At 41.8% G+C, this 121,896-nt stretch overlaps 7 protein-coding genes across 10 annotated transcripts in view; 4 read left to right on the forward strand and 3 right to left on the reverse strand.

The window, feature by feature from the left end:
* Nucleotides 1-34,083, reverse strand: part of tyro3 (TYRO3 protein tyrosine kinase) — a 53,640-nt gene extending 19,557 nt beyond the window's left edge. Inside the window, exons 1-8 of the mRNA XM_036150552.1 lie at nucleotides 33,832-34,083; nucleotides 25,663-25,846; nucleotides 16,033-16,133; nucleotides 15,759-15,929; nucleotides 5,196-5,282; nucleotides 4,973-5,088; nucleotides 4,510-4,690; nucleotides 3,832-3,974 (exon numbers count right to left, since the gene is read on the reverse strand). Of these exons, the coding sequence (XP_036006445.1) occupies nucleotides 3,832-3,974; nucleotides 4,510-4,690; nucleotides 4,973-5,088; nucleotides 5,196-5,282; nucleotides 15,759-15,929; nucleotides 16,033-16,133; nucleotides 25,663-25,846; nucleotides 33,832-33,895 (1,047 nt within the window). The 5' untranslated portion in view covers nucleotides 33,896-34,083. The remainder of the gene's footprint in view (nucleotides 1-3,831; nucleotides 3,975-4,509; nucleotides 4,691-4,972; nucleotides 5,089-5,195; nucleotides 5,283-15,758; nucleotides 15,930-16,032; nucleotides 16,134-25,662; nucleotides 25,847-33,831) is intronic.
* Nucleotides 34,084-45,569: 11,486 nt separating this feature from the next.
* Nucleotides 45,570-52,294, reverse strand: lrrc57 (leucine rich repeat containing 57). The gene is made up of 6 exons (XM_036150573.1): nucleotides 52,171-52,294; nucleotides 50,392-50,597; nucleotides 49,315-49,450; nucleotides 48,972-49,240; nucleotides 47,674-47,859; nucleotides 45,570-46,873 (listed from the first exon to the last, which is right to left on the reverse strand). The coding sequence occupies exons 2-6, from the start codon at nucleotides 50,473-50,475 to the stop codon at nucleotides 46,832-46,834; spliced, it is 717 nt and encodes a 238-aa protein (XP_036006466.1). The 5' UTR covers nucleotides 50,476-50,597; nucleotides 52,171-52,294; the 3' UTR covers nucleotides 45,570-46,831.
* An 18-nt stretch (nucleotides 52,295-52,312) lies between these two features.
* haus2 (HAUS augmin like complex subunit 2) lies at nucleotides 52,313-61,401 on the forward strand. Of its 2 annotated transcripts, none has more exons than XM_036150574.1 (7): nucleotides 52,313-52,405; nucleotides 55,252-55,338; nucleotides 57,542-57,640; nucleotides 58,588-58,657; nucleotides 59,212-59,344; nucleotides 59,987-60,095; nucleotides 60,995-61,401. In XM_036150574.1, exons 1-7 carry the CDS (start codon nucleotides 52,397-52,399, stop codon nucleotides 61,145-61,147), a joined length of 660 nt encoding a protein of 219 aa, XP_036006467.1. In that variant the 5' UTR covers nucleotides 52,313-52,396; the 3' UTR covers nucleotides 61,148-61,401. The 2 variants fall into 2 exon arrangements, with proteins under 2 accessions (XP_036006467.1, XP_012735176.2); XM_012879722.3 differs by lacking the exon at nucleotides 52,313-52,405 and adding an exon at nucleotides 54,076-54,127.
* Nucleotides 61,402-63,956: 2,555 nt separating this feature from the next.
* Nucleotides 63,957-76,901, forward strand: srp54 (signal recognition particle 54). The gene is made up of 17 exons (XM_012879730.3): nucleotides 63,957-64,090; nucleotides 66,435-66,520; nucleotides 67,344-67,441; nucleotides 68,696-68,787; nucleotides 68,889-68,973; nucleotides 69,071-69,175; nucleotides 70,686-70,752; nucleotides 70,879-70,936; nucleotides 71,019-71,169; nucleotides 71,356-71,504; nucleotides 71,591-71,691; nucleotides 72,659-72,745; nucleotides 72,825-72,898; nucleotides 73,177-73,285; nucleotides 73,553-73,723; nucleotides 74,233-74,328; nucleotides 76,412-76,901. Exons 3-17 carry the CDS (start codon nucleotides 67,364-67,366, stop codon nucleotides 76,501-76,503), a joined length of 1,515 nt encoding a protein of 504 aa, XP_012735184.2. The 5' UTR covers nucleotides 63,957-64,090; nucleotides 66,435-66,520; nucleotides 67,344-67,363; the 3' UTR covers nucleotides 76,504-76,901.
* A 3,808-nt stretch (nucleotides 76,902-80,709) lies between these two features.
* Nucleotides 80,710-108,211, forward strand: sec23a (Sec23 homolog A, coat complex II component). Its single transcript, XM_012879728.3, has 20 exons — nucleotides 80,710-80,850; nucleotides 86,189-86,449; nucleotides 86,546-86,603; nucleotides 86,681-86,767; nucleotides 86,848-87,084; nucleotides 87,185-87,261; nucleotides 88,184-88,328; nucleotides 88,401-88,559; nucleotides 90,054-90,169; nucleotides 90,801-90,924; nucleotides 91,015-91,095; nucleotides 91,871-91,960; nucleotides 102,341-102,447; nucleotides 102,757-102,910; nucleotides 103,007-103,084; nucleotides 103,185-103,346; nucleotides 104,761-104,847; nucleotides 106,549-106,704; nucleotides 107,290-107,355; nucleotides 107,434-108,211. Exons 2-20 carry the CDS (start codon nucleotides 86,229-86,231, stop codon nucleotides 107,521-107,523), a joined length of 2,295 nt encoding a protein of 764 aa, XP_012735182.1. The 5' UTR covers nucleotides 80,710-80,850; nucleotides 86,189-86,228; the 3' UTR covers nucleotides 107,524-108,211.
* Nucleotides 95,573-102,331, reverse strand: LOC118566935 (adenosine receptor A3). Of its 2 annotated transcripts, XM_036150538.1 has the most exons (3): nucleotides 99,193-102,331; nucleotides 96,703-96,856; nucleotides 95,573-95,797 (listed from the first exon to the last, which is right to left on the reverse strand). In XM_036150538.1, the coding sequence occupies exons 1-3, from the start codon at nucleotides 99,887-99,889 to the stop codon at nucleotides 95,641-95,643; spliced, it is 1,008 nt and encodes a 335-aa protein (XP_036006431.1). In that variant the 5' UTR covers nucleotides 99,890-102,331; the 3' UTR covers nucleotides 95,573-95,640. The 2 variants fall into 2 exon arrangements, with proteins under 2 accessions (XP_036006431.1, XP_036006432.1); XM_036150539.1 differs by lacking the exon at nucleotides 95,573-95,797 and having other exon boundaries at nucleotides 96,648-96,856.
* A 1,541-nt stretch (nucleotides 108,212-109,752) lies between the features above and the next one.
* On the forward strand, nucleotides 109,753-116,363 carry clec14a (C-type lectin domain containing 14A). Of its 2 annotated transcripts, none has more exons than XM_036151038.1 (2): nucleotides 109,753-110,179; nucleotides 115,014-116,363. In XM_036151038.1, exon 2 carries the CDS (start codon nucleotides 115,049-115,051, stop codon nucleotides 116,183-116,185), a length of 1,137 nt encoding a protein of 378 aa, XP_036006931.1. In that variant the 5' UTR covers nucleotides 109,753-110,179; nucleotides 115,014-115,048; the 3' UTR covers nucleotides 116,186-116,363. The 2 variants fall into 2 exon arrangements, with proteins under 2 accessions (XP_036006931.1, XP_036006932.1); XM_036151039.1 differs by lacking the exon at nucleotides 109,753-110,179 and adding an exon at nucleotides 110,227-110,316.
* The last annotated feature ends 5,533 nt before the right edge of the window (nucleotides 116,364-121,896 follow it).

Genomic DNA, 121,896 nt, shown 5'->3' on the forward strand with positions numbered 1-121,896 from the left:
TGTTTCCTGGCGTGTTAGGACGCCCTCTGACCCCTGTAGATTTCGTGTTTTTCTGGCGTGTTAGAACGCCCTTTGTCTCCTGGCGTATTAGGATGCCCTTTGTTCCTGGTTCCCTGGTGTTTAGATTTCTAGCGTTTAGATTTAGTGTTCCCGACGTGCTTAGACGCGCTCTGTTCTCGATTCCCCGGCGTGTTAGGACGCCCTCTGTTTTCGGTTCCCCGGCGTGTTAGGACGCCCTCTGTTTTCGGTTCCCCGGCGTGTTAGGACGCCCTTTGTTCTCGGTTCGCCGGCGTGTTAGGACGCCCTTTGTTCTCGGTTCCCCGGCGTGTTGGGACGCCCTCTGTTCTCGGTTCCCCGGCATGTAAGTACGCCCTCCGTTCTTGTTCCTAGGCGTTTTAGATGTTCCTGCTTCCGTCATATCCCGACGTTCTCTTCCCCAGCCCCGGCGTTTTCCTCACGCCCCGGCAGGTTTCCCTTTGGCGTTAAGTACGCCCGTTCCTTCCCTTTGGCGTTAAGTACGCCCGTTCCTTCCCTTTGGCGTTAAGTACGCCCGTTCCTTCCCTTTGGCGTTAAGTACGCCCGTTCCTTCCCTTTGGCGTTAAGTACGCCCGTTCCTTCCCTTTGGCGTTAAGTACGCCCGTTCCTTCCCTTTGGCGCTGTCGTGCGCCCGTTCCTTCCCTTTGGCGCTGTCGTGCGCTCGTTCCTTCCCTTTGGCGCTGTCGTGCGCTCGTTCCTTCCCTTTGGCGCTGTCGTGCGCTCGTTCCTTCCCTTTGGCGCTGTCGTACGCTCGTTCCTTCCCTTTGGCGCTGTCGTGCGCTCGTTCCTTCCCTTTGGCGCTGTCGTGCGCTCGTTCCTTCCCTTTGGCGCTGTCGTGCGCTCGTTCCTTCCCTTTGGCGCTGTCGTGCGCTCGTTCCTTCCCTTTGGCGCTGTCGTGCGCTCGTTTCTTCCCTCTGGCGTTGTCGTACGCCTGTTTCTTCCCTCTGGCATTGTCGTACGCCTGTTCTGCCTTGTGGCGATGTTCGCCTGTCGTGCCCGTTTTTGCCTGGTGGCGATGTTCGCCTGTCAACGTCGGTTTAACGCCTTTTGTTTTGCCTACCAGCATCTGTTAGACATCCTTTTTAGTTCGCCCTAGTGGGTAGTTTTGGTTTGATTTTAGCCCACGATCCTACTTTCCCTCCACCCACCCAGGTTAGATCAGCTTAGGTATGACTCTTGCCCGCCATCCTGCCGTCCCTCCACCCACCCTGGTTAGATCAGCTTAGTTATGACTCTTGCCCGCCATCCTGCCGTCCCTCCACCCACCCTGGTTCGGTCACTTTGTAGTTTGTTTTGTTTGATAGGCCGTCCGGAGTCCGGCCTTGAGGGGGGGGGGGTAATGTCATGGTTGAGTTTTGGTTTGGCTTTGTTTTTCTGTTATTTTCATTTCTTTTGGGTTAGGTTTGACTTTATTGTTAGTTTTCAGTCATCAGTTATTTTCTGTCATTTTTCACTTCACCTCCTCAGCAGTCAGTCACACCTGTTATCATTTACCAGTCAATTAGCCAGATCCTTGTTCCACCTGTGTAGTGCTCTATTTAAACCTCCCTCTGCCTTCAGTTCAGCACTGGGCCGTCATCATTCCACACCTCTCCATGCCAGTCCCCGTTTTGCCCTGGAAGCTTTGTTTTGCTCCTGTTGTTAAGGTTAGTCCTGTCAGTCACTCTAAAGACTGTTTGTTCCTGGAGAGGTTCTGCTCTGTGTCCTGGTGTCTCCAGAGAACAGCTAACTGGACTAGCCATCCTGGAAAGGCTCTGTTCTGTGCCCTGGTGTCTCTCAAGTTCTGCTAACCTGACTAGCCGCACTGGAGAAGCTCAGCTCTGTGCCCTGGTGTCTCTCAAGTTCTGCTAACCTGACTAGCCGCCCTGGTGAAGCTCAGCTCTGTGCCCTGGTGTCTCCAATGAACGGCTAACCTGAGTGCTATGAGGCCTGCTAGCCGAGCAGCACCTTGCAAGTGTGGACTCTCTGTCTCCGGGCCGTCAGCTCCTGCCATCACATTCATCCCTGACCTTCTGCAGTCCTGAACCTCCGGTCTTCATTATTCACCACCCAGCATACTTCATTCAATAAAGACTCAAACTTTTAGTCCCGTGTGTGCGTCCTGAGTTCATCAGTAAACAAAACATTGACAATATCAACTACATCAAATGGTTTATACAGCGTAAGTTTGCCTTTGTCATTCATTGGCTTTTCCTTATTTTTATGTCTTTCTACATTGCAGCTATATAGTGAAGACATCTAAACTATGACTCAAAAAGTATATAGAAGTATGTATGAAGCACAAAATTGTGAAAAAATTCAAAACCTCTCGTATATGTTAGCCTTTTCACTATAGTCTGCCTTTGTTTTGAGTACTGCTTTGGTCACTCTTGGCCTACTCTCAATGAGCTTCATGAGGTTAAGTGACCTGAAATGGTTTTAAAGCTGTCCCGAAAAGACAACCCTTTAAATGTGAAGGTGAGTCCAACTGTATGCTGCTTAAAAACCATGGCTCTGGTCAATGCAATTGATCAAATTTTCTCAACGAGAGGACCAGGCACAGGGGAGCCAAGCTGTTTTGAGGGGACACATGCAGCCAGATACACCCTGGATTCCTCTGAAAGATGGAAGATGGTGTGTCTGTCCATTTTGTCCATCGAGGATGTGGAAGATGCGTACATAATTGGATTTATGATAACAGCATTCTGCTTATTGGAGCTGGTGGATACCTGGTTTATCGGCAAATTTGGAAGATCTCAGCAGCAGTTCTGTGCTTGGTAAGGCTGCTGGGACTTTGTGAGGGTTTAAACCGATCTGCGATCATCCAGACTCAAATTCTTTGCAAACAAAACCGCAAGCTGGATGCGATCCTGGCACAGCATTGCATGCCGACTGTGGTCTGAACTCAGTGGTGAAATGGAAAAGACCTCTGGGAAGTCCTCGCTCGTTTTATGGTGAAAGACCAACAAATCCGGCTGTTTGGGAGTTCCATGAAGAGGACCAGCAAAGACTTGAAGGCTGATAGAAATTCACAGTCAGCCTGAGACAAGTCTCCTTGTTATTGAATTCGGCGGCCTGATGCTGGTCTTGGAGGCCGGTTTATCTCCTGGATGTTATACAAGCAAGACGCTCACACCTGATCATGACTCCAGTGACCTGCAAAGTGCTCTACTGAACTGCTGATAACACACTATCTGAGACTATGACTGGAGAGGGGTTACTGGGCAGTCATAGGCCTACACCGACTGACGCACACATACACATGAATCTGGCGATAAACACACCCTTCTATGACTCACTGCCTTCACCGTGTATATTATGCTTTTAAGATGTCGTGTGTATGTTGCTTTTTTTCTGAGGATTTTTTTGATCTGCATTCCCCTACTGTCCCCCTAAGAGACAGTGAGAGAAATGCACAACCATCCCAATGTATCCCTTTTCTATACTCTAGGGTTGGAAAAGGCAGCATGGCCTCAGTGAACCTGCCTCCCATGTATGTCTGTCTCTCGACACACGGATGTGTGTCTCCAGTCCCACTATGCTCCATTGAAGACAGTAAATGTAAAGTTTCATGATATTAAATGTTGAATGAATGTCAAAATGTATTCAACCATTATTTTTCCAGGACACAAATCCATTGAGATTATGCTCTCTTTTACAACGATGTCATGGCCAAGATGTGCAAGGTGCAAACAAGCCATTACATGACTTTACAAGAGGAAGAATGTGGTGTAATCAATGAGTAATGTGATCCAACACACCATGAGACAGTGGAGTCGTGGACTCTGTGTGTACAGTACGAAATAAAGCTTTCACCTGTGGTTCTCCTCCATGAGTCCACTGCAGCTTGTAGGCCACCAGTTTCCCCTGCAGCTCATCCTCCTTCAGCCTGGCCCACCTCAGAGACAGCTGCTCCTCTGAGATCTCAAGGCTCAGGTTCTTGGGGGCCACAGAGGGCACTGCAGGCCGAATCACACATAGTCAGTGTTAGTACCATGGTGGGGTGGGGGGGTCCTTTCCCAGCATAAAACAGCTGTAATTATTGTTTAACTTCATTACTATCTCAGCTAATAAGTTTACAGGACAGACCAAAAGCTGGAAGTGGGTTGTTTTAGCTGGATGCTGGTTCACTGTCCTGCAGGTGGCGCTAATCCCTTTGGCCACTTTTTTATAAATGGATTGAGGCCACAAACAAAAGCTCATTGTACAGAGAGGACTGGAATCTACTGGAGCAGGTCCAGCTGGAGCAGTAGATGTGTGTACGTACACACACACACACACACACACAAACAAACAGTCCCAGGGTTCAGCTGTGAGCAGGGACCAGCTGCCCCGCTGTTTACTGATGAAACTTTGCACAGGCACTGAATCACAGCAGCACCAGCTCAACACCTGACTCTGAATGTAACAACCAGTTTGGTTCTTGCATTCAGAGGAAATGTAACTCCCAATAAAAGCAGCCTGGTCCCACGCGTCCGTCATCGGCGTCTTCACCTGACTCCGGAGTGATGAAGGACACCCACGGGGAGAACGGGGAGGGTCCCACCTCATTCACACAGGAGACCCTCGTGCTGTAATTGGAATAACTCCTCAAGCCTGTCAGATTGTGGGCGTGAGGAGGAACCCGCACCTCCTGCTGAGGGAGGTTCCACCTACGACCTGAGGTCCTCATCACCTGCAGAAGAGGAGGAGCAACAGCTGATTGCAATTTCTTTCTTTCTTCCTCTGTCTGTGAATCTTTTCTTGTACTTGCAGCTGAATGAGATCATTTTGGCTCATTTTACTTGTAAAGTGAGGACTTTGATATAAGCCTTTTTTTGTCTTCTGTTTTTTTCTGGGCTAGGGATTAGGTTTGGGTCAGGGTTAGGCCATAGACTGGGTTAAAAACGAATGAAAGTCCAGGCACAGTCCTCACTTTACATTTTAAACAAGGATGTGTGTGTGTTTGGTTTTCAACCTGAATCACACAGGAGGAGATCTCAGAGTGACCCATGAATCCTGGATTCCATGACAGGGTCACATTGTTGTCTGTTATCCTGCGGACCTGCAGGCCGACCGGAGCTGCTGGCAACACTAAGACAGAGAGGACAATCAGCACGTCCCCACCTACAGAGGCCTTCTGTAGTCACAGCTCACACTGATGATCCTCTAGGCTGCGTGAGTTTAGCAGGCTGACTCACCTTTGATGTGGACTGTTCCGGTTCTGGACACAGAGACCCCTCTGCTGTTCTTTGCTTCACAGTAGAACTTGATGCTGCTGTTCACACCTGCACACACACACACACACACACACACACACACACACACACACACACACACACACACACACACACACACACACACACACACACACACACACACACACACACACACACGGGGAATGCTGGGTAAGGAGATGTGTTTATCTTGGCACCACCCTGAGTGAGCAGCATGTTGCAGTGATAAAAGATTAAAGCCCTCGCTGTCCTACCATCACCAACATAAACATGTCAACTTTACTGAGGCGAGACGATGATGTGCAGCATCAGCTTTTGGCCACATGGTGCTCTGTATGAGTTACATTTTAGCCTCATCTGACTAGAGCACCTTCATCCACATGTCTGCTGTATCTCCTACACGGCTTGTGGCAAACTGCAAATAGTACTTCCTCAGGCTTTCTTCCAACACTTTTCTTCTTGCCACTCTTTCATACAGGCTAGAATCGTGGAGTGCATGCCAAGGCCAGTTGGCAGCCTTGCCTGGACCAGAGACAAGATCATCTTTTTTTTCCGATTTTTGTATTAGTGGAGGCTGGCACAGCTTGCTGCTGCTACCTACTCGCTGGTAACTATTTTATTGGACTTTATGGACTGGGCATTGCAAATAAGAGTTATTCTATTTTTTTTTTAACCTTGACAATAATAATAATTGATTATTATCCTCAATTCACCAGTTACTAAATCTTATCTGTGTGTCTGTTTCAAAAGAAACCCTTGTTTTGGCGCACAATGCTCAACGTACATTCAAGTGGCTGTAGGTGAGGAAAAGCAGAGGGAAATGATCATGGCCAAAATATTGTCCTGGCTCCAGAAGGGCTCAAGAGAACCCGAACTGGATGATAAAAGCCGCCCTGAACAGTTCTTCACTACACACACACAAAAAAATGGGACGTCAGACCCGGCAAACTAGCAGCACATCTAACAGGGATCCAGGTGCTGCACAGATGCCTGTTGCTGCTGACTTAGCTGCAGAAAGAGAATCAACAATACGTCAGATAAGATGAGCAGAGGTCATAGGATCAGGTGCAGGATGCTGCTGATCCGAGGGCTGGAAGCACCAAACCAGTAGAGCAAAGATGAACCCAAGACCTGCTGGAGAGTTTTTAAAGTTAGCTGAAATCTTAATTCTAATGAAGGTCATCACCATTATCTTTAGATGAAGACTACTGTTTTCTAAATAATTATTATTTAACATTATACTGTATGTGCAAAACCTGCTGTTATATTGCAATTATTCAAAGTACTAAAACTGGCACTTATAAAATCCTGATGGAGTTAAATGTTCTCACAATCTGGCTCATGTTTGCTGCTTCTTTTTGCTTTATCTTTCAGCCTCCGCTGTCTCCTGTCCATTTCTATTCCTGGTTGTGATGGAAGTGGAAACGGCTTGTTTTTCTTCTCCTCCAGTCGACTACATGACTTTTTCAATTTCACACACTTCTGTATACAGCTCGTTACAGAAATATACAGAAAAATACAGCCCGACGGACAATTTGAGAGACCAGCCATACTCGGAGATACTCAGAGACCCTGAGTATGGCTGGTCAACATATTGAGTTTTTGAAGATAGTAACATGTTTTTAGATTAATGGTAAGAATATACTGCTTATCGAAATCTTAAGTCTAAAACGTGTCAATTCTTTATGTTTTTAAGGACCATTTAATTTATATTTTTAGTTTTTTTATGTTATTCTTTATGTCCATGTTAACACCACGAAGCTTGAACATAAAAGTGGCTTCATGACACTGAATTTGGCTGATGTGGATTTGATTTAGAACTGCTTTTGTTCTTTGTCATTTCTGTACAGTGAAACTATTGATCTACAGATTGAGAGACAGATCTATATAAAAATAATACTCATGTTTCTGTCTCATATTTGTATAACATTAAGGGGAGTAACAGCACTTTCTTTCCATTTAAAGCACTGATTGAAAGGAATGTTTAATGCAAAAAATTACCATCTTTTACTGCCCAGATTTCCATGGATGGAATCAGAGAAGAATGATATTTTGGAAGCAGACCCCGACCAGCAAAGGAATATTAATGTGGATGAAGGGGCTGAACCATGCGGCCATCCTTCCACTGCTGCTGAGAATGCTAACTCTATTAGCAGGGGATGGCTAGAGGATCTTAGCAGAGGTCAAGATGGACCTAGATGACCACTTTTGCAAAGATATCCGTCTCGGCTTTTTGGAGCAACAGCGAAGTTTGAACAAAGGCTGACTTGATCAATAATTTCCACATATACAGATACATCTGGGGAAACAGAATACAGTGAAGCCATTGTAACGGTTTACATATAACACTGTTCAGTCACATGTCATGTTTGTATATACCTTAACTGAATAGCAGAATACCACATTATCCCCTTAATTGGTGTCTGTTTCATATGTCAGAGTTCTGGGTGCACCTTTACTTGTGCTTGCGTCTTTGTGTGTTGAGAAATGTGGTTACAAATGATCAGATGATAGCACCCTCGGTAAAACGCCACTGCCTCCTGGCATTGTGACTCCACCCAGTTAGACATCAACAACGGGTGCAATCCCAATTTCCAATGCTGTGCAAAAGTTTTAGGCAGGTATGAAAAAATGCTGCAAACTTAAGTAGGCTTTCAACAATAAGAATATAAATATTTTTATCAAATAACAAAATGCAGTGAATGAACAGAAGAGGGATTTAAATCAAATCAATATTGACAACAACTACCCTTTGCCTTCAAGACAGCATCGGTTCTTCCAGGTACACCGGCACACAGTTTTAGAAGTTGGTAGATTGTTCCAAACATCCTGGAGAACTAACCACAGATCTTCCTCAAATCCTTTTGTTTTTTCATGTAATCCCAGACACACTTGATATTGAGATCAGTGCTCTGTGAGGTCCATAGCGCCACTTCCACAACTTATTGTTCTTCCTTATGCTGGTTAGAGGGCAAAGGGTAGTGACACCAAATATTGATGTGATTTAGACTTTTCTTTTGTCGTTTTTTTTTGCATTTTATAAATTTAATAAAAAAATAATATTTATATTTTTGAAAGCATTCTTAGTTTATAGCATTTTTATACCCACCTAAAACCTTTGCCCAGTACTGCATATCCGGCTTGCAGTTGCCTGGATCCTTTTGCTGTTTTTCCTCAAACCTGGGTCAAGTCTCCTCCAGTGTAAATATGTTGAGCTTCTTTGAATTCACTGCTACCAGATCCAGCCTCCACCAACAATGCTGCACTTCTGCTTTGCCAAAGGTATATCAGTCGTGGATCTGGCTGGAATTATAATATGGACAGCTCCAAGACCATCAAATCCTTCTAGTCTACCACTCATCCCCATCACAGAAATACCTGTTGGACTGTTGGTCACAGCGTGCTATCCAGCCCAGCTTGGTCATCTAACCGTCAGGTCCAAAATGGCTACATCACATCAACTTTGGCCTGCTTATCATCCACTCGCTCACAAGCAAAGGACATCTTTGTCAGGATCTACTTGCTGACTGTAGGTTGGACCTTCCCTGTTTGACAGAAACCTTGCAACAACCCAATGACTGTTCTTAGCTCTAAGACTCCTCTCCACCGGGGTTTAACATATCTCAACCACGTGGATCAGGTTGCGGTGAGGGGCTCACGATAATTCAATGCGAGAAATGGAATGTTCTCCATGCAACTGGGCCTGCTTTCGATTCAATGAAATGTAAAATGTGTAAACTCCCTGGTCCGACTCCCACCATCACCGCTACAGCCAGATGAGCTGACCTCTTAATATGCAGATTGTATAAACAATATTCAGAATTGTCTCACTGTGCAAAAATCCACACTCCACACTCTCCTGTACTGCTTCCTGGTTTGCCTCTGAACTTCAATCAATGAAGGCCAAAGGTAGACAATTTTAGAGACTGTATAAACAAACTGGTCTGTATAAACAAATGTAAACATTGAGTTGGGGGGACGGTATTTGCATAAACGTGACAGAGCCCTAAAACCAGCTCATTCTGAAATGTGCACAAAATAGGTGATACTGGGGAGGTGAAATCACATTATCTGAATATTATTTTGTGCAAAAATGTAATGAACATGTTTAGTATAGCCCATTGACCTAGCCTAACTTGCTTATTAGGAAGCACAATAGGTCTCCTTAAATCCCTTCAGTATCCACATTCTCTTGTCACACCTGGTGTGCGTCAGTGCTCCGTCCTGGGATTCCTACCATTTGTCATTTACCTTCTTCCCCTTGTCAATGTCTTCCAAAAAAGTATCTCCATTTTTACATAGATGAAACCCAGCTCTACTTATCCAGTTACCCAATTGTATACTCCCACTTGGTTCCCTTAAATTATTTGTGTTTGAAATAAACTCTTGGTTCCCTTCAAACGTTCAAAAATTAAAACAGTGACAAAACTGAGCTCCTTCTTGTGGGAACAAAATTGGTATTATCCAAAATAGACAATGTTTTACTGATAGCTCCATCATCTCCCCCTCACCTCAAGAGATAACTCTGGGTGTCATCTCAAAATAATAACATCACTCAGTCTGCATATTTTCATGTATGTAACAATCATCTCCAGCCCTCCCTTTCCTTACACTCCGTTCTTGTTAAAAGCCTCTTCACCTCTCATATTGATTATTACAACTCATGTTTTGGTCTCTCTCAAAAATCCCTCCATAAGCTCCAAATGGTCCAGAACTCAGCTTGTCAGAGCTTTCTGCTCCCAAGTTGCAGCACTGTTGCCTTATATCAAAGCAATTTCTCTCAAATATTAGTTTCAGTTTTATTATTTGTATTATTTTAAAAAAAGGACAAACCATAATAACCACCCTAAGGAGACTTCCGGTGACTTCCCGAGATGGCGGCTTGAGCGGACTACTCCTCCAGTAAATCTTAATTTGACCCCCATTATTTGCCAAATATAACGAAAAATGAGTAAAATGGAGTCTGTAAGGGGGTCTAGAATGGGGAAAAGGGACGGGAATAGGAAAACCACGAACGAAGACTTGGCACAAGAAAGAAAGACGGCAGGTAGCTCATCAATACATCAGCTCCCTGACGAAGCTAATGCTAATCCGCTTTCCACTGATGCGACAGGACTAACGCAAATTCTGGGGGAGTTACGGGATTTCCGAAAAGATATGAAACGGCAGTTTGATGACATTAAGTCAGAACTTTTCAACGTACACCGGAAAATTAAGGAGACGGAAGACCGAGTTGATTTGGTGGAGGAGCGGGCAGAGAACATGGAGCAGATATTGAGCAAGATGGCCGAACTAATTAGCCAACAACAGGAAAAACTGCTCGACCAGGAAGGGAGATCACGAAGAGAAAACATACGGATATACAACGTGCCAGAGGGAGCAGAAGGATCATCGATGAGAGATTTTGTGGATAAATTACTTAAGGACACCCTGGAGATTGAACCAACTATGGAATTGGACATAGAGAGAGCCCACCGAGCGCTGGCTCCGCCACCCGCCGGGGACAGAAACAACAGGCCAAGATCCATTGTTGTTAAGTTTCTCTGCAGCAGAACCAATGAAGAGATTTTACGGAAAGCGTGGGGGAAGAAAGGCGTGCTTCTACACGGCAAACCGATATATTTTGATCATGATTATCCTCCCACAGTGCTGCAGAAACGTAAAGAATACTCGGAGGCCAAACGGATCTTGAAGCAGAAAAAGATCCGATTCCAATCCCCTTTCCCCGCTAAACTACGAGTTTTTTACGAGGGGAAACACGGCTTTACCAGACAGCGGCAGAGGCGACGAAGAACATGAAGGAGCGCGGTTTGCCTGTCCCCCTAATCAAGCCAAAGGAGAGCCTGGCTGAGCAGCTATCCCGCACCGCTTGGAAGAAGATCGGCTCGAGACAAGCCTCAGGAGAGGAGCGAGAGATGAGTATCAGAGAAAGACTGAGTGAGTTCAGAAGAGAAACTAGTTCTCTCCAAGAAGAGCTCTGAAGAGATGCATTAATAATCGGTAAGCTAAATAATCCTTAAGTAATCAATAAGATATAAACTGTGAGGACAATGTATCTCGGATAGTTCGACTGCTCTGTATTACGGACATTTTCGTTGTGATATTGTATATATTCCCTAGCCCCAACCTAGATGAGAAATAATAAATGTACAGAGGAGGAATGGACACAAAATGGACTGAAACAGCTTTAGCGTAGTTGGGGGCCCTCCCCTCTTTTCTAAGGGAGGTCTTCCCCCAGGGCTAGATGGTTTTCCTAGCCAAGTTCAGGGTCATTTGTTCAGGACCCCAACCTTGGAATCTCAAGTTTGTTTTCTTTTCTTTACGGTTGAGTTATTGTTTACATTTGCTCAGAGAGTGGATTGGTTAAGCTTTGCTATCAGACATCTAAAAATGATCAACAAGACAACCAGACATGGCTAACAGTAAGTAAACATAATTACTTTTAATGTTAATGGTCTACTCAGTCCAATTAAAAGAAGCAAAATCCTGTCAAAAATGAAAAAGGAACAGGCCCACATAGTGTACTTACAAGAAACCCACCTGAACAAAAGTGAACATGAAAAACTAAGAAGAATGGGTTTCAACCAATTGTTCTTCTCCTCATACAGATCCGGACATAGAAGGGGAGTGGCTACTCTCATCTCAAATAAGATACATTTTGAAAAATTATATGAACTGGCGGATAAAGAAGGCAGGTTTGTGCTTGTGAGAGGCAATGTGGGGGGAAATTATTATTCAATATATATGCTCCTCCAGGGAGCGATATTGATTTTTTCAAGAAATTAACTAATATATTGGTAAAAGAAACACAGGGTGTTCTGATTTGCGGAGGAGACTTAAACATTCGTTTGCAACCAAAGTTGGATTCTTCCAGGGAGAAAGCCTACCAGAAAGAACAGCAATATAAAAAAATAAATATACTATTTAAGGAAGTTGGCCTGATAGACATATGGAGAGACTTTTACCCCAGTAAAAAGGACTATACACATTATTCAGCCACTCACTCAGTATACACTAGAATTGATTATTTTTTGACATTTACAAAAGACAGAGACAAAATAGACAGATGTGAGATTGGAACAATAGACATGAGTGACCACTCACCTGTATACCTAACAGTGGACCTAAGCCTACAAAAAAGAAATAATATATGGAAACTAAATTCAGGTTTGCTTAATAACCAGTGGTTCAAACAGGAAATACGGAAGGAAATTGGTTCTTTCTTAGATCTCAATGACAATGGAGAAGTATCTCCTCCGATATTATGGGACACTCTTAAAGCGGTTTTGAGGGGAAAAATTATAGCAATGTCATCGTACCTAAAAAAACTAAGAAATAAAAGATCAGAGGAATTACATAAAAGATTGGAAGATCTAGAACAAAAACATAAACAAAATTGTACACCAGATATACTGGAAGACCTAAAGAGAATTAGAAATGAAATAAATGATATGGCAACAAAGGAAACTATGAAAAACCTTATGTTTCTTAAACAAAGACACTATGAAGGCGGATCAAAATCTATGAGGATCCTAGCATGGAAACTAAAAAAGAAAACAGCAGAGAATACAATCCATAGAATCAGAAACCCCAAATCAAAATTATTACAGAACAAATTAAATGACATTCAGGAAGCATTTGAAATATTTTACAAGACCTTATATTCAAAAATCTCTGGAGAAACTATAGAAGAAATTGATGAATATTTGAACTCACTAGAGCTGCCTATTATGAACGAGGAACAGAATGAAATAATGACATCAGACATTACAGAAAAAGAATTGAAAAACACAATAAGTAGATTAAGACCATGTAAATCACCTGGGTCGGATGGATACACGGCAGAATTTTATAAGGAATTTCAGAAAGAGTTGATTCCAATCCTCCTCCCTTCACTAAATTGGATTCTGAAAAAAGCTCAAACACCTCCGAGCTGGAAGGAGGCAATTATCTCAGTAATACATAAAGAGGGCAAAGACAAACTGGATTGTGGCTCATACCGACCGATATCTGTTTTAAATATTGATTACCGACTTTTTACTTGTATAATGGCCAGACGATTGGAAGAATTTCTCCCTTCCGTAATACATAACGATCAAACTGGTTTCATACGACAACGTCAAACACAGGACAATATAAGAAGGACGCTACATGTTATAGATCACATACAAAAAAATAAACTGGAAGCCATTATTATCAGCATAGATGCGGAAAAAGCATTCGATTCAGTGGATTGGAATTTTCTCTTCAGGGTTTTACATAGATTTGGACTACATAGTACAATAATAAAAACAATACAAGCATTATACAATAATCCCACAGCAAGGATTAAAGTTAATGGATATTTATCAGACAGAATTAACCTAGAAAGAGGGTCAAGACAAGGATGTGCGTGGTCACCATTACTCTTCGCATTATATTTAGAGCCACTAGCCCAATCGATAAGACAAAATAAGGACATCAAAGGAATAATTATCAAAGGGAGAGAACATAAATTGGCTTGTTATGCAGATGATATATTGATTTATATGGAACAACCCACCCACTCCCTCCCAGCCTTGCTGCAATTATTCGAACAATTTGGTCAACTATCAGGATACAAAATTAATATTAACAAAACTCAGTTACTGTCTTATAATTATACTCCAACTCAGGAAATCCAAAACAAGTACCCCTTAACCTGGCACACTGACCACTTTAAATATCTAGGCATTACTATACCAAAGGACCTTGGAAAACTATTTGAATATAATTATGTCCCCATACAAAAAAGAATTAAAGAAGATATCACGAGATGGAATCTTACTCCTTTTCTAAGTTTTAGCTCAAGAATTAACTCGATTAAGATGAACATACTGCCCAGATTGTTATATTTATTCCAAACTTTGCCAATTGAAATAAATCCAAAAGTTTTTCCATGAATGGGACAAACTACTATCAAGATATATTTGGCAAGGTAAAAGACCTAGAATTGGATATAAGGTATTGCAACTGGAAAAGAAAATGGGAGGTTGGAGATTATTATTTAGCAGCACAAGCAAGAACATTGATATACTGTTGCGACCCAACATATAATGCTCAATGGAAAACTATTGAAACAAAGGTGACACCCATTCCTGTGCAGGCAATTCTAGCTGATGCAAATCTACAGGGTTTCATAAACAATATAGATAACCAATGGATGAAAACAACCCTTAGAGCATGGAAAACTATTGTTAAAGAAAATGCACTTGAGAACGACTTGACAATCATAAAATGGATCGCATATGATTCAGACTTCACACCAAACAAACTGGATGCCAGATTTAAGGAGTGGACATCCAAGGGAATCACTGCTCTGTGCACAATAATGAACAACAACATCTTAAATGATTTCGAAACACTCAGAAGAAAATATTCTTTGGACAAACAGGACTTCTATCGATATTTGCAACTAAGGAATTTTGTTAGCTTAAAAATTAAACCAATCACTGACAAAAAGATGAACTTAATGGAAATTTTTATTAATGCCTATAAATCAAAAATTAAAGGGAAAATTATCTCGCTTATTTATAAAAACCTTATGGACTTAAAAAACAATTCAACCCTACATATCAAAACAAGATGGGAGAGAGAGGGCAATTTGACAATAACGGAGGAGGAATGGACAATAATGTGGAGATATCAATGGACATATAATAAATCACTACAATGGCAGGAATTTGGATGGAAAAATTTGGTAAGATTCTTTATTACACCTGCTCAGAAATGTCACTATGATGGAAATCCTCCTGCATGTTGGAGAAAATGTAGAAATCAAAATGCAAACCATTATCATGTCTTCTGGGACTGCCCAATTATAAAACATTACTGGAAAGAGATAAAAAGTGCTCTACAAGACATTTTTAAACAAAACATTCCTTTGGAATTCAAGCTTATGTATTTAGGTATAATTCCTCAAGACGCCATAAAAAGAAACAAATATCTGATGACTATTTTATTAACTGCAAGTAAGAAAAACATTACAAGAAAATGGTTATTACATGACAAACCAACATTAGACGACTGGATTAACATAACATTCAACATCTATGAGATGGGAAAAATAACAGCCTCTCTCAGTCACAGGACTGAACAATTTGATCAGTGTTGGAAGATTTGGGTAGACTATGTAAAACCTAAAAGACCTGATTTCATTTTTAAAGACCAAACTTGTTAAACTCCCTCAGCAACCCACTCTCCTAGAATAGCCACGCTTTATAATTATCTTATATTATATTGTTTTGTTACTGTTATCCCCTTTTTTTTTTTTTTTTTTCACACTTTCTTTTCTTTATAATCACCTTAAAATCTCTCTCAGAGAAGTGTAGTTACATTTTTGATTTGACTGTTATAAGGCAATGGTCTATATGTTAATCTTATTTCAAATGTTGAAGTTAGTTTGATGATGCCTATTGTCATGTAAACGATACTTTCTCGAGAACCAATAAAGATATAATAATAAAAAAAAAAATAACCACCCTAATTGAATCAAGCAGACATTCAGACCTGGGACATGGAGGACAGAGGGGGACTGTTGGTATCCTCCCTCTGGGACTCCTCCCAGCTTCCACAGCACCTCCACAGGATCAGGGGGACCGACGGCAGCACAATACAAATTAAAGGGAGTATTGGGAAATGTCGCCACATCCTGAGGCTCTTGGATGATGTGAGGAACACCTGTGGTAGCAAGCAGAGGAGGTGGAGAGGAGGACAATGACCAGGAGACTGAGCAGCAGTCAATGCAGACAGATGTACTCCAGTGGTGTGTTCAGGGTCTTACCTTCAACTGTTATCCAGGCTCGATCAGAGGAGAAGGTCAGACCGTGAAATTCCACCTCACACCAGTACTGACCTGCATCCTGTTGCCGGATCGACTTCACACTGCAATCACAATGCAGAACGTCAGAACCATGGACGTGTTTAAGCATCAATGCCTCTGTGAAACAGCACCAGGTCCAGCTACAGAAACAACAGTCAGCCAACATAACTTCTATAATATAATTTCTGAAGGAGCAAACAAAACAAACGCAATTAGTTGTGCTTGAAAGTCCTTGAAATTGAGCTCTTCTGTAACCAAAGTCATATGGTGAGGTAAAATCAGCTGTTTTCACCATGTGGCTGCGTTCTGATGTCATTTTCAGTAACTTACTCCACCATCCCTGTGTTTGATAGTTGGAATGAAGTGTAAATGCCATTCACTATGTTTGGATTTCTCCAACCATGGTACTGCCAAACTGTACATTAACTACTGTGGTTTCATCAGTCCAAAGTACATAGTTACACAGGCCTTGTGGTTCAGATGCAACTGTTGAAGACCTTAATAGTTCGCCCATATGCTTTTAGAGAGGAGGAGATTATTCCTTCAGCCCTATCATAAAGAAGCCCACCTTGCTCAACCTTTCCTGTGAATTTCAAGTGGATGTATTTTAAGATGCTGCAGCAGATGATGGCATTGGTGCTCCGCATTCTGTGTGTTTTGTGTGTTTATTCTGCTCTGTGCCACCATTTGGTGATCACTGTCACTAGAGAGTGCTAAGGTGTGTTCACATTGAACACGAATGGCGCCACAATGTCGTGACTTTAGCTTGCTGTTGCTCGCCTGACATATTGCAAGATTGCAAGATATTGCAAGGTGGCATAGCAGCACTATGGAATTTACAGGAGATGCAGATGGGGTAAACGTGAAGCTTCGGCAACAAGATTTGGCTTCATTCCACTTGGCTAATGTTCACTTCCTGGCTAATAAAATTGACTAATTGTTGCTTCTCATCTAAAAATTCAGACTGCCACCATGTTTCACCAAAACATGGCTGAGTAAGCACACCTTGGATGGCACTCTCCTGATACCCCAGTATCAGCTGTTTTGAGCGGGCCGCAGTGCAGAGCTCTCAGCAAAAAAGAGAAGAGGTAAAATCTGCTTTTACATAAACAACGGTTAGAGTGCTCATGTCAAAGTGTTACAGAAAACATGTAGTCCTCAACTGGTGGTGTTGTATTGATCCAAGGGGTTCTCTTTGTTCTGGCTGCTGTTTACATCCCATTACAAGCCTGCACAGCAGAGGCTGAAAAACATCTTGCTGAGCTGATAACAGATACGGAGAAAATTCCCCCAGAGTCTGTCATTGTTGGTCTTGGGGTTTTTAACAGCACAAACCTTTCCAATAAACTTTAACAAAAAAGAAAAGAAAAAAACAGCCCTTTTAAGTGTCCCACCAGGGATAGTGACAAAGTGGATCATGATTACACAGCTCTAAATGATGCATACCACACCATTCCTACTCTAGGACTCTCTAATCACTATTCGCTTCACCTCATCCCAAGTTCAGGCAAAAACTGAAAGCCTCCAAGTCTGTAATTAGGAATGTTAGGGTGTAGACTAGTGAGTCAAATCAGATGTTACAGGGATGCTATGACTGTGCAGATTGGAGTGTTTTCGAAGCTTCATCCACTGTCCTGAATGAGCTTACCAACTTTATACATCAGTTTTTCTAAGGACACGTGTAAAGACCAAGAGCTTTCACACATAAAACAACACTAAACCATGGTTCACTTCACAGTAGAGGAAGCTGTGAATAGGGAACAGACTTACAGCAGTGGGGAACAGGCCCTGTTGAAGCAGGCCAGATACAAACTGACCAAGGAAATACCCAGACATCCTTTACCAGACGCTCACCCAGGTCACAGTGCCGGAATCTACCTAATCTAAAGGGATGTTTTATTGTTTGTTTGTTTGTATGTATGTATGTGTTGAATGCACTGCATCGAAGTGCTCAGTCGAAGGCAGACTATATAATAGCTGTGCAGAAGGTGACTTGTAACTCTGGTGCAAAGGTTGTATTTGTTGAGTTGCTGAGCAAGTGGTCTCTACTTAGGTGTCTACGTGTGAGAACCAGCTCAAGTCCCAACAAAGGTTTGTTCCTAGGATCTTCAAAAATGTTTAATGCTACAGTGTTGAAGCACATGTTGTAGCAACAGGATGTTTTGTTACTCTGAAGTCTGATTATTAGAGATTAAAATGTTACTTGTATTTATTAAAGTGGAGGACTGTGTAAAGACTATAAACAATATCTAAGCTAGGACTAGGGTGACCAAATGTCCCCATTTGTGCAGGACTGCCACATTTTTCACACCTGTCTCGGTCGCTGTCACTCCTGTCCCACATTTGAGTAGGTCAAATTCTGAAAAAGATTATGCAATGAGCTTTCCTGAAATGTAAAGAAGCAGAGCTCCAATCATACTAAAGAAGGTTGGATTTTCTTAGAGGTTTGTACAACTGGTTCTTTCTAAATGTTTACACCACTGGGACTATTACATGGGAGCAATGAAACAGCATACTGCTTCCCTAGCTACTGGCCTGTATCTGTAGCCTGCTGACAGAGCAGGGTCACAATGCTCTGAGCTGAGTGGCTCAGTGGGGCACAGTGCACTGCCAAGAATGCTGTCTTGATTGAAATCTGCTTTCAGTTGCAGCTGTGCGATGACTAAACCCCACTTTCAACGCCATAGCCGAACTGAGTGCTTTCACAACATTTTGAGACTAGTAAATTGAATCAAAGCTAGTAGTGCTGCTTTGCAGGCTGCTAGTGCTAACCTAAGTACCTGAGGCTAGCAAAAAAAAAAAAAAAGCAGGAGTAAAGGAGAGCCAATATTTCCTGAGATTAATTTAGACATAACATCATAAACTGTCCTCTCTCTTTGGAGGTTATCTGTGATATTTCATTATAACTGAAGTACTTTTAAAAGTAATTATGGCCATGTGTTTCTCAAAGCTAGCAAGGCTGTTTTACACTGAGCTTTTAGCAGGCTGCTAGCTAGCCTAGCCAGCCAAGGGTAGCAAACAAAGTGAAAGTATAGGAGAACCTTTGTGAATATTCCCTTCTTCATGAATAAATTAAACGACAAGCCCCTAATTTTGAGCAGCATCTTTTTTTATATATTTCCAACTGTGGTGGATGCTCCTCCCACCACCACATCCTGTTAGCATTTGTTTTATATATTATATTACAGTTTATATGTTTAAGTTAGTTATTTCATTTAGACAGGTATTTTCTAATGGGTGCACACTTTGGTTAATGACTGTCTGAATGGTTTATTTACATTTGTTTTTTGTTTGAGGTGCTGCTGATACAAACCAGCACCGGAGTGGAGGTGGAGTACTGTGAGGTGAAGGTGTGTTGTTCACATACCTCTGAAATTACAAGTTTTCTCTTTAAGACAAAATATTCGGAAAGGCTGGACCCACTCAAAGCTACTTTGTCTATTAACATTTCTGAATTATTCACTGGTATGAAAACTAACTCTATTGACAAGCTAGAAAGCCAACTCATCTTCTGAGAATGGTGGTGGGTGGCAGCAGGTCATGTAAATCCTTTGTCCATTAATCATGCTCATATGGATCACTTTTTTGGAGTCTAGCTTGTCTCGGCACAGTCCATTTCTCATCTCTTCAGTACGGCCCATTTTTCAAGCACTTTCTGCCTCTGTTTCACAACATGGCATCCAAATCAGCAATGTAAACAAAAACTGTTGCCCCAGAAAATGGCGACCAGATCCCACAATGCATTGCAACACCATGTGCCATTTCGAGCCCTATTCTGGCACCAGTGGGTAAACCTGTTTACATCTCAGTGAAGCTATCAGGGTACCTATGCTCAACAGAGACTTGCCAGTAGGACATTTTTAATCAATATTTCTTCAATTAGATTTTTGAAGCAAAAAAAGTTTAAACAAGAGAGTTTGTATCCATTACAGACCACAGAGAGAAAATCTGAATCGTTATGTCAGCACTCAAAGAAAGCCAGTAAAAAGCCTCATCAGTGCACCTTCCTTCTCGCTACCACTCGTTGATCGTCTCCTTACTCCTCTTTGCTGTAGCATAAACATCATTTTAAATAATGTGGTAAAGGCAACACAAACATAAAGACTGTTTTTTTCCACAACATGCCCCAGTAGAACGTGACAGAGGGAGTTAAACACTGAGTGAACAATGCCTCCTCTTGAACTAAGAATGGTAAACGCAGCTTAGTTAGTGCCACAGACTAGCTTTGTTTGGTTTAAAGGCTTGAGAGGTAGGTGTCCTGACCTCAAATCCCACATGGACAGAAATGAAGACAACTTAGATGATGTTAGGACATGTTTTAAATCCAGAAATGTTCCACCTGGCTGGCAAAAACAGTAGCAACACTTTGTGTGTAATCAGGGCCATAGAAGTTAAATTTTAATCTGTTCTTGGGAAAAGCGAGAAGGACAAAGTTTACAGGGAAGCATGAGAGAGGTAGAATGATTAGTGTTCAAAACAAAGAACAGTCCAGCCTCTATTTACAGTTTATCTGCTGTTTATCCCTCAACAGAGAAGAAAACACTGATGACATTCAGACGGACTCACTCAGAACCAGAGCTAACAGCAACGATGAAAAGCTTCCTCAAAATCTACTGATTTAATTTCTTTGTTCATCCCGTAAATGAAAATAAAGTCAAAAGGCAAACTGAAAATTTTGCATTACATGTTGGTAAAAGTCAGAGATGATGTTGTCTGGTTAACATTGGATTCCCTGTGATAATGATCATACCCACATTCAGACATCTAGGCAGTTTTAAAAGCATAAACCTCAGACAAAAGGTTTTGATATCCACATTTTGTCACATTAAATCCAAAAATGCCCAAGTATTTGATTGAGTTCTTCTGTAATAGACCAAAGTAAAGTAGTGCATAGTTGTGACGTGGAGGTAATAGGATACAGGGTTCCGGGTTACTTCTACTTTAATACTTGAAGTAGTGTTATATCCGATCACCCCACCTCTCGCCCATTGACAGCTGGAGATAGGCACCAGCACCCCTCGTAACCACACTAGGTATAGACGTGTTAGAAAATGGATGGATATCCAATCCTTTTACACTTTTATTTGAGTAAAAGGTTTGAGTTGATACTTCTGCAGAAGTATTTTAAAATCCTAGTATCTATACTTCTACTTGAGTAATAGATGTGTATATTTTGAGATCTCTGATGACGACAACTGATGCAGCTGCTGTAAGTCCCAGTAGACCTTACAGCTCGGCATGGTCCAAGACCAACCCAATCTACAGGGTTAGGGTTACTTAACCTCTAACCTTTCGTTCGGTTACATTGCTTCTCGTTGTTTACTCATTGTGCACATGCACAATATTTACTTCCTTTTACGTGGTCTTGTTATGGTAAGTATACACAAAATGAGATTTGTCTACAAACAGAGCAAAAACAAAGTATAAAACATAGAAATAAAATATAATAAGACAACGGTATGATCATTTAATCAGAAAACCTTTGTATGTTACCACAGAGAGCTACTACAGTAGAAATTCGTAAAGCCATGGTACGTGACTAGGCCCCTTTAAAGCAGAATTAGGTTATAAAACAATATCTCAAGCTTTAATAAGCATTAATCAGAAAAATAGCCAAGATACTCATGGTAACTCTGAAGGGGATGCAGATATCCAGGTGGGATAATCGGCTGACAGGACAATTATAGTTTACATTCCTCAACTCCTGTTAGGTTAATTGGCCTCTCTAAGTTCTCCTTAGGTGTGAGTGTGTGCGTGAATGGTTGTGTGTCCTGTTTGTCTCTGTGTTGCCCTGTGACAGACTGGCGACATGTCCAGGGTGTACTCCGCCTCTCGCCCATTGACAGCTGGAGATAGACACCAGCACTCCTGGCGACCCCAACAGGGATAAGCGTGCAGTAAAAAAAGATGGATGGATGGATGGATGGATTCCTCAACTCCAGACTTAATAACAAAGTAGCAAGAAAAAAAGCCATGTTGAAAGAAAGCCACAAGAAGATTTTTGCAGTTTGCGACAAGGCATGTATAGGAAACAATAAACATGGAAAAAGCACTCTGCTTAAATTAAATTCAAATTGAACTTTTGGGCCAACCAGCAAAATTTCACGTGTTGCAAAGACTAAAGGCAAAAACACTTGGATTTGTCCGACTGTTCACACTTTGAATTTTTTCAATACACATAGGCTCCAACTAGAGGTTCCCTCTATGGACCACCAGACTTGTGATATTGAGTATTCTGATGAGAGTATACACTCCCGACAGCATAAACACAAGGCAGTGTAGGAGTAATCACAAAGCTGCAGTTGCTGCTCAATCATCACTATTGGACTTTTTACTTTTTTCAGTACTTGTGTACTCCTGTAATGAATAAGTACACTGTTTCTTTACAGGGTGAATCCTGTTTCTGTTGTGAATAGAATATTTGAACATACCCAGCCATCACAGTGTCTCAACATGTCTGAATAAGAAGAATCAAGACGTCTCAAGACATTTTTGCACATGAAGTCTTCTTAGGACATCTTAAGACAAAAATCTGAAGACATGCACCCATGTCTTAAGACACGCAATTGCAGGAAATGGGATGCTCTAACAGTATTTTGTGTCTTGAAGACATTGAGTGTCTTTAGATGTCTTAAGACATCTTTTTTTGTCTTAAACATTCAAATCTTAAGATGGCTTAAGACACCCTTTGCAGCCTGTCTCTAAACATGACCAAGCTATCTTGTTTTAACAGGAGTTTTATGATTATAAATTTAGGGGGCAAAAAGGGAAAATATGGGGATCATGGGTTGTGTTGCCTTTCAGGCATGAATCTGACCTTTGTTTTGAAGGAGCTCTTATTTTGAAGGGCAGTTTTTACTAACATTCCAAATCTCAGGTTTGTTTTCATTAAGTACGGCAGTATGAAAGTTGGAGGTTAGCAGAGTTCACATTTTGCTACATTTCTGTGTTCAACTTCCTGAATTTATCACTGTAAACGTCACAGAGGCAAATTCGTAAGTTAATAATTTTATAATTACATTTATAAGTTTATACATACTACGCATTGGGGAGCAAATTGATACGCTAGCCTGGGCCACCCTATGATTGGTGACTGCAACCGCTTTGAGCGATACCACCAGAGGATCAAAGACTTGGGTAGGTAAATTTTCTGAACATTTCATATAATACTAGGTCCTGAAGGTGTTTGAAGCTCAGTCTCATATTTTTGTTGTACTTCAGTTATTGGTCATAAAAATGGTGTCAGTACTGAAAAATGAATGGTGAAGAGGATTGCTGTGTTGGATACCCTTTGCACACTGTCACCACCAAATGATGAAACAGCAGAAAATACATCTGTTCCCGGGCTTCCAGGCTACGCCCTGGTTTACAGGCCATCAGGATCAGCCACAGTGATATCTGCAGCTGAACTTTGTCAAAGACATGGGCTTGGTAGGGAAATCTATGTTACAAAAATAAATTACTAAAATAGTTGTATTATTAAAATAGTCTTGGATGTTCCATCAACGATGATTAAAAAAGGTAACAAAATTATTTTATTTATTTTAATTAATTTCTTAACAGGGTAATATAATTTACTTTTATTCCCAAGGTTTGGATAAGAGGAAGCATATCATCAACATCACTGACAACCCTCTGGGCAACCAGAGAAACGCATTAAACACCAAAGTGCCACACTGACCCCACAAAAATATAAGTATGTTATCAATGTTTATCATTTGTGTAATAGCAGTAGTAATGTACTGAATTCAGAATATTTTTTCAGCCAAATTCATAAAAGTATAGCACAGAGCAGCAATTGTACCAGCAACAAAACATACTGCATAGCATTTCCCAGAAGCTGTGCAACATGTTGTGTATTGGACCCTGGGATATTTATCTAAATAAATGGAATACGCCTTTTATAATATACCTTTTTAATGAATGCAAGTGTTTTAAAAATATTTTATTTCATTCACAGATTTGATGTAAAGACTCTCAGAGTTGGGTCATTTGTGGAGATAGCCCCCTTCAACCCAACCCAACCCATGTGAATGACAGTGACAGGCAACCAGGGAAAATCACAACCATATGGGCTACAATCTCTGGTAAAGTAGTTACATCTTGAATATAATGTGTAAGCAGGATTATAGAGAAACCGGGCAATGTAAACCTCATAGCATAATGCATAACACTAGGTTAAGTTACAGTTTTACTAAAGATACTTTTTGTATCCCATGGCTACATGCACAATGTTTCTCCCACGATAATCCACTGGTCCTGTTTGACAGAACCACCTTCTTACTGCAACGCACAGAAGACCCACTGACAGGCTGCTAACAGTATCAAGAAGGGGGAAAAAATCCCTTTTCCAACATCGGCCATCACTGACACCCTCCTGTTCCTCCACCACAAATGTGTCTGGCAGCCAATTGAAAACCTAGGGATTGGGACAAAGTCTGCTGCCACCAATGGACAGTACTGTCAATTAGCTGAAAAAAAAAAATCATTCACAATTAAAGGAACAAATTGCATCTTAGAAATGCATACCCACACTTTTATACAGAGTAACCTAACCAAACACACACACACGTAACTTGATGTCAATTTTGTAAACCTAATCCTCTTAACATGTACATACTATGTGCAATAATTGCAATACATTGAACTGTATTGGTTTTATTAAATACTCAGTGTGTCATATAGGGTTTGTCATTCTTTTCTATAAACAAAAAATATATAAATTATTACCAAGGAATAGTGGATAGAGATATTTTACTAAATTTTATTTCTAAGACATCTTCAGATATCTCAAGACATCTTCATATTTCCAAGACATCTTGAGACCCATGTCTATAGACACGTCTTATAGACACGTCTTGACTTACCAAGACATCTCAAGACATCTCAACAAATGTGTCTTGAGACACATCTTAAGGCGTCTTGAGATGCGGTGATGGCTGGGTATGAAATTCTCCCCAAAGCGGATGTATTTTCCGTTACCACCATGTCTCACTTCCTGGCTGACTCACGACTTTCTCATCAAAGTGATGCGTAGACCCCAGACCCCTGGTCTGTCTTGGTCAGACAGTCAGAGAAAGGCTACACCAGCGGTCTGTGCGACCCTGTTCACTTCAATTGCTACAGACATACAACCTAATTTTCTGTCGGATTGGATCCCAAAGCAGATCTTGTATGTTTTGGCCTCAACACCGTAAATCATCCTGAACACACCTTACTCAAGATATAACATGGTGGTGGCAGTATCCTCCTGTCCTTCATCAGGGACAGGGAAGTTTGTCAGAAATAATACAGAAGATGGATGGACCTAAATACAGGAAAACCCTGAAAGTAAAGCTGTTTAAGACTGAAGAAGTCTTGACACTGGGTGAGAGGTTCGCCTTCCAGCAGAACAACCACTCTAAACATGCTGAGCTCGTTTATGCAGATTAAGTTGAAAAACTATGAAACCCTTTGTTTATCACATCAAACAACATGCATGGCTGTAATGTGACAAAATATGAAGAAGTGTAAAGGGTATGAATACTTTTACAGGACACAGTAATATTAATCAACTAAGTCTTAATGATTTGAAGCGTGAGTGTTGCTGACCTGTGGGACGTCTCCCAGTGCTGCTCTCCCAGCGTGAGGAACACTTGATCAGTGCTGTACAACTTCTTTCCATCCTTCATCCATATGATATCTGGTTCTGTCACGCCTTCCACAGCACAGCCCAGCCTCACTTCGTTCCCCTGAGACACAGTTTGATTGGAAGGGTGCTTCGTGAAGTGCACGCCTGCAGGAGAAGGGAACATTTTCTAAACCACTTCAAAACTATCATATATACATCGTACATCTTTTTTTTTTTGTTCATTTTAGTAGGAATGCTCTGAATGTACTCCCGATTAATTTGGGAGTAATAGGCTGAACTGAAATATGTAGCTGTTGTCCTTCTAAAACTAATGTGAACTAATAGCTGAAATGTTGCTTCGAACAGACACCCCCTCCTTCTGCAGCTGTTTTTCCTTTCTATCAAATCACTGCATCACAATTGTTGTGCAATCCTGTATTATCATAGGAACTATAGCGGAACTGGGAGGATCGGTCCCCCCCCAATATTGGAAACAGGCACATTTGTCTGCCCAAAAAAGTATACCGCGCACGGAGGATAAAAATACTTGATTTTGAAATGTTTACCTCACGTACTTTTATTTTGAAAGTGCAACTCAGCGTGATAACATTGGCTCGCCCCCTCCCTTAGCTGCTCTGAGTGTTTGGGAAGCAGGGCAGAGATGCAAGAGTCTATAAGCTACAGTCTGATCAGAGACCTTATAATCAGGTAAAACGCTCTGTAGGAAACGTTGCCAGGAACGTGGCTGGTTTACATTTATTTAGAAACCATATCTTTTGGATAAAACATTTTAACCATGCGATGGGCACCAGTATTCAATTCAATTAAATTTTATTTATATAGCGCCAATTTATGAAACATGTCATCTCGAGGCACTTTACAAAGTCAAAATCAATCATATTATACAGATTGGTCAAAAATGTCCTATATAAGGAAACCAGTTGATTGCATCAAAGTCCCGACAAGCAGCATTCACTCCTGGAGAACCGTAGAGCCACAGGAAGAGTCGTCTGCATTGTTGATGGCTTTGCAGCAATCCCTCATACTGAGCAAGCATGAAGCGACAGTGGGAAGAAAAACTCCCCATTAACGGGAAGGAAAACCTCCGGCAGAACCAGGCTCAGTATGAACGGTCATCTGCCTTGACCGACTGGGGTTACAGAAGACAGAGCAGAGACACAACAAGAGAGACAAAAAAGCACAGAAGCACACATTGATCCAGTAATCTGTTCTACATTAGATGGTAATAGCGGGTGAGCTGTCTTCTCTGGATGATGTCACAGTTAACAGAACGCCAGACCAGGTGTACCTACTATGAAGAAATAGAGAGAGAACAAAAAGTTAAAAGCTGAAATGACAATAGTCATTTCAATGTAATACAATGCAAAACTGGAGAACAGTAGAAATCAGCAGAGTGAGAAAATTAGACCCTGATGTCCTCCTGCAGCCTAGGCCTATCACAGCACAACTATAGAGATAGCTCAGGGTATGAGCCACTCTAACTATAAGCTTTGTCAAAAAGGAAAGTTTTAAGATTAGTCTTAAAAGTAGACAGGGTGTCTGCCTCACGGACCAAAACTGGGAGTTGGTTCCACAGGAGAGGAGCCTGATAGCTAAAGGATCTGCCTCCCATTCTACTTTTAGAGACTCTAGGAACCACCAGCAGACCTGCAGTCTGAGAGCAAAGTGCTCTGTTAGGAACATACGGGGTAATCAGAGCTCTGATATATGATGGAGTTTGATTATTAAGGGCTTTATACGTTAGAAGAAGAATTTTAAATTCTATTCTTGATTTAACAGGAAGCCAATGAAGGGAAGCTAAAACAGGAGAAATATGATCCCTCTTGTTGATTTTCATCAGAACTCTTGCTGCAGCATTTTGGATCAGCTGAAGACTTTGAACTGCATTTTGTGGACTTCCTGATACTGAACTGCTAACCTTGACATTGTTCCCAAGTTAAGTCAACACCATCCAAAATGTTCTTTTGTCATCTCTCAGCAAACTACCACCACCAAAGAAAAACAGCAGGACTCATTTTGTTTTCTTAAAAAGAGTAACTTCAGTGTGATGAAGTCAACACCTAATTATACTTGGTTATCTAACATTTTATTAGATATGTGCAATAATATCTATCAGGAGAATGATTGTACATAAGTAGCGAGGCAGTTGAAGCAATAAATGGTGGAGAGACTGAAGAGGTTCAAGTGAGGTCTTTAATGATTAGTGATACAAATATTATTAGAGCCTGGGGGCGCTTTAGGGTGTGAGGAAAGGTTTAAAAATCACATTATTCATAGAATATATTCAGAAAGGAGAAAATGTGAGGATTGATGTCAGATGGGTTTTTTAGTAATTATTTCAGTATTTCCACAGCACTATAAAGGTTTGGGTTTGTTATCAGCTGCACTAGAACACCCCACATTTATATGGTGAAATGCCACTCCATAGTAACTGAGGTGGATGTTTTTACCCATATATTTTTTTAAATTGTGCCACCTTTATGCTCAGGAGCTGTACCTTAGACATGCATCTCTGAAGCTATTCTGTATGTGTAGGAGCAGCAATGCAGGAGCACAAACAGAAAAAAGAAGAGGATGGCACAGGGTTGGGGGTGAGGTCTGAAAAAAAATCAATGTTGTGCTTTCAGCCATGTGGGATAAATCAGACTGTAAGTTGGAATTAACATGAAACATGAGACTTTTGCAGGCATCAGGGGACTGTTCTCACAGCAGGGGGCAACTGTATAAAACCCCCTGGCCACAGACAAACGCTCTCTTTCACATGCTGTTCATCAACACCACCACTGGGGAGACAAGCCCCCGGTGTCCGAATGGAGTTTGGAGACCCACCACATATGCAGGCAGAATTTAAGCTGAGTGCATGCCTGCGCTTTTCCAACATCGGAACTTAAACAGCCAATGGGACCTTTACTCACGGTTTTATGTCACTCTAAAACATCAACGCATTTACAATAAACAGACGATGCTTAACCTGGCGGGGTTCAAGTTAAGCTTGGTGGCTTGCCAGGCTTATAGTACGCCGGGGGAAACTCTGGGGTTTATACACCGATGGGACATTGATGTTTGTGTTTTCCAGTCTGCTCATTATGACCAAATAGAGCTTAAAAGCCTTTTTAAATTAGCACCAAATGTCCACTAGTCGCTACTAGCTTCCCGATTAGCTACTACCCTAGTTAAACATAACTATGTTGTTTAAACCTAATGCTGGTTCTCGTTTCGCTCCGCCATCGTCTGATAATGCTACGAGCGTTAGTACAGTATTAACAGGGAGCATTAATGTTGATTAAATAGTGTTTTGTATACCTTACGATTAACTCATCAAGCAAATGTAAACAACGGCCACAGGACACTTCATTTCCAGTTGATTGTCCACTACAGCTCCCTCAAATCCATAAGATTTGAGTCTGAATTATTTCCAAGAGAAATAATAAAAAAAAAATTTAAATCAAAAGGTCCTAAAGGTTACTGATTTTCATTTAGCAAATCATTCTTTAAAATGTTATTTCCTCAAATAATGTTTTGTCTAACTCAGGATTTGCATTGTGACAGGGCTGAACACATATCAAATGTTGTTCAAAATTAGTTAAGCTAATTTAACTTAATTCCGTATTCTTAAAGATGAATTATGGTTCTTCAACTTGGATTTCCAGTCAGCCAAGATTCACTGACTCATTCTGATGATGGTTTCAACTATTTTATTCTGTCATTTAGTTATTTTGTGTGTACATTGTTCCTTATCTTAATTTTGCTTAGTAGTTTAGTTAAGTTTCACTAGCTTAGTAGAGAGGATTTGTTGATTGAAATATAGTGTTAATTCAGGTAAACAGCATTCTATAGAGGTGTTCTCTGAATGTTCATTTATTTCTGTTAAAGGGGCTATAAGTGTATTAAAAAAATACGAACAACACATACACAATGCCTTTCATGGAGACCAGCCATTTACTCAACGGTGCGTTGTTGCTGTGAAATGCCACTGAACTTTTACTTCCACAGGACAGGTATGTGATGTTGTATTTTGTTCTACTTCTGGTCCGCTTCTCTTACTGACATTCATCTTTGCAGGCTGCTGCTCTTTTGTCAAATAAAATATGAAATGCTAAACTCTGTTTTGGGAACTCTAGAAACTTTCATATTATTGGCTCAGGAACCAGGAAGTAAAAACATGGGCTACAGTCTGAACCGAAGTAGTTCTGGACCGTACCTCTAGGTTTGAAAGGAGAAAAACTTAACAAGACATTGTTGATGGAGAGACTGGTTGTTTATGGGGAATGTTGCTTGCATCCAGGGTGAGAAATGAGAATGATTTAGGTTGATTTTACTGTAAATCTTACTTATAGCTCCTTTAATATATTATTATACTTGAAGAGAAGTTGTCGCTCATTTATTCCATATATGTGCAGAGTTTGCTGTTAAAAGAATGCCAGTGATCAAATCATCCCTTTCAACTATTGTCCTAATAGCAGCTGTTTGGGACGATATTCACTATACAATAAACATTAAATATGTATAAGTATTTGAGCTTAAACACATCAGCAAATGAGTTATTCAAAAATCTTTATGTATAAGAAATGCATCAACAAATGCTGTTTTTTTCCTGATAATGTATATTATCATATGTAATGTCATAATGCCATGTAGGGACATCAAGGATTTGAGGCAGGGCGTCAAGGTGAGGGAGAGACAGGAGCAGACAAACAGGTTAGATAGGTATTTCACAACACAAGAGTTAAAAAGTCAGAAAACCAGGATTGCTTGCTTGAAAGAAGTTCTGTCCCATTGCAGTATCAGACATCATGGCTTGTTTTTGGGTCATTCAGAATGAGAACAGACAGTTGAGAGACTCTGAAGTGTGAGGACAGACTTTGTATCAGACGATTGTTACTTAAAGAACCAGTTTGACTGACAGTCAGTCTACATATGCCTTTTTGACCAATAAAAAAATAAATGGTAATTTACGGATCTGTTAAGTTTTAAATATGTGAACCATTTTTTGTAATCATTTTGTAATTAAAACTTACTAGCTGTATACTGTGTATTTCATTTTACAGTTTTACAAATAGATTTTGGTCATTAAATCTTGCCAAACACAACAAGCGGACAAGCAAAAAGATGCTGGAAATAAAGAATGTTAGGCTAGCTGTATAGCTGAAATGTTGTTCCCTGCAACAAACTTTAGTGTGGATTTTAAATAAAATATGCAGATCTTTGATGCTCCCCTGGGCACCATTAAATCCACCATCTTCAAATGGACCACAACAAACCAGCCAAGAGAGGGTTGGCCACCAGAACCACAGACTGGGCCAGGAGGCCATCAATCAGAGAGTTAGCACAGAGACCAAAGGTCTCCCTGAAGGAGTTGCAGAGGTCCACAGCAGAGACTGGAGGACTGCCCATAGGACCACAATAAGCCCTACGCTCCACTGAGCTGGGCTTTATGGGAAAGCGGCCAGAAAAAAAACATTACTTAGTGTTAGAAATAAGAAGGTATGTTTTGAGTTTCCCAAAAGGCACGTGGATGACTCCCCAGATGTATGGAGGAAGGTGTTCTGGTCAGATGAGACTAAAACAGAACGTTTCAGCCAACAAACCCAAATTTCCCCATTGTGGGACAATGAAGGAATTCTTAAACCCAACACATCCCAGCACTCCTTGAACACCATTTCCATGGTGAAACATGGTGGTGGCAGCATCATGCTGTGGGGATGTTTTTCATCAGCAGGCACTGGGAAACTGGCCCAAGTCAAGGAAAAGATGTCTGATGCTAACTACAAGGGATACGTTTGACCAGAACCTGTCAGTCTGCCTGGGATCTGAGGCTGGGATGGAGGTTCACCTTCCAGCAGACTGTTAAAGTTACACTTGAGTTGTTTAAGGGGAAACATTGAAATCTGTTGGAATGGCCTAGTCAAAGTCTGGAACCTTAATCGAATTGAGAATCTGACGTTATACTTGAAGATCTCAGCTCACAAGGGAAAACCATCCAACATGGGGGAGCTGGAGCAGTTTAGCATTGAGGAACAGGCAAAAATGCCAGAGGCCAGATCAGGCATTGTGTGCCACAATCTTCAGGGACTGGTTCAAAGAGAACCAGAACCACAATCCTGGATTGTACTCTCTTTATCTTCTCGTCTTTTAGTATTTGTTTATTTTTGCTTCTGTAGATTAGGCCTAAACAGTTATTTTGCATTTAGCTTAATTTTGAATCGTTTTGGATCAAGTCCTTTTAGAGCCCCTCTGTGTTTCCCTTCAGTTCCTGTTCATTTCACTCCTCAGCTCAGCTCCTCATTAGTTCAGTTGTTTCTCATTCCCCTAATTGCTCTCCCTTCACTCTGTCCCAGCTGTTTCACATCCCTCTTGATTAGCTTTACTTCTGCCTCCTTTACATTAGGTATATATTTTCCTGGTTTTTCTTTTCTCTCTGCTGGTTTTTCCCTTTATGTATTCCTGCCACTCTGGTTCTCCCGAGCTGCTATTCAGTTCCGGTGCTAAGACAATTTGTACGTTTCTCTCCATCATTAAAATGACTCATCATCAGCACGCTCTGAGCTCAGGTCCTGCTTATACAGCCATGACTTTTGGCCTGTCCATAAGGGGACATTCTAAAACGCTTAACGTGAAAAAGCTTAACGTGGCTTAAGGTAGGAAAACAACGAGGAATCATCACCAAATTTCGCATGGCCATATCTTGTCATGAAGACTTAAGCCTGTCAAAAAAATAAATAAACCGAAATCCAACGATTATAGAAGATATCTCACATTAACGTTTTCTTCTTCATTGGCCTATGGTGAGAAAAAGGCTTAACGTGGTTTAATGTACCTAATCAACGATCAATGATCACCAAATTTCTCTTTTATATTGCTCCTAATAAGCACATAAAACTGACAAAATGTCAAACCCAAAGTCCAATTATTATGGACGTTATCTAACATTAAGCGTTTCTGCTTCATTGAGGCCTATTCAAAGGAAAAAGCTTAAGGCAATTCAATGTATCTAAACAATGCTCAGTGATCACCAAATGTCTCTCTCATATTTCTCATCATGTCCACGTAAAACTATAAAAAATATCGAACCCACTTTAAGCTTTTTTCTTTTAATATAGGCCTCAATGAAGCAGCAACGCTTAATGTCAGATAACGTCCATAATAATTGGACTTTGGTTTCGATTTTTTAATAGTTTCATGTGCTTATGAGGAGCAATATATGAGAGAAATTTGGTGATCATTGATCGTTGATTAGGTACATTAAACCACGTTAAGCCTTTTTTTCACCATAGGCGCCAATGAAGAAGAATACGTTAATGTGAGATATCTTCTATAATCGTTGGATTTCGGTTTATTTATTTTTTTGACAGGCTTAAGTCTTCATGACAAGATATGGCCATGCGAAATTTGGTGATGATTCCTCGTTGTTTTCCTACCTTAAGCCACGTTAAGCTTTTTCACGTTAAGCGTTTTAGAATGTCCCTCCCTCCATAAGAGCAGCTTTCTCGCTTGGCACCCTCTCTGTCCATGGTGACATGCCAGTCCACGGTGATGTAAAATACCATCACTGTGGACTGTGATCCTGGTGCTCCAGGAGCTTCCAGTTGAGGTCAAGCTTGTTATTTCCTGGCTTGCTCCTAAACAATTTAACCTATTTCCTTTCATCTGAGGGGGCAGTTTAGATCTTTGCCGCACCTCTGCAATGTGGGGATGCATCTGTATAACTTGTATTTGTGAACTGTCTGAGCTGAAGATTGTAAATTCTGTAGTTATTTTTAAAGGCTTTGAAAGACTCTTAATTTGTGTAAATCTACCAGTATATTTTTTTACACCCTCACAGAGCTCAGTTGTTGTTGTTGTTCTAAGTCAGTAGTTCCCAAAGTGGGGGGGGGGCGCTTTGTTGGATCCTGGGGCCACTGCAGGAGCAGCACAGAGCTGCAGTGGGGCTTGTTGTGCTGAAGGCTGAGCTCCAGCCTTGTTTCAACAGGTAATCCTACTCAGCGAGTTTAACCGCCTTTCTCCTTCTTTCTTTAATGTCGGTAAAAGTTGAAAACTTTGTCGTCACTGATCAAACGAATGAGTTAAAGTAAGGTGTCCTGGAGGGAGACCCGGAGGCCCCCGGCTATCTGACCCATTAAAACACTCACCGCTTCCACAGCTCCCCGGCAGAGTCCGCAGAACCACAGCGATGATCCACAGCAGCAGCTTCATGGTCTCACTCCGTGGGCGTCTTCATCTGTCACTTACATCAACCTCTCATTTAGCCCCGCTCTTTCTCTTTGTCAATAAAGCCCCATGTTCCAGCGTGTGAACGGCGGAATCCCGACGCAATGACCGGGGGAGGGGAGGAAAACAGTCCAGGAGCCGCGGAGCGCAGGAGAGCCAGAGGAAACCAAACTGGTTGTAGAGCTCCTCCTCCTGATCAAATCCTGAAAAGTTACTTCTCTACAGATTAGATTATGGTCAATGAACTGTAAACGTTTAATTGCGTATCAGCAGTCAGAGAACACCGGCTGTTCAGATTTATTACCACAACAATTTAGTTAAATAATTCCCACACAACAGCCGTGGTTGGCTATTAACTTCACGTCATTGATCCTCTTGCATTGTTTTGTTTGATCCGCATGCAGAAGGAACAGCTCATACAGGATTAACCAAGTCTGTGAAACGCCAAGAAGTTGCTGTGGTAAACCTTTTTTAAGTTTTAGCTCCAGTTTATCTCTTCTCAACTAGTGGTCTATTAGGTAAGACAAGTATAATGAGACCATGCTGGTTGGCAAATAATCTAGATTTTTTTTTTATTAAATTGGAAGGAGACGATTAGCCTAATAGCAAGGAAAAACTAAATCCATCCCATGACCCATTTGTTGGTAGAAGCAGGTGTAACTCAGTAGATGGTTTCTGTATGACTATCACTATTTGGTCTACTTTTCCTTATAACGTTGCTCAGCTTTCTTAAAGGACCATTGCAGGATTGTAATAGGCTGAAGACTTTACTTGGACTGGGCCATTACACTTGACTGTGATCTTTTTTTTTAGCAATCCTGTTGGACATTTGTTTTAGGCCATTGTCCTCTTGATGACCCAGTTTGGACCAAATCTAAAAGGAGCAAATCATGAATTTTATGAAGATTAATATGACCCATAAAATTAAAACAATTAAATGTGGTTTACTGAACATAAAATCTTCAAAGACTTCATTAGTTATTGACTTGATATGTGATAATCAGATTATTTTGTCTTCAAGGAACCTGGCAACAGCAAGACGATTATGCTGTATTAATAATTTAAATGTTCATATTCTTCAAAAAATACTAGGCGAGAAGGAGGAGTAGTAACCATTATTCAGTTCAATTTATTGAGTAGTACCTGGCCAATTTATAGCTACACTTCAAACCACTTCTGTTTTTTTATATCATCCACCAGGCCCTTACTCTCAATTTTTTGATCAGTTCTCAGATGTCTTAACTGATTTAGTGTTAAATACTAATATGGTCATTATAGCAAGGGATTTTAACATCTATGTTGACACTGAAAGTGATAGCCTAAGTGTAGCCTTTAATGCTATCATAACACTCAAAACATGCACAGACCTACCCATTTTTGTCTTCACACTTTGGACTTTGTGCTGACATATAGAATTATTAAGCAAATAACAGTATTTTCTCACCACCTGTCCTGTCTGACCTTTTTTTGTTGTAAATAACAGAGTTTATTTTAGCAGATTACTCCACTCCTGAAAGACAATTTCATTATAGTAGAACATTATCAGTCAATGCTGCATCACCTTTTAAAGAATCTGTTCCATTTTTCATTTCCTCAGTATCACAGAAAAACACAGCGGAGTGTGGCAGTTGCATTTCTTCCCTTTCACAAATTGTTGTGCCTGTTCAGTGTTATTTTATCAATTCTCTCGCTCTCTCTCTCTCAAATTATCATATAGTATAAGTTTCCACTGGTATGCTGATAATATTCAGCTATATATATGCATAAATCCTGATTAATCCAATCGGTTACGTAAACCACAGGCATGTCTTAATGACAAAAAAGTGGATGACCCAGGTTCATAGTTGAGGCCTATGTACCAGTTTCTTTGAAAAGAAACTGCTTAGTTAGTTTTGACCACGAAATATCATTAAAATCCCATATTACGCAGGTTTCTAGGATTTCCTTCCTTCACTTCCAGGATATTGTCAAAATTAGAAATACCTTGTCCAAAATGATACTGAAGAACTAGTCCATGCATTGTTACATTAAGGCTGAACTGTTGTAATTATTTACTATCAGGTCAAGTCTACAAAGTACAGTTCAAAGCCTTCAGCTGATCTAAAACACTGCAGCAAGAGTTCTGATGAAAATTAAAAAGAGATTGTTTCTCCTATTTTAGCTCCCCTTTATTTGCTCTCTGTTAAATCCAGAATAAAATTTAAAATTCTCCCTCTCACACATCAAGAATCTTTATTGTCGGACTTCCGGCGGCACGAGGGTGGCGATGGCTGCGTGAAAACTTCTCTCCTGACCAAACTGCCATAAACCCCCATACATCCCAGGAGATTTGCTTAGCAAAATTTCAATAGTTGATACTAATGTCGGGGGGAGACGAACGGGGCCCAAGTATGTCGTTAAGGAGGAAAAAAAAGGACACTGACATGGAAAACACGGGTGGCAGCGACGAGGCTATGCTAGGCGAGACGGTCTCATTAGCCTCCATCCGTAACGTTATAGGTGAAGCCATGGCTAGTGCTACATCTGAGCTGGAGAACAATATTTCTCAACAGTTTTCAGACTTCCGGAGTAATATTCAAGAGGACATTAAAAAACAACTTGGCGAAATGAGAACGGATATTAATCTGAAGATGGAGGAGACCGTGAAGAAAATTGAAGCGGTGTCGCAGAGACTGGGGGAAGCTGAGGAACGGGTAGGAGAGGTGGAGACATTCAATACGGAAGTAAACGAAGTTTTAAACCAAATGCAGAAAACTCAACTCCAACTGAAATCGAAATTAACCGAACTCGAGGGGCACTCCCGCCGTAATAATATAAGGATCTACGGCATAAAGGAAGGAGCCGAGGGCACCTCCATGATAAACTTTGTGAAAAACCTCATTCAGACTGAACTGGGTGAGGACATCGGCCCAGACGAACTGGAGCGCGCTCACAGAGCACTCGGGTCCAGACCAGCTGATAACGCCCCCCCGAGATCAACAATCGTTAAATTCCTGAAATACTCGACTAAAGAGAGGATTATCAGCGCAGCGTGGAAAAAACCCATCACAGCTGACGGCAACAGGATTTTCTTTGACCATGACTACGCAACGGCTGTTATGGAAAAAAGGAGGGAATATCTGCCGATCAAGAAAGTACTGAAAGAAAAGGGAATTAAGTTCCGCACACCGATGACAAAAATGCGTGTTTTTCTGGACTCGGGGACAGTTCTATATGACAACGCGGATCAAGCCGGAGATGACCTACGAGCAAAGGGGTTCCCGATCCCACCGAGACCCGAAGGCAGATCGAGAGAGACGGCACAGCCACGCTCCAGCTGGGAGCAGGTGACACGCCCCCGACGCAGAGACGGCAGGGATTATCATCAAAGGATCCGGGACAAACTCCGCAGATTTCAACCAGAGACTGATGCGGACGCCGAGGACTGTTGATCCACACCGTTCCCATGGTAACACCAGCTTTCCTAAACACCTGGTGATGTTCCCGCTTTTGTTACTGGACACTGGACAGCGACGGTAGGCTGAACTCTCCAGACCACCTGAATAACATTCACCTGTTATCTCATCCAAACGGTCTGTCACAAAATTTAAATGCACTCCTATATCACTTGTAAGTCATAAAGAGTACAGTAGGTTCTTTAAGTGCACTATTGAGTATATCCCTTTTAAACGTGTAGTTTTCAGCTGAATGCTAGGCTGGACCTTCTCCACCAGGTTTATTTTACTTGCAGTGCCCTTTTTCACAATACAGTATACTTGTTGATTTCCATAGGCCGAGTTTTTTATTTAACTTTAATTTCAAAATAAGGCAGTAGGTTAGTGGTTTTTAAATGACAATCACCCACAACTTGAGGGGGCCCCGCAACTTAGCGGCTGAAACATCCCCCTACACAAGAGGTCCAGGAAAAACCTCTTCGATGGAAGACCATTGTTTGTTCACTGTCATGTTCTACTGTTGTGACTGTGTTGTTATTTTTGTTCTTGGTTCTTATTTGCTGTTCTTAGGGGAGGCGAGTGAATGCTTAGAGAACACTGGTCCATAACTGAGTAACAAGGAATATAAGGTTATCACCCTAAATGTCAATGGCTTGTCGACTCCTGTCAAGAGAAGTAAAGTGATATCAAAAATAAAAAGGGAAAAGGCACAAATTATATTCTGTCAAGAAACCCATTTAACAGATCAGGAACATGAGAAGTTGAAGAAAATGGGTTTTAGACACACCTACTATTCATCCTTCAAAACAGGACGCAAGAGGGGCGTGGCAATTTTGATGCCAAATAAGGTTCACTTTGAATTTCAGTCAGAGACTAAAGACAAGGAGGGCAGGTTTATTATGGTAAGAGGCAAACTAGATGACAGAGATGTGACTCTGTTGAACGTGTATGCTCCTCCAGGCAGCAACAAAACATTCTACAAGAAGATATTTGATTTAATAGCATTCCAATCAGCTGGAGTCTCAATCTGTGCAGGTGATCTCAACATAATTCTAAACCCAAAGTTAGACACTTCTAATCAAAAAAGGAAATCCACCCCCACCGAAAGATGGGTTAAAAGAAAAATTAAAGACCTAGGTCTGATAGATGTCTGGAGGGATTTTCACCATCAAGAAAAACAGTTCACTTTCTACTCAAGCCGTCACAACGCACACTCAAGAATCGACTACTTATTCGTGCATAACACAGAGAGGCACAGGCTTAAGGAATGTGAAATTTCCCAGAGAGATATATCAGATCACTCCTGCGTCCACTTAAAACTACATCTTGATACTAGACCCAAAACGACAACGTGGAGATTAAATGTAAACATGTTAAACAGTCCTGAGTTTAAAGAGAAAATAAAGAAAGAATTGAAAACCTATTTGGATGATAATGACGACGGAAATGTGAATCCAGTGATGCTTTGGGATGCCGCCAAGGCAGTCTTGCGGGGGAAAATTATATCAGAATCTGCATTTATTAAAAAAATGAAAACCCAGAAACTCTTAAACCTACAGAAAGAACTAGCAGAACTGGAACAACAACATAGTAAGAGTAAAGATCCACATTTACTCATACGGATGAGACCACTCAAACAAGAAATAGACAAAATTTACTGTGATGAACTGGAAAAAAATCTGAGGTTTACAAAACAGAGATACTACGAGGCAGGCTCCAAAGCGTCCAAACTGCTGGCCTGGAGGCTGCGAAAACAGCAGTCAGAAAACACAGTTTACAAGATAAGGGATCCTACCACTAAAACAGTTACACATAAACTAGAGAGTATAAAAAAAGCTTTTGAGAAATTTTACCAGACCCTGTATACTCAACCCTCCCCATTTGATTCAGCTAAAGTAGAAGAGTTCTTGAACCGACTAGATCTGCCCTCCCTGGGGGAATCACAAAATGGAAAATTAATAAAGGAAATATCAGTCGAAGAGATCGATAAGGCGATCTCCTCCCTGAAGTCTTCTAAGTCCCCAGGGACGGACGGGTTTCCAGGGGAATGGTATAAATCGTTTAGGGAGCAGTTAATTCCAATGTTACATAAAAGTTTTAATTTTACCTTGAGGGAGGGAGTCCTACCTCCATCTTGGAGGGAGGCCACGGTCTCAGTGATTCCAAAAGAGGGTAAGGACCCAAAGGAATGCGGATCTTACAGACCTATCAGTGTTTTAAACCAAGATTATAAATTATTCACAACTATTCTAACCAAAAGAATGGAGGAAGTGATGCCTTTTCTGATTGATGAAGATCAAACCGGGTTTATTAAGGGCAGACAAACTCAGGATAACATAAGGAGAACCCTTCATACTATTGAACATATAAAAAAGGAGAAAATTGGAGCTGCCCTACTTAGTATGGACGCAGAAAAGGCATTTGATTCGGTGGGGTGGGAATTTCTCTATGCAGTCATGGAAAAATTTGGTTTTCATGAAAAGTTCATTAAAGGCATTAAAACATTATACACATCCCCCATAGCCAGAATTAAGGTAAACGGGGACTTGTCAGGAACTATCCACCTACAACGTGGCTGCCGTCAGGGCTGCCCAGCCAGCCCAGTGCTCTTTAATCTCTATATCGAACCTCTTGCTCAAGCCATAAGACAGAACCCCATCCTGGAGGGCATCACAATAAAAGGCATAGAACATAAAATATGTCTTTACGCAGATGATGTCTTGGTCAGCCTAAAGAATCCAGAGTCGGGTATTCCAAGATTAATGGATTTCCTGTGTGTGTATGGAACCCTGTCAGGCTATACCCTTAATGTCGATAAAACACAAGCCTTGACATTCAACTTTGTCCCATCGATGGATCTTAAAAACAAGTATAAATTCAACTGGGACTCTACCTTTATTAAATACCTGGGTGTGAAATTAACAAAAGATTTAACACAGTTATTCTCAGAGAATTATGTAAGTATTAATTCCCGGATAAAGGAAGATCTGGATAGATGGACCTCCTTACCCCTAGAACTGGGTAACAGAATTCTGACAATTAAGACAAATATCTTACCCAGATTACTCTATTTGTTTCAGTCCTTACCCATTTGTGTCCCTGAGAGTCAATTTAGAGACTGGGATAAGTCGATATCCCGCTTTATCTGGAATGGCAAAGCTCCCAGGGTCAGATATAAAACTTTACAGCTGCCTAAATGTAGTGGGGGGATGGGCTTGCCATGCCTTAAAGACTACTATTTAGCGGCACAAATAAGACCACTGCTGCTCTGGTGCAATAAAGACTATTTTGCGAAATGGAAAGAGGTGGAGTTATCACTGTCGGACAGACCTTTACAGAGCCTATTAGCAAACCCAATCTTAGCTAAAGAATATGATATCCAGAGCCAGTGGGTTAGATTCTCTATAGAAATTTGGTTTGGCCTGGTGAAACAACTTAATATTCAGAAAGAGATTAGAATTTTAATGTGGCCAACCCTTGACCCAGATTTTAAACCAGGTATGAGTGACGGAGGTTTTACCCAATGGGCGAGAAAGGGACTCTCCACCTTATGTCTTCTAATCGAAGACCAGGATTTCATAGACTTTAAAACCATCTCGGACAGATATGGTCTCGCCCGGCAGGATTTCTATAGGTATCTCCAACTCCGGCACTACTTCGATAAGAACATTAAAGGACTATTAGAGCAAAATATATCAAGTATCACGAAAATGTTTTTCAAAGCCTATAATTCAAAACTGTCCAAAAAGATTATTGGTGATCTGTATAGACATATATCGGACCTAAGAGGCCACTCGACAAACTATATTAAAGAAAAATGGGAAAAAGAATTGGGAACCGTAATTACTTTTGAAGACTGGACAAATATAATTGACACCCAAATCTCCACTACGTCCTCACAACTGTGGAGAGATTTCTCCTGGAAAAATTGCATTCGATTTTTTATAACACCAAAGCAAAAGTGTAAACAGACTGGACAACAACCTGTATGCTGGAGAAGTTGCGGACATGGTATGGCAGATCATACACACATATTCTGGAGTTGCCCCGCTCTTAAACCCTTCTGGAAAGAAGTCCAAAGCACAACCAGAGAAGTCTTGCAGTACAACTTTGATTTTACTTGCCTGTCATTCTACCTAGGTAACATGGACACTGAACTACCAAAGAAAGACAGATACCTCTTAAAAATTTTCATGGCAGCGAGCAAAAAAGCCATAACAAGAAGATGGCTTAATATGGAACCTCCCACGATTAATCAGTGGAAAGCCATAATTAAAGACATTCAAACTATGGAACTGCTAACCTTTAGTCTTAGATTACAAAGGGACAAAGGCAACGCCCTCTGGGAAAAATGGAATATCTACACCACAAGACAAGGTGATAACCTTCCTTAAGGCTTTGTATATTTTGGTTTAGGAAAACAATGACCATAATGCTATAATCAGTGGCGACTTACTCGCAACCCCCTGGTTTCGGTTGTGTGTTCTTATGTTCTTAGGAATGTGTGTATGCGTATAAGTACAAATATGTTCGATTAATATGTCTACTTAGACACGTAAGGGTATGTGAACTCTTGCACATTTGTGCTCAGATGCACTGGCTTATGTGTACATGTTTATTTTCTGTTCTTTCCATTTTTGTTGTTTATTTTCTCCTTCACCAATTTGGGCACATAGTGGTCAGCACTTTAATAATTGCCTGCCATCATATACATACCCTGACAGTCTTTGTACTGATGATACACATGTTCTGTGCAAAAAAACTTGAAAAAATAAAGTTATAAAAAAAAAAAGAATCTTTATTGTCATTGTGTTACCATAACATTTTTTATGAGGACACCAACTCAGAATACACATGATAAACACATAGCACGCAGAAACAAGACATCTTTCCAAACATGTTTTTCTGAAATCACTTGATTGCACTGACCAAAAACACTCCATGAGAAGCTTAAAGCATGGAAATATTACTTAGCAGCAGTTGACATGTAAGGCTATTTATAATCAAGCTCCATCATATATCAGAGCTCTGATTACCCCGTATGTTCCTAACAGAGCACTTCGCTCTCAGACTGCAGGTCTGCTGGTGGTTCCTAGAGTCTCTAAAAGTAGAATGGGAGGCAGATCCTTTAGCTATCAGGCTCCTCTCCTGTGGAACCAACTCCCAGTTTTGGTCCATGAGGCAGACACCATGTCTACTTTTAAGACAAAGCTTATAGAGTGGTTTAGCTTACACTGATGTATCTGTCATTATGCTGAGAGAGCAACTAAAGGGGAGCTAAAATAGGAGAAACAATTTCTTTATGGTCATTATTTTTTTGAACAATTTTGAATAATAAACAATTTGACAGTCGTTTGGTAACTACAATCAGTTGGATGGTACATACTTGTCTTGAAATGTGACTGTATGATTGGACTGAATTCAGTTTTTTTGTGTTAAGTGCCTCGATATTATGTGTTGGTAATTTGCACCACATAAACTGAATAAACTAAATTGAAATGATACTGAATTTGACTCTAGAAAACTACAGAGGAAGCTGCCAAGCTTCCATGTTTACAAAAACACGCCTAAACTCTGCTGGCACCTAACGGCTGGCTGACGAGCCGAATGGTTTAGGTTTGAAAAACCCAAATTCTCACCTCTCTGATACTCCAACGCCATCATCAGTTAGTCCCCATGACTGACCTCCCTCAATCCCCCACATGTACCCATGATCTGTGAAGAGGATGTGAGGCTGCTCAGAGGCAGATCAGAAAGGTGTCTCAGTTGTGATGGTGTCACCATTGTGCGTGAAAATCTGCATAGACTGGCTGGCCCCCATTTTCACACAGATCTTCAACAGATCGTTGGAACAGTAGGAAATTTCCTCCTGCTTCAAATGCTCTATATCACAGGACCCGTGTTGGAGTCCCTGCAATTTGCAAACGTGCCTAACAGGTCAGTGCATGATGCAGTCATCTTGGGACTACACTGCATCAACCAACACATCGACGCTTCAGGAACACATCCAAGGATCCTGCTGGTGGACTTCAGCTCAGCGTTTAACACAATAACCCTAGGCATCCTCAGCACCAAACTCACCCAGCTCACTGACTGTCAAACCCCTGACGTTTGCTGATGACAGAACGATCCCTGGCCTGGTCCAGGACGGGGATGAGTCGGCCTACAGATGGGAGGTTGATCAGCTGGATCTGTGGTGCAGTATGGGCAACCTAGATCTTAACTCCCAAACCTGTGGAGATGATTGCGGACTTTTTTCTACGCTTTTAAAAAAGCAATACTGGTTCAGTCTTTTCTTTTATCTAGTTATGAGCACTAACATTCCTCTGCTAACCAAGGCCTGTGGTTTCTGTGGTGGAGCTCTTGGCTTTTCTTCCCTTTCTTAGCACATCACATGGCAATACTCCTTCAGGGCTGTACAGTCTTGACTCACCTAATTATAACGTGACCTCAGCAAAACACAGCAAGTTAAACGTGTTTAACTAGCAGTTGTCATTTTTTCCAGGTAGAAGATAATGTCAACTATAAATAACTGACAGTACAGTTTGTTAAAACTATTAAACTGGACACAAAATTTCTGAACATCGGTGAGGTTTTAAAACCAAACATACATTCAACACCAGCAGGGAAGAAACTGTTTAGCACCCGCTTTAATTAAATACAGGAAAAATAAGATTTTAGACAAATTTTCACTGACATGATAGAGATTTGTTCCTTCATCCCACCTGTGTTTATTTCATGAGCAGCAGGGTACAGAATGAGTCACACTAAATACTGACTGATAACTGGCTCTAACAGAAAATCACATTTCACTTCATGCTTATTTTGAAGGAAAACTCTGAAGAAAAAAGTAAAAAGACTTGTTTAGTGTCTTAGTAAAATACAGTCATGGTAAAAAGGACGTACACGCTCTAAATTTACATAGCCTTGAAATGTATTCCCCCAGTTTTTGACATACAACCCTTTAATATTCCGTCCTATTCAAACCACAGACTTCGATGCATCTTATTAGATTTTATAGCATGGACCAACACAAATCAGTACAAAACCGTGAAGTCAAAGGAAAATAAAGCATGGATGAAACTTTTGCAACTGCAAATCTGAAAAGACACACTGAATTTTTCAGCCCTCTTTATTCTGATGTACCAGAATAAAATCCAGTACAGCCAGCTGCCTGCAGAAGGCTCCTAATTAATAACCAGGATCCACTGAGTGTCCTTTCATCTCACCATGAATGTCGCTGTTCCTTTTCTGGTCTCAGTGGTGTCTTAGAGAACGTTGCCCTTCTTTACTTTTAAAGCTCTTCATGGCCCTGTCCAAGCTGCTACATACCTTCGCACCCTCCTGTTCCCTTAGGTCGGCTGATCAGCTGCCCTCAGCGTGCTGATGACAAGGCGTAGGCTTTGAGGAGACCTTGCTTTTTGTGGAGCGGTTTCTAACTTTTGGAACGACCTTCCCTTGGACAACAGACAGGGCTCTTCCCTGTCTGGTTCCCCAACCCTTCATAAAACCCATCTGAGATATTGACTTTTAAATTGGATTTAATTTTTACATTATATTTTTATCCATTTCAATATATTTTTCTTCATTCTGATGAATTGTTTTATTTTAATACATGGCTGTTTTAGTTTGTTTTTGGTTATTGATTTTAATATTGGTTTATTACGGCATCGTGTGACTACTGTTTCATTTGTCCTGTGTACAGGACTGTGGTTCTGTCGGGTGCTGAAGTGCTATAAATAAAGCTGGTATGGTATAAGAGAATAACCAGCATCATGCAGATCAAGAAACCCAGCAGACAGGTCAGGGAGAAAGTTCTGGTGCAGTTTAAAGCAAAGTTAGGTTCTGAAACAATTTCCCAAACTATCAACACCTCCCAGAGAACTGTTCAATCCACCACATCAACATGGAGAGAGCATGGAGCACCTGCAGACCTACCAAGACATGGACATCCACCTAAATGGGCAGGAGAACACCAGAGAAGCAGCCAAGAGGCCTGTGGTAACTCTGAAGGAGCTGCAGAGATCCACAGCTCAGGTGGGAGAATCCTTTAGAGGGAAAACAAACAAGTTGAGTTGATCAAATCTGCCCTTTAGGGGAGAGTGGCATGAAGGAAAACTTTGTTGGAAGGAAGTCATAAGCCGAGTCATCATCTGAAGTCCTGTCTGCAGTTCACCACAAGCCATGCAGCAGCTACAGCAAACATGTGGAAGGCTCTCTAATCAGCAATGTGACAAAGTATAATGGGGGAATGAATATTTTAGCAAGGTACTGCTTTTATTTATGTATTTATGTGGCTTTTGTGCTTGATTTTATTTTCTCATAGCTTTTCCAATACGGCTTTTGTCAAACAGATAACAGGGGGGAGCCTGTGGTTGGGGCTTTTGTATGATTACAGTCAGATTTAAATAATGTCATAACTTGGTAAAGTGTCATTCTACAACAGGATTATCAAACAGTCGTCTGGAACATGGCTGCAGCAATTCAGGGGCCAAAACTGTATGAAAAATGTATGGATTTATAACTAAAAGGAGAAAAACCAAATCGAGACGTTGACATTCACAGAATAACTACAAGTTAAGGATTCAAACAGCATCTTCATACAAGGCTCTGCACGTTCCATCTAATTGTTTCTGTCTGCTGCATAATAAGAAGCAACAGCTGTCTGCCTTAGAGAAGAAACTGCTTACTCAGCATTTAAGTAACATGCAGCCCTGACTGGATGGAGTTTGATGGGGTTGCCTGGTGCATTAGAGAGGGGGTTATACCCTCTAACTGCCAAGCATGTGGGGCATACAGTGGGACAGATGTAAGATGTTGTTTTCTGATGTGTGAGTGAGAACCCTACATATGTTGTGTCCCCTATCACTCTGTTATGAAGAGTACGCTCCACAAGCTGACCAGCCACACAGTAAAAGTGGCAGGCTTTACGCAAATGAACAAAAAAAAAAAGAGAAAAAAATTAATCAACCTTCAAGCCCTGTGATGCTGTCTAACATGTACGAAGTATCCTCTGTTTGTGCTGAGCTGTGCAGCTGGGCCAGCATCACGAGGGAAGAAACTCCTGGATTAGAAATCTGCTGTTTTCCCCCATTTGTATCAAGACAAACTTCCTTATGACCATTTCCTTGTATGTACTTGTGACAGTGCATGGAATCAATTAACTATCCCTGGAAGCAGGTTGTCCTGCTGGTTCCTCTGGATGAAAGCTCCTGGAGGAGCTGAATGTCGCTGCCCATCACTTAGTGAACACTAAAGCTTTAAAGCATCCTGTTAAAAACGCCACACTGAATCTCATGCTCCTTCCTCGCTGTTATTGTCCGTCTCCACCTCTCAGCAGGTCCGGGTCTTTGTGGAGTGCTGTGGGGAGCACCTCACTACAGACCAATAAGCAGCTGCAGCTGGTGCAGGGTGTGGGGGGGTGAAGACTGAGGCCAAGTCCAATCGTGGTTGGAGTTTAGGAGTTTAGACTCGTCGCCGGGGAACATCAGGCAAACTTCTTCTTGGTGGCAGTGAAACGCTCCATATACTGATAAGAAAGCAAGAGAGACCATTCAAGACAAGACCAGACTACGGTAAACTGGTAAAAACTACAAACCTGATGGCGATCAGTATCAACCCACTTTCCAGTCAGAGGAAAAACAAATGGAGTAAATGGCTTACAGAAAGTAAACAGAATCATGTAGGGAGGCGTGTAGACTGAGGGTTAGAGTCACCCCTCACCCTTAGGCTGCTACTTTTAAAGTGGGAGTTAAACTGAAACACATGACAGAGGCTGGGCGTGTTACAGCAGGGAGGCCCTATTTTACCAGTTCTATCCGTCATGCCTATCTTTGGGAAATCTTGCTGTTAACGTCTGGGTTAAGGAATACTGCTGCTTAAGAAGACTAATGCCAACGGAAATGTAAACTCAACAATTTAGCCTGATTTTGTTGTAATAGTGAAATCCCGATTGACTGCAGAGCTGTGTAACTTTGGCTGTCCTCTCTCTCCAACAACCTTTGATCGTTCATACAGAAAGGCTTCTTAAGGCTCATGCAAGGCTATAACAACTGGATAAATTGGTTTAATCCTTGAGTTTATTTAGTTTATGCACAGATCCTATAACCTGGACGATTTTATGGTAGAACGACATTTTTTACTAATGCAGAAAAATACAGCCTCACTAATTTTAGGAGGTTTTGCAGATGAATTATTGCTTTTAAGCATTTCTTTGTAAAGACAGTTCAATTCTTAATTCGTTTAGTAAGAGTAATATTTACTCTTAATATTTATTTGAAATAAATATTATTATTTATATGAAATAAATAATAATAATAATAATCTGACCTTTTCATATCCCTCCAGTTCTCGGAGCCTCTTGACTTCAAACAGGTTTCCCTCCACGGAGAACAGGGACACCTGGGAGTCAGTCAGGATGGAATCAGGAATGGAGGAGAGTTCCAGACAGTTCTCCTCCAGACGAAGAACTTTCAGACGAGGACAGCGGGACACTTCTGCTGACAGCACTGAGATCTGACAGGGAAGAGGAAACCTACTTACACCCCAACCCTTAAAGGACCGTCCTGCAGGTTCTACAGGGATCAGGGGCCTCATGTACAAAAGAGTGCACAGCTTTCATACTAAAAGTCGGTGATGGGGAGAAATCCTGAAACATGCGGCGCACAAAAAAATAAGCCATATGTACAAAGTGTGTGTAGACGAGGCACCGCACACGCTAACTTGATAAATTCGGAGGTGCGGGAAATGACGGGCCGGTTCACGTGTATTTTGGGCCGCCCCGTTCCCACCCCCTAAACACATCTGCAAATCAGTATAAACACCTAGAAGGCACCCACCATGTGTCCAAATAACCATGGAAACGGGTCAGATTTGGCTACACACCTGGAGTCAGCCCCCCCACACTGAGCCTGCTCTTATTTTGTTCCCAACACAGCTATTATGAGAATAATTATTAATATCATGATAGTCCAGCAGAATCCTGAGTTAAGCAGCACTGTAGCAACATGAGTGCAGTCAAAGCTCTGATTACATTTGGAAATAGACTCCTTCCTGCAAATGAGAGCCATGGTTTAAGGAACTTTTATGTATCTGAACAACATATGAATGAGGCCGTCCCATGATGCTGGCTTGGAACGGCTCAGGGGTGATGGTTAAATACCCGATCTGTCGGTCAGCTCCTTCTGAAAAGCTCTCAGAAAGTGAACCGGTGAAGCACGGTTCTTCCTATCTTCTTTCCATCATTATTTAGGAGTGTTATGTTACTGCATGGGGCTAAATGTCAGTTAGTTTCGATGTACGCACTTAAACCATAAAAGCTCACTCATAAAAAACATTAGGTTTGATAAAACTGAATTATTAGTCATATTTCAGTGAATTTGGGAGAGTTTTAGGACTTTGCATTTGTTGTTGATTGAAGAGGTTTGCGTGGCTGCTGCTCAGTTTCACAGCAGACCATTTTAAAACAATGTTCGTTTTGATACATGCCAAGTTGTGCATTAAAAAAAAAAAAAAAAAAAAAAAAAAAAAGTTGTGCATTAAACGTTATTTTGTGCGTACGCATGCTTCGTACATGAGGCCCCTGGCCTTTTAACTTCTTTATTATAAGGCTTTACTGATGGGCAAACCTGGTTTTGGTTGAGGTTGATCTCAATGGTCTGCAGCTCCGACACCTCTGCTGGGACGTTCTGAATCCTGTTTCTGGACAAATCCAGCAGGTCCAGGTGCCTCAGGGTTCCTAGTCCTACGGGGAACTCGGTGAACAGGTTCCCGGCCAGGTTAAGGGTCTTCAGGGCCTTGAGCTGGCCCACAGCAGGGGGTAGCTGTTGGATCCTATTCCCATTCAAACTCAGGGTCTCAAGCTTCTTCAGCTTGCCGATCTCCTCAGGAAGGCCAGCTGCGGCAGAAACCAGACGCGTTAGAAGTGCAGTGGGAAAGGCCCAGAGGAGACAGAACCTACCACTCACTCACTTAGCTTGTTGGAATTCAGCGTCAGACTTTTAAGCTGCAGGAAGTTGCCGACTGAGCCTGGGAGAACCTCGATCTTGTTCCCCGACAGATCCACCGTTCTCAGGTTAGCGGTGAGCCTCTGGAGCTCCTCTGGAAACTGAAATGAGAAACACCAGGATCCAGTAGAACACGTTCAGAACGGCTTGATGGTGATCCAGTCAACAAGGTTAGGGCTCCTCCCTCCATTTAAAAGCCAGATTCACTTTATTATCTGTGATTAAACACTGTGAACTCTAGTAAGAAGTTCTAAGGGTTAGCAATGATCTGTGGCCCATAGGACTAATTCACTGGTAACCACCTTTCTCTGATTCTGATCCATTTGCAGCAGCTTGAAAAAGTATTCACGTCCCTGTTGCAACTGAAAACGTCAGTGTGATTTACTGGAAGATTAATTGGCAGACCAACACAAGGTAGTGCATCATTTGAAAGTGGAAGGAAATTTAAAACAAAAGTCTTTACAGCTAGAAGTGAAAAAGTGTGGCCTGTGGGGGACAATAATCCAATATCAATATATATCGCAATATAACTTTATTCAATAAAGGTGATATTTCAATATACATTACGGTCCATCATTACAGCATTTGTCACTGACTGACGTTCCGGGTTTTATGAAGTTTAATGAGTTTTATTTTTTAAAGCAAATCTTTCTAAAATGTTATATTGGAGGAGTTTATGAACATGGCAAATTAATTGTCATAAGTTTGTACAGACATCTGTTGTGGGCATTCTTGGCAGTCGTTCTGGGGCTTTTATTTTGTTGATATCAATATTGTAATTATATTGTATCAGAAATTAAGAAATATACTTGTAGTTTTGGCCATATTGTCCAGCCCTAAGTGTGGCACATGCATTGAGAACCACTTGCCCTCAGAAAACACCAAATTGGTAAGTGGCCTCAGAAAGGGGCACCCTGGTGTTTGTGGACGTAACAACATTGGGCCAAAATGTAGAAATGTTCACACTACAGTGAATTATTTTGCAAGGGACTGGACTGCTTCAGACAGAGAGTGAGTCTGCCTCCACAGCGCCTCCTCTTACCTCCTGCAGGCCTTTGGCCGTCAGCTGGAACACTCCGGTTTTCTGGGAGGTTTCCAGGTGAGACTTCAGCGCGCTGTTCCCCATGTTGCCCTACAGCTCAGTCTACAGCAGCAGCAGGGTAGAGTTCATATCCAGAGCAGCAGAGGTGGATCGGTTTCCTCAGAGCTCCTCCTCCTCCTCTTCCTCCTCCTCCTCCAGGTCAGAGGCTGTTAATGAGATCAGAGGGTGAAATCCCTGCAGGACACAATCCACAGCTTGAGGCCCTCCTAATTATGACTGTGTGAAGAAAACACCAGCATCGGCGTGTATTTTCCTTTTTTCCCCCTGATGTGTATCCGTACAGCAACAGGGAAAAAGTAACAAAACAAAACTAAATCTGTCATGTTGTTTAAGACCTGAAGTATTAAGAAACACAAACACGCTGACCTTGAAGATCCTCATAGATGCGCAGATGGAAACCCATCTCCGATCAGCTCTGCACTAAATGCATTCAGATGAACTAAATAACCTCTCGCCAACAGGCTTAAATGGGAATGCTATCGGTTGATCAGCATCTTACTTGGAATGCGCCTAGTAGGATGGGCCCCCATGTGCTAAAAAGCAGCAGCGCTCCAACTGCAGGTTGCTGGAGTGCGAGGCACCAGAACCGCCGCGGTCAGGATGACTGAGAATTTGCACAGGCATGAATAACTTCCTTTTCCACAGACTGTGATCTTTAGATTGTCCGAATGCAACGTTTCTGAAAAAAGGAAACGTTATCTAACAAGGAGTGGCAAACACTCCAACTTCTGAGCACTGGTGAGTGCTGAATCAGCGCCTAAATGTGCAAACTAATTTTAATGCGGATAATCCCAACATTCATGCTCAGTTCCCTCCATGTTAGTTTTGTCTTTACTTGATTAACAACTGAAATAGATGAGTGGGATTGCAGTGATTCTTTCAGGGACTTTATATTGAAATTTGAACATTACGACTCTGATAAATATCTTCTACCATACTCCATGTTCCTCTCTCTGCTTTCTATAATGTCTATAGAAGCCTGTATGACAGCCTGTAGCCTGTATGACAAACAGAATTTAACCTTCACCCAGATTCTTTATAGGAAAAGAAAAAAAGAATATACTTTACTTCATAAGACTGGTTTTAATGAATAAATATAATGAAGTAGTCAATCAGTTAATTGTTAAAGATTTATGAGGCTAATTATGACACTGATGATACCCATGAACATTTACCAGAGTGAAACTAAAACTACATTATTAGAACTAGAACAATAAATGTTACGTCATAATTGTTGCTTTACTTTTTTTAATTAACCCCCACTGTACTACACTTTCCTGTTTTATTTTTTATACAGCCTAAAACTGCGGTCATGGGTTTAGTTTCAGTTAACTTTTAAATAGTTTAATTAATTGAAAACATATCTAAGTATACGATGTATTCGTGTTTATTACCGATTCTTCCTTTGTGAGGACGGACCCTTTGATTTATTGATTCACTAATATTTGATTAGGTCACCGCCAGAGAAAACACATTAGCACAACCACACCCACCCAACACACACACACACACACACACACACACACACACACACACACACACACACACATACACACACAGTCTGCTCCCAGCAGCTGAGCCCAGGCCCTCCCTGGTGCTCCTCCAGGCAGGCAGCCCTCTGAGCCTGGAGTTCCGGTTTAAAGCCTCCCCGGTCCCAGCTGGCTGGACAGGGACGGGACCCTGCAGGCAGCTCCGGACCGACTGCTGGTCTTAACTCACCTCACGGTAGACTCTGATGATGGCGGACTTGTAAACTGGACTCTGCTAAAGATGATGAAAACAAGTTCAGTGAGAAAGATCCGCTGAGGGCGTTGCTGCTACAGAATGATCCTTTTCAGGTTCGGACTTCTTCGCCTTCCGGCTACAGAATAACATCCTGTTCTCTGGAGGGTGTCTGCCATCTATTGGCTTGGAGTGGTAGTGCTCGAACTGAGACTGGCGCCATATGAAACAGGTGGGTCCATAATTTAAAAGAAAGTGCTACTCTTCCATCCAATTTCAGTAAAGTTCATTCTATTTAGGCTGGTCCTCTGGTAGGGGTCTATGATGAGGTTTTATCTGGATTTATAAAGGTATACAAGTAAATCTAAAAAAAAAGGGAAAAAAAGAATATTGCGTTATTATAGACCATAAGGCTACACTCACCACTGAGTGAAGACAGCCTTGCTGTCTGAAGGCTGTGCAAAAGGTGATAAAAACAGCAGGAACAATTGTTGGCCACTCACCTCCTTCTGTGGAGCACATTTTGAGTTGCGCATCGCATCAGCTGCAAGCACTGCTTTGTGACTATGTTTGATTGCGTTGTCCCTAACCAATAAAAAAACGAAATAGCCATGTTAACACGTCACGTCACTAAACTAGAGCTTATTTTGTCTTTATTCGTGTTGTGACAACAAGTCGGTTGAGAGCACTTTGCATCTTGAGGAAAGTCGTGTAATAATAAATAATTTTTATTTGTGATAAACTAATTTAAAGCGAAACGAAAAGCCCACAAAATCGTTCCCTTTTGTTGTCCAACATCCAGACCAATAGGGGGCGGTGTTGTGTACAACAGAGAAGAAGAAGAGCGTTGGCGGAAAAGTTTCCAGATTGGAAAAGTATATAAATAAAGAATATGCTGAATATTTACAAGTATTTACAGATGCTTCTAAAATGTTAAATGATAAAATTGGAATAGCATTTATAATTCCGGACTTAAACATTATGAAAAATAAAAGAATAACAGATAGAATGACAGTTTATACAGGTGAGCTAGTGGCTATATTAATGGCTCTAGAGTGGTGTGAGGAAACAAGGAAGAAGGAAATATTGATTTGTTCAGATTCAAGCAGTGCATTAATAAGTATCTTAGAACAAAACTCAGAAACGAGACAAGATATCATATTGAATATTAACCAATCAATTTTTAAAATTAAAAAATATGGATCTAGGGTAAAGTTAATTTGGATTCCTGCTCATATTGGGATAGTAGGAAATGAATTGGCGGATCAATTTGCTAAGAGTGCAGCAAAAAGGGATAATGTTGAGGTAAATATCAAAATAAGTAGAAATGAGGTCAAGAATATTAGTAAAATATATTTTAAAAAGAAATGGCAGGAATTATGGGATAGAGAAGAGAAGGCAAGATTTTACTATAACATTCAAAGAAAAGTAGGGGAATGTAGGGAAGGTAATAGGAATAGAAAAGAAGAGGATATTATATCCAGATTAAGGTTTGGGCATACGGGGCTAAATAGTACTTTGAAAATAATTAATAAACATAGTACAGGGTTGTGTAATTATTGTGGAGAGTCAGAAACAGTGCAGCATATTTTTCTAGTTTGTGATAAGTACAATCGGGAAAGAGAGATATTAGTCAGAGAGTTAAAAAGAAATAAAGTAATTTTAGATATTAAAAATCTGCTGCAAAGGTCCTCTGAAGATGTAGTATTTAATAGCATTTTTAGTTATCTTAGGAAATCAGGTTTAATGGGAAGATTATAGTGATAGGACATCTAATCTATACTCCAGTCTGGAAGGTGGCGGTAATGCACCTATAAGTTGTTTGCCAACCGCCAAAAAAACCTAAAAGAAGAAGAAGAAGAAGTTTCCAGATTTGGATTGAGGGAGGTTGAAACCTTAAACCGAGCGGAGCAGACCGGTGTTACAGAGCCCGGCCGGCTGGAACGACCGGAAGGTGAGGATCGATAAGTCGCCACTTATAGATCATCGTGTATTTTGTGGTCAGAGACAATCTGTCTGCTTTTGTCCCTATGTAGCGTAGCATCTTTGGGACCCAGGTTCGAATCCCGCTTGTGTCAGGATGGGTAGAAAATGTGTGGCGTTATTATTGTTCAGTTTCAGGGTGGATACTGGACGTTCGCGCTCCGCAGCTCCAGCGGCGTCTGCCTCCTGTTCAATCCGGGACAGGCAGGCTGATCTCGGGCTGCCGCTCTCTGTCTGATCGCTCCTCCTACACACGGTGGTTCACTTAGGGACCGTCAATAAAGTTCTAAACCAAACACTCATGAGAAACAAAAACTAACAACGCTCCTGTCTAGTTAACCAGTGACACAACTGTTGACAAATAAGGCACACAAATTTTCTCCCATTTTAAAGCATATTTAATTTTTTTCTTTATGAATTTTTATTATCAAAATTCACTGTCAATAGCTTTCAGCTCACGTTTATTGGTCTCATTTCACGTAGACTGACTGGAGGACATTAATCAGACAAGCAGTCCTGAAGTCTGTTAACTCTGGAAGAGCTGCTGAGATTCACAGCTCAGGTGGGGCAATCTTTTAACAGGACAGCCGTTAGACGGAACCACCAGAGGTTTGGACTTTTGGAAAGAGTGGCAAGATGAAAGCCGTCGTTAAAGCAAACTGACAAGAATCCAGTCAGCAGTTTTCCACAAGTCATGCAGGAGGCGCAGTAAATATGTGGAAGGAGGGGCTCTGCTGCTTTCTGGCCTGCATACAATCAGCTATGTTTGAAGGGAACGTAGAACTGTAAATTACCCTGAATACACCATCGGTGCTTTGAGACAAGGTGGGGGCAGCATCATCTTGTCGGGCTAAACATTTTCTTCAGCAGAGACAGGGAAGCTGGTCTTAGTTGATGGGAAGATGGATGAATTTAAATCCACGGACGAAAAGCTGTTGGAGGCTGCAGAAGACTGGAGATTGGGGCGGAGGTTCACCTTCCAGCAGGACGACCACCCTGAACATACAGCCAGGGATGTTCAGGGTGTTCATTTAAACTGAAGATGTGCTCAGTTATTTGGATCATTCCCTTTGGATGTTCCTGTTTCACTTCCAGATGCAGCAGTGGGATTTGTCTCCCTTCACCGTGACTCCGGCTGCCAGCTTGCTGTCCAGATGTGTCTCTGCTGGAGCCGTGTCCCAGGTCAGGAAGTCATATCCTCCTTTTGTTCTACGGTGGTGTGAAAAAGTGTTTGCCCCGTCCTCCTTTCTTATGTTTTGCATGTTTATACAGTCTAAGTGTTTCAGAACATCAAGCTAATTTAAATATTAGTCCAAGACAACACAAGTAAGCACGAAAAGCAGTTTTTAAATTAAGGTTTTAGGAAAAGTAAGGCTTATGGTTTATTATTAAGGGAGGAATAAAATCCTAACCTACATGGTCCTGTGTGACATTGATTGTGTGTGCGCCCCCCAAAACATCACACCCAGGCTGATTACTGCCACACCTGTTCTCAATCAAGAAATCACTTCAGGGGCGTGCTCCAATGGCACGACCCATATACGAAGGCCTTTGTCCTCTACATGGCTGACCCGGGTTCAATTCCGGCCTGAGGTCCTTTGCCACATGTCTTCCCCCCTCTCTCAAAACTTCCTTTCCTGTCAGTCTACTGCATGAAAAACGAGCCACTAGTGACGTAAAAAAAAAAAAGACTTCAGTAGGATCTGCCTGACCAAGTTAAAAACGGCAAATGATCCTCAAAAACTCTACATCGTGCCGAGAGCCAAAGGAATTCAGGAACAAATGAGAGAGAGAAATTGAGATCTCTGTCTGGAAGGCGTTCCAAAGCCATTTCTAAAGCTTTGGGACTCCAGAGAACCTCAGTGGGAGCCATGATCCACAGATGGAGAAAACATGGAGCAGTGGAGAACCTTCCCAGGAGTGGCCGACCGACCAAAAACACCCCAAGAGTGCAGCGACGACTCATCCACCAAACATCTTAGCAACAGTAAAACATGGTGGTGATGGTCTGGGTCTGCTTTGCTGCTGCAGGACCTGGAAGACTTGCTGTGATAAATGGAGCCATGAATTCTGCTGTCTACCAAAACATCCTGAAGGATCCTGAAGGTCCAGCCATCTGTTGGTGACCTCTAGCTGAAACCAGCTTGGGTTCTGCAGCAGGACAATGATCCAAAACACACCAAGTCCACCTCTGAACGGCTGAAGAGAAACTAAATGAAGGCTTTGGAGTGGCCTAGTCAAAGTCCTGACCTGAATCCTACGGAGATGCTGTGTCCTGACCTTAAAAAAGCCGCTCATGCTGGAAAACCCTCCAATGTGTCTGAATGACAACAGTTCCTCAAAGATGAGAGGACCAACAATCCTCCACAGCGCTGAGAAAGACTCACTGCAAGTTATCGCCAACGCTTGATTGTTGCTGCTAAAAGCAGAACAACCAGGGATTAGGTTTAGGAGGCAATCACTTTGTCACACAAGGCCATGTGGCTTTGGATAAAAAGCTTCATTTAAAAACTGCACCTTGTGTTTACCTGTATTTACATTAGTTTGATGCTCTGAAACACTTTAGTGTGACAAACATGAGAAGAATAGGAAATCAGGAAGGGGCAAACACTTTTTCATACCACAGTATAAAGTATTTTCTGCTGATCACCATTATCCTGTTTCCTACCTGTCCTCTATTTAATAAAACTGACAGCAGGATCTGTGACACGTGACCTCAGTTTGCTGGTTAATTTCTCAGAGGCCGTGTCGGCAGTCATGGCTAAAGCGGACAGATGTTTTCTCCTGAAAACTTTCCAACTTCCTGTTTTTCACCAACAAAACACATTTTCATGCTGCTAAGAATAATGCAGCTGGAAGAAGAGTTTCTGGATCATCAAAAAACTTCAACATTAAAGAATCAGATGCAGAAAATGGGGATGTCCTCTAAGGACCGTCTCCACCACTGCATAGCTTGCTCAGTATCAGCGGCTGATGGACGTTGATGAATCTGCACTTGGACCTTTGGACAATGGACCTGGAACAAGGATGTTGGCAAAGACACCACATCTGTCCAAGGAGAAGATGAAACACCAGGGCTGGATCCTTCTCCTGGTCGTTTGGAACATTAGGACATTGTTTGGGAAAAGGAAATGTGAGAACTACCATGAGCCACGGTGACGGTCTGTGAGCTTTCCAGCATGATGAAGCATCATGTCGCACAGACACCTGTGCAACATGTAAATAGATCTTTGCCAAAAAATATTTTTAAATTTGTAAGCAAGAATCATCTCTGAGAAAATGTTGCCACGGTTTCAGATTCCTCCTGAACTCCTCAGCCCGGCTGTTTTGATCAGATTTTGATGCTCAGCCCTCTGGAGTGACGTCTGTGTTCATCTCCCCTCAGGATGAAATCGACTCGGCCTTCTCTGAGCCGGGCCCCGTCCTCTCACCACACCTGCAGGAGGCTGAAGAGCAGATCAGAAAGCACAAGCAGCTGTGGGAGGTATGTCTCTGTGGAGGGGCGGAGCCTGGACCGTCCCTGCTGGACCGTAAGGCGCTGCCGTTAAGGCTGAGTGTGCTCAGAGGTTTACATACAGCCATCAGCAGCATGAATGACGTGTTTTTGGCATTTATTTAACATTTTGATTTTATTTGAATAGTTGTTTTTCCAGGGTTGGAATTCTGAGTTTATCTAACAGCACAGAGTGAAACTGATGTGTTCACAAATTAATATCTACGTAATCAGGCTTGAAATGGAAGGCTTCGGTTGCACTGATGGTCCTGCAGCTTCCGCTTCCTGTAGTTCATCAACATGGACGAAACTTTGATGCTAAATTTTGGTGCCTGAAATATTAAAGATTTATGGAGTGTGCTTTAAAACTGGATCTGTCAGAAAACCCAGCAGTTAAAATGAGCCCAACCAATTCTGATGAGAGTGCTGAAATATCTCTCCAGAACTTTACCAGAACTGTTTGATGGTCACATAAGGGGGACTTTTATCCAAATCATAATTTTGGCCCTGTGTATAATGACCTGATGCTCTCAGAGATGATTGCGGGCTGAAACGCGTCGTTAAAAGCCCTGAATGAACACGCCGTTGGTGCTGATGATGGGGTGTAAACCTCTGAAGATGAATCCCGTCAGTCCAGTCACGTCTCTGTTGGCTGGGGAAGGATTTTAAAATGCATGAATTACACTAAGTTCTTTATCAGTCAGCTACAGCCCTGCTACAGCCGCCATGACAGATGAGTTCAGCTGAAACAAAGCCCTGCTATGCATCACTTTTTCCTTAAAGACTGAACTGGCTTGAGATCCTAGCTGCCTGCTCTCCTGTTCAGGAGAGGACAGCCCCGGTTTGCAAAGCTACTGGTACATTCTCCGGGTTCCACCGGCGCTCCAGGCTGCCCGCGTGGTTCTGCTAATGGGTTCTGTTCCCTCCCACTGACTCAGGTGCAGCTGCAGTTGGAGCTTTTGAAGGTGGATGAACAAAGTGCTGACGTCGCTCATGCCTTCCACCTCAGTGAGTGCCACTCTCATCCGGCTCCGGCTCTTATCCTCAACGTTTGTGGTTTAAAAACAATCCAGTTGGCGTTATTTATTCAGTGTCTGCTCACAGCCAGGCCCAGATCAGGGAACGGGACCAGGTTTGGTCACAGTTCAGTGCAGCCCAGGATTTGTTGATTCCAGATAAATGTGAGTTTATAGAGAAGTGATCAGGTTAAATCCAGCCTCCACCTTCCTCATCCTGACCACAGGGAACTCATGTTGGCAGGCTTACTCTGAACTTTCTACTGCTTTACAGTAATTTAGTCTTTTCTTTTCAAACATGTGAACATGTCTCTGTGCACAAGTACCCCCCCCCCCCCAAACCTTTACCACCGTTTTGCTCATTAAATCCACTCGCTCAATTTTAAGATTGTCAAACTGCTTTAGAGCCAAAGATTTGAAATGTGTGGCCTTTGCAAAAAGCTTCATTTAAAATCCGTTTTAGTGGGTAGAAAACTAAAATAATGACATGACAGAAATCCGAGCCGTGATAATCATGGTCTGATCTGTGCTGATGCCCCCCCCCAGGTCAGAAGAACGAGCAGCTGGAGCTGCTGGGTAATCACCTCCTGGCCATCCTGAGGGAACACACGGTTCTGAGGCAGAGACTGATGAGGCCGCTGGCTAGCACCAGTCTGCCTGTCCAGGCTCACATGCATCCGTAAGATCTGCTTCTTTTTAACATGGAGAGGTAGGGCTGGACCAGAATTCAATAACAATATGTATCGATTGATAGATGTATATCGATGATAGAAAAAAAGTTCTATAGAACAGTTTTCCTTCCTTTCTGCATTCTAGCCAATCACGTAGGTTAATATTAGAATCACTACATCCAACCAATCACAACAGGAGACCCAGGAATGATCCACACTCCAAGCTCCGCCCCCTTCAAAGGGTTCAGAGAGCACACGTTTTTTCATTTTTTATTTTTTATTTTTTTTTATTTTTGCAGTTTTGATAAAAAGTTGGTTGGATAAAGAGTTGAGTTTTGAATTCAGTGTTTGTGTGTTCTTTATCTAAAAATAGGTCATTAAGCAACAGCATAAAATAGCCAGGGCTGCACTTAAAATATATGTTTGAATTTGTTGATAATTATCGATATTATTCAATATTTCTATTTTATTGATGTTTTTTTTTTCTATATCGTCCAGCCCTATGGAGAGGTGATCTTGCGTATTAACTGACCTAGAGGCATGTGTTTCATTCAGTTAAATAAAAAGTATTCCTAGAGCACAACACGGGTCATCTCAAGGCGCTTTACTGGACCACCCGCTTCCATTTCATGTCTAACTCTTTGTTTCAGCTTCGTGGTGGACTCCGTCCAGCTGATGATGGACTTCATAGAGTGTCTGGAGGAGAAGCTGAGATGTACCCACAGTCCGACCAGCGCCGCCGACTGTCTCGCCCTGCTGGTCAGTTCCGTTACAGACGTGGAACCACAGTTCTACTGGCCCATTGGGTGTATGCTTCTGCAGCACAAAAACCATAACCCAGCATCTGTTTTGCTTTCAACTACATTAATAAGATCCAGCAACCTCAGAGGAAATATTAGAAAAAATAGAAGCAGGCTCAAAGCTGCAGGGAGAAGGCTCTCATCAAAGTACTTAAGTTATTGTAACCGGCTGAGTTCAGCTAGTTTTCATTGTTTATGTCTCTTAAATTCAGATTAAAAAAAATCTTGCTCAGTTTGATTGAAGCAGACGCACTGGTGCTTCTATTTGTGCTTCTTCTTCCTAGCAGATCGCCGCCGTTCTTTTAAACCCAGTCTACCAGCACAGTTTCACGCAGCTTGCAGAGGCAGTCCATGCCTATTCAACTACAACCACTAAGAAACAACCTGAAGATTATACTGTTTTAATAGGATTGTGTGATTTTTAAATGGTGTTCTGGACTCTGCTGTTTTACTACATGGAGATCTATAATACGGGACTGCAGCGGTACTCGTGCTAATTTAGGAAGCATGATTTACCTTACATAACAGCACAAAAAACCAGCCTGGGTGGTTAGGTTCTAGAGAAAAAATGCTCTGGGACCTATAGTGGAAATGGGCCTTATTAGGGTACATCAGTGGATGAGGGAAGAAAAAGTGTTTTATGTTCTATTTCCATACTTTCAGAGTTATTTTATTCAACTGTAACAAAAAAATTGTAAGCAGTAAAAAGAATCCAACAAATGAAATCACTAAACATTCCCATTTTTCTGGGTCCTGATATTCAGTTTAAAGGAGAAACCTCTCTTAAAGCTTGTTGTGGTCACTTGGAGCAATAACATGATCGTTCTGATGGTGGTTTTCCTCGCCTCTCCTCTCCAGGATAGCTCCCTGGCTCTCATGCTGACTCTGGCAGCAGAATCAGAAACGCTGTTCCGCAGGATTCAGCAGTGGAGGTCCGTCAGCACCAGCCGCACAGGACCGCCTGAGGCACAGCATCTGTCTCCTCCCACAGCTGGGCCCCCGGCTTCCTGAGAAATCCATTTGGTTTCCCTCGGATCAAAATCCCCAGCCTGTAGAAACCAGTCCAGCTTCTTTTTCATTGAACCGCTCAGCTTCATGTCTCAGTGAGCTCACAGCTGCCTGCCACAGCCTTTTACAGACTGGACTCAAAAACATTTAACCATCACCTGCTGGAACTCACCAAAACATGATGTGCTCTTTCACAGGATATTGTAACCCAGACTGCATTATTTTACAGATTTCAATTAAAAACACTTAAGATTTAACAAGTCTTTCCTTTGTTTTTCTACAATCTGAGTCTCCACCATTTATTGGGACTACTGGTTGCTTTACTAGAATGCTGGGGTGGGGATCTGCACAACTGGCAAAGTGTTGAATATAAGTTAAATCAAAATGCATTCATAAAGCATTAAATAGAATGAAGGGTACGACCAGTGTATCATGTGACCTTAACAGCCCCATTAAAGGTCCGTATCAGTCAACATTTATTTATAGAGAACTACACCCAAAGTGCTGCGCAGGACCATAAATTTAAAAGAAACAAAATTAACCATTGAGACAATATTTCCCTTTTTAGTCCCACAGTGGGGAGCTAGTTTTGTGTTTACCCCATCCCTATGGAGCAATGTGCTGCTGCACTGAGTGGCAATAATCTGGTCATGGGTCTTGCTCAGGGACCCAGTGTGACAACCAGGCAGCCTTGGGAGCCTCTCCAAGATTCAAACAGGCAGCTCTCTAGCCACTAGGTCACCACTCACACATCACCGGGGAAATCAAACCCGGTCTCCCGCATGACAGGTGTAGATACTCACCACTATACCCACCAGGAGAACCCACATAGTAGATGTACAGCTGAGGGGCCTAAAAAGGATCCTTGGGACCCATTTGGCAGTGACGCACCTCTAATTCCAAAAACATTGCTGAGGTTGTGACATCGATTCCTGGTGTTAAAAGCTAAATGTGGGCTGAGGAGCACAAAAAGGTCTAGTTAAAGGAAAGCAATTTTACTATTCAAAGTGCCAGGTTATAGTAGATTGTGTTCCGGTTATGGAGAGATCACACTCCTCTGTGTCCTTGGGGAAACCTCACTTTAGGGTGTTGGATAGAAGGTTTTAAATGATGACTGAACCTTGGATTCAGGAGGAGCACAGATCTTTACCCTCACACAACTCTGGACAGAGGGATGGAGGTTTGGTTGTCTGGTCCACATGTTTGTGGATCTGCAGAAAGCTCATGACTGTGTCCCTCCTGGTATTTGGGAGGTTATGCAGGAGTTTGCAGTATCTGGGTTGCTTTTAAAGGCTGTCTGACTTTTTATAATCCAAAGCTGTGTCTACGGGGGGTTCTTGGTACAAAGTTGAGCTTGCTCCCAGGATTCAGTGAAGTCTGCCAGGACTTCTTTGTCACCAGTCACTTTTGTAGTGTTTGTTGACATTGAGGATGAGGATAGTTCCTGGTTTGGGAACATCAGAGCCCCACCTTTTTGTTTTTTTTTAAAATGTGGTTTTGTTGGGATCTTTAAACCATGACTTCTAGTGCACTGGAGCATGTCTTGGGTTCTCTAAAGCCTTCTTTCTCGTTCTTTCTGTTCTTTCTGTGTTTGAATGTAGAAAACTTGAAGAAATGCATCATTGATTTGTTTTGCTAATTGAGGTTGAGCTGAAACTAAACTAAGAGTAAATCGCACTGATACTCTGCCTACCACCGGGTCAACAAGGAGACCACAAAGTTAAGGAAAACCAAAGACTTGATCGTACTGGTGTCCAGTAGCACTCCGGGGTGTCACCCCGAAACTGGGAGAGTGGCTTAAGCAGATTCCAGGTACAACATCAGTAAACCAAGAAAAGATCTACAGGACCAGAGTCCTAGGAAAAGCTTAGCGACTATGTAGAACCCTGAAGCTGACTGGTAAAGCAGTTCTCAAACTTTTCAGTTTGCAACCTGGACATAACTGGAAGAGTTTTGTCAGCATTAATACACTTTGTGAAGCACGTTAATTTTTTTTAATCTGTGAAATATGCTGCATAAACGCAATTTACTAGTTATATGAGGATTACTGTAAATCAAGCTTTAGACTGGCAACTCCAATATAACTTGAGTATTGCCGATGGATGGAGGAAGCTTGAAGTGGAAATAACTGGCACGTAGAGAGTTCATGAAAGAAAGTAGAGGAACAGACTTAAAAATTCCACACTGCTACAGTTTATGAGATTACAGAGACTGGGCTATGAAATATGGTTACCATGGAAACAACAGACGGAGAAAGAGCCTGACATACTTAGATTGGACACGTCTACATCATAATATGATCTTCTCCACCAATGTGATGAACGGAACACTGATATCATACTGTGCATGCCCTTGAATGGGTGAACATAATTGGTTGTGCTTGTGTGTCTGTGCGAGTAATGAACGGGCTCTCTCTGGCGTCCAGGAATCTACCCGTCGCGTTGTTGTGTATGAGAGTCCAGTACTGAAGCTGTAAACATCCCTCTGCCTTTTAGATTAAATATGGTAAAATATAGTTTCTGTTTCAAGAGTCTTTTTTTGTTGTTACAGAAGTCTACAATAGAAACACCACATTATTCAGGCAAAGAAAACCTGGGGTGACCATGACCAAGTCAATTCACAAAACAACCCATGGATGGCCAACACTGTTTTAAAAATATTTTTTATAAGTCTCACATTTAGCACTTTAATGAAAAAAAATGCTTTTTTAGTCACATGAATAATGTAACGTTTTATTAAATCAAACTACAATGAAACACTGGAGAAGCGGCAAGGTAAACTCTGACGCGGTCCTATTCTCCAGGCCAGTAGGCGGCGGTACTGCACTGTAAACTCCCCATAAACAACATATGATGACGCAGAACTTCCGGTTTAGGGCTGGTTAGATGACGCTTCTCTGCTGGAGTTTGGATACGACTACGTTTTCATTATAGTGTCCAGAGCTCGGTAAGCCTGAACAACTGATTGATTTCTTCTCGCTTATTCCGTAGTTCTGTTCCCGCTAACACAGACAAGGGTGAGCTAACTGGGCGCGCGGACAGTTTCCGCGTGAACCGCCAGCTAACGGCTGTCCAGCTAGCTGCTGGCTGTTAGCGCTGCTGTAAACAGCTGTGATGTTGTTCACAGCCGCAGGTAAGCTGAGGAAAAACACCTTCTGCCTCGGGCCTCGCTGTCGGCATCAGCCGGAGACGGGCTCAGGCTTGACTTTCAGCAGTTTTGTTTTGTGGAATTGGCTTTCTCTGGCGATATAAATTAAACTGAAAGGTTTAAAAAACGCCACTGTCTACTTAGCACATCTCAGGCCAAACATTTACGGTTAAAACACTCACATTTGTGTGATAATAAATGACGAATACTAATAGTCAAATTCTAGGTTATTTGCGTTCTTTAAAGCAACCAGAATAAATTAAAAGAACTTTAAGATCTATATTGTGCAAGTACAGAAGAATTGGAAAAAATAAATCACAGCTATAAAAAAAAAAGTAAAAAAAATAAACAACTGGACTTCTATTCTTCAGCTTCAGAATAGAAGTCATTTTTTTAACCTTTTTTCTGGCTTGATCATGGCTGGATAACTGAGAATCCTCACCAGCATATCAAACCACTGCTATTTCTGGCTGGATGTGAACCTCCAGCCCAGTCTCTTCCAGGGTTTCTTCCAGGATTAGGTCCAGCCTCCATCCATCTTGCCACCAACTCTGACCTGCGACCCTGTTCTTGCTGAAGAACATCCCCACAGCATGATCCTGCCATCACCGTGTTTCGTTATTGCAGAGTGATGTGTGTTGTTAGTTTTCTCGTATGCATAGTGTTTGGCTTGTGGCAAACCTTGATCTGGAGTTCTTGTTCCTTTCTCTTGCCGAAATATGTTGTTTTGCCACTTTTCCATAAAGACCTGGGCCCGTATTCAGAGATTCTCGGAGTCCTCTCAGAGAGCTCCTATCTTAGTCTAGAAGTTCCTGCCGAGGAGTTTTAGCTTCAGAGTGATTCAGATGTTGCTGAGAGCGACTCTGAGTAAGGAGACAACAGAAATGTTATCTTAGTGAGGAGGTGTGGTCGACCCTGTTGCTAGGTGGAATGCTGTCTTCTTCGTTTATTTAATCAAGGACAGCATATGAAACATGTTACACGATGAAACAATGCAACCGTTGTTTTGTGCAAATGTTGTCTACCTAATGGCTAATTTGCAAACCCATTATAAGAGCTGTGATTGGTTGATACAAGAAAGAAAAAGCACAAAAATGCGCTCCAAATAATCAAAGGAGAGAAATTAACCGATTAGACTGGATGAAGAAATACAGGATGATGAAATTTAACAAAACTGATTGTTACACAGCATCAAAAGGTTTCAACACAGCTTATTTACATCATCATTTTGATTTGCTTCTGTTTAGTCTCCATACTGGTCATTTTACTACTTAATGTGTTCCCACCAATCTGCATTTCACTGATTGCCTGCTTGTATAAAGAGGTTGGATTTGGCAAAACGACTAACATAAAATTGTGAAAAAAGGTAGAGAAAACGAGGAGGAGCAGCACCGTGGTGACGCGCAGCTCTGGGAGGAGAATAGAGGAGTGTTGAAAGGTCCAATGGTCTCTGGATCACAGCACATTTCGCTGAAAGTAGTTAATTTCCCTCTATGGGGATGATAGTTTATTTTATCTACGTAATCATTATGGCATAATGGTTAAAGAAGTTCATGTGCTCATTTCCTCCACTATTTAGGTGGTGGATCAGCCAATCAGCTCTCTCTGTTTCCATCGTCCTTCCTGCTTAAGAACTTAGGCTCGCTAAACGTCCTCCTCACTACTCCCAACAATCTTAGACTTTAGGAGCTCTCTAAAAGCTTTGTGAATAGCATTTATCTTACTGAGGTAAAGTTCTAAGAAAAATTGTAAAATTCAAGAAATGTGCAGATTTGGATCTCTGCAGCTCCTCCAGAGTCACCAAGCACCTCTTGGCTGCAGTGCTCATTAATGCTCAATCCATGACCCATGGCCAATCCATCAGTTTGAGGTTTTCTCAGTGCATTTGTTTTTGCTGAATTAAAATTCTGGTTATTAGAGTAGAGAATGGAAAATAATTGCTCATAACACGTGATATATTATATGTATAGAAACTGTTAAAGCAATACCTCCCTCTCCTTTACAATTATTCATTACATTGAAGTTTGTGGCTATAATGTGGAAAGTTACAGAGGCCTGGATGTTTCTGCAAGACGTATAGATTTGCCACCAGAAGATTAGTTTAATTTTGAAGGACTATAATTTTTCTCTTCTCTATGTACAGTGTGGCTGTGAAAAGCAGCTGTCGTCTGATTCCCTGAAGGTGCTCACTTGGGGGGTTCCCCTCCACAACATATACTCACACAGGAAGTAAGTGGCCCATTTTCACCTCTACACACTGGTTTTGCATCTGCAGCAGAGATTCTGTCCAATGTAGGGTTGTATGATTTTTGTCAAAAATCAAAACGCCGATATATTTCAACCATAATTGTGATTTAGTTAGACTTTTCTCTGCATTAACCACAAGTAGCAAAAATGGCCTGTAGATGAAGATGTTTGTAACCAAGGACTATTTAAAACAGGAAATTGAACAGTTTTTATTAATCAGAATATTATTATGCAGGAGAATAGCTTGTTGAGTTGGACATCAATCCTTGTTGAACATGAAGTGCAACCAACAAACAAGGCTTTGTATTAAACAGTTTGACTGCTACTTAATGCTATGAGATTCCTAAAAGTTCCTTGTAAAAAAAGAGTATTGATTTTAGAAACTCTAAAACAGGTAATAAAATTAGATTATCTCACTGCTGCAACTGTCCTCACTTCCATGTGGAGGCAAACCCACTTTAAACATATTACCCATACCTAAAGGACGCGTCTTATTCATGAATTGTTACACAGCCAAAAATTGCAGACCTCTGTAATCTGGATATAGTGTTTTTTAAAATTCCGATTATATTGCAAATAAATTGTGCAGGCCTAGTCGTAGCAATAAAACTTCTTAGGAAACTGAGAGTGTAAAATCAGTTCTGTCACTATTAAGGGTTGACACAGCCACAGGCAGAGAGGTAAACGGGACGGTGACCGAACATACGGCAGTTCAGTGGTTGAACCCAGACAGGACCGTTTTTAGAACCGATGTGGAGTATGGAAGGGATTTTCTGTGAACGCGTGCTACTGTGGGTCTTTTCAGGACTACTTCAGGGTGCCATCATGGTGCTGGCTGACCTGGGACGGAAGATCACCTCGGCGCTGAGGTCACTCAGCAACGCCACCATCATCAATGAAGAGGTAGGCAACACGGTGTCTGTCGGATCCGTCCTTCAGTCCTACTCTGGTCTAGAGATGGACCAAGAAATGGGCTGGTGATTAAAATGGGACAGTTGGACTCTTGACGGGCCCAGATAGAGAGCGTAATGTATCAGGTGCTACTAGGTCACGATAAACCACAATGCTTCAGGCAGAAGACTCAACGTTTGTTTCAGTTTTTAGAAATGAAGTCAGGAAGTATTAAGGAGGACCGAGTTTCTAGAAAGTGAACAGTTTTCTGCTCAGGGTCACGCTGGTTGTGCTAGCTGCTAATATAAGATGCTAACGATAGTTAACCACTTGTATGCTCATAAAGCATTTGTTGGAGGTCTCAATCAGTCATCGCCTCAGGCAGCTTCCAGTGGCTGCAGGAGAATTTACAGCAAAGCTTCCCAACATTATGAGGCATGGATGCTCTGACCCTACAAAGTGTTAAAGGGAATCTGGTATCAGGCTTTAACCGATGAAGCTGCTCTCAGGTTCCTAATCACTTCTCTTTGTTGAAGGAAGCTTCTGAGTGCTGGGACCCAAATTTAACTTCAGAATCAAATTGTCTTGTTGGACTATAATCTATGAACTAAACTAGATGTTTTGGTTCAAAAACCTGTTAGGATTTTACTGTATTTGCACATTTCCAAAAAAAAAAAAAAAAAAAGAGACCCTTGTAAATTTTTACTGTTTAAAGCAAATTAAGGATCCATTGATATGAAATTTTGGGCCGACATAAGTAGCTGATATTAATATTGCTGTTATGGCTGATAGCCAATAATAATGTTTATTTCTTTACCATTTTGACATTGTGAAAAATCAACCACACCACTGACATTGCTTCTCTGCTTCAGTTACACATCCCACAATCCTGCACTGGATCCCGATCACAGTCACATGACCAAACACATCCCTCGTGGCCAACCCCCACCCCCCCCCACCCCCTCCTGAAACACACACACAAGCAGTAAGATGGACGTGAACATCGGTCGTTATCAGCCCAGTTTCACTTTATCGGACCAATACCAACCATGTTTGAAAAAATGCAGACATGTCATGCATCACAGTCTTAGTTCACATAAAAGTTTTCTTTTGTTCAATGAAATTTTCAGTTTATCCTTAAAGGAGGAGAAGAAAGAAATGTTGTATATAGTTGTTAAAGAGAAACTGAGGTCAGAGCTTCACAAAGCTCTGCTCACTGCGTGTCTGCCTTAGCGGCTGCTTTTAGGAGTTCCCTTTTGTCTCCAGGTGTTGAATGCCATGTTAAAGGAGGTGTGCGCTGCCCTCCTGGAGGCAGACGTCAACATCAAGCTGGTCAAACAGCTGCGAGAAAACGTCAAGTAAGTCTGGCGCAGCTCTGTTCTGATCCTGGCCTCCTGGGCCGACGTGAGGCCAGTTTGGTCCGGGTGTTTTTCAACACTTAGCATTTTTGCCCCTGCAGGGCGGCTATAGACCTGGAGGAGATGGCATCAGGACTGAACAAGAGAAGGATGATCCAACACGCCGTCTTCAAGGAGCTGGTGAAGGTACGCTGACCGCGCTGCTGTTTATGGCAGGAATCACGTGAATGAGCCGTGTATGTTCTAGAGAGTTTGGCATGTTCACGTATGACCTCTGTTTCAGCTGGTTGATCCCGGCGTGAAGGCCTGGACTCCAACCAAAGGCAAGAACAATGTTATCATGTTTGTTGGTCTGCAGGGCAGTGGCAAAACTACGACATGCTCCAAGGTGACTGCACACACCTGACACATAAACTCTTTCTAAGCCTCAGACATTTTAGAGTTCTTGTTCTCACTTCTCTCCTGCTTAGGTCTAGAGATGTACTGCTGATAGCAGCTGTAGACCTGTTGGACATAATAGATGCTGCCCCATCCTGATTGGACGATTCTCTAAACATGGCTCTACAGTGTTGTGGTCAAACACGGGAACATTAGCACCAAAACAACATTTAATGTTCAAATGTGGAATAAATGCCTAGAACCCTGTGAGAGCAGCTGTTATGATGTGATGAAACTAAATATGAACCGTTTCTGCTGTAATTCCCTGCGGTATGTTGACCGAGCTTTACCAAAACACCACCATACCCACAGTGAAATATGGCGGTGGCAGCACCCTGCTGTGGGGTAACTTTGTTCTGCTAGAAATGGGCTTTTTTGGTTTAGCAGGATGAAGTTATGGACAACTGCCAACACCAGTCGGATTTAGCTTAAAAGCTGCAGGAAGGTTAGAGCAGAGTTTCTTCTCTTACACGGTTAGAAAAAGCACCCGTCCAAGAGAGAAGAAACAGATGTTAGCTACAATTAAATCCAAAAGCACAGCCGTCGAGCCACCTGAGGACGACGGTGGGTGTCTGGGAGAACTGTTGCAAGGAGTCATCAGATATGTTCAGGTCGACTTGTGGAATCCTGATTGAGTCCAATTGAGGCCGACTGCTGGAATTAAATCAAAGCTTGTTTCGGCAAATCCTTCAATTGCATTTGTTAAGGATAAATGGTTAAAAGTAAATATTTACAGATAAGTCTTCTTTTCTTTTCCAGTTTTAGGACCGGTGGGAATAACTTAAGTATTTCTGTTTGCTAAATGCCAGAATGAGAATAAAAGCAGTTTATTTCTTCAAACCCAGAAGTTCCCCTCCATTATCTCAGGATTTGGTAGAGTCTCCTGTAAAACTCTCTGACTTGGGTCAAGTGTTTTGAGTTTCCTTCCACAATCTTCTCCCTGACAGAGCTGGTTATTTGGGTCAGGGTTGTAGGCTGTCTTGCTCTCACACACGTTTTCAGCTCAGCCCACTAATGTTCTCTGGGACTGAGGACGGGGCTTTGTGATGGACACTCAAAAACATCGACTTTGTTCTTATTTAAGCCGCTTTTTAAATAAACTGCTGGTATGTCCTGTTTGGGAGACCCACTTATGTCCAACCTTCCTGTCTGATGTCTTCAGATGTTTCTACATAATGTTCTTTTTGTCAGGATGCTGTCTATAGATGAATAGAGCCCTGCGTGTGTCCTGGTAAAGCCCAACACCAACTCTGAATCGGACAACAGATTTCCACAACTTTGCCTCTACCCGTCAGCAGACATCTGGTGTCTTTACGATTACAGAAAAGCTCTGAGATGTAGACTTTATGGCCAGACCCACTGAGAGATCAAAACCCAGATCATCCTTAATGATGGCCACTGTGTCACATGGCTGCCAAGCCTTGGCTCCACTAACAGCTGTGCTGATCTTCTCCCTGCAGCTTGCTTATTATTACCAGAGGAAAGGCTGGAAGACTTGCCTGATCTGCGCTGACACCTTCAGAGCAGGTAGGCACGCCCGACTTTGCTGCTTTCTCTGCCTGAAACATGGCATGATTTGACAACCTTCACCCAGACGATGTGTCCTACAGCAAATAAACAAACTGCCGTGTAAACCCGTCTCTTATCCCCAAGGTGCCTTCGATCAGCTCAAACAAAACGCCACCAAAGCCCGGATCCCCTTTTACGGCAGGTGAGTGTTGCTGTGCTGCCTCCAGGTTGTCGGTAGTTAGCCCCTCCCCCTCCTGACTGCTCCCTGTTTGTGTTGGGATCAGTTACACTGAGATGGATCCCGTGGTGATCGCCGCTGAAGGCGTTGAGAAATTCAAAGGCGAAAACTTTGAGATCATCATCGTGGACACGAGTGGACGACATAAACAGGAGGATTCGCTGTTTGAGGAGATGCTGCAAGTCTCCAACGCAGTGGTGAGGCCCTGAACTCATCACCTCAGGCGTCTGGCCTGTGTCTGGACTGAATGAAAGGATGTGTAGTGGGATTGGTAGATGGATCTGTTTTGTTGCCTGAATCTTCCCTAAAATCATCTCTCCTGTCACGACGCCACATTGGCTTTAATTCCATGTGTATTCAAGCTTCTCTCTCTGTTTCCACAGCAACCAGATAACATTGTGTACGTGATGGACGCATCAATCGGACAGGCCTGCGAGTCTCAGGCCAAAGCTTTTAAAGACAAAGTGGACGTAGCGTCAGTAATTGTCACCAAACTAGATGGCCACGCTAAAGGAGGCGGAGCTCTGAGCGCGTAAGAACCTCGCCTGCGTGATGCCGCATGGCTGGTTGATCTTTAAGCCACTGCTTTAACTTCGCTTTGTGCTGTTCTGCTGTTAGCGTGGCGGCCACCAGGAGCCCCATCATCTTCATCGGAACAGGCGAACACATCGACGACTTTGAGCCGTTTAAGACGCAGCCTTTCATCAGCAAGCTGCTGGGTAAAGACCTTCTCTGCTTCTGCTCTCACTGCACCTGCTGCTCTGGCAGGAATGCAGCCCTGCAAGCTAAATAAGGTTTAGTGGTCCTTACGTCCGATCGTTGCTTCTGTAAGAGTCACCGTCCTGCAGGGATTCTTTTCATGGTTGCCCTGTTGAATTCAGCTCATATATTATGCCATTTTCATGAACACACCAAGGTCCACCTAATTACACTTAGAAACACCAGCTTTCCAGCACTGACTGGACACGTTCTGGAGAAGTATAGAAACACAAAACCGAGTTTGGAAAAATCTTTTTATTTCCTGGCTTTATATCCTGTCTTGTTTTTTTTTTTTTTTAGTGTTTATTTTTCTCCATCCATCCATCCATCTACCCCTCCTCCTGTATTGGACCTCTGTAGACTTAACCGCTTTAAATAAACATTGAACTTCTGAATTTATACTACAGTAAATAAGCAGTTGTGCAACAGGATTGAGAACTTAGTAAATATGAGTGTGAAAATAGCCAGAATTTAATGTGAGAACTGTGTAGAAGCCGTGATTCACATGATTCAGTTCCATCCTGCCCTCATCAGCCATTGGATGAGAGACTAGGTACACCCTGGACCACTAGCCTGTCCATCATAAGGCCAGTATAATCCAATAGCAAATAAATCGAATAGACACTATGATTCAAACCCATTTCCATAGCAGCATAACTTCACATATAGCTCAGGAAAACCGGATCAGAACCATCCTACACAGGGTATCTGTTGAGGTGGGGTGACTGAGGTGGCTTGGTCACAGATGAGCATCTGTCCCCCCAAAGTAGCTAGTTCACAGTCCAGAGATGACATGGGTCATTATTGTCTACCTTTGGCTTTAAATCTGTTCAGTCACATTGTTTATGTTTGTAAAACACAACATTCATTCATACAGGCAGGCAGCCAGTATTCAGCATCAAAACCAAAAGACTGTTTTTGTTGCAGGAATGGGGGATATTGAAGGACTGATCGACAGAGTGAACGAGCTAAAGCTGGATGACAACGAGGAGCTGATAGACAAACTCAAACATGGTGAGCACCCCCCCACCCCCCCTACTCTCCAGAACCTGTTGCAGACAAGGTGACTGACTCCTGATCTCTAAACCCGCAGGCCAGTTCACCCTCAGGGACATGTATGAGCAGTTCCAGAACATAATGAAAATGGGACCCTTTGGTCAAATAATGGTAAGTGGAGATCTTCTGTCAAATGGTCTTGAGATCCCTTTTGCTTTCTTGCTGTTTCCGTACAGAAAGTTTCTGTATAAATAAATGCCTTGTTAATGCCATAACGGAAATGCTTTATTACACTAACATGCAACTGTAGCCCTTAATATAGCAGCTTTGTTTAATGTACCACAAAGCTGATAGGATTTGATCTTACAACGACGGTGAACCTTGGCGAGGCTGAGAGTGACGTGCCTCTCTGTCCTGACTCTGGATTTGTGTGTCTGTGTTGTGTTCAGGGTATGATTCCAGGTTTCGGTACAGATTTCATGAGTAAAGGAAACGAGCAGGAATCAATGGCCAGACTGAAGAAACTCATGACCATCATGGACAGCATGAACGACCAGGGTAATACATCTTATAACACTCAGCACTGTGCTCTGGATGTGTTGTAAAGTAGATCTAAATGTAGACCTCAGTTTGAACTGGAATTTGGCTAACACCTATAAAAGTTTAATAACATCTTGGAGCAGATCCGATTGGAGTGAAAATCTAAACATTTGGAACAAGTTCAAAAAGTGCCTCCAAGCAAAAGGGAAACCATAATTTCCTAATCCAGACAGTCTCAGATTTGCCTCCGTATGTGTAATTGGTCTCACTATGTTTCCTTTGCAGAACTAGACAGTAAAGACGGGGCCAAGCTGTTCAGTAAGCAGCCCAACAGGATCCAGAGGGTGGCCCGTGGCTCTGGAGTTGCCACGAGAGATGTTCAGGAATTACTCACTCAGTACACCAAGTTTGCCCAGATGGTGAAGAAGATGGGAGGCATCAAAGGACTCTTTAAAGGTACCAGTGAGCCACGATGCAGGGCTAGGAGAGACTTGGATCTGGGCCCGTCCTGATTTAGTGACACAATAGATGTTCTCAATCAGAAGAGCCTTGGTTGGATGCCAGCTGTGCCACCTGACCAACTGGCTTTGGTGAAGCCACTGAAGCCCACGGTTCCTCCATCTCTTTATTAGTTGAGGGACTGTGTTGCACGCTTCAAGCTTTTCAGTGTAACCAACTGATTTCCTTGGTAAAAAAAGGTGTGGAAACATTATGTCTTGTGTCTGCATGTGTGCATCTTGAGCTGGTGTTAATGACTAAAGATTCTTGAATGGATGAGCAAGGAGAAGATTGTGAATAGCTTTGTAAAATTTACTTAAGGATGAAGGGTTAATTGAATAAGTAGCATTTCCTAAGAGTGTGACCTGAAAGTCAAGCAAGAAAAAGGCCCTCGACTTTTGGAATATATTATCAGTCTTGGATTTTAGACCACAGATCAGAGCTAATGTGTTTGTTTTGTGTTTCAGGTGGAGACATGTCCAAAAACGTGAACCCATCTCAGATGGCTAAACTGAATCAACAGATGGCCAAAATGATGGATCCTCGGGTCCTGCACCATATGGGTAAGACCTGCTCTTCACGACAACCTCCTGAATGAACATTAGTTCACGGCTCCTTTCAGACATCACCTAATCAAGGTTTTATTTAGAAAGTGCTTTTCTCATGGTCACAAAGCGCTGTACCAGATACAATATGGCATCGTAAAAATCACAGGACATTAGACCCAAAAACAGGTGCATAAAAGATGTCAGACCGAAAAATATCAAATAAATGTGGATTAGCTGGCAGATACAGGGAATCAATACCCGCACAATACCCTTGGCAAAAGCCATACTAAATAAGAAACAGTTTTCTAAAATAATACAGTGAATCAACCTAACAGTTATGGAGGAAAGTTAACTTACTTATCTTTATATTCTACATAAAATTTCAAACTGAATGACACAATGGTAAGAGATTTTGATAAAAGACTGAATGCTTGCTTGGGGAAGTATTTAAAATGAAAATAAAGAGCCGAGTATCAGGCCTTGGGGAACCCCACAAATTAAAGAACCTTTCACTGAGAAGTAAAAATTAGCTTTTACATAGAAACTCCTTTTCTGTCAATAAAAGCAAAAACAGTCCAATGCTTGACTCTATTCCGTTTGTAAAGGTGCTCCACCTGGAAACGCTGCAGACATAGGCTGCATCCGAAATGTTCTGGTTATAGCTCCTAGCTCCTGTTGCTCTGGCTTTCATTAGGTCAACAGTAAAAACTCTTATCATGGGTAGGAAAGGAGTTTCAGACTGCTGTGTTGACTTCGGACCGCCTTTAACTCATTTACATCATTACATCATTACACGATGATACAAGATGATTATCATGTGAGTCAAATCCGGGCCAACAGCCTTCCGAACAAGAACTACAAAACATGCAAGTTGGACAAATGTAGGGAACAGCTGAAGCTGTCGTTACACAAACCAAAATATCAGGAGGCGCGTAAACTTATACAGTCTTTCTAGTTCTAACAATAACCAGTCTAAATGCTTGATATTGTCTTCTTAAGTAGAGTTGACATACTGCCGATAATTGTTTTATTTATTCTAATTGTTTTCATTTTATGAATAGGTTTTATTTTTAACAGAAATGGTGTTTATACATTATATAGAAAGCAAACGATGTATACAGCATAAACAAATACCGTAATCAGTTTAATTTTCATGGTTAACATATATATATATATATATATATATATATATATATATATATATATATATATATATATATATATATATATATATATATATATATATATATATACACACATTATATTTTATCACATCACAGCTGGTGATTTTATTGTTTCCTTTCATTTAAAACTTTGCCATTACACCATGTATTGGATCTTATTTGCTGTAGACAACAAAGGCGGAGATGGCCAAAGACCCCTGATCCACATGGATGACCAACAAGTCATGTAATATGTGACACAGTAAATGGGGCTACTTATAAGTGCACACTCTTTTCTCTCCTGACATTTTGGTTAATTTCCGTGAGGTGGGCTATGCTTATACATCATGTCACGCAAAGGATTGTGGGATTCCTTAAAGCTCTTTAGCGGCAGTAATGGACATCATGACGTTCCGATGCTAAAGAAATGATAGGAAGCATACGGGCTCTTTTTCCTACCTCCTTCCTTACTGACTAGTCTAAACCAAGTGAGTAACAGAAAATAGTTTAATTCATAGATGGGTTTTTTCACGTTTAACACCAAGCAAACACAGGTAGGTGTTATAAAGGGAAAGTAATAACATCACCTTTCAATGTGCACTCACTCATTTGTACGTGTGTTGCAACAATCTTGAACCTTTTCAACGTTCAGACCAGAATGCACAGGCTACACAAATTCATGAAAAAATACCAAATGAAATTCCTTTTTATACCCGATCTTCAAACCCAAATGTACAGAAAACCTGTTTTATATGGACTTTTAAAAACTCTTACAGGAGTCTCTGCATCATCATAATTTCCTTCAACCATCCAGGTTTAGTTTTAATGTAATGATATTTTTTTGTTGTGAACTAATTTAAATGAGACAGAGCAAAATCAGTGCAGGAATAAGCCGTCATTGAATCACTGATTTGTGTTGTGTCTGTGTGTTTCAGGAGGCATGGCTGGTCTTCAGTCTATGATGCGTCAGTTTCAGCAGGGAGCCGCTGGCAACATGAAGGGCATGATGGGATTTAACAACATGTGACCGCCCACCAAGCTGAAGCTTTAATACAAAAGAAAAAAGGCTTCTCCTCTTTGCCAGTGGAGGAGGTGCCACCCATCTTTTGCTGCTTTGCACCAACAAAGTAAATAAAGTTTGTCCCGCTAAGAAAAACATCAGAGGTAAATTGTGAGCTTAAAGGAGTAATTGAACTTTTCAGAAAACGTTTTTGTCACAGAAAGCTTCGGAGGGCTCCTTGGTCTTGTGGAAGTTGAGCTGATATTTAATGGGTCTCATTCACTTTGGTTGGTAAAATGTTTTTCCATGTAAAATTAAAAGTGAAGCATTACATTAATAAATACCACACGGTGAATATGTGGATGAATTTAAGTAGGGACAGTATTTTTGTCGACAAATAAACATTTTTATTGCATAATTTTAAACCTGCTGTGTATTTATTTCATAGACAAAAAACAACAAAAAGAACCACTTTTTTATGCTTACATTAAATCAGACTAAGCACTTGTTTTAGTTTTCTATTTTTTTTTCTTTAAATTTGAGAATTTATTTTCAAACTCAGAAGTTCACATAAATTAGACATAATACCTTAAAACATATATAAAATCCCAGACGGTGTCATGACTAATTATCTAATAGATATAGCACACCTCAAACGTTAATCAATTTTACCTGCTGTTGTGCAAATGGAGCACACACCAGGTGGAAACTAGGGGCAATTAGCAAGACCCCCCCCCCCCTCCCCTCCCCTTTAATAAAGGAGTGCTTCTGCATGTGGTGACTGTAAGGTAGTGAGGTCAAGGGTCAGCAAGGTGAACCGAAGAAACAGCCTCAGTCAACAGTTCCAGCTTCTGAAGACTTTTATTCAACAGGATTCTGAACACTCCTTGTCCCTCTGAGCTTCCAAGAGCTCTGTTTTATAATCAAGTGGGAACCCACCTGCACTTGAGTGGACCAAACCACAATTAAACAGGGAAAAGGAAAACACAGGAAAACTAAACAGAAAAACAAAAAATTATTAAGCTGAGTTACAAACTCCTCTATAAAATAAAATGGTCTGCAAAATAAACCATGTAATACAAGAGAAGCCAAAAAGTTACTTTAAAGAAAAAACAAAAGCAATACTGCAAAAGAACCCTCTAATTGGTAGAATCCAGCAAGACAATCAGTGACATCACTCAGACATTTAAGCAGGAAGTACTGGGCCGGCCCCTCCCATACTCCTGCAGATCTACAAGGACAAACAATGGTGAGTAAAAAGGTAAACAAATATGAATATACTTTGAAACCAAATAAACAAGTTCAACCAATAATCCAGGAGTAGCTTTAACCTAAACATATAGATGGAAACTGCAACCTAATGCTAACACAAACAAACCCGGGATAGTAAGTGGAGCAGAGCTGCAACTAATGTTTAAATTTAAGCAATTTGGCCATCTACAGAAAGTAAATGAATCAGAAATAAGAATAAGGGACAAATGGTGAACACAAACTGAACCACTTTGTCACAGTGACCACAGACCACTTCTCAATTCCTGTGCTTTACTACGTTAGGATGCTATTCAATTTTATTTATATAGTGCCAATTTATGATACATGTCTTCTCAAAGGCATTTTACAAAGTCAAATTAAATAAAATTATACAGATTGTATAATTATACAAATACTTGTGTGATTATTTTTGTCAGCACATTCAACTATGTAAAGAACAAAGTATTTAATAAGAATATTTAATTCATTCAGATCTAGGATGTGTTATTTTAGTATTTCCTTTATTTTTTGAGCAGTATATGTTCCAATAATTTAATCTGTCAACTGTTTTCTGAAGAATATTTGCATGGGGCAACAAGTGTTTTCCTATTAACATTAAGAATGTGGCAGTCACATATTGTGAAATATATTTAAATAACAGGTAAGGGAGAAGGTGAAAAGCTTCATGTCAAGTGATCGTTTTCAAACATTTATATCAGGGGTACAGTGTTTCCAGATTTATTTCTATGTGAGAGGCACTAGCAGGACATTAGTCGACAGACAATCTAAGCAGAGCTTCACATGTTATCCTTAATGAGTCCACATGAATTAAAAATTAAAAGTTGGGGCTGATTGAGTAGCAAGAAGTTGCAAGTATTAAATGATAATGGGCCTGATGGGAAGTAAAAGGATGAGTAAAAAAAAATAGATATTTGTCACCTGGTGTGACTTCTACTTTGCCTGTTCACTGAGGAAATCCAGACAACCATTAAATGCATAAAGCTGTTCTAGCAGGAATAAGCTACATATGCTAAGTTCAGCTTGGAGCAACAACAGAACCTTCCTGCTAACTTTATTTAGCTCAACTGTACCTTACCGGGCTGCACCGTGATGCAGTTGGTAGAGCTAGGCTTGCAGCAAGAACATCCTGGTTTCAAGTCCCTACCTGGTGTCTTTCTGCAAAGATTGCATGTTCTTTCTGTGCATGTGTGGGTTCTCCCTGGGTACTCTGGCTTCCCCCCCAAAAAAAACAAACAAACAAAAAAAAAAAAAACACTGCATGAATATGTGTATGCATTGGTGTTTGTCCTGTTTGTCTCTCTGTTGCCCTGTGATAGACTAGTGACCTATCAATCAATTTTATTTGTCAACTGCAATTTGCATTGCAATCGAAAATTCAGTTCCAGTACAGCCGTCCATCACATACACTTAACAAACATTTTGGGGGAACGATTGACTGAGGCCTTGCGTTACCAGGAACGCAGCCAGTTGGCCGCTGCTATTTCAGCGCAGCCGTTAGGTGCGTTCCTCCAAACTGCCTCAGACCCCGCTTTACGCGGAGTCCACAAGCGCTGCCCTTGAAAATCTTTTGAAGAAAGATTTACATTGGGGGAGTGGAGGGAAATAAAAAAGATAGGTGCCTCACAATTTATGTTTTCACACAAAAATCATTTGCACGAGAAGCACAAATAATTACGAGACACATATATGCAGAAAGGTAAACATTTGAATGCTGGTCGGGTGCAGTTCGTCTGTACTTGTCAGCATCAGTATGTGTGTCAGGGTGAAAGTTTATATTTCCGCGGGGCTCTCCAGAGGCCGTTTGTCCTTGGTCTTATCCGACAGCCAACAGTTGAGAGAAACCTCCACAGATAATAGCGGGGAAGGTGAGGGGGGAGCAGGGGATTTGTGCGATGTCGCCATAACAACTCAGGGAGAATTTGATAGTGGAAAGTCTGATTTGAAAAACAGAATTTGTTATGAGAACAAGCTGAAACCAACTTTTCCTTCAGCTTTACAGTCTTTTCATCGCTGTCTCCTGGATCCAATTCCAATATTCCAATCGATGGGCTAGGTAACGTTCACACTTCCAGGTTTTATCCAATCTCACCTTTGTGTACCACAACCGCGGTCAGCTTATCAAGCCGTCCGTTTTGTTCATTCAATGATCGCGTCGGCTGCCGCTGGCAGTCTCATCAAGGCCATGTTGACCGCCAGCAGCTTCTGAATGTGTTGATACATTAAATATCCTCCGAGACCAAAAAAAAAGGAATCCAAGTATCGTAAATCTGAATAGGTAGACATCTTCTACGTCCTCAACAGAAAGAATTGAGAGGCACACCGTGGACCATTTCTCCCAAGGGTCCAAGATGTATCCCGCAAAAAAAGTTCCGTCGGGACAGGCACGCTCCCCGGTCCTTTGCTTTCCAGTTGAAAAAAATTGATATATCCAACATCCAGGCCATACCCCACCTACACACTCATTAACATATTTTTGGACATCAGGGTCTGATTTTATTTCCATCTTTGTATTGTGTGTAATTAATAATAATGAATCTGGTGATGAATTTACATTTCTCATATTCATATTTATTGTGTTTTATAACAAAATTTTATTTCTATGTGTATTTGTGTGCACAAAATTGGCTCATTTGCCCAGAGTCCTGGGTGGGGTGTGAAGAAGGAATTTGCCCAGGCCACCATCCATGCTGGAACCGCCCCTGTAAACTGACCTGTTGTCAGATGACCTGACCTTTTCACAGCCCAGTGACACGGCGACCGATTTTCGCCCAGAGTGATCTCTCCTCCTATTCGTCCTATCTCTGTCCCTACTTATCTCCCTACTTAGATGTCAAAGTTCTCTTGAGCCTCATGCTCACGTGCATTTTATCACGATTCATTGGGCTGAGTATTTGCTCTCTTCTGTTGCTGTTCTCGAACGTTTTTCAGGAGCTCCGTCTTTGTGGCGGCGAGGAAGGTGGCTTCAGGGTGTCGCTCAGAGTGAGACCTCTGTCCGTGCGCACTCTCTGTGTCTTGACGTGGCAACGGCCGCCGCCATATTGTTTTGCTTCGTTGTCAGTGGAGAGGAGCGGAGCAGAGAGGAGCGGCGGCTGCACGGCGGCGGTAAGTTGGGGCTTTATTTCCAAACATTTGTCAGCTGCACCCAGAAGAGCCTCCTGTTCGCCGGGGACAGCTGCTGCAGCTGTGCGGGTCGGGGCCTCCTCCGGGGGCCCGCAGGGAAGGTGCCACACCAGCTGTCTGGTGGCAGGAGAGGGACCTGAAGTTGAAGCGGGGTTGTTTGGCATCTTTTGGAGTTCACACACGTGAAAGCGAAGCGAAGCAGCGTCAGGCCGAAGAGCTGTGTTGTTCTGAGTACTTTTAAAACGTAGAAAATAATAAACATCAACCAAAGTACAGCCAGGTTGGTGAGAACAGTCCCCGGGTGTTGCTGGGTGGCTGGCTGGGTGTGTATGTTTCACATGTTTATAAAGTCTTAATCAACATGTTGAGGGTTGTTGGGTAAAGAAAGACCCCCCAGACCTCCGGAGGCCGATCAATAAGCCAGCTGGTTCTGATGAGCTGAGCAAAGACTGCCGTGGGGTGTTCCAGATGAGGCACGCCTTGGCTGGGCGCTGTGCTGACATGAAGCAGAGCCTCCATCACCCAAGCGACAAACAGCAGCATGGTCCCATCTTTACCAACTCAAACTTAAATGACTTTATGCTTAACTGTGAAGTGGAATGAAGAAAAATGAGACCGCTTTACCAAACCTTTAAAAAACACAAAAAGAAGAATCTGAAAACTATGGAACACATTTGTGTTTAAACCCCCTTTACCTGTTACCCCAAAAATAAACCAGGTAGAACTGGGTCTGTCTGATCAGTAAACAGAGTCCTGCTGTGTGCGGTTTAACCTCAGTTAATGCAGCTGCTTCGTTTCTGGCCTCAGAGGTTTGTTAGAGAACAACCAGCTTTCAGGAGACCAAGGAACCCAGCAGTCGGATCAGGGAGAAAGATGTGACATGGACGCCCGCTTAGACTGACGTGCTGGAGAAGGAGAGCATTTGGTCTGATGGCTGCTAATGTCTCTGGAGGAGTTACGGAGGTCTACAGCTCAGGTGGGAGAATCTATTGACAGCCCTCGACAAATCTGGCCTTCATGGAAAAGGGCAAGAAGAGAAGTTTACCACAATCCATGTAGAGAATACAGCTAGCAGGTAGAGAAGGTGAATGAATACACAGCTCTGGTTTTTATGGTATAACATGGTGAAAACCACATCCCTTTCTTTCCACTTTGCAATCATCCACTGCTTTGTGCTTGTCCTTCATATAAAATCCCCCCAAAAGCATTTAAGTCTGTGATTGAAATATGACTAAGTCCCTTATATACCAGCATCAGCTTGCACAGAGTGCACATGAATCGTGTGGAATTGAATTGGTCCTCTTGAAAATCAACATAATAGTTGCCCCTCTAGAAATAAGGAGACTTGTGGTTTTATCTGAACAAACCAGTAAAAAGCGGTTGTAATGGTAACCTGATACACTTTGTCTTTTTATTTATTATTTTCCCTGCATTTGGCATTTCAGACGCATCATATGAGAGATAGGTTGCCAACGTGTGCCGGGATAGTTTGTCTTTACAAATTATTTTATTAAACAAAGACTGCATATGCCATCAAAGTAAACAAATCCACATTAATGAAACAGAAACCTGTGTTTATATGTCCTTCAAGTGTTTGGTTTATCTGTATGGATGGGTGGATGTGTGTGTGTGTAAGTTTGTCACCTGGAGGCAGGGGTGCTGCCAGGAATTCTGGGCCCCATGATAAAAAATCTAAATTATCCCAACAGCTCATATGTAGTATATATAAAATTTTTTTTTTTTTTTTGGGTGTCTGTTTGTCAGCGGTCCTTATAATTGTCCTAACTCCCCCCCCCCCCCTATAGGCCTACCTGAAGGCACTAAGTGGTTGGGATGAGAAAGCTAGAAACCTCAGAACACTCACTAGCCGACAGCAGCAAAGACAACCAGACATCCTCATAAGCTCCAGCTGTAAGACCAGTCAGCACAGAGGAGGAGAAACTCCCACAGAGCCCCAGACCCGCCAGGCAGGCATCAGACTGCCTTGGTGGCTGGAACCCAAAAGCATTATGGGAGAGAGGGCACGGTGCCAACCTACCTGGGGACATAGCCTGATGGAGACCAAGAAGAAGGGATCCCCACCAGACTCCCAGCCCAGTCCCTGCGGCCCACAGTTGGCCCCTCACACAAACACTCATACACCTACTTTTTTAAAGAATTTCTGATCAGATGTTTTTGCAGGAGTATGATTGGTGGACAAGTGACAAAAAGGTCAAACTCCTTATCTGATGAGTGAGCTGAGCGGCAGGCATCAGTCAGACCAAAGTCTTTCATAGCCTGCTTTAATGTATTAACAGACTGCAAGTTAAAAGTGCAGAAGATCTGCTGAGTCTGTCCAGCTCTTTGTTCAGAGGGAGGTTCAGATCTCCTCCCAGCACTAGGGGCTGGACCAGTCTGGGTTGAAAAGGATGAAAAGTTTGAACCATCCACATTTGGACCGTATACGTTAGTGAAACACGACTCTTCGTTGTTTAGGACCATGTTAATAATTACCTATTTCACTTGTGGATCAAATATGCTGTCGTCACATGAAAACTGTATCCTTCTATCAATTAAAGGGGACATATCATGCTTCCTTTTCACACTGAAATTGTTAATTTATTGCCATGTTGCTACTCTTTTTATCCCTGTTCTGAGCTACGTCAGAGAGCAACTTGTTTTGGTGCCGTCTCTTTAAATCTAAAGGAGGCACTTCACACTCCGCTCCCTCCAGGTCACAGAGCACTCCACCCCGTTCAACCATTTTTGTAGTATGCTGGCGGACGGTGTAATGACCAACTGACATACCCACTTGTTGCTTCGACATCCTTCAGCTCAGACTACAAAGTCGTTCTGAGAAATTAATATGGTGGATTTGGGAAATGGGTAAGCCGGACCTTGTTTAGCAACGCTGCAGCAAATTGTTGTAATTGTTCAAGAAAGGTGATTAAAAAATTAGAGAAAACTGAACAGCTTGAAAACTATGACCCAAGCAGAAATGTAGATATGTACGCAGCTCCTGGACAGACTATATTAACATTTTTTGCACTCCAAGGTACGTTCATGCTGTATGTCTTGATGTGCAATTTTTTTTGCTGATATCAAATTTCTTGAGCAAGCGTCACCAGACATCTGTCTGAGCGGTTCAAGAGCATAAAGCAGGGGTGTCCAGCTCCAGTCCTCGAGAGCCAGTGTCCTGAAACTTTTAGAGGTTCCCTGGCCCCACACACCTGAATCAAATAGCACAATTAGCTCTTCAGTATGCAGTCAGGTTCTTCAGAGTGAGAGTGAGGTGAAAGACGTGTTAAATGCAACATGACCGTTCAGACAGCGCACGCTTTTTGAAAAAAAAAAAAAAAAAAAACTTTGGAATTGGTAACACATATGGAAGTGGCACTGATCAGATTTTTTTTCACTGCCATGAAAAAGATGGATATGGGTTGCATTTCCATGCAGTGTGAACGTAGCTTTAGAAACTCCAAGTACACAAGGGCTAGAAAAGTTGCATGACACGTTCCCATTAAAGTAGCTAGCCCTCTTTTTCGGAATTAAGTTATAGCTTGCTAAGTAAAAACGAGAAATTGTGGTATGCTCTGTACATTTGGTCCAGGTTTGGATTTGTAAGGTTCCTTAAGTAAGACAATATCTGCTTGAAGATTTTTCTAGCCACCATAAATTGGTGGACATTGTGTTGGGTGATGGGGCCCAGTAAAGAAACGCTCTAAATTATATGAATAAAAGTTGGTTCCACATGCTTATTTGTAAAATACATTTTGCATACTTAAATGGATTTGTTTATACAAATTTAGCTTTAAAACTAAGTTTGTTTTTGCTTGTTGATTTAATCATGGAGCCTGGAAAGGTGCAGGTCCTGACTCAGAGATTACAGATTGACTTTTAAAATCAGATGGTTAGCTTTTTGGACTACATAGACCTAGATCAAACATTGGCTATTTATTTTATTAAAATAAGCATAGACGGGCATGAAACATCATCTTGGAGAAAGAAATGTTGTCTGAAGGAATCTTTCCCATTACATCTGAATTAACAACATATCTTAGCTAACCTTTTTTACTTGGCTAGTGAAACTTAACTAAAACTAAACAAATCAAGGAACTATGTACATACAAAAGAATAAAAGCAAAAATAAAAATATAGAAAACCATCATCATAAGAATTATTCAATGAATATTAGAGTTTAGTGAGGATCTTGAAGTTGGAGAACTTTAAAGAATTTGGAATGAGTTAAATTAGTTTAATTTAGAACAATATTTGAGTTGTGTTCAATTGATTCACATCGCAACTCTTTGAGTTAGACAAAATATTATTTAAGAAAATAATATTTCAAAGAATGATTTGCTAAATTAAAAATGTATGACTTTTGGAAATTTAGTATTTAGGACACTTGATCTTTAATGAATATAATTTTTTCAGAAATAATTAAGTTTATAAGGAGTGATAACCTTAAGTAAAAAAACAACACAGTTTTATCAGTTTTTACACATACGTTCCAAATAAACGTGTAACAGCATCTAATTACATTTACGTAAAACAGAAAAGCCAGACATATCCCAATTACAGAAAATAATCCAAAAGCAATTTTTAGTTATAATAAATGTGTGCTAATTTTATTTATTTTTTTGTGGCTTCTAGTTGCTCGCTTTTATTGACAGTATAGATTGACAGGAAGGGGGTGGAAGAAGGGGAGAGACATGCGGCAAAGGACTGCGGGTCGGACTTGAACCCGGGTCGACCACGTCGAGGACTAAAGGCCTCCAAACATGGGTTGCGCTACCCGCTACGCCATGAGCGCGCCCGACGTGTGCTAATTTTAGTTGTGGTTCTCAAGTTAAAGCTACTTATTGCGCAGCCTGTTCTAGCGTTTGACTGGAGTCTTGAAACATTGTGGGAATGACTCGTGGCTTGGAGCTTTCTGACAATGAAGCACCTCAGTTCACACTATTCTTAGCTCAGTAGACCAACCGCATCACACTGGGTCCCTCCAGCTCTTCCTCTGGCGTTATGCTGAGGAATAGCATAATGCCAGAGGAACGGTCTGATGGAACATTTCAGTTGCCTTCTACCTCATTTTGAGAAACTGCTTCATCCTGATACCTGTAACCAGCTCGTTCCTAAACAGAAAAAGGTTTTTCACTCAGCAAGGCGCAACCATGTTAAAAATTTGTCATAATCAGTTTTTAAAACATAAATAATCAAGTCAAAGTTTTACTTTTTTAAAGATGATTTGATAGCTATATTTGACCTTTGAACCCTCACATTCTACTGAGCGTTGTGCTTGCTGGTTGCTGCTCTCTGACTCTGGTGCTGCCAACCCCCACAGCTTTCCCCTGACATCGTGACACCTGCGTCCTGCTTCAAACATGGCCACCTTCGCAGAGTACATCGCTCAGAACGAGGAGCGCGACGGCGTCCGCTTCAGCTGGAACGTCTGGCCCTCCAGCCGCTTGGAGGCGACCCGGATGGTGGTGCCGGTGGCAGCTCTGTTCACACCCCTGAGGGAGAGAACGGACCTGCCCCCTATCCAGTACGAGCCGGTCCTGTGCAGCCGCGCCACCTGCCGGGCAGTCCTCAACCCCCTGTGGTAAGCATCACCGGCCAGCCCCCTACCTGCATCTCACTCAGCTGTCGTGTTGAAGGCTCTCCCTCAGTCTTACCCGCGGCTGCTCCTGTGTTTCAGCCAGGTGGACTACAGAGCCAAGCTGTGGGCGTGCAACTTCTGCTACCAGAGGAACCAGGTGAGTGCGGCGTGTCCTCCTGTGGGATGGGAGAACAGCGTTCCAGAGAAACTGACACTTCAACCTTGTTTCCTCAGTTTCCTCCATCTTACGCCGGGATCTCTGAGGTGAACCAACCTGCTGAGCTGCTGCCTCATTTCTCCACCATTGAGTATGTTGTGCAGGTGAGGCAGATGCACCGTGAGACCTATAACCGGCTCACCGTAGGGTCAGATGTTTGACCAACCCTGTTTTCTGGCATCAGCGGGGCCCTCAGATGCCACTGGTCTTCCTGTATGTGGTGGACACCTGCATGGAGGACGAGGACCTGCAGGCTCTGAAAGAGTCTCTCCAGATGTCCCTGTCTCTGCTGCCCCCCACTGCTCTGGTTGGACTCATCACCTTCGGACGCATGGTTCAGGTCCATGAGCTGGGCTGCGAGGGAATCTCCAAGAGCTACGTCTTCCGCGGTACAAAGGACCTAAACGCTAAGCAGCTGCAGGTAAATTAGACCTTGGTTTCATTTTTACTTATCTTCTTTGTTCACTGATTGGAAGACGGGTTCTACAGGAGAACGGTTAATGACTTTATGTTTGTTGCAGGACATGCTTGGTCTTTCAAAGCCCTCTGCAGCTCAGGGTCGAGGGCCTCAGACCTCCCAGCAGCCTCTTTCCAACAGGTAAGATCTTTGTTGGAAATGGCAATCAGCCAATTTCTAATGTCTGGCTTTTGGGAATCTCTGACCTGCCCATACGTCTTTCAGCTGGTTCTGAGCTCCCTTGTAAGAACTGTAATTAGAAGTTCAATGCTCTGCTCATGCCCTCCTGCAATGAACGGTCATTGTTTGTTTTAGGAGAATGGACTGGCCCATTCTGGGGCAGAGAGCAGTCGGTCGCTGTTAAACACGGTTTTACTTATTTAAAATAGACACAAAATGAGCATAGAGTTAACATTTTAAACTGTCTTTAGCATCTTATGGTAGTGATATAATTTTGTTAAAAATACTTTATTTTTCCCAAAGGGAAAGGTATTTGTTTTGTACTTGAACATGCAGACCACCACTAACAGAGGCACATACGTCAAAACTAGAACTACATGCCAGTTTACAGAGACATTCAAATAAAAGACAGTAATTATAGTGATCACACGTTTGTGCCAAAATCAGTGTACTCTGATCCAGGTAGGGGTTTCATTTTTTTCCAGTACTTATCTAATTTATCGGACCATAAATGTTTTAATGCAAATTATCCAAGTTTCCTCAAAGAGTCAATATGGTTTCCTTCTAACTTCTCTGTTGTTCCTCTCGCTTCGTGTTTAAATGCCTCACTGACACTTGAAATACGAAATTAGAGTTTTTTTCTTCAGTAGCAACTTCCACACCAAGAGTTGTCAGCAAGACCTGTCAGTGCTTGGGTGTGGTGCCTCTACTGAGCAAAAACAGATCAGATTTGTCCAGCCGAGCTGCAAAATCGTTCCATTCCGGTCACCCGTAGTTCATCATGTCGTCGTGCGTTTGTGCTGGTGATTTGAGCCAGCTGATTAGAAACGTTGCGGGTGGGTGTCAGGTGTGCTCCTGTTTCTCATTGTGAGTGTGACTTCAGGTTCCTGCAGCCAATCCAGAAGATTGACATGAACCTGACTGACCTTTTGGGGGAGCTTCAGCGAGACCCCTGGCCTGTCACTCAGGGGAAGAGGCCGCTGCGCTCGCTGGGCGTTGCGATGTCTATTGCTGTGGGACTTCTGGAGGTGAGGGTCCGCGTTTAAGGTGCATCATCACGAGGATGCAGAGCGCCATTTGATCAGCTCTCCTCCCTGCAGTGCACCTTCCCTAACACTGGTGCCCGGATCATGTCGTTCGTTGGGGGCCCAGCTACCCAGGGACCAGGTATGGTAGTCGGTGATGAGCTGAAGACCCCCATCAGGTCCTGGCATGATATCGAGAAGGACAATGCCAAGTTCATGAAGAAAGCCACCAAAGTAAGTGTCGGCTGAATGAAAACGTTTACCGTCTGTGTCCATAAAATTAAAATGTTTTATTCAGTCAATCAAATTTTAAACCAGCAGTAAGCTTTTACAGAAGTTAAAACAAGGACTAAACATCAATAAACACGCTAAAAATGCTCCAGATAACTGTTAGACAGCTAGAATGAAATTATTTAACTGTCAAATTAAAGATGATTCAACCCATATTTGAAACTAGAATGTTTTTTGTTCTTTTCTTCCTTGTACTGAGCTGAGTGGATGGTTTGGTGCTGGACGTTACTAGAGACAGCGTGTGTTCCTGTTGGGAGCCAGTTCCCAGACCAGCCCCGGTCAGATCAAGGAAACCTTTTACTTTGTTGTAGCAGTGTTTCTAGGGAATGAATCTCATAGCAATGAGAGGGCTGTGTCATTTCTCCTCAAATGGTGCCACGCGTGTTAGGAAAATTAACGCTTTTAATGCCTGGGTGACCAACACAACTACACTGGCGGATTTGCACCAGATGCAGATTAAGGAATGGGATTCCATCCCACAGTAGTGTGAGACCAAGATGGTGACCATTGCTAACAGGAGATACCAGGCTGTTGTTCCTGTGCACAGTCCTCCCGCTGTGTGTGGTGTGTGCATGCGTCGTTTCTTCAAACTTCAATCATCCCATCAAAGAAACGTCACCAAACAATAGCTAATAGCAGAACGTTTCAAGGCCAACTTTAGTTATATTGCTCATTTAAAAACAACTATGTTGTACTCAAGTGCTTTACAATCTAGCCAGAAAACTAGTTAAGTAGATAACAGCTGCCAGAGAGGATTTGCCAAGTTTTTCATTGGTGCTGCCCACCTACTAAACTCGTACACACGGGCGTGTTTTCCTGGCAGCCGTGGTACCATGTGAAAGGAAATGAAAAGACTTTCCTACAGTATAGCATTTATTGGCAAGAGGCATTATCGTAGTAAAGAAATAATCAGACAAAAACGGGGTTTGTCTTCTTGTAATTTATATATATTCAGCTGTTTAATGTTTTGTGATGAGACTAGTAGGCTGCAAGCCAAACACATTGTCTGGTAATAAAGTTGGCTTCTGACATCCTGTAGGTGCTGCAGAAGTCCTTACCTTATCAGATTTTGTTCTTTGTGCACCTTAGATGCAGATTAGGTTGTGCCAGAGCTCCTGTGGTGTTTAAAAAAACAGGAACCATTATAAGATCTGGGCTCCTTAACAATGTTGGTTTGATCACCATGAGGATCCATCCATCCATGGAGCTGTTGCTCGTCTCTGCATGGGGACAAATGTAGAAGACTGGGCAGATCACCCCAGCCTATCAGGGTATCCCTGGCTATGTCTGCACTACAGTCACTGCAGTCATTCAGAATATATTTGGAGAAGTTTAAAACAACATATTTCAAGCTAAATGCAGGTGATGATCTTGAGAGCATTCAGTGTAGCTCCCATCAGCATCTGGTTAACCTGTGTTTAAATCTGTGTTTTGCAGCATTTTGAGGCTCTCGCCAACAGAGCTTCCACAAATGGTCACATCATCGACATTTACGCCTGCGCTCTGGATCAGACGGGTTTGCTGGAGATGAAATGCTGCCCCAACTACACAGGGTAAATCGACTCATTCAGGGGTCTGTTGTATGAACCCCCAGTGACGTAATGCTCCCTAAAAACGGATCCTTTTCCTGGCCTCCAGCCTGATACCCTGTTGGACCTCAGCAGAGTCTCTCTTCAGCAGACAAAACAAATAAATACAGATTTTTAGAATACTAAAATGTTTCACAATTCACACAACTGTGGATATTCTGAGGTTTGATGTAATTAGACCAAAACAAATGTGCGCTTGATTGTCAAGGATAAATGGGTTTTAATTTTATTTATTTTTTTATAAATAAAAACATGAAAATGAAATGTTGTAATGTATCAAAAATGCAAAGAAATTATAAAGGAACACAGTTATATTTTCTTAAAATTGCGTTGTTTTTTTAATCTTCTGTAAAATTTTAGTTGTAGGTTTATTCAGCATACTTGTTATATTTTGAAGCAAATCTTGATCTTAGTTACTTGCTTGTACAAATGATTGTGAGAAGGGGAAAAAACAACAACCTGCTTCACAGCAGATTTTGGGTCCCTCTAGGAAAACGGATGGCTTGATCTCATTAAAGCTGTACCTGTTGAGTAAAGATGATAATGTTGGGTTTATAGCGTCAGGTTTCAGGCCATGTCTTTTCTGTTTTATCAGAGGATACATGGTGATGGCCGACTCCTTCAACACGTCTCTGTTTAAACAAACCTTTCAGAGGGTTTTCACCAAAGATGTCCAGGGATCCTTCAAGATGGCTTTTTCTGCCACACTTGAAGTCAAGGTATGAACTAGAAGCACACAGGAAGTAGGGGAGCTCTTCCTCAGCTCTTCTGTGCCATCGGGTAATGAATGCTGCTCTTTTGTGTTGCAGACATCCAGAGAGATCAAAGTGTGCGGAGCAATCGGCCCCTGTGTGACTCTGAACGCTAAAGGACCTTGTGTCTCTGAGAACGTAGGAGTTACTACCACCTATTCACTACACTGCCCCCACATACACAGATAAGAAGAACAGGCTGAATTGCCATCATTTCTCAAAGACTAAGACGTTTCAGGGCTTTTTTCAGGTTCTGTCAGTTTGGATATCATCACATCCTACAGCGGGTCTAAGATTGTATTTTAGAGTTCTGCCAGTATGCGCTTATAGCAGAGAACATTAAGCTGTATCAGTCCACTTCTGCAAAGAGATGCTTGGCAGCATGTTTGTTGTGGATTGTAATTGATAAAGGAGTTTTCTTTAAAAACAAAAATTAAGACTTTCTGCTTTTACAGTGCAGAAATACTGAGAAATAACACAATACAGGTGTACATGCAGCATTGACAGTGTTACTGATGTTCAGTTGGTGGCCCAGGATTTCTGAAATAAAGCAAAACTCTAAATGAAAGTCCTTAGATATTGAACTTGTACACAGCAGTGTGGAATGCTTCCTACCTAGTTTAACATGCTTGTTTGGAGGCATTTCCTTTTCGTTATTTACCCTCTTTCAACATTAACAGCACGTGAGAGTCTTTTCAGGAAAATAAAATTATCTGAATATTTACTTTTATAGATACTGCTCAACTTCGTAAAAAAAAAAAGTAATGTTTTAGTCCTGCTTTTATAGATATACAAAAATCACCTGTAGAGCTGCTCACTATAAACGCTGTTTTTACTGCTAAATCTTTTCTCTGCAGTAAAGCAGTCTGAAAGCCTTGTCATTTTGTCAACACTGTAAACCTTCTTTTTTCAGGAGATCGGGACGGGAGGAACCAGTCAGTGGAAGATATGTGGTCTGGATGCGAGCACCACGCTAGCTCTTTACTTCGAGGTTGTGAACCAGGTATCTATACCTAACCTTGGACCGCATTGGGGGACCTTTAGGAGAATGATGAATGATTAAGATATAAAATCCCATTTTCACATTTGAAAGTGCAGGACTGAGTACAGGTATGATATCTTAAAATTAAAACCGAGATGTCAGCAGCACACAACCAGGGCACACAGGTGCCATGCTGCTGTGCAACTCAGTATGCAGCTCAGTGTCATCTTATTTTGCTATTCTAATGCTGTAGTATTAGACTAGTAGTTGGAACGTAGTTTAATTTAGTGTCCCAAATGCTTTCTAACAGCCTCATGTCAATTAGCTAGAAGACAGTAGTTGGTAGTTAGTGGATAGTTAGATAGCCGCAACTGAGTTGACAGTGTGTGCTAGCATGGGAGAGCCGAGCCAAGGGTAAGGGATACATGACTTGCTGATGTATCCCTTGACTTTAAGTGCCTCGAGATGACATGTTTCGTGAATTGGCGCTATATAAATACAATTGAATTGAATTGAATATACTTACCTGGATGGTGTAAAGATCACATGGGACTTTAATGGCACAGGATGAATAATTGGGTTAGGTGTATATCACCCGAACCTAGTTGTATCCCTTACAGGAATGTGTGTAGATGTGGATAAGGTGGCAAAAGGTTGACCCCTCGGCCTTAATCAGAATGCAAAATGACAGACTCAAGTTCCATATTAGTGAGGAGAAACCTGAAAGCAACAGTATGTGTATTTTTTTCCTACAGTTGTCTGACCCATAACAATAGGTCAGTCAGATGGCTCGGCCATCTTTAGAAACGGTCACCATATTGAATTTTTGCATGGCCAGCAGGCTGTGCTTTGAAGAATACATAAACCATATTCATACAGACAACACAGAAAATAGAAACTAAATGATATCGGTTTAATTCTGGTTCTGGAAACACTGAGTAAAAATGTCTCTGAAGTCTTGAGAACATGGTTCTTACTTGACAAGAAACTTCAAAATATCTTTCAACTCAAGACCATTGAGTGTTCTATAAACCAATAGCAGAACCTTAAATCTATTTTTTGACAAACAGGGAGCCAATGCACTGATTTTAAGATCAGGTTCTGACTTGATTGCTTTTCCTGGTGTTTCTCAGCAGCGTCTTGGATGGCCTGGTTGCCTGTTTTTATTTTATTTTTAGAGACTTGTAAAGATGCTGTTGCAGTAATCTGACCTACAGAAAATAATGGCATGCACCAGTTTTTCTGTGTTCTGTTTGGAGAGGAAATCCTTTAATCGGATGATAGTAAGCTGATGTCACAACAGACTTTATAGGTTTTCAAAATCTAGATCTAAGTCCTGGACGACGTTCAGCTTCCTTGCATGCTCTTTGGTTTGTAGACCCCTTGAGTGTCGTTGAATGCTGATCTTTAACCTCACATTTTATTGAACCAAAAAGGGTAGATTCTGTCTAATCTGCATTAAGATGGAGGAAGCTCTGACCCAGTCACTCGCTAATGTTATGAACATGCTGCATCAGTGAGTGTAGTGGACCAGGGTCATAAGGTGACACTGAGCTTTAAAGTCATGTGTCATCAGCATACATATGGAAGGAGATGCTGTAGTCTATAATCTGTGCTAGTGAGGTCATACAGATATTAAATAAATGTGGCCCAAGAACGCACCTTTGAGGAACCCAACAATTCAGTATTGCTTGATGATCTCTGCCAAATAACACCTGAGCTAGCACAGTACCAGACAATCCCACCCATTTTTCCTGCCCATCTACCAATATGTTATGAGCAATTTTGTGAAATGCAGCACTGACATTTAGAAACACCAAAACAAAGGTTCTTGACCTATCACTGTTAGGATGTGTGTTTAAAAACTTTTACCAATGTAGTTTGTACTATAATTTAAACAGAGCACCCAGAGAAGTTGCAGGCCAAACCAAAGGTAAGATTCAGTTTGGCTGCTTTTAAAAGACACCGTTAAAGTTTCAGAAAAAACCTTAATATGCATAGTTTATTTAATTTAATTTATCTGGACATTATATATTGATAAAACATTTCAATATATGTACCAGATTGCAGCGAAAGCTATTTACAAATGTAGTCCCCAAGCTGGTCGACGTTAAACCCATATAACTGTAAATCAGAATCAGAATTGTCTTTGTCATTATGAATACACAGGAGCATATGCATTGCAAAATTTCCTTTGGGACATCACGCTTTCCATAACACAGGTAAAAACAACATAACAAGAACATAAGATAACATGTAATTGCAGTGATGAGCAATAAAGTGCAGTAAATAGTGCAGTGAAGCAAAGCACAGTATACATAGTAATGATGCTGGGTATAACAGAATGAAACCAGTAGGACACAGACTAAAATACAATACCAGTTTGTGAGCATCATCCGTTACTGTTTGAACCGTTTGCTATCATCAGCTTCTGTTGCTAATAGCAGCTAACCTCAACACTGAGCACAACAATTAGCGAATCCCACAGGTTTGCTGACTGGGGACTAGAACAGGTTCCACTCAGGTGTGGTATAATTTACAGAGCTGAGCTATAACTGCAGCATTAGGACAGTGTATTTAATGGTTTAAAATCTTGTATGTTTTACAGTAGCATTGTGCTCAGAGTGCCCCACCGAGGGGCACAAAGAACCCTGATAGTGTTTGCTGACTGTACGAGCAGCTTTAAAGCACAAACTAAAGAACTAAACCAGATACAATGGTTATCTTTAAAAAAAAAAAAAAAAAAAAAAATCATGCACAACCCAATTGCAGTTGTCAGTGCAATATTGCTATTGCAAATGACTGCTTGGGCGCAATATGTTTTAGAATACAGTAGTTCAGCAACCATTTCATGTCACGCGGTTTCATGTTTTGTAAATAACAGTCTGAAACCAATCAGTAGATTCTCGGCTTGCATATAAAAATAAGAACAGCTTTTTGTTGCTAGCCATGTTGTAGAAAGAATGTGTGAAGCTCATTGTCAGAAATGTAGATTTAAGCTGGTTATATTAACCTAAGTAATATTTACTTACTTCTTAATATGATTGCTGACTATCTTGGTGACAGTAAGATAGTTTAACTTGCATTAATAACCAATTTATTGTTAAGGAATTGTGACATTGTTTACCCAGTCCATGTCATGTCCTGAAATAAGCAACAGATGGCAGCACAAGATTGAAGTTGTGTATTCTGCAAAAATGTGAATGAGCTCATAGATATTTTAAGTTATTTTTAAGCATGATTTAACACCTTCAATGACCCTTTCTAGTTACTTTCTTTGCTAAAGTATAACCCTTTTGTTTTTGGTAAGACGTTTAAATCACAACGGCAAACGTCATGTGTAATATTGCAGATGAGACCCATGCATATAACTTACATGGTGGCTGAAAAACAGCATTCAGATCTCAACAAACCTAAATTCAACACATACTCCACCTGTCGCTTTTGTTAGCTGTTCAAATTTAGATGAATAATTTAGGCTTCATAAACCTTCAGTGTTTCCCCTGAATTTATTTTACCATTATTATAACTTGGATTCTTCTTCAGTAGAAACGGCTAGATGTCGTCCTTTCACTTGCCAAACTGTCTAATTAACAATGGTGTGTTCAATCACCAAAATGGGGAAAAAAAAAAATAAAGATTCTGTCAGGTCAGACAAGCCGGTCACCGGCGAGCTGGTGAGGTGTAGGTGCAGCTGGCTGTCATGCCAGCCGAGTTTCAGCTGTGGTTGCTGTTGCTGTGGTGGGACTGGCTGTGTTCAGCTGGACAACAGAATTCTGGAAATGCAGCTGCAGAAACATCCCAGAACACCTCTGATAAAATCTGCCAAGACTCTGATGCACTGCTGACCTGTACCTGCTGGACTCAGAGAAAAGTTGACGATTAGAAACAGAATCAAAAGACGTTATTTTCTAACCTTGCTAGATGTTTCACTGAGGAAATTGCCTGTGAGTGACCCACCATGGAATCTCAAATGTGTTCTCATTCAGTCACAGCCCACCACACCCTAACTGATTTTTATCTGTCGTCCATTAGAAACATCTAAGTTCTCTGTGCCTTTAGGGCCTAGCTTGGTTAGTTTCCTCATGTTTGTCAGGAATGCCTCCAAGAGAACTTTTGCTTATCACCATTCCCAGCTCAGGTCTGAAATTAGTTTCATTCAAGAGTTCAGTCATGTTACCTATTTCTGGATCCATGTACACCCATATCAATCCCTCCTGCCGGGGACAGGCACCACAGCTAAGGCGTGTTTAGCTTTTTTCTCACCAAAACAATTAGCTTACAGTGGGTGAAAAGACAGGTAAATTGTGAATTCTTCGACTGTCAATTTATGAAAGATGTGCTCTTTATAAAGGATATGAAAATGTTGACATTTTTGTTATAGTAGTAGTCCCAAACTGAGTAGCAGCTCCACTGCTTATCATTTTACACCTAGAAAGCTCTCAACTTGTTTGCAATGTCATCGCCACCTCCGACCTCCAAGACAACAGAAATGCAGAATTTTACTGGCAACAGCTGGGGGAGGGGCAATGCTGTGTGAATTACATTCTGGTCCAAACAATAAGAGAAAACTCCGGTCATTCTGCAAATGACTGTAGGAAATGTTATCATGGAAAAGCTTAGTTTTAAAATTGTAACTTTTTTAAACCTTGGTAGATGCTGATAGATGTTACTGCCTTTGCCTTGAAGTAAGCCAGTGTTTTCTTAAAAAATGTGGTAAATGTAAGAGCTGTGGTCTCATTTTGTGACTGTGGAGTCCTTACTTCTGTGTCATGCAGATGATCCAGGGGTTGAGGGCAGAACTGGTGAGAACCAGCCAGGTAGACAGGGCCGAGGTGAATCCTTGACTCTGCTGACCGCTGAACGTCTCGTACAGACAGACTGAAATGTACGGCAGCCAACAGACCAGCAAACACACTGCAGAAAAACAGGACATTATTAGAACTGTGTTGGCATCCCACACAGTGGCAATTCAACACTTCTTTATGTTTGAAGTTATGAAGTACATATTTTCTAAAATTGCAATTTTAAAGGAGCAAAAAGTGAAGTTTCATTATTTTAGATAGAAAGAACAAAAATAGTTTTGTAAAGAAATAAAGGTATCTTTTTAGATGGAATATGGTATGATGTCACACACCATCTCTCTGTTGTTCTCTAATCTCTGGTCTACAAGCTGGACTGGCTGCGTGTGAATGTACGTGCATGTGAACAGCTGCCCCTCAGGGCTCAGCCCCTCACTGCCCATAAAATGCCAACAGCAGGCACAAAATGGCGGAGAGCACACCCAGTAAATCAAATTGTTTGCTTGCTAATAGCAATATAAAGTTATGAGTTATTCACTACTTCACTAGACATGTTCCTCTGAAAGGTGCTGTGTATTTATCATTTGCAAATATGCACATAGAAGGTGACGCGTGAGAAGGGAAAGGAGGGGCCGGGTGGCAGCTAGAGTCGAGGTAAAGAGAGCCAAGGCTTTTCACACATCTTGTTTTGGTCTACAGACTGCTCAAGTACCAGCTAGTGGTGAAATATCACTTATTGCTCCTTTAACATTGAAGGGTAGAGAGAGGCAAACTGAGGTGCTCCAAGCAGCACACAGCTGTGCTTGCTGAGTGAGTTACCGTAGCAATCAAAAATGCATGTATAATACACACACATCCATGTTCTATTATCTTTATGAGGACTTTGCATACGCTCCTAAAGATGCATGTGTGTCTTACTGTCTGGATTACACACACACACACACACACACGTGCGTTCTAATGCACACACACATCCATGTTCTATCTTTATGAGGGTTTTGTGAGGACTGATGCGACTATAAGTCGCATCTGTCATAAAATGCGTCATAAAGAGAAAAAAAACATATATATATAAGTCACACCGGACTATATGCATTTATTTAGACATTTATTTTACACAAAGACTAAAAACTGACATTCAATCTGGTAAGACAATTTATTAAATTACACAGCTGCATCCACAACCGGCTGAATAACGTGGAACATACCTGGGAGGTTGAATGGGGTAAATTAGCAACTCCAACCAGCAAGGTTTTATTCAGTGCATTTCAACGTAACGGCACGGTCCTTATTATGGGATAACCCTCTAAACCATTCCCTAATAAGGGTAATTCCAAATATTGTCTCACTACTTGAAGCATATTTAATCTGTTCTACATTTAATACTATAGTGCATGCACTTTTCAGACTTGGACTAGATTATTCTACACTAATAGGAGAATATGGCAAACCCAGTTTGTCATTTGTGAAACGTTGATATGATTTATGGAAATTTATTAGTGTAATATTGGTACTTATTTTCATGTGGACCAAATTTGAGCCGGTCCCTGTCAAAAAATTGCCAGCTTCATGCTCTTGTACACATGTCCTATATGTACTTCAGCTCAGTACCTTCTTGACTCCTCAGGTTTTTAAAATAGATTAGCTAATAGGCCCGTTTTTTTCTACTCATTCTTTGGAATGCAGTGTTTCTTGATCAATTTTCTGTTCTTCAGCTCGTCAGCTGCAACTTCTGCCTTGGTTTTGTAAAATTTCCTGTTAAAAATCTTCAAGTTTTGCAGACTTTGGCTTGTTATGCCATTTTAGCTTACAATTTTTCCAGTAATCAATTTAATGTTTAGTTGTTTTTAAAAGTGTTTATGCTCAGTTTTGAGATTTCAGCAAGTTCTTTCAGCTGTCTTCAGCCTTTTTCCTCATTCAGCTGAGAGCATTCAGACTTCATTTTCACAGGAAATGCATTTTTTTCTGGTTACCAATCAATTTTTCCTCTAATCTTAGATTCATTTAATTCATACATTTTATGATTTAGCCATTTATCCAGTTATCCCTCATCTATTCATATACTTATGTCCACCAGTCCAGCCATCCATCGGTCTATCCATCTATAGACAGCCGTCTGTTCATCTATTTATTCATCTTTGTATTAGTTTATTCATCTGTCCACTCATCCTCTGTTTATCCATCTGTCATTCATCTCCTCAAAATCAGTGTTTTTTACTGAGGCTTCATGTTAAAGCCTAACCCTCCGTAGATTGTCTGCTGTATATTCAGAGCAAAGAGTAAGTCTGAATGTGGAAAAATCCATTGAATAGTTTTCCAAAGAACCTCTGGAAATTAGCTGTATTTCCAAACTTGAGCATGTATCAGATACTTGATATTCCTGTTAAATATCTAAAATTTGTAGCAAAGTTAGAAAGATAAACAGAAGAAGATGTAAGAGTGGTGACCTACCTGAGGTGGTGACCATCACAATGGAGCTCCTCAGGTAATTGTTTGCAGGAACATAGAAGCAGTGCAACTCATTACACACAAAAGTTCCTCTTCTAGCCTGTTTCCTGGCAATGTAGACAATGTATCCGTACAGAGAGCACATGGTGAGGATCGGCACCACGATGCTAGCCACCATCCACAGCATCACAAAGGGCCTGTTTTCAGGAGTGAATTCTAGACAGCAGAGAAACCGGGACTCACTGTAAGCATAGCTGCCGAAACCCAGCAGGGGCAGACAGGCATTCAGTAGGCAGAACAGCCAGATGAGGGCCAGCAGGACCCCGCTCCTCCGGGTGGTCCAGATGCTCTGGTAACTAAGGGCAAAGCAGATCGCTGTGAACTTGTCCACTGTGGCCCAGGTGAGGGACTGAATAGAAGAGGACTGTAAGAGGAGAAGGAGGAAGCCGCTCCCTTGACACATGGCACCTTTGCTGGGGTATACATCAGGCCAGGTCAGGCTGTTGTGCACTCCAAAGGGAATGATGGCGAGTCCAGTAGCCAGGTCACTGAGACTGAAGCTCAAGGTGAGGCCCAGCGTGTCGGTCCGAAGCTCTCTGTTGAGGAGTACTACGGTCAGAATACAAAGGTTTCCACAGACGGCTACTGTACCTGACAGAACCATGAGCACAGCGTACAGCACCCTCAGAGCGCCCTCCATCTCTAGATGATCACATATGCAGCTCTGATAAGGTGCTACATGTAAGCACTAACTCTGCTGCTTCTTTATGACCGACCACCAGCGCCACGCCACTTTCCTCCACACTCATGGAGCCACTGAGCTTTCTGGATGGTATTTTCTCACTCCGCAAAGGAAGTTTTCTTTAAAAAACGAGAGTAGATTATAGTTACATTTTTGTCGTCCAGAAAGTCGCAGAAACCGGATGTTGGTGTATCGCAATCTGTAAAGAGAAAAAAGAAACGCAGTCTTTGCCTTTTTTTTTTTTGATGACAGCTCTTGGAGGACTTTAGTTGTCCTACAGTTCAGATGGTGTGAGCAGCGATCAGCAGGGTTGAGATAAGTTCTGGTCCACGGAGATGGCTTTTCCTCTTTTGGCTCAGAGTAGGTAGAAGCATAAAATAAAAAGCTGTGACGGCTTGTTTCACCCGACTTCAGCAACTTTTCAGTCATTCATAATGATGAGTAATCGCAGTACGATTCAGTACCTGGTTTCCAAACTTAATAACACAGGTCTGCCATATGTCCGCCATCAGTCGTTAGCCCTGTGTATAGCTCAGATAGAAAGATCTCAGTCATCATGTGTTACCTGATGTTCAACTCCAGGTTTTGGTCCTTGCTGCCACAGTTTAGTCACATTTAGTCTTCCCGTAAATCAAAAGAAGCAAAGATTCCACTCAGAGTTCAGAGCTGGCTCTTGATGTCCATCACTGATCTTACATGTGTTCTCCCCATCTGAGCCTGCCTTGCTGAATAAGGACTACATGAGGTGTGTCTTGCCCTGTGATTATGTCTCCACAGAGACAGTTACCATGGCCTACATGTCCATCACCTGCTGAGGTGATGGCGATGATGACAGACACACACACACACAGTTATCTGGTGACTGGAAAGTCAACACGGCCTGAACATCCAATATCCTGTGTGTGTTTGAGTGGACAAACTGAGGTTTAAACCACCTTACTGAGGCCAGTCACTGCTCTGTGGGCACACTTTATCCTGGACGTACTGTTTGAGGCACCTAGAGAAAGTAATTTGTAACATTATGACACTATTCCAACAGCCAGATATTTAAACCATAAGGGGTAAATGTGGTGACGGAGATGGTATGTGCCTGATTTTAGGGTTCAGCTTGGGTCATTCACTTTGGTTCAACAGCGTCCTCACAGATATAGCACATGTTGGTTTGTGTCTGTACACGTGTCATAACACCTGAATCTGGTAATAACAGGCGTGCTGTGTCTGATTATCATTATGATCCTCAGCCTCAGACCTCTAAATGCTCGTGTGTGGTTAGATTTATGTTTAGTGACTTCATGAGCTGAGACTGAAGCTGCTGCTGCTCGCCACATCAGGACAAGTCATTGTAGGAGTCTGAGCAGCTCACATTTCCTTTCAGTTCTGAATGCTGATTAGTGTGAAATCAATGAGGAGACAGAATGCAGATGCAAGAAGAGATTAAAGATAATGCACCTTTAGCTGTTCAATTTTATTTTATTGTTTTATCTTTTTGGCCTTTTGTCCAGTAGCTGCAAACCATTTATAAAGGAACCAGATTTAAGTCATTTGCAGGGCTATCATCCATCCCAGGTTGTCGTGCCTCCAGTGAGTTCTGGGTTTCTGTTCTGTCTTCTCTACTGGAGGCATTTTGATCAGATGAACCACATCAGCGGACTCCTGTCTATGGAGAGGAGCATAAGCTTGCTCTGTATCTAAGGCTGAGTCCAGTTAACCTGCAGTGGAAGACACACCCTCAGCAACTACTGGAAGAAAACCCTCTAGCCTTTTCTGATTGAGAAGCATGACCGCAGACTTTTTGGAGCCGACGCTCATCCTGGCCACTTTACGCCTTTTTTAAAGCGCTCTAGCAGAAGTTCATTGCTTGAAGATGGCAATAAAACAACATAATCTGCAAACGCAACATGGAGACCCTGAGATTCCAAAAGCATACACCCTCCTCTCCATGCCTTGTGAACCTGTCTATGAACACCAGAAATGGGATTGAATCCAAGAGGCACATTGATTACAGAGCACACATTAAAAAAAGCTGATATTTGTAATTTAGTGTGATTACAGTGGTTGTCATTACAAAAACATCATTCTCTTATTATTTACTAGAAAATATAGATTCTTATTCTAGCTTTGGGATTTCCAAAAGGCTGCCAACATTTTTACTAACAGATGTAGAAAATCTGCTAAGATTAAGAATGCAGTTTGAAGAATGGGTTTTTTGTTCACAGGTTTGCATGAAAGGATAGATGGTTTCAACAAATATGCTTTAGCAGTTATAAAGTATTGTCTGTATTATCCCTGTGGCAAATATCACATAGTCCCATCCATTTAATACTCTTCCTCCTGGACCATCTGACTGCTGCTGCAGGATTGTTACTCCGTGCTGATTAATCATCTTCCTTTTCCTTGTTTTTCCTACAGCATAATGCTCCAATTCCTCAGGGTGGCCGCGGGGCGATCCAGTTTGTCACTCAGTACCAACACTCCTCAGGACAAAGGCGCATCCGAGTCACCACAACTGCAAGAAAGTATGATGACACTGCTGCCCTCTGTAGTCCTCTTTTTATCTCATAAGACCCATGAAATCCACAGCATCATTGTATCCTGACATTAGCAGAGCCTGGTCATTGATAACCTACTAATGTTCTCTGTCACATCTGAATGAAAGATTCAAGCTCCTAAGTTGTTAAAAACTCATTTGTTGTCTTTAACATGTCTATAGAGATATAAATGGAGAAGCAGAACAACAACCCATCATGACGATGTTTTGTTGCCCATGTTTGACTTCCTATGTTTGTGAGTGTATGTGTATTTATACAGCATCATGTTTGTTTCAGCTGGGCTGATGCTCAGACTCAGATCCAGAGTATAGCAGCATCATTTGATCAGGAGGCGGCAGCCATCCTAATGGCCAGGTTGGCGGTTTATCGGGCCGAAACGGAGGAGGGACCTGATGTTCTCAGGTGGTTGGATAGACAGCTGATCAGATTGGTAAGAAAACACAGTCTGCATAATCAAAACACATTTGAATTAAACAGGCAAAAAGCCTCCAGACTGAGTCTTATTTGCTTCAACGTTTGTGTGCAGTGTCAGAAGTTTGGAGATTACCACAAGGACGATCCAAACTCCTTTAGATTTTCGGAGACGTTCTCTCTCTATCCTCAGGTGACCTGCATGTGCTGCTAATCCCTCCTGATCTACTGTCTGAATGTCGCTGTTGAGCCGTACTGACCTACTTTCCTAACATCTTTTTTTCTTCTTCCAGTTCATGTTCCATCTGCGGCGCTCCCCGTTCCTTCAGGTGTTCAACAACAGTCCTGATGAGAGTTCTTACTACCGACACCACTTCAACAGGCAGGACCTGACGCAGGCCCTCATCATGGTCCAGCCTGTGCTCTATGCCTACTCCTTCAACGGCCCACCTGAGGTCTGGACACACCTTAGTGTTGTTTTCTGTGCCACTGCTGTTCCAGAATTTAGAAAATCAGATTTCACAACATTCCTTTAATTGAACAATTTTCTGTTTGACAACTGGCCTCCAGTATGTCCCTTAAAGGCCTCTGTAGTGTGGTATGATGTCTACCAAAGTCCTGTTGAAGCCGTAAGCTTCCAGATGATGGTTATTATTTCTGTGACTCTTTGTGTGACTCACACATTCAGTTGTTTGCACAACTGTCCACAACCCTGGGACTTTTCCTAATTTTCTCTAGTTTCAACCATAAACTTCTGTGCGTTTTATTAGGGTTTTATGTATCTGACCAACACAAAGGAGTGAATCATTGTGAAGGTAAAGGATGCATGGCTTTCAATATTTTAAACTAATAAAAGTGTTAAGAGTGCTGTGAATCTGTCTTCAGCACTTGTTTGTCAGTACTTTGTAGAAGCACCTTTTGCTGCATTTAAAGCTGCAGGCTGTATGTCTCCAGCTGCTTTGAACTTTTCTATTACAGAACAGGTGAGTGGAAGATCACTTCATAGTTTGGGAGCCTCAGCAGAGAGAGCTCCATCTCCTCGGCTCACAGTCCGAGGAACTTCAAAAAGCAGCAGGTTACCTGGCTTCAGGGTTCTACTGGAACAGGCTTATGTCTGAGCTCCGATGAGTAAGGAGGGCTCTGACTGTTTAAACATTTTGAAAACCAAAAGCAGAATCTTAACAACAATCCTAAAACCTACAGGCAACCAGTGCGAGGAGAACAATATGGGAGTAATGTGCTCACTGATTTTACCAGTCAGCAGATGGGCAGCAGCGTTTTTTGCACCAACTGCAGATGACAAAGAAAAGGTTTTCCTGGCAGTATACGAAGAGTTGCGTTAGTCTAGTCTAGCAGTAACAAAAGAGTGGGTGAACATTTGTGGTTGGAACACTGGGAAAAAAAAAAAAAACAAAGTAAAAAGAAAATTCAAGGAGGGTGAGTACTTTTTCAAGGAACTAAGCTCTCTAACCTCAGGGGATGTTTTGATTTTACAAGCCTTTCCTTCCTTTAGCCTCTTCCCTTTCCTGTTTAGCAGTAAAACTAATACCAGGGCATTTATCTGACGGCTTGGATCACATATCTCCTGCTTTCTGGTCCCCAGTTGGAAGAACTGCTTATATGTGGACGCCTCTCAGACTCTGTCATCTCGTCCCTAACTTGCACGGGATTCGCTGACATGTTTCCTCCTTTCTGCAGCCCCCCCACTGCAGGGAGCGCAGTTCACAGGAAGCTTTAATGTTGCTGATCTGTGGACTGATAAGCGTGTGTGTGTGTGTGTGTGTGTGTGTGTGTGTGTGTGTGTGTGTGTGTGTGTGTGTGTGTGTGTGTGTGTGTGTGTGTGTGTGTGTGTGTGTGTGTGTATTTCAGCCAGTGCTATTGGACAGCAGCAGCATCCTACCGGACCGAATTCTGCTGATGGACACCTTCTTCCAGATTGTCATCTACCATGGAGAGGTACTAACTGTTTTTTTTAAACAATAATGATTTTAAGCTAGTTTTTATTTAATACGATTTTAGAAGAGGGAAACATCAGGCATGATTTACAAATAATCTTTACTGCTGTACGAGTCCAGTATTTACACAAACAAAACTTCAGTTCACCTCATTAAAACTTCATTTATGTCCAATAAGGACAACTTAGTGCATAATTCAATCCATCCCTCCTCCCTCCCTTGGCAACACAACTGTTTAAAGTTCAAGAATCTTCTTCTTATGCCCAGAGGACAGCTGATTTCATAGAGAGAGAAACAACACATGGAACCCCCAGTCGCTATAAACCACCACAGCTTATTAAAAAAATCTAAGAGCTACATACTACATCTTGATAGCAGATATCTACTAAGATATCTGATATATGTACGGGGGCATCTTGAAGTCATGGTGCAGAAGGTCCAAATCCGCCAGGATTGTTCTGGCTTTTCTGGCTGACCTCACCTTTTACCGTTCAGTCAGGTTGGTTAAGGCTGCGCTGGCAATTCTGCCGCACACTCTAGCAATACCAAAGAGCTCTGTTCCCCCGAAGCTGAGCACAATCGTGCACTGCATCTGGATTCAGCGCAGAAAATCTAATCCAAGCTGAACTGTAAACAAAATAATAGTAAACCCAAGTTAAATCTCACTGCACAAAATGTAAATAATTTAATTGCAATAAAATTTGAACTCTGAAAGATCTACATGTCTCTCAGCTCTTCTTAGCACGGCCCCTCTCTGACATAAAACATACTATACAGCTTATAAAAAAATCTAAGAGTTGTCTTTTTCATTTAATCTGTTTAAATTGGTAGTATCTAAACTAAGTAATCTAAAATAAAGTATTGCTGTAATTTGATTCTCGTAGTAAACCATGTAACTTGTTATAATCTCAGGGTTTGGACAGGTGTAATACTGGTGTAGCCTCAGTGTGCTCGTGTGATGTTGCTCACAGAGGTCCAGTGAATGCTCAGACACATGAAAAATTAGGGGAAACATTGCCCAAGAGTGTGTTTTTGTCCTTATAGGTTCAAATACAGAACCAGCAAATGTGATTAGAAGTTGATGCAGGCTCAATTAAACAGTCACATAAAATTCACATTAAAAACACAAATCTTCCAATTATTGTATTTGCTGACGAGGCTTCTTACAGAGTGAGTCCACACCCCAAAGGACAGGCAGCCTCGGGTTCAGGCCTGCAGCAGCGCCAGGGAGACAGAAACCAGGTCCTCCACAGAACTAACAGCAGGCCCGACCCTGATGCAGGTCCTCAGCAAAGCACAGCAGCCCCCTGGTTAAAGGAGCCTAGAGAGAGATGCAGACCCAGCACTGCAGCCATGTCCACACCCTGTCATCCCAGCAGACACGCGCCTGCACAGGCCTCCAGCAGAAGAACCACCCAGTGCCAAGAAGAACATGACATAGAAACGTTCCTGTTAACGTTGCTGTGCTTCATCTGACATTTTGTTTGACACTAAAACTAAAAATGGCCAAGTTTGCGTTTTCCCTTAGTAACAACTTCAGCACCAAATAGTTGTTGTCTGCATAGCCTGGTTGTGCTTAGTGTTTAGAAAAAGATCAGATCCCACGTTTTCTCCTTTCAGCTGAAGTCATGGATGTGTTCTTCCCTGAGGTACGTGTGTGTTAGCTCTAAAACAGATTATTCTAACCTGCTGTGTGTTTCAGACTGTGGCTCAGTGGAGGAAGGCCGGTTACCAGGACATGCCCGAATACGAAAACTTCAAACACCTCCTCCAGGCCCCAGTGGACGACGCTCAGGAGCTGCTGCACACTCGCTTCCCCATGCCAAGATACATCGACACGGAGCACGGCGGCAGCCAGGTGGGGGCGCTGTCACACGCCTGCTTTTCAGCGACAAGTTGGCTCCATCCCAATACATCTGATTATAGCTCCTAGCTCCTGTTACTTGACCTTTCATGAGGTCAACTCTATCACGGGCAGGAAAGGAGATTCGGGCTGCTGTGCTGATTTCGGACAGCCTTTAACTCCAGCGTCATTATGTGACGGAGACGCACATGGACGATTTTAGTCAAATCAGGTGTAATTTCAGTGAGAGGGGCTGTGCCGATACATCATGTCACGCAAAGAATTGTGGGATTCATTATAGCTCCTTAGCGCCATTGAGGGACATCCTGAGCTCCCTATGCTAAAGGAAGTATCACGTAAAGCATACATGCTCCTTATCCTATTCGGACAGCTCTTATCATGGCAACCACTGACGCACTTCCTTTTTGGCGAAGAGTCCTTAACCAAAAGACATTTTGGGATGGAGCCAACAACTAATACAGAACACCGTAACACGGCCTGTTTTCTCATGGTTAGATTGGATCAATAATGTTTTGGGATGTAGGACTTGTCCACAGAGATGCAAGCGCTCATCTGAGTACAACCTTTTGTATGTTTTAGGCTCGCTTCTTGCTGTCCAAAGTCAACCCTTCTCAGACTCACAACAACATGTATGGCTGGGGACAGGTAAGAACCCTAGCAGTGACCTTAAACCTTAGAATCAACTGATCCGACTGGTTACTGACAGGGCTGTGTTTTCTGCAGGAGTCCGGGGCTCCCATCCTTACTGATGACGTCAGCCTGCAGGTCTTCATGGACCACCTTAAAAAACTAGCTGTCTCCAGCGCTGCCTGACCCAGCCTGATTTCTCCTGTAGTTGAGCATGCATTTGCTGCCTGAAGCAAGCGACAAGCACTCCGTTCTGTTAGTGTTACTCTCAGCAGCAGGTCCAGGACATTTCCACTCAATAGTCTGTCTTCATTTAGCTGCAAAGTTATGTTGCTGCTCCGACAGTGTTCTGTGAAAGTTCTCATCTAAGCCAACCCTAAGCAGTTCAGGTCCATTTCAGCAAAGTCGTAATCAGCTCTGGTATCTTCCTGTGTGTCAACTTTTTCATCTGAGTGTTGCAAACATTTTAACTAAGAATTTTAAAGACCCTGTCATCGTGTGCTTCAGCAGATTAGCTACGATAAAACCCCGACTATAACATCTGAGTCACCTGCTGCCATGATAGATCCTTTCAGCACCACAGAAATCAGAATTTGCAGAAAAATAATTCCTTGCTTTATATTTCAACACTTGACATATTTCCCAAACATCCATCCCATGGCTGCTTAATAGAAAACCTACAACCATCCGGTGTTTTTCTTTTTGTTAAGGTGTTAGTGTTTTTTTATTTATGTGAGCAAATTTATTGTTTCCTCCTCGATTAGACCTCATTTTCATTTCAAACACAAAAAAATGTTGTCGAGGCAAGCGGATGCATGTGTTATTTTCATTCTGTCTGTCATACGTTTGCAGTAAAACTGGTGTGGAAAGCCCACTGATTTCTGTTTTTCTTCAGATTTAGCCTTGCTGCCCCCTCCTGGAATCTAGAGTCTAAGCCTGAATCCAAACGAGTCCGTGCAAAAAATAAATCTAATGTATTTGATATGTAGCTAGATATTTTTATTGCCAGACATACTAACAATATATACGATATAGTATTGCTGTATGAAATCATTAACTGTAATATTTTTGGAAAGCTGACTTCAATTTCACATCCATACTCAGGCCTGATTTCTGCCTGAACTGTACATTCAAATAATGTGGGTGTCCCATTACATCTCACCTATCATTTAATAAGAGCATCTGCAGCTGTTCTGTTTGTTTCTTCAGGTTTGGTAGAGAGCAGCATCACACAGACAGGCAGGTTCTGGTTCAGTTTAAAGCAGGGTTGGGTTCTAAAGTTTTCACCACCTCCCAGAGCTCTGTTCAATCCATCATCTAACGTGGAGAGAGGATTAATCAGAGAGCAGCAAACAGCCGGGGTAGGAGGAGCTGCAGAGCTCAACAGCTCAGGTGGCAGAATGTGTTAAAATGGCAACTATTGCGCACTCCACAAATGAGGCCTTCATGGAAGAGTCTGAAGAAGAAATCCAAAAGGAGGTTCTGTTAACATTTTGCCACCAGCAATTTTAAAGACTACAAACATTTGGAAGAAGATGCTCTGGTCAGATGACAAACATTTCTGGCCTACACTAATCGTTACGAAACTTATTCAAGTTTGTGGTTTCAAAATAATAGGTGAAAAAGTGCCAGACGGTGTAAAAATGCTTATTATTCCAACTGTCCACAGCTTTCAGTGAGCTAAGGATTAACACACACCTCCCCTTTATGACCACGAGAAAACGTTTGTTAGGAATGGCTCTCCCCTCCACCGCCATCCTTCCTGTCATTCTTTGCACAGCGCCTGCTGGAAATGCCTAAGTCACCACTTAGCCTATCGGCTTCCATGTGCCTTTCCACTGTTTGTTCAAATGCGAACTGTGAGCATGTGTAAAGAGAATAAAAGAATGTTGGTCACACATGGAGATCTTCTAGTGTCCTGACAGGAGCAGAACAGGTAGATGAGTATAAAAAAGGATTGATTAGCATTACTAACTGGCACACACACAATACCTGACTGTTGTTAGCCATACAGGCTCATTGAAATGTTTTTCTCTGTTTGCTGCATTGAAACAATGAAGGAACAGGTTGAACAACAGGTGCTGGACTGGTACAGGCCAATGATTTGATGTGATGTCACAGGAGGAGGCCCTGTTGCTCTGAGGATCAAAGAGGAATCTGGGACATTTCTAGTCATCTCTGAGTCCGTCTATAGCAGGTTAAAATGCCTGGTTGGCCAAAAACAAGTTGTGGAGATGTGTACAAGCTAGATGTAGTAAAAAGGTTGTGCAGAAGTGTGGGCTGTTAAAACCCTGCTATTTGTACAAAGAAACCATTAAACAGGTGTATCTAATAAAGTGGCCGGCGACATTTACATGTACTTGAGCAAAGCCTGCCTACTGCTGTTATATGTCCAGTTCCTAGGGCCTCAATGGACAATTGTTTCTGTTCAAACAAAAACTGAGGTTCTGGTCCAAGGTTCTCAGAGCTTTCACAATCTGATTAGTTGATAGTGTCCCTGTGCAGGAAAAGAGCTGACCATATCAAGACCCAACACACTTCCTGTCCAGGAGGAGAGCAGGGGGAGCTGCTGGGCGTGAGGGGGGGAAGCCAGCAGTCTGCCAGCAGAGCTACTGTGAAGGAGAAGCTGGAAGGAAGAAATAAGAAAAGGTGTAAAAAGAAGGAAGACGAGGGAACAAAGAAGAAATGACAATTATTGAGACTGGAGGATAAAACAAGGAGGATTGGAGGAAGAATCAGCCGCTGTTGAGAGAAGACAATAACCTGAGAAGAATCGGGACAGGAAGTTGGAGAGGGTCAGGGAAGGAAACCACTGAATCAAAAGCTGGACGAGTAACAAACGGTAAGAAAGAGCACATAAACAAGATAACAGTTCTTTGTGTTGTGGCCATCAGTTTTTTGGTACATCTTTAAAGTAGGTCTGTTAGAGAACATTAGTGAACTGACAGCATCATGAAAACCAAGGACCCCAGCAGACAGGTTGGTGCCTTGAACATTTTACAGAGTGGCACATAACTGTTAAGCAGCTCTGTGCTCACCAATATTAGAGTGGCACAGTGGGTCCTACTCTTGCCCTGGGTCTTTCTGCATGGAGTTTGCATGTTCTCCCTGTGCATGCGTGGGTTCTCTCCACCGGCATCCTCCCACAGTCCAAAAAACACGACTATGGTGATTCTGATGTCTCTAAATTCTCCTTAGGTGTGAGTGTGTGTGAGAATGGTTGTTTGTCTCTGTGTTGCCCTGCGATAGCCTGGCAACCTGTCCAGGGTGTACCCCGCCTCTCTCCCATTGACAGCTAGCACCAGCACCCCTTGTGGGTTAGAGAATTGATGGATGGACAATGGGAATATGTGCCCATATTCACAAATATTCTCAAAAAGGTGGAAAGAACTGAACTTGACTGGTAGAATAGAGGAGTGTTGCCTGTCTTGGTGCTTTTGTGCACCAGCCTGGAAAGTGAGAAGTGCTCCGTGTAGCGATCAAAAGCCAGAGAGGAGATGGCATGATACACACGGACTTCTAGATGACCATTTAGGCATCTATCATCATCTACAATACTGAAAATACTTTCTAACCTCTTTTACATTGTCCCTCTATGTATGTGTATATCATTGTACTATATATCTTGTCTAGAGTGTGTACTATGAACATATTTTCTGTGTAATTTTCTAAGTCTTTTAAAATCTTTATTATTGAAAGCATTTTACAAAATTATAGTGAAAATCTTCTGTATTATTATGTAATTCATTGTCACCTATGGAGATGATGAAGTTTATCTCAGCCACATATTAATAATTGTTTGGTTGTTAAAGAAGTTTATGTGTTCTTAAATCCACTGTTTAGAGCCAATCAGCTCTCTGTTTTCACCATCCTCCCTGTTTGAGACACTCTTAGGTTCATTAAAAGTCCTCCTCAGTACTCCTAATATTCTCAGACTTTAGGAGCTCTCCAAATTCAATTTAATTTATATAGCGCAAAATCATGAAACATGTCATCTCAAGGCACTTTACAAAATCAAGTTCAATCATATTATACAGATTGGGTCAGATTATACAGATTGGTCAAAAATGTCCTATATAAGGAAACCAGTTGATTGCATCAAAGTCCCGACAAGCAGCATTCACTCCTGGGGAACCGTAGAGCTACTGATCTAGTAATCTGTTCTACATTAGATGGTAGTAGCGGGTGAGCCGTCTTCTCTGGATGATGTCACAGTTAACAGAACACCAGACCAGGTGTACCTACTATGAAAAAAAAGAGAGAGAGCAAAAAGTTAAAAGCTGAAATGACGACAGTCATTTCAATGTAATACAATGCAAAACTGGAGAACAGTAGACTGAAGAAAAGTAGAAATCAGTAGAGTGAGAAAATTAGACCCTGATGTCCTCCAGCAGCCTAGGCCTATCACAGCACAACTATAGAGATAGCTCAGGGTAACATGAGCCACTCTAGTTATAAGTTTTGTCAAAAAGGAAAGTTTTAAGATTAGTCTTAAAAGTAGACAGGGTGTCTGCCTCACGGACCAAAACTGGGAGTTGGTTCCACAGGAGAGGAGCCTGATAGCTAAAGGATCTGCCTCCCATTCTACTTTTAGAGACTCTAGGAACCACCAGCAGACCTGCAGTCTGAGAGCGAAGTGCTCTGTTAGGAACATACGGGGTAATCAGAGCTCTGATATATGATGGAGCTTGATTATTAAGGGCTTTATACGTTAGAAGGAGAATTTTAAATTCTATTCTTGATTTAACAGGAAGCCAATGAAGGGAAGCTAAAATTGGAGAAATATGATCCCTCTTGTTGATTTTCATCAGAACTCTTGCCGCAGCATTTTGGATCAGCTGAAGATTTCGAACTGCATTTTGTGGACTTCCTGATAGTAAAGAATTACAATAGTCCAGCCTTGAAGTAACAAATGCATGGACTAGTTTTTCAGCATCACTCCTGGACAGAATGTTTCTAATTTTGGCGATATTCCTGAGGTGAAAAAAGGAAACTCTGGAAACCTGTTTAATATGGGATTTAAATGACATGTCTTGGTAAAAAATAACACCAAGATTTTTTTACTTTATTACCAGAGGCCAAGTTAATGCCAACCAGATTAAGTGATTGATTGATTGATTGATTAAGAAGTTTATTTTTTGAGGACTCTGGTCCTCAACTTCTGTCTTGTCAGAATTTAAGTGCAGGAAATTTAAAGTCATCCAGCTTTTGATGTCATCAAGACATGCCTGCAGTCGAAGTAACTGATTGGATTCATCAGGATTTATGGATAAATATAGCTGAGTATCATGAGCATAACAGTGGAAATTAATCCCATGCTGTCTGATAATTTTGCCGATCGGAAGCATATATATAGTAAAGAGAATTGGTCCAAGGACTGGACCCTGTGGTACTCCACAAGTGACCCTAGAGTTTGAGGAAGATTTATTATTAACATGAACAAACTGGAATCTGTCCGACAGATAAGATTTAAACCAGCCTAATGCTTTCCCCTTAATCCCTACAGTATGCTCAAGTCTTTGTAGGAGAATATTGTGATCAACTGTATCAAATGCAGCACTGAGATCTAACAGGACAAGTATAGACACAAGTCCATTATCTGAGGCCATGAGAATATCATTAGTGACCTTCACCAGAGCTGTTTCAGTGCTATGATGAGCTCTGAAGCCTGACTGAAACTCCTCAAGTAGGTCATTACTTTGTAAATGTTCACATAGTTGATTAGCAACTACTTTCTCAAGAATTTTAGATAAGAAAAGAAGATTAGATATAGGTCTGTAATTTACTAGGGGCTTTGTGAAAAACTTTTATCTTACCGAGGTAAAATTCTAAAATTAGATTTTTCTTATTTTTCCAAAATGGAAGTGAGTCAGTATTCGCTGATGAGCGCTGCCAGAATAGTGCAGCGAGTAGAGAAGGAGGTAGGTAAAGGAGCTGGTATGCTTCCTCTCATAGTTCCTTGAGGATAGGAACCTCATGAGGTCTCTTAACAGCGCTAAGAAGCTATAAGTAATCCCACAGTTCTTTGGGTGTCAATGTATCAGCACAGCCCACTTTACGGAAATTAACAAAAATGTCCGGATAGAAAAGAGCACGCACTTTGTAGTTCTTTCTCAGAAGGATGTGGGCCTGGATTTGTCTCGCATCATGAGAAGAGTCTAGCTGTCCTCCTTTCCTCCCCATGATAGAGTTCTGACTGTTGACCTTATGAAAGGTTGAGAAACAGTAGCTAAGAATGGGAGCTCGGAGCAGGAGCTATAATTAGAGCAAAGTTGATGCATAGTCTTAGGATTCTTAGTGAAAACAGGCACTGGTAACAAAGCTTAAGTGTGTGGCAGCATCCAGCTCAGCTCCACCCACCAGACACCTGCAGCTTCCTGGGAGGAAGGGAAAAATGGATGGATGGATGGATGGATGGATGGATAAATGTAACAAGTTAAATGTGAAAAAAACGGAGTGAGCTCTGAATATTTGCAAACATCCAGCTTTACTTTCTGTTGGTCGCCAAGCGTCTGGTGCCAGCTGGGAGCTAAAGACTACTTGTCAGTTTAGAGCAGCATCAGTTGATCCTGGTTTTCATGGAAACCAATCATAGCATGTCCCTGTTTTCCACCATCCCCAGATTATTATTATCTTCAGATTCTGTTGTTCCAATACTGAAATCAGATGGGCATTCTCAGGTACCATCATCACCTGAGAATGATATGTCTCAACTCTGCAGTTGCTGTCTCTGCTTTGTAAAACGATGCACTTTTTCATCCTACCCTATGTTACCTCTAATAAATCATAGTGCTTATAGGTTTATAACTCCCTTTGGGTGTAATGTTGGCGAGTCGACATCAACTTCTCCTATTTTGTGTGCAGACCTTTCAGATGATTCCAAGGTACAGATAGCACGTGTAATTGCCACAAGAAAAAGAGTGTCTGCAGTAAGCAAAGGTGTACATTTATCTCCAGATCCAAAATATATCTAACACAAGGATTTGATCAGAGAATATTTTAGTTTAATCAGGGGTTATAATCTGTCATATTTTACAAGAGATGGTTGGTCCAAACTGGGATCAGAACCACAATTTTTGGAAAAGGAGTGTAATAACTCGTTCATCTAATCATCTATTTTCTATATCCATGCAGGGTTGGGGGTGGGGGGGCGGTTCTTATCTCCAGCGGTCATTGGGCGGGAGGCAGGGACAGATTGCCTTTGTATCACAGGGCACAGAGACAGACATCCATGCATGCACTCACTCAACTAAGGGTAGAGTACCCAATTAACCTAACGGTCGTGTTTTCTGACTGTGGGAGGAAGCCAGAGTACCCGGAGAGAACCCACACATGCACTAGGCTGAGGCAAACTCCATGTCAAACCCGCTTTAAACCCAGTACCTTCAGGCTGCAACGCAACAGTGCTACCAACTGTGCCACTGTCCAGCCCCGTAATAAATTTCTTTAAGTAATAAACAAGTATATAAATGTTTCTTTTCATAGCTTTACATTCTCAGAACTGATTAAAAATAAGCAAAGCAAAACAAGGTTATGGGAAAAACATGGGTTTGAACTGCTTTCTTTACACATACAAAATTAGAGCGGGAAGCAGGGAGGTGGTATGCTTAGGTACAATATAGACCTGACCCTCATAGGTTTAACAAGTAATATTGCTATTGTCTTTATTTTAACAGTGAGATCGTCACCAGTTGGGGTGGAGCTTGAGGAAATGGAGTTTTGGCCCTGCTGCTGGTGCAGGTTCCTTTGGATGGTTGTCTTCCTGCTAAAAAATGTCTCAGCCAACTCGTCCTCGCACACTAAATACACGCTCAGCCAAAGGGAAGCTAGATTTGATCAGGCAGTTACAGCCTGCCTTCCTGGGACTTTGCCCAGCGTGGCCACCGAACACGAGTACCAGGAAATCTCTCAGTTACTCAGCAAGTCCAAGTTGTATCAGGCAAACATTACCGTGTGGATTGGGCTAAGGAAGCCAAAATCTGAATGTGTTGTTCCTTCACTGCCCCTGAGAGGATTCAAGTGGGTAGAGAATGGGAGCCAGGAGGCGAGCGTAATCAACTGGCTGGAGGAGCCGGCACTCACCTGTACGGAAGACCTGTGCGGGGCCCTGAAGCGACAGGTTGTCCAGTCAAAAGTTCATTTGGTTTTAATCCCTGACAGCTGTAAAACGCCTTACCGGTTCATCTGCAAAGTGAGACATGCAGGAACGTCGCATTCAGGAACATCACATGCAGGAACGTCAGTGAAAAGCAGCCAGACCACCATCAGACCTGTTTCAGTAAAGCCCCAAAAGGTAGCAGCCACAGCCAAGACAACACCGACAACATTAATACCCCACCCGACGACACCCCACCTTCACCTCCCAGCCGGGCCAGAATCTTGTGAGCATTCCAAAAATCCCAAGCATCCGAGCATCCGCTCCCTGACTCCTGATTCCAGCAACGACAGCCGAGTCCTGGTGGAGTGTTGGTCCGAAGTGAAGATAGAACTGGTTTGCTCAGGGACTCCTGCCGTCTGGCGACTGTTGGATGGCTCCCTGGCTGATTTCAGCAGCATCTGCCTGCATTGTGACACTGGCTTTCAGAAAAACGACTCAGGTCTCTGTGTTGACGTAGATGAGTGTAGCACTGGGAAGCCCTGCCCACACACCTGCCAGAACACCGAGGGTTCCTACAGGTGTGTCTGCGGTGATGATCCGGACTCTTCATGCGAGGAAACCGGTGGCAAGAGCTCAATGTTACACATCCTCATCCCCGTGGTGGCCGTTGTTGTTGTGCTGCTGGTAATACTGGCAATCATTGTGGTGGTGACATGCTGCTTAAAGAGGCGGAAGAAGACCAAACCATAATCTTACTCTCTATGAAACTCTATGTAGGGTGTGAGGGAATGGAGTGTTTTATTATATATTTCTGAGCTGACACTGAAATGCTTTGAGCAGCAACAATAAGAGTGGCCCTAAAATCCATCTTTAATCATAAGTCATGTGATTTTAATGCATTAAATAAAGACTTGCTTTTAAAGCCTTTTGCTGCGTCACAGATTCATTCGGAGGTCAGAATGAATGAGGACGGAAATCCTGAAAACATTCATGGTGTTCAACAACAGGCTGCCTAAACACCTTTGTGAGTTTCATGTTGAAAATATTCACTAACAAACAAGTTTCTGTGTGTTAATGTTGGAAGATAAAAATCCTATAATAGAATAAATATATGTTAATCTTTTGAGTGTGTTTGTCTTCTTAAAAAGAGGGATGTGTTTAGAAACCACTTTCCTGTTTGATAAAGGATTTCCAAACAATAAGCGACTTCCCAGAGTTTTTGAATAAGGAAACGGTGAAGTGGTCAAGTTCCAGCACTTTATTGAGAAGCGGAGCAGAGATTACGTGGATGAAAGTAACCGCACCCACGGCTGCCGCCTGCCCATCTGCTCTGTCACTGCCCATCTTCATTCTAGCGTCCCTTCTAATAGCCAAAAGCAGCCTTGCAGTTAGACAAAGCAGAGCCAGTCTGTCCTAGACAATCAGTATTCTGCATAGTAACATGCAAGCACTGACCTTGCAATCAGCAAACAGTGGATCTCACACAGAGCCATGGCGTTTCCAGGGGCCTATGTCTGAGTGACTGTAAGATAAGATTCCCATAACATTTGAGCCCAGCGATGATAGAGAGGAAATGTCCTCCACTTCAAATAGTCCTTGCTACATGGGAACGTCATTTGACTGCAGAAGGTTATCATCTTATTTAGCATCGTATTCCTGCCTAAACCTTAAATTCAAACAAGCTGAAGTGCTGAGCAACACCCAAGTATTATCATTGTTCTCCTTGGACTGGCAGATTCTCCTAGACTCTGCCACAGTGACACTTAAGGCTGTCTCGGTACTTAAAGAAGGGCAAATTCCTCCTCCTGTTCTTCTTTCAAAGAAGAAATCGTGGATTCCAACAAAACAGATGTGACAGCAGCAGCTACAAGTGCATCCTCCTGCGCTGCCATGTTTCTGTTGGTTCATCTGTTGGCTCAGCAGCTCTTGCTTTCATCATAAACCATAATGCTGCAATGTGATTGGCCTGGACCGTTTTTGGTTCGGTCACAAACGGTTGAAGCAGGAGCGGTACAAGATGGAGTCTCGTGTGTTTGTGAATGCACAAATAATGCCAGAATTCAGCTTGGAGGCAAGGTTAGCAACGCAGGGATGTGTACCATTAAAGCCATTGTGCCATCTAGTGGACGGACTTATTCCCAATCATGCATAAACTAATTCACTGCCTAAATACCATTCTAATGAGCTGTAAGACAGGAAATATTATAGCTCGTTATATATACTTTTAAATGTATTGCATATTCTATATTCATAAAAAATCTACTTAATTTAGAATCTATTTGACTGATAAAAACTAAACCAATTTATTTCTTTAGATAATTGTTAATACATTCAGGCAGCAAGGGATTAAAACACAGTTTGAAATGAAATAGAGGATGCTTAATGCTTCTTCAATTTAAATGAACTCAAATATGTTTTATAATCCCAAAGAGAAATTACACTCACAATGTAACTCACACCATGCAAGTTCCTTCAAATAAGAATTTTGGTTTAATAAATCTGACAATAATAGGCTGAAGGTAATGATAATTAAATGTGTTTTTTTATTTAAACTGGACTCATGTACTTTTTCCATAAAGTTCCTTGACTTTCATTGAGAAGAGTTTTATGAATAAAACAAAATGTGCATTTGTTCTCCACATTTGCTGCATGAAAAATCAGCAAAAGAAATTTAAATAAAATTTCGGTGCAAATGTAAAACTTTTGTCATCAAGTTTTGCCACAGAGGTGCTTTCAGTCTCCTGTTGGGTTTAGGACTGGACTCTGTTATCTTCTGTCCTGTTAAGTTGGTAACCGGGGCTGGTGCATGTTGTTTAGAGAGATCTCCACTGCTGAAGTTAGTTAAGATGCCCAGGAAGGTTGACGCTGCTTTGGAGTAAAGGCCCCTGGTCTGTTTTCTGTTAGCTCTGGCGCCATCTGGTGGCAGCAGATGACTGTCACGTCTCTTCAGGTGTACTGCGGGTAATGACGTTTTGGGATGAAACTTGGAAGATTTGATCCCTTCTGAAAAGTGCTGGCGAAGGAATCACTTCACTTATTATAAACAGAAGAACTGGAGTGAAAGTAAAGTTTTAGTGAGTAAAACTCACAACTGAATTTGATATTAATTAAACCTACTTAAACGTGAAAGCCTAATCAGTGAGACATTATTTTCCATCAGGATTGCACCACCTTTTTTCTTCCTGTGTCTGCTGAGAAAAGATCCCTGCAGCATCAAGCTGCCAGTTGTAGGCATGGTGTGTTTAAGGTGTTACAGTACATTTATTGTCGCACATACGTTTCTGCATGTACAGCAGATAGTTTCCTTTTGGTCTCATCAGTGCAAAACACCTTCTATTTGCAGTATTTGCTGTGTCCCCTGCTTGGCCTTTAGCAAACTTTAACTAGCACTTACTGTGTCTTTCTATCAATCGTTTCTATCAAAATGACTAATAACTGTGAAGAGATTCTCCCATATGAGCTATGGACCTCAACTAGTTACCCTGGTTCTCCAGGCTGCTCCTCTGATTATTGCTCTCCTAGCCCAGCCCGCCAGTTAAGGAGGGCCTCCATGTCTTAGTATGTCTGCAGGTGGTCCATCCTCTCTCCCTGTTCAGAAGATGGATTTAACAGAGCTCTGGGAGATGTTCAAAGTTTGGGAGATTTATTTTTATAAGAATCCTAATGTACATGAACCGCTGACAAAACCTGAACAACAATTGGAAAATTGTTGCTTTGTACATCGAGACTTGATTTCAGCTGCAGAATTTAGATGTAGGGTCACTTAAGATGCTGAGTTCAGCATTAACAACATGAAAGCATGGATCCAACCTGACTTCAATCAACTGTTTAAGGTATTGTTGGTGGTGTATTGCTATGTGGGAATCCAAACTCTTGTTTTTTTTAAGCTGCTTTGGTTTCAATTTAAATTTTGTTATTTTTTTGTTGCAGAGTTTCAGTTCACTCCACATCATCTCAAGACGCATTCCAAGATAAACAGATCCAACATCATGTCCATTAGGGTGTAACTGCAATGTACCCATCTTCTGATTAATACTTACAGCAGTAGTACCTTTGGGATGTGGTGGTGGGAACAGGAAAATCATAAAGTGGTTGTGGTGTGGAACCTGCATCTACTGTGTGTTGCCATAATATTAATGTGGACCACATTAACATGACTCTTGTTGAATGTATGCCACTAAGATGTAAGGCAGTCCTGAAGGCAAAAGCATGTCCAGCCTGGAAAGTCTACTAGAAAGGTGAAGCAACATGGACACCCAGAAAATTATGTGCCCAGAAACCTCAACTCGATGTACCTGCAGTCGGCAGACGAAAAATAAATTTTAGACATTGTCAGTAAGTGTAATAATAAAACATCAACTGACTGGAATGGAACTGACATAGCATTGATCAAAGGTAAAATCAACTGTATTGTACAACTAATTTACATCCATCTGCAACTTATCTTTCACTAATGGTTAGTTTCCTAAAAAAAAGAAAATTGCTAAGGAATCCAAATATTTAAATCAGAAGAGAAACACCATTTTACTAATTATAGGCCAACTTCATCACTGTTACTAGAAAAACTGTTCATAGCGTGACTCAATTAACCTGACCCTAGCCAGATAGATATAGCTCCGCCTAGCTTCACTCACATCCATCTGGGATGTGAGTGAAGGACGGACCAAAACTGGGAGTTGGTTCCACAGGAGAGGAGCCTGATAGCTAAAGGATCTGCCTCCCATTCTACTTTTAGAGACTCTAGGAACCACCAGCAGACCTGCAGTCTGAGAGCGAAGTGCTCTGTTAGGAACATACGGGGCAATCCTTCCTGTGATTATTCACAGGAAGCTGGCTCTCTGGTTTAATTCAGAGCTTCGTTCCTTGAAGCACAATGTTAAGAAATTGGAGAGTAAATGACACTCTACACACCAAGAGGAATCCTACCTAATCTAGAAAGACAGTCTATTGTTGTTTAAAAAGACCCTTTGTAGAGTTAGAGCAGCATATTTTTCATCATTAATTGAGGAGAATTCAGTACATTTGCCAAACAGTCACAGTCACAGCTCCATTGATCCATCCATTCCCTTAGCTCTTAGCAGTAATGATTTAATGGGATTCTTCATAAATAAAATTGATTCCATTAAAAATAAAATAACTGGCATCCTCCCAAACATGATTATCTCGTCCTCAGTAAGTGAGGCAGCGTTGGAGGAATCTTTAGAACCTGCGCAGTGTCTGAACTGTTTAGAAGCAGTAGAGCTTTCTGAGCTATCTAAAATTTTAGCTTCGTCTAAACCTTCTACCTGTATGTTAGACCCAATACCAACCAAGTTGTTTAAGGAGGTATTCCCTTTGATCAGTGGCACTATTTTAGACATGATTAATCTATCCTTAGTAAATGGATATGTACCACAGGCTTTTAAAGTAGCTGTTATTAAACCATTACTTAAGAAACCATCTCTTGATCAAGATGAGTCAGTAAATTACAGACCTTCTTTTCTTATCTAAAATTCTTGAGAAAGTAGTTGCTAATCAACTATGTGAACATTTACAAAGTAATGACCTACTTGAGGAGTTTCAGAGCTCATCATAGCACTGAAACAGCTCTGGTGAAGGTCACTAATGACATTCTCATGGCCTCAGATAATGGACTTGTGTCTGTACTTGTCCTGTTAGGTCTCAGTGCTGCATTTGATACAGTTGATCACAATATTCTCCTACAAAGACTAGAGCATACTGTAGGAATTAAGGGGAACGCATTATGCTGGTTTAAATCTTATCTGTTGGACAGATTCCAGTTTGTTCATGTTAATAAACTGATGACAAACTCTAGGGTCACTTGTGGAGTACCACAGGGTTCAGTCCTTGGACCAATTCTCTTTACTATATATATGCTTCCAATTGGCAAAATTATCAGACAGCGTGGGATTAATTTCCACTGTTATGCTGATGACACTCAGCTATATTTATCCATAAATCCTGATGAATCCAATCAGTTACTTCGACTGCAGTCATGTCTTGATGACATCAAAAGCTGGATGACTTTAAATTTCCTGCATTTAAATTCTGACAAGACAGAAGTTTTAATCTTTGGGCCAGAGTCTTCAAAAAATAAACTTCTTAATCAATCCCTTAATCTGGATGGCATTAACTTGGCCTCTGGTAATAAAGTAAAAAATGTTGGCGTTGTCATGTCATTTAAATCCCATATTAAACAGGTTTCCAGTGTTTCCTTTTTTCACCTCCGGCATATTGCCAAAATTAGAAACATTCTGTCCAGGGGAGATGCTGTCTATGCTAGTCCATGCATTTGTTACTTCAAGGCTGGACTATTGTAATTCTTTACTATCAAGAAGTCCACAAAATGCAGCTCAAAGTCTTCAGCTGATCCAAAATGCTGCAGCAAGAGTTCTGATTAAAATCAAAAGAGGGATCATATTTCTCCTGTTTTAGCTTCCCTTCATTGGCTTCCTGTTAAA

Source organism: Fundulus heteroclitus, chromosome 19 (genome assembly GCF_011125445.2).
Source record: "Fundulus heteroclitus isolate FHET01 chromosome 19, MU-UCD_Fhet_4.1, whole genome shotgun sequence".
In the NCBI taxonomy this organism is placed as follows: Eukaryota; Metazoa; Chordata; class Actinopteri; order Cyprinodontiformes; family Fundulidae; genus Fundulus; species Fundulus heteroclitus.

Excerpts from the sequence above, each read along its gene's own strand:
- lrrc57 (XM_036150573.1), bottom strand. The coding sequence starts at position 50,475 with ATGGGGAACAGCGCGCTGAAGTCTCACCTGGAAACCTCCCAGAAAACC. Across the intron at positions 47,860-48,971 it reads TCAACCTCAACCAAAACCAG|ATCTCAGTGCTGTCAGCAGA; the intron begins GTTTGCCCATCA and ends CTTCCCTGTCAG. Across the intron at positions 46,874-47,673 it reads AACTGGAGGGATATGAAAAG|TATATGGAGCGTTTCACTGC; the intron begins GTCAGATTATTA and ends CTTTCTTATCAG.
- haus2 (XM_036150574.1), top strand. Across the intron at positions 58,658-59,211 it reads CGCTCATGCCTTCCACCTCA|GTCAGAAGAACGAGCAGCTG; the intron begins GTGAGTGCCACT and ends GCCCCCCCCCAG. Across the intron at positions 59,345-59,986 it reads GTCCAGGCTCACATGCATCC|CTTCGTGGTGGACTCCGTCC; the intron begins GTAAGATCTGCT and ends TCTTTGTTTCAG.
- srp54 (XM_012879730.3), top strand. The coding sequence starts at position 67,364 with ATGGTGCTGGCTGACCTGGGACGGAAGATCACCTCGGCGCTGAGGTCA. Across the intron at positions 67,442-68,695 it reads CCACCATCATCAATGAAGAG|GTGTTGAATGCCATGTTAAA; the intron begins GTAGGCAACACG and ends TTTTGTCTCCAG. Across the intron at positions 71,170-71,355 it reads TGCAAGTCTCCAACGCAGTG|CAACCAGATAACATTGTGTA; the intron begins GTGAGGCCCTGA and ends CTGTTTCCACAG.
- sec23a (XM_012879728.3), top strand. The coding sequence starts at position 86,229 with ATGGCCACCTTCGCAGAGTACATCGCTCAGAACGAGGAGCGCGACGGC. Across the intron at positions 87,262-88,183 it reads CAGCAGCCTCTTTCCAACAG|GTTCCTGCAGCCAATCCAGA; the intron begins GTAAGATCTTTG and ends GTGTGACTTCAG. Across the intron at positions 90,925-91,014 it reads CTGCCACACTTGAAGTCAAG|ACATCCAGAGAGATCAAAGT; the intron begins GTATGAACTAGA and ends TTTGTGTTGCAG.
- LOC118566935 (XM_036150538.1), bottom strand. The coding sequence starts at position 99,889 with ATGGAGGGCGCTCTGAGGGTGCTGTACGCTGTGCTCATGGTTCTGTCA. Across the intron at positions 96,857-99,192 it reads TGTGATGGTCACCACCTCAG|TGTGTTTGCTGGTCTGTTGG; the intron begins GTAGGTCACCAC and ends GTTTTTCTGCAG. Across the intron at positions 95,798-96,702 it reads ATCATCTGCATGACACAGAA|CAGGTACAGGTCAGCAGTGC; the intron begins GTAAGGACTCCA and ends CTCTGAGTCCAG.
- clec14a (XM_036151038.1), top strand. The coding sequence starts at position 115,049 with ATGGAGTTTTGGCCCTGCTGCTGGTGCAGGTTCCTTTGGATGGTTGTC.